General features: G+C 42.5%; 1 protein-coding gene across 4 annotated transcripts; it reads right to left on the bottom strand.

Annotated features, from left to right (window-relative positions):
* Nucleotides 1-22,969: 22,969 nt before the first annotated feature.
* insyn1 (inhibitory synaptic factor 1) lies at nt 22,970-98,154 on the bottom strand. 4 transcript variants are annotated; one of them, XM_086107545.1, is made up of 4 exons: nt 97,980-98,154; nt 97,621-97,903; nt 95,889-97,274; nt 22,970-30,506 (listed from the first exon to the last, which is right to left on the bottom strand). In XM_086107545.1, the coding sequence occupies exons 3-4, from the start codon at nt 96,030-96,032 to the stop codon at nt 29,700-29,702; spliced, it is 951 nt and encodes a 316-aa protein (XP_085963671.1). In that variant the 5' UTR covers nt 96,033-97,274; nt 97,621-97,903; nt 97,980-98,154; the 3' UTR covers nt 22,970-29,699. The 4 variants fall into 4 exon arrangements, with proteins under 4 accessions (XP_085963671.1, XP_085963670.1, XP_085963672.1 ...); XM_086107544.1 differs by having other exon boundaries at nt 97,621-98,154; XM_086107546.1 differs by lacking the exons at nt 97,621-97,903; nt 97,980-98,154 and adding an exon at nt 97,441-97,587.
* Nucleotides 98,155-144,179: the final 46,025 nt, after the last annotated feature.

The raw sequence follows: 144,179 nt of genomic DNA, 5'->3' as shown, positions 1-144,179 counted from the left end.
GCCCCCAAACACTGGCTGGTGTAACTAATTAAAGCAGCTCTTTTTTTAAGGCCAGAAATTGACAGAATATTTCATGAGAAGCCTTGAATATTTGATTTGAATGCACATCTTTGGATCTGTTTCTTCCTGCCTTTCACACGCAAGGAATCAGGCAATGCCACGATGAAATGCAGCTCATCAGCATATGAAGAGAATCCTGCTGAATATGAGCTCAGTCCCATTTTTATTATTATTATATGTATTAGGGTTTTTTTCCCTCATGAAGATTTTTGCAGATGAGACTGCATAAGTGACGTAAGCATGAATGCGCACAAACCTCGCCTCCCCCGTTTTTCTTTCTGATGTCCTGTGGCCTGCAGACTTTCTACTCGGTTCCCCGCACCCTTTCCGCCACTGCGTCACTATGGCAACCGTTCACTCTGCTCACAAAACTTCTTTCCTCCAAGACACTTTTTCCATCGCACCCCAACTTTATACACAGAGCTAAAATGATGAGTACCCCTAATGAAAGAAGAGCCCGCAGTGGTCACAGCAATAACCTGAATCTGACAAAAAGAATAATGAAAAAAATATGGATCGTGGCTCATAGAAGGCCACTTCAGAACAGTCCAATGTTTTGCTCTACGCCTCTTGGGTGGTTTTAGCTTTGTGTTTTGGTCATTATCCTGTCGCCGTACTCATGACCTGTGACTGAAGCTTTCTGATACTGGCCAGCAAGACACCCCGTGCCAAATATGTAGCAAAGCAGCCCAAGAACACAGGGCCGCCGCTCGCTTTATGCAGATAACGCACAGCTCACCATTGTCCATAGAAAGCCCCAATTTGCACGAAGAGGACATATTGCATCAGCGTGTGCGCACGTCATGCATGAACGCGCCGACAAAATCTCTTGTCAGCCCCACGTCGACAAATTATAATTATCGCAATTCTGTGCATATGTCCTTGAGACTTTTTCACGTGTTTTCTTGTGACTGGCATGCCATCTTTTTTTGTTTGCAGCTGTTGTTGGGGCACTTTTTTTTAGGGGGCACCACTGAATGAGGTTTTCGTTTTGGGGGGGATCGGATCGTGTTGGGACCATTTTAAAAACGGCAAGTTATGATTGTTGCAGTGATGATATTCCATTTTTATTAACCACCAAAATATGTATTTTTGACAGTACAATTTGTATTTTTGGTCCCTGTGGTAAATCATCAAATTTATAAAGATGATGATGATTAGTAGTGATAGTAGTTATAATAGTATTTGTATCAAATTATTGTATTAGTTTAAAAAAGTACAAAGAAATTATTTTTGACTCCCATGGAAAGAGAATCACGAATGTACATTGCCTACCGCACTGATAGAGATAATAACCACTACTAATGATGCTGTGTAAAATAATATTGTTATCGCCGACCACCATGTAATTATGAAGAAAAAATCTCGTAAAATTATAATTATTAACTGGATCTCAGTTGGACTTTCACACTTTTTTTTTTTTTCAAGAGCACCAAGATGGAGACACACCGTTCAGTAGGTTCACACAATCACTGTCAGTTTAATTGAAAATGTGTCTTCTCTCGCCACAAATGAAACAAGGAGCACCTCCAGCACTGTGGGGTCGTGACAGCAGTTTACAGCAGCGCTCTTTTTCGCTCCCTCTCCAGCTTTTGTGTCTGCACGCCTGAGCACATATTAGCATAAATGTTGCATGCTTCAAGATGTGTTCGATGGGACGACACGTGACAGCTGGCGTCGGTGGCCGAGGAGCGTTGCGTTATCACAGCGTTGCAATGGAGAGGCAACACAGGAAAAAAAGCCTTATCGTGCTGATGCGTGAAATATTTACCGGATTACCATCGTACAGTGAGAACCACGGCGTCCTATTAATGTTTAAAAATGTTCCCACATCGGAGGGGGGATCTATCAATTTGCTCCCTACTCCCCGCGACGACTGAACATAATGTTCCGACCGAGGGCACTGCCTTAAATGAATTCTTATTTAGGCGTCTAAAAATAGTGGCGGGGGTTTGAGGGTCCAAGCCGCCTCTAGAGTGACAATCACAGAGGGAGCATCACGACCAGCCAGCTGCTACTGAAGAAGCAGCCTGCTCATCATTACCGTGCTAAACGAAAACGAGCAAACAGATATGGGCTCCTGTTTTCACGCTGCTGCAGAAAACGTCAGGACAGCAAAGTTTGATGGGAAGCTGTGAGTCTAAGTCACCTGCACCCGCAAATTCTTATGTTGTTCTTTGCAACAACTGCAAATGAGTTAAAAAGGCAGCAGCGAAAAGGTCAGTGCCAGTCAAAAGTTTGGGGACACCTGCTAAATACATGTTATTCAATACAAGTGATCAGTCTAAAACCAACCTTAACCCTGATCTGAACTATAGACATTGGGCCTCAACAGCTGCGACGGTGGGACAACGACCAAGTACCTTGATGTGGTGTCCCGCAAGGGGCTCTTCTCCGGGGAAGCCTTGCGAAACTGACTCGACCCATTCTGACTCGCTCCGTGGGAGGCATCGCCCCTCCTGCGCCTCCAGTCTCTTCTTCTTAGGGCAGGCGATCACCCGTTCCACCTGCCAACGGGGGTTCCACAGGACCTGCTTCGGCCTGTCTCGATATTCAAAGGACGTTCAAGGCTTCGTCTGCAGATTCTGTTCGGGCTCTCCTCCGCTGACCCCAGTGACACGGGGTGGTCGCAGCGCCCCCTCTTCTTCCGTGTCATCCTTTGTTCTGCGGAGCCTCCCACACGCGAGTCTAGCGCTACTGAGCATCATCCTTCAGGCGCCTCGAGTGACTCAACAACCACCACAACAGCTGGACTTCATCCTCGGAAAATGTGCCCCAGGGAGAGGCCGACGGAAACCCCTCTGAGTGGAGTTCGTAAATTGGAATTTGGATCTCAGAAGGTGGAATCCAAATTCCAAGGCAGGATTTCAAAGGTCTTTCCCCGTATACTGTATGTGATGAGGAGTTGGAATTTGGAATAAAATAGAAATTTGGTGCTGTTCCATTCCTCATGCTTTCCCAACGACTGAACCCTGACAATGACAATAACGTAATTGAGTGAATTGTTGAGTGGAATTTTTAATTGTATTTCTATGCCAAGCCATCGAAACATGTCTTTTTGTGAAACTGCTTGATTGGGAAAAAAATGCTGTTGGACCACTGTAATGTGCTGGGAAAATATCAATGACTTCATTGATCAATTGACTTTGACTCGACTTTCATCATGTTAGCGTCAACTTGAAAATATCTCTTGAAATTTGACCATAGTACTTACAATAACAAACATTGTTAAATCAACAAAATTCATGTATTAACTTGTATTTATATTTTTTCATGCATATCTGAGGTAATGAGATCATGCAGGTGTACCTAATAAAGTGTCTGCAACATGGGCATTTATTTAACCTTGTTGAGTTGAAGTGGGCTGCGAATATTTAATTTGCTAACATTATCTGCCCACTTTAGTGTAACGAGTGTACAATATATATCCCTCACTGGTAATGATGACGTTTTTCGACAAACAAAGTGACCTTTTTATCCCCCCCGCCCCCCACCGTCACGCTGAACCAATATTGGAGCTATCTTTTGTATTCACGGTCCGTCCCCGAGAAAACGGTTGTCATGGAAATGATTTTCCAGAGTGGGACCCGCGCCAATTAACTATACGTCGACCTTGAATTCCAAAGTGAGATGACAATCGTATGAAAAAGGGAGGCGGAAAATAAAGGATGACAAAGCCGCCACAGAGAACAATTCCAGAGAGAAAACTACTTCATATGGTATGATAAATATAATGTACATCACTGAGGATTTACCTCGCACATTTTTCTTATAATATTCAATTCACGTTGACAGATCAATATGGAGGACTTGTGGTAAGATCTTTGATGGATGAAATCGTGAAGGCTCCTGGACCGACTTAAAAAAGTCAAGGCTATTAAAAATAGAGAACCAGAGAGAGAAGTTCCATTTGTTGACCCAAAGGAAGAGACAAGGATAGAATATACTATCTATATAAAAACAACCATGTATCTAGTAAGGCGTTTTTCGCCGAAAAACCCCCCAACCATGTGTAGTAATCCGTTTTTAGACAAAAAAACGACCATGGATAGTAAGGCGTTTTTAGCCGAAAAAAACGACCCTGTGTATATAGTAAGGCGTTTTTAGCCGAAAAAAAAACGACCATGTAGAGTAAGGTGTTTTTAGCCGAAAAAACGACCAGGTACATGTATAGTAAGGCGTTTTTAGACGAAAAAAACGACCGTGTATAGTAAGGTGTATTTCGACGAAAAAAACAACCATGTATAGAAAAGTGTTTTGAGACGAAAAAAATCCGACCATGTATAAGTAAAGCATTTTTAGCCCAAAAAAAACGACCACGTATATAGTAAGGTGTTTTTAGCCGAAAGAACCGACCATGTATAGTATACTAAGGCGTTTTTAGCCGGAAAAAACGGCCGTGTATAGTAAGGTGTTTTAACCCAAAAAAACGACCATGTATAGTAAGGCGTTTTTCGACGAAAATAACGACCATGTATAATAAGGCGTTTTTAGCCGAAAAAAAACAAACGTGTGCAGTAAGGCGTTTTTAGCCGAAAAAAGACGACCACGTATAGTAAGGTGTTTTTAACCGAAAAAAACGACCACCATGTCTCAAACTATCGGTTGGGTGTTCAATCCCTAGAGGTTGCAACCATATCCCTTCTTTCTTTGACCAACATGATAAAAAAGGCTTATCGAAGTCGTTTTTTGTATCGTAAGGCGTTTTTCGCCGAAAAAAACGACCATGTATAGTAAGGTGTTTTTAGCCGAAAAAAAATGACCATGAATAGTAAGGCGTTTTTAGCCGAAAAAAAGGACCATGTATAGTAAGGCGTTTTGAGATGAAAAAAACGACCATGTATAGTAAGGCGTTTTTAGCCGAAAAAAAAACTACCATGTATAGTAAGGCATTTTTAGCTGAAAAAAAACGACCATGTATAGTCAGTCACTTTAGCCGAAAGAAACGACCATGATGAATAAAAAAAACACAACCCCACTGCTCTATGTGGTGCTTTGGCTCAGTGTAGAGTGATGGAGTGCCACACCACAGGTTGAGTGTTCGATCCCTGGTTGTTACAACAATGTCTACTCTTTAACCACCATATACAACTTATTTGAGGGAAAACACAAAACAACCCAAAGGTTTGTTCTGGTGGGTTAGCTCAGTGGTAGAAAGCTGAAGTCCCAAATCCACCGGTTGGGTGTTCGATTCCCAGTGTTTGCAACAAGGTCACATCTTTCTTTAACCACCATTTGCAGCTTTATTGAAGACAACACAAAACAAAGAAGAAGTTATGTGGTGGTGTGGCTCTGGGGTAGAGAAACCATTCCCCAAACGAGCGTTTGGGTGTTCAATCCCCAGAGGTTGCAACCATATCCCTTCTTTCTTTGACCAACATGATAAGTAAGGCTTATTGAAGTAGTTTTTTGTATCGTAAGGCGTTTTTCGCCCAAAAAAAAGGCTATGTATAGTAAGGCCTTTTTGGACGAAAAAAACGACCATATATACTAAGGCATTTTTGGACAAAATTTTTAGCCGAAAAAAACGACCATGTATAGTAAGGCCTTTTTGGACAAAAAAAAACGACCATGTATAGTAAGGCGTTTCTAGCCGAAAAAAACGACCATGTATTGTAAGGCGTTTTTGGACGAAATCTTTAGCCGAAAAAAACGAACATGTATAGTAAGGCGTTTTTAGCCGAAAAAAAAACGACCATGTATAGTAAGGCATTTTCGGACGAAATTTTTAGCCGAAAAAAACGACCATGTATAGTAAGGCCATTTTGGACAAAAAAAACGACCATGTATAGTAAGGCGTTTTTAGCCGAAAAATAAATGACCATGTATATATAGTAAGGCGTTTTTGGACGAAAAAAACGACCATGTATAGTAAGGCGTTTTTGGACGAAATCTTTAGCCGGAAAAAAACGACCATGTATAGTAAGGCATTTTTGGACAAAACTTTTAACTGAAAAAAACGACCATGTAAAGTAAGGCGTTTTTAGCTGAAAAAAAAACGACCATGTATAGTAAGGCATTTTTAACCGAAAAAAACCGACCATGTATTGTAAGGCGTTTTTGGACGAAATCTTTAGCCGAAAAAAACGAACATGTATAGTAAGGCATTTTTGGACGAAAAAAACGACCACGGATAGTAAGGCGTTTTTAGCCGAAAAAAAATGACCATGAATAGTAAGGCGTTTTTAGCCGAAAAAAAGGACCATGTATAGTAAGGCGTTTTGGACGAAAAAAACGACCATGTATATATAAGGCCTTTTTGGACGAAACAAACAACCATGTATTTTAAGGCATTTTTGGACAACATTTTTAGCCGAAAAGAACGACCATGTATAGTAAGGCGTTTATAGCCGAAAAAACCCCGACCATGTATAGTAAGGCATTTTTGGACGAAATTTTTAGCCGAAAAAAACGACCATGTATAGTAAGGCGTTTTTGGACGAAAAAAAACGACCATGTATAGTAAGGCCTTTTTGGACGAAACAAACGACCATGTATTGTAAGGCATTTTTGGACAAAACTTTTAGCCGAAAAAAACGACCATGTATAGTAAGGCGTTTTTGGACGAAATTTCTAGCCGAAAAAAACGACCAGGTGTACGAAGGCGTTTTTAGCCGTAAAAAAACGACCATGTATAGTAAGGCATTTTTAACCGAAAAAAAACGACCATGTATAGTAAGGCCTTTTTGGACGAAAAAAACGACCATGTATAGTAAGACATTTTTGGACAAAATTTTTAGCCGAAAAAAACGACCATGTATAGTAAGGCGTTTTTAGCCGAAAAAACCCGACCATGTATAGTAAGGCGTTTTTCGCCGAAAAAAACGACCATGTATAGTAAGGTGTTTTTAGCCGAAAAAAAATGACCATGAATAGTAAGGCGTTTTTAGCCGAAAAAAGGACCATGTATAGTAAGGCGTTTTGAGATGAAAAAAACGACCATGTATAGTAAGGCGTTTTTAGCCGAAAAAAAACTACCATGTATAGTAAGGCATTTTTAGCTGAAAAAAAACGACCATGTATAGTCAGTCACTTTAGCCGAAAGAAACGACCATGATGAATAAAAAAAACACAACCCCACTGCTCTATGTGGTGCTTTGGCTCAGTGTAGAGTGATGGAGTGCCACACCACAGGTTGAGTGTTCGATCCCTGGTTGTTACAACAATGTCTACTCTTTAACCACCATATACAACTTATTTGAGGGAAAACACAAAACAACCCAAAGGTTTGTTCTGGTGGGTTAGCTCAGTGGTAGAAAGCTGAAGTCCCAAATCCACCGGTTGGGTGTTTGATTCCCAGTGTTTGCAACAAGGTCACATCTTTCTTTAACCACCATTTGCAGCTTTATTGAAGACAACACAAAACAAAGAAGAAGTTATGTGGTGGTGTGGCTCTGGGGTAGAGAAACCATTCCCCAAACGAGCGTTTGGGTGTTCAATCCCCAGAGGTTGCAACCATATCCCTTCTTTCTTTGACCAACATGATAAGTAAGGCTTATTGAAGTAGTTTTTTGTATCGTAAGGCGTTTTTCGCCCAAAAAAAAGGCTATGTATAGTAAGGCCTTTTTGGACGAAAAAAACGACCATATATACTAAGGCATTTTTGGACAAAATTTTTAGCCGAAAAAAACGACCATGTATAGTAAGGCCTTTTTGGACAAAAAAAAACGACCATGTATAGTAAGGCGTTTCTAGCCGAAAAAAACGACCATGTATTGTAAGGCGTTTTTGGACGAAATCTTTAGCCGAAAAAAACGAACATGTATAGTAAGGCGTTTTTAGCCGAAAAAAAAACGACCATGTATAGTAAGGCATTTTCGGACGAAATTTTTAGCCGAAAAAAACGACCATGTATAGTAAGGCCATTTTGGACAAAAAAAACGACCATGTATAGTAAGGCGTTTTTAGCCGAAAAATAAATGACCATGTATATATAGTAAGGCGTTTTTGGACGAAAAAAACGACCATGTATAGTAAGGCGTTTTTGGACGAAATCTTTAGCCGGAAAAAAACGACCATGTATAGTAAGGCATTTTTGGACAAAACTTTTAACTGAAAAAAACGACCATGTAAAGTAAGGCGTTTTTAGCTGAAAAAAAAACGACCATGTATAGTAAGGCATTTTTAACCGAAAAAAACCGACCATGTATTGTAAGGCGTTTTTGGACGAAATCTTTAGCCGAAAAAAACGAACATGTATAGTAAGGCATTTTTGGACGAAAAAAACGACCACGGATAGTAAGGCGTTTTTAGCCGAAAAAAAATGACCATGAATAGTAAGGCGTTTTTAGCCGAAAAAAAGGACCATGTATAGTAAGGCGTTTTGGACGAAAAAAACGACCATGTATAGTAAGGCCTTTTTGGACGAAACAAACAACCATGTATTTTAAGGCATTTTTGGACAACATTTTTAGCCGAAAAGAACGACCATGTATAGTAAGGCGTTTATAGCCGAAAAAACCCCGACCATGTATAGTAAGGCATTTTTGGACGAAATTTTTAGCCGAAAAAAACGACCATGTATAGTAAGGCGTTTTTGGACGAAAAAAAACGACCATGTATAGTAAGGCCTTTTTGGACGAAACAAACGACCATGTATTGTAAGGCATTTTTGGACAAAACTTTTAGCCGAAAAAAACGACCATGTATAGTAAGGCGTTTTTGGACGAAATTTCTAGCCGAAAAAAACGACCAGGTGTACGAAGGCGTTTTTAGCCGTAAAAAAACGACCATGTATAGTAAGGCATTTTTAACCGAAAAAAAACGACCATGTATAGTAAGGCCTTTTTGGACGAAAAAAACGACCATGTATAGTAAGACATTTTTGGACAAAATTTTTAGCCGAAAAAAACGACCATGTATAGTAAGGCGTTTTTAGCCGAAAAAACCCGACCATGTATAGTAAGGCGTTTTTGGACGAAAAAAACGACCATGTATTGTAAGGCGTTTTTAGCCGAAAAAACGACCATGTAAAGTAAGGCGTTTTTAGCAGAAAAAAACAACCATGTATAGTAAGACATTTTTGGACAAAATTTTTAGCTGAAAAAAACGACCATGTAAAGTAAGGCGTTTTTAGCCGAAAAAAAACGACCATGTAAAGTAAGGCGTTTTTAGCAGAAAAAAACAACCATGTATAGTAAGCCGTTTTTGGACGAAATCTTTAGCCGAAAAAAACGAACATGTATAGTATGGCATTTTTGGACGAAAAAAAACACCATGGATAGTAAGGCGTTTTTAGCCGCAAAAAACAACCCTGTGTAAATAGTAAGGCGTTTTTAGCCCAAAAAAAAAAAAACGACCATGTAGAGTAAGGTATTTTTAGCCGAAAAAACGACCATGTATAGTAAGGCATTTTTAACCGAAAAAAACGACCATGTATAGTAAGGCGTTTTTGGACGAAAAAAACGACCATGTATAGTTAGGCATTTTTGGACAAAATTTTTAGCCGAAAAAAACGACCATGTATAGTAAGGCGTTTTTGGACGAAAAAAACGACCATGTATGGTAAGGCCTTTTTGGACGAAACAAACGACCATGTATTTTAAGGCATTTTTGGACAAAATTTTTAGCCGAAAAAAACGACCATGTATAGTAAGGCGTTTTTAGCCGAAAAAAACCCCGACCATGTATAGTAAGGCGTTTTTGGATGAAATTTTTAGCCGAAAAAAACGACAATGTATAGTAAGGCATTTTTAACCGAAAAAAACGACCATGTATAGTAAGGCCTTTTTGGACGAAAAAAACGACCATGTATAGTAACACATTTTTGGACAAAATTTTTAGCCGAAAAAAACCGACCATGTATTGTAAGGCCTTTTTGGACGAAAAAAACGACCATGTATAGTAAGGCATTTTTTGACGAAATTTTTGGTCGTTTTTTACGGCTAAAAACGCCTTACTATACATGGTCGTTTTTTTCGGCTTAAAATTTCGTCCAAAAACGCTTTACAATACATGGTCGTTTTTTTCGGCTAAAAATTTCGTCCAAAAATGCCTTACTATACATGGTCGTTTTTTTCGTCCAAAAATACCTTACTTTACATGGTCGTTTTTTTCGTCCAAAAACGCCTTACTATACATGGTAGTTTTTTTCGGCTAAAAATTTCGTCCAAAAACGCCTTACTATACATGGTCGTCTTTTTTCTGCTAAAAACGCCTTACTATACATGGTCATTTTTTTCGGCTAAAAATTTCGTCCAAAAAGGCCTTACTATATATACATTGTCATTTTTTCCGTCCAAAAACGCCTTACTATACATGGTAGTTTTTATCGGCTAAAAATTTGGTCCAAAAATGCCTTACTATACATGGTCGTCTTTTTCGGCTAAAAATTTCGTCCAAAAATGCCTTTCTATACATGGTGGTTTTTTTCATCCAAAAACGCCTTACTATACATGGTTGTTTTTTTCGGCTAAAAATTTCATCCAAAAACGCCTTACTATACATGGTCGTTTTTTCGGCTAAAAATTTCGTCCAAAAACGCCTTACTATACATGGTCGTTTTTTTCCCGCTAAAAACGCCTTACTATACATGGTCGTTTTTTTCGGCTAAAAATTTCGTCCAAAAAGGCCTTACTATACATGGTCGTTTTTTTCGTCCAAAAACGCCTTACTATACATGGTAGTTTTTATCGGCTAAAAATTTGGTCCAAAAATGCCTAACTATACATGGTCGTTTTTTTCGTCCAAAAACGCCTTACTATACATAGTCGGGTTTTTTTGGTATGATAGCATTGTTTTATACATGTCCTCGGCTAGGCCTCAGCTTCAAAATCAGTCCTTGGTCATTGGCCTTGGAGGCAAGTCCTTGGTCCTTGGCCTTGGCCTCGGAGAATTTCTCAAGTCCTTGGCCTTGGCCTTGCCTCGGAAAATTTTCCAAGTCCTTGGCCTTGGCCTCGGAGTCAAGTCCTTGGCCTTGGCCTTGGCCTCGGGTTGCCGGTCCTTGGACACAACACTGATGGGCAGTGCCTCCAACTTGGAGCGTAAATAGTCTTAGTCGTAAATGTCTTCCAAGACAAACGGAGCTTTCCACTTCTGATCAATTCAATACCCTGGGTATCCATGGAGTGTGTTCATGTGCCTGTTACCAAAAGGTTGCTCTGATTTTATCTGCAGTCTGGAACAGATTAATGGAATTTCCATTCATGTCAATGGGGAAAGTTGATTTGAGTTACCAAACAAATAGAACAAGTAAGTCAAGGTAACACTGTATGCCGCACACCATTCCAGCTGGGCCATGGACCCCCCGCCCCACCCGAGAGCGCTTATCAGCGGTCAACTCAGGTTCAAGAAAATCCGTTGATGGCCTCACCATTGCCCTATTCACACGAACGACACCACCGTGTTTCTCTGGGCTCTCTGTGAATCTCTAAGACAACACAAGTAGGGCTATTTAATGCCCCATAAAATTCTGACATCACCTTTCTGCCGTAGAGAAGGACACAGTCAATTTGACGGGCTAATTGTGTGTGGCATAATTAATCAATGTCTCCTGAACGGCAAATTCCCCCCGCGCTCGCTCGGCAGTGTCGTGTGAACGCTGTTGAAAGAACGAGGGTAATTGAGGGCCAAGCAATGAGACTTGCATAGAACCCTCCCTCCGCAGACACTCGTCCCTTCCTTGTGTTACTACCTTTTATTATGGTTCCACCTCAATCATCCTTTTGTGGATGGGTGTCCAAGGCAACGGCAAGAAACGAAGGCACAGTGTTATATTAGGAAAACTGATTGGGGTCAGTTCCATTTCAATTTTGTGTGTCGGGTATCCAGCAATCGGGAGCCAACGTCGAGTCAAAAATCGATCCACCATTGGATTTGGTTTATTGATATCCCAGTTGGAATTTGATGGAAATGGCTTAAAAATTATCTGGTTTTACACAGATGACTGACATTGATTCATGAATGCAAATGGTCATCGTCTGTCAGAGAGTGATGTCCATCCATCCACTTATAACACCGCTTATCCTGAACAGGGTCGCAGGCGGGGTGCCGGAGCATATCACAGCTCACCTTGGACGAAAAGAGAGTCAAGTACTACAAAACTGTCACAAACATTTAAATGGGACAGATTATGGGAAATTGTTTTAATTTCTTCCATGTATTTGAGTCACTGTGGTGCCATCAAATCTGAAATCAAATTAAACTCAACACAACTTTGGTGCACGAACAAAATACTGTATATAATTTACTTTACTCTTGTAAAATAAAATAAAAAAGCGACTAATTTTATGATCGTAATTTGTTCTCATGAATTTAGACGAGACCGTATTTTGCCTTTTTTGTAATCACAACCTAATTTGGCAAATTTCATTCAGTAATTATTGTCACTCGATTTTTTAATTAATGTACTATTCTGATTTTTGCATCACTGTCCCCGCCATGAGGTAAGGACACTTGTTTTATTTGCTCTGGAAAACAAGACTGTTTTCATGAAATAAATATACAGCATGTTCTGAAAATATGTTTTTTCCTCTAAAAACAGTTTACATAATATGTTGACATTTTTCCTTTTATTCCTGTATGTCTTGAGTTTTTTCCCATATAAAGTACACCCTTTAAACCTCCAGTCCATCAGTTTATTTGTAATCACGTCTTTTTAAAAAAATTATCATAAATTGGTGTTTAGTGTATGTATACTTAATGGGAGATGCTCACGATCAACAAAAAGAGGGGAGAAAAGTATTTAAGAGTTGACGAAAATACAGACATTCTGAAATATTCCAGTTTAACCTCAAAGTATTTTAATTTTCACACATCAACTCGGTAAGTTTATAGTTTGACGGCATGAATACACAACATGCCCTGCGATTGGCTGGCAACTGATTGAGGGTGTCCCCCGCCTACTGCCCAAAGACGGCTGGGATAGGCTCCAGCACCCCCCGCGACCCTAGTGAGGATCAAGCGGTTCGGAAAATGGATGGGTGTATGGATGAATACACAACAGCCTTGGTTGAGTTTAACTTGAGTAAAAAACAAACAAACAAACAAACAAGCACCAATGGGAGCATTCAACGGCCATTAGACACACTTCTCGGCTGTTAACAGGATTAAAACACATGATAATGGTGATAAAAAATTAGACATTAATCATATTGTTATGTTAATTACATGTGAGAGGATTATCAGTAGCAGTAAACACAAACAGCAGACTGGGGGTGGGTGGGGGCTCTGACACGTTTCCAAAAAAGCATCCATGATTAATATATGCATTTGGGTGCTGGCTCAAAACAGATCCTGTTTTAAAAATTACCACAGGCACTTGCTGTTTCACATAATATTGTATATTGTAGAGGGGTTTTTTTTAAAATTCATTGAATTTCCAAAGGAATATTAGGATCACACTGAGAAGATGAAAATGTTAAATATGTTTGGAATATTGAGACTAGGCTCATGAAGACTTAAACAAAAGAGGGGAAAGATTGCTCTTTTTTTTGTAATACTGACTTTTTTGTCATCTGACAATATTGTAACAATTGCAATACCACAACTTCAGTGTCAACTTACTGAGCGCTAATATTGACTTTAAATAAATAAATAAATAAAACCTCTAATATTGTAAATGTGCTTTTCTTCGGTATATTTCAATAAAATTGAAGTAAGACTTTCCTCGCAAAACAAAATTGCTGTTTCTAATTTGTTGACATTTCTTTTGACTATTCTTGTCATTTTTCACCTTACGTATTGTTTTCTTGTTAAATTAATTGACAACATAGTACCGTACCTTCATTCTCATTCTTACGTTTTTCAATACTCTGTAACAAGACGGAAGGCAATCTGCTTTTCCCCACACGAATCACCCGTGTCTGTCACGGAAACAGCGTTCGCACCTGCTTCATTTCCTGATCCGAACCTTGAGCAAAAGGCCTCCGGGGTGTGTAAACATTAACGAGTCTGCCCTGCGCTTTGTGCGGTCGTGCCATCTGTGGCGATTCCGGCTTGACACAGTCGGTCACGCTTCCCCGGATTTGTCAGCCGATTCCACCGAGAGTCAAGAGACGAATTGGCATGCAGGACTAATGTCAGGATAACTGTCACAGTCGCTGGAAAGGCAAAGGAGAGAGGAGAGCGTGGCTTCGCCATGGTGGCCAACGTTGTGATGGGTTAATAGAGAAGGATCCGGGTCGGAGCTCGTTGCATGGTGATTGATTTGTTCAAATGAACACCTGGGCCATCTCCACTACTGTTTACATAGAGTAAACCGTCTACACTGTCATTATAGAGCAACTTAGAGAGCCAAGTATTGTTTTTCAGAATTTGGAATTTAGAAGTGTCATAATATTACATTTTTACCTGCAACATATTGACTCTATTCTTGCAATTACAACTTTATCATCATTTCACTTTTATTAAAACAATATTCTCGTAAATATGACTATGCTCAGAATATTTAATATTCATCTCTCTCCAACAATGGGATCGTTTTTCTTGTAAAATTCTGACAGTTGTTCGCATAATATTTTGACTTAATACTCATAAAACCTTTATTCATGCATAATTGTGATTTTATTCTCATGTTTAGACTTTGTAAAATTAAAATGATTTGCAATACTTTTCAAAACTCTTGAAATTATTCTTGTAATATTCTGACTTGCTTATTGTTAACACAACCCTTTTATCTAAATGTCTTACTTTGTTATAATTGCATCACTTTTCTTTTGGTTTATGTTCTCATAATAGTTTAACTGTGAACATTGAGTTTTCTTAGGAAGTTAACGCACAATATAAATAAAGCTGCCTTGCCATGCCTCGACCACAATTGCCTATAGATGCTGCAAGATGTCACACAATGGTCGCAAAGCAAACGCTCACAAACGGCGTCAACGTTTTGTGTCTGGAGGCCACATGTTGGAACAAAGGAAGTGTTTTGGTGCCATGTGTATTAAAAACAGGATGCAAGAGGGATCCCGGGATCACTCCATCATGGCACAATGCCTTTCAGCATTTGCCAGCGGTTTGGAGGCGGCCAATGTTGAAGCTGAAAGGCCTGTTAGTGACATTTAGTCAAATGCTAGCGCAATGGGAAATCATTAAAATGCTGAGAGCTACCATTGGCAAGGTGTAAATATGAATTCATTATTGCTTTGTGTTTTCTAAATAAGCGCAGCTGTTCCAAAGCACTGAATTGACTTTTTTAGCATTGGAAAATGACGTGTAACTCTGGAGTGGGGAGATTTGTTGAATAGAACGTGGTTTAAAATAGAGTCACATCAGAACTGATAGATTTTATCCCACGCTGTCAATGACTTGCAAAAACAGCAGCTGAGGTTTTAGATAAAACCAATTCATCTGAATGGCATATCCAGAGTTTTCATCAGTCCCACATCATCTTTGCCATTTACTCATTTTCACATTAAAACCCAAGACAGCAAACTTCCAAAAGCCTTCAGGTCGGTACACACAAAGGGTGTCAAAAAAGACCAGGCAAACCCTAACCCCAACCTTAACTCTGACCCTAACCCCTAACCCTTCTAACCCTAACCCCAAAGTCTATCCCCCCAACCTTAACCTCTAACCCTAACTCCCTAACCCGAACCCTTCTAATCCAAACTCTAACCCTAACTCTTCTAACCTTAACCCCTAACATGGAAGCCTAACCCCTAACCCTAACCTCGAAACCTAACCCTAATCCCCTAAACCAAATCCCAACCCTAACCGTAACCACTCTAAACTGAACCCTAAACCCTAACCCAAAACCCTAACACCCAAACCTAACCCTAACCCAAACTCCCCTAACCATAACCCCCTAACCCTAACCACAAACCCTAACCCCTAACCCTAACGCATAACCCTAAAACCTAACCCCTATCCATAAACTTAACCCCTAACACTAGCCCTAACACATAACCCTAACTCTAACCTTAACTCAAACCCCTAAACCCAAACCCGAAACCTAACCCTAACCCCCTAACCCCAAACCGAACCATAACGCCTAACCCCAACCCAAACCCCAAAGCCAAACCCTAACCCCAACCCTATCCCTGACCCTAACCCTTAACTGTGAACCCAAACACTAAACCTAACCACCTAACCCTAAACCCTTACCCTAACCCCGAAACGGAACCCTAACCCTAACCCCAACCTTAACTCTAACCCCTAACCCAAACCCTTCACCCTAACCCCTAACCACAAACCCTAACCCTAACTCAAACCCCTAAACCACAAACCCCAAACCCCTAACCCCCTAACCCTAACGCCCCAAAGCCAACCCCTGTTGTTTTGTCTTGTCTTAAATTGTTCACTGGAGGAAAAAAGAAAATTTAGTCATTGGAATGAATAAAAATGCATCCAAACCTCCTTTTCACACATTTCTTTTCCTTTTCTTTAACAATAGAAATAGAAGTCAAGAGGGAGAACTATATCACACATATTGTGGTGAAGGACAAGTTGTTTCTTCAAGCAATATGAAATTTGGTGTTTAAAATTCAATTAAGCTGCTTTTAATGGGTGTGGGGCGGGGTTAGTGAAAATGGGTCATTTTGACCCCGAGGACACAGGGTGTATACAGAAAATGAGGACAATAGGAGGTTTAGGGTAAAGGGTTAGGGTTAGGTGTTAGGGGCTAGAGTTAGGGTTGGAGGGTTAGGGGTTAGGGTTTGGGGGTAGAGGTAGGGGTTGGGGCCGCATTGACTTTTAAAATTTGACAGAAGGGCCTGGTCAGCACGAGCTATGGTACATTAAAAAAAAACTGCATTTGTTGACAGTTCATATCAAACATCAACAGAACAAAAGCATGAAAGTACTGTATTAATATACTTTTTTAAAATGACAACAGCGTTGTTGATGACCTATTTTAGCCTGTTCATTGCTGCAGATGGGTTGTGATCAGACCAGTAGAAGTAGAGCGATACAGAGGTCCTAGGTGGTCGAAAAGATCCCCCCCCACCTCCCCGTGTTCTGCAACTTTAAGTCAATACGCCACCTGGCGGTGAAATGCCTGTCATTACAAGTCCAATTGAAATGAATGCAATCATTCACATCGAACCTTAATTGTGGACCAACCTTCGGCGGGCCGGATTAAAAAGACCAACGGGCCGGATTCGGCCCGCGGGCTGTAGTTTGCCCACCTCTGGGTTAGGGGGTTAGGGTTAGGGATTTGGGGTTAGGGTTAGGGGTTACGGTTAGGAGGAAGGGCTAGGGTTATGGTTAGGGTTTAGGTTTAGGGTTAGGGTCGGGGGTTATATGAATGTCAACGATTCATGGGTTTTCATGATTCGCAATAGGGATTGTTCGCTATCCCCCATGAGTAGTGAGGCGCCACTGTCTTTACAAAGAGGATTCCAAAGGCTAATTCTGATCAAAACCCGTAAGGGCAGTAACTTGATGTCCATCACCAACTACTGGCTTGGCATGCATACTGTCACAACATCATTTTTATGGACATTTTTGAGGTTGCTGATGGCTTGGACAGCAATGGCACCTGGACGTGAACCTTTACATCTGTGGAGATAATAAGGCCAATAATGGCATGCTGAACCCCCCCCCCCCCCCCCCAAACCCTCCCCGTCTGATCATGCCCGTAAAAAGTATGAATGATTTTCTTGTGACTAATTACCCGATTTGTGTTGCTAAAAGTTGTTAAACCGACCGTTTGCTTTAAATACTGAAGCTAAAAGAAGGAGTGGGTTTAATTAAGCAGAAACATATTCTTCTAGTCTGCCTTGCTGTGTGTAAAAAGAGCGCGAGGCGATGGCGTCTGGGTACCTTTGGCAGGGAGACGCTAATGACCTGAGGAAAGGTTGCTCTCCTTCACTCAACTCACTACTTCTCGGCTGGATGATGATTGAGCGAGGGAGGAAATGGGGAGCTGCAGCAATAAAAAAAAAAAGGCCAGTCAAAGTATTTATGAGTGGATGGTGGAAAAGCATCACCTTCCCCTGTGGAACATGACACAGTGTCAATTCTGATTAGCTTGGAGGAAAAAGCACTAGAAAAACAGTAAACACCTGCCTATCCATTTGCAGTAAACAACTGCCCGTCCATTCGCATACACGTAATATAAACATCAGTGTCCATCTACGTACTGTTAATTCGTTTACATCATAGGAACATTGTTTATTCACATTCACCAGTAACCTACGTTTCTAGTCGTTCACATTCTATTCTGAGACATATCTACTTTACTACTGGTTTTTAACCTCACGGGTTGCATTTTGACCGTGTATGTCAAAGGAAGTACTGTATTTATTTAATTAAGAGTACTGTTATTGCAGGCAAGCAAGGAGGCAAGGCAGAATTACACTGACTTTAATCTCAAATGAACAAAAAGCAAAGGAAATAGGGCACAGGAAGCAGGGAACTGAATACAAATAAACTGGCGGGACAACAAGGGAAACCCGGTCAAGACACAAGTGGCTGAATGAGCTGATTGGGAGACACAAAGGACCGGTTTGACGAGCACAGACAGAAACAAAAGCCCTAACAAACAGGACAAGACATCAACCACAAGAAAACATGACATAACCAGCGGCGCAGCCAGAACCTTTTCGGTCGGGTGGCCAAGGTGACAACACCACAGTGAGGGGTGGCCGTACGTGCGTTCGCCATTCCTGATCAAATTATCCACAGTCATGATTTTGCAAACTAAAATTCACACGTACTGTATACAGAACAATGCCCATCACATTCATAAGCAAGTGGGAACACTGACCTTGACGAGACAATTTCTCAGCGTCTCCTTCAATTTCATGTTTGCAACCGGCATTGCAAACCGCACGGCCATGACAAACTAAATCGACAGAAAATAGGCTCTTATAATCTATGTCGCGAAGTTGCATGTTCCGTAAAAGTGGCGTGCGGCTCAATTACGAACGCGTGTGTACGAGACAATGCGTGAATCACCTCCATGATTGCTCTGCGACATGTGCCCGCAGCCACGGGCCTAATGGCATGCTAATTAAAAGCACTGCGCTGTGGGCGCTGACAGCCACACTGGCAGACAACAAGTGCGCTCGCTGCACAGGTTCCACAGGCTCTAATGAGGCCCACACACATACAGTGATAGTGATAGGTCTGGTCTGGTCAACCATTAAGACAGCAGGAAAGCATGAAAAACATGGACAATTGAATGTGAATGGTGAGGTACGTATTTACAGTGGCGGCTGAGAGCAGACAGACTAGCTTAATGTAAATGTCAGTCTGACCTTTCACATACCCACATAATGTCAATTTACATATGTAAATAAAGTAAATATATCTGCCCATTTACATCCATTCATCCTCCAGCCATCCATTTTCTGAACCGCTTTATCCTCACAAGGGACGCGGGGCATGTTGAAGCCCAGCTGTCCTCGGGCACTAGGCAGGGGACACCCTGAACCGGTTGCCAGCCAATCGCAGGGCACACAGAGACGAACAACCGTCCGCGCTCACACTCACACCTAGGGACAATTTGGAGTGTCCAATCAGCCTGCCATGCATGTTTTTGGAATGTGGGAGGAAACTGGAGTACCCGGAGAAAACCCACGCAGGCACGACATGAAAACTCCACACAGGAGCTGGAATCGAACCCGGTACCTCTGCATTGACCTCGAGGTCAATGCGCAAACAACTCGATCACCGGTCCATCGCATTTACATACACACTTATGCAAACATCTGAGTTCCCGTTCACACACCCCTACATGATATAAACATTTACTTTATACATCAATCTAGTCACATGCATGTTCTTTTTTACATCTCACAATCCAGTCACATCATGACAACAGTGTAGTACTTCAACATCAGTCTGTCCATTCCTAAACAGGCACATCATGGAAACTTCTGTCACCGATTCCTATAATGATTAGGAAGGTTCGATGCAGACTGTCGTGATATATATGAGTATAATGACATCTGTCTCACATATCCGCAGCGCTCAGAAACTGCTTTCCTGCAAGTCAATTCAACCCAAACCATGTTTTACCTACCTGCGCCAATACTTACAGGTGGTTCCAGCTGGTTTAAAGTTTAGTCCACTTTCAGACACCAAATTGTCAGGTTCAACAGTCACAGGTCAACGGAAATGCGCTCACCGGAATGCCCAGCATGGCAGAGGCCCGCCTGCCAAATTCCCAACATGCTAAACGAAGTTTGCACAGGCACCAAAATCAGGATGTGCTCGTTTTTACGCTCAAGCGCAGCTGCGCTGTCTCTGATTATCTTGCCTCAGGTGTGGTTGTGACATGTTGCGTAATGCTTGAATAGGAATGGAAGGACATATATTTTTGAATGTGAAAGCAAAGACAGATGTTTCCGTGATGTGTGTCTTCATTGGGGGGAGTGTATTTACGACATCATTCTCCTTTTACCTCCCACCTTGTAAATGGGCTGCTGATCAGCCCCTCCGCTCAGTGCACAGCGCCGTCACGACCAGAAGATTTACGCCCGACACGCTCCTCCGGTCCTGAGACAACACGGCGGCTGCCAGGAAGTCCGGATTGTCGGACAAGAGCGCACCTATTTAACAGCCTTGTGGACTTTACGGCCCACGCTGATGCACTGAGAACACAAGCAAAAAGGGAACATTGATTGACCGCTTGGACAAGGCCGAGGCGCCATAACTTCAAAGTGTGGCCTGATTGCCTTCTATCCCAACTATAGTATTGGGCCGTTGGCCGCGCAGCTACCCCGGTGAATGGGGAAGAGGAGGTGATGCTGCTTGCTGGCAATGTGACTTGGCTCGGCACCAACCGTAATACATCCCAATGCTAACCTCGCCTTAATGCCTCTGTTAGAGCAACTAAGCAGTCTGCGGAGTTTGGCACGATCGATGGCGAAAGTGGAAAACAACACCATCAAAGACAATTCATAAACCATACCGAGACATACAAAAAACAATTGATCTCTTTTCAACCCCCCCGCCCCCCCAAACCCGCCCCCCTACACAGGTAGTGCAGTGGTTCTTAACCTGGGTTCGATCGAACCCAGGGGTTCAGTGAATCAGTCTCATGGGTTCTACAGAGTCTCTGCCATGGAGGTTAAGACACACCCAACTCAACATGTCAATTAGTTACAATATGCCCACTTGGCCATCACTGGCTGGTTCATTTTGTGCACTATTGAAAAAAAAAATCATACTACCATTAATTGTGTTTACTTTGTTTCAGTTTTTAATAAATGCACTTTTTTTAATGTCTTGAATTTGTGAAAAAAAATCACCTCTTTATTTTTCATTAATGAAGGGTTCGGTGAATGTGCATATGAACTGTTCGGGTTCGGTACCTCTAACAATGTTAAGAACCAACAGGAAGGTTTCTATTTTAACCCTTTCATGCACTCTGTAACCTCGATTTTTGCTCCATCTAACGGGAAAAAGTGAAAGAACAGATTCTTTTTTTGATGTGTAACACAGAAAACATGGAATGAGAGCAATCGAAAGTTCAACATCAACAGGAAGGTTTCTATTTTAACCCTTTCCTGCACTCTGTAACCTCATAATATGATAAACTGTCCACTGTAGTAACCACTCTCCCTGAAAGGGTTAATGTAGGGCAACATTCAAAATCAGAACAAATCCGATGAATTTTGAACAGTGGCCAACATGGACTTCATGGTGCTTTGCACATCACTGGTTGTTATGGTTGAAAGTGGCACACCTCTCACCTGTCCTTGCACATTTCATTGTCAGATAGAGATCTGCAGTGGATTTGACTATCGTTTTGATTCCAGTGTGTTTATGTGTGTGTGTGTGTGTGTGTGTGTGTGTGTGTGTGTGTGAACAGCACAAAGAATGTGGTCATAAATATGAGTGATGGGGAAAGTCCTTTGTCAGGTGAAATAAGGGTCACTCGACTGTCTTATTATCATTCACTCGTCTGATGTGTAGCTCTTTCTTAAGTGTCAGCACTTCTGCTCTCTTCACAAGTAAAATGTTCAAAGTGCCGCCAAAGAACAACCACATATTAATTGAACAGCACTTTTCTTTTGAATCAACGCGTTTGCTTGCTCTATTTTTTTTAAATTTCCATCTCGCATGGATGTTTGGTGTATTTGTGCACTTTTGGGGAGGATTCAATTATTGTTGGGAGTTTTCCCCGCTTGGCTGAGCGTGTCATTGTTACACGCCAGCATTGGTGTGCACTTTACGGCGCCGCGCAACAAGGTTATGCCACTGCGGTAATTTCCTCTGGCAATGATGCTCGTCGTATGACATGTCTGTGCCTGCAAAGATGTGTTCTTCTACAAGAGTGCTGGAAAATACAAATCTTTCATAAACACAACTGGGGTGGCACTCGGTGGAGCATAGTGACCCCAAGAGAAGCATCAGTAAATTGAATCCGCCTACTGTAAATACGTACTTTCAGCCAGAAAATGTGTGCATTATTCAGAGGAGGGAAGCAACCCAATCGCACTCCAGAGAGAGATCTCCGTTAAGTCCAAGCTGTTACCACCACCATCAACAAACGGGCACTTCCTGTTTCATGAAGGACAACGTAAATATTTTGAGTGTTTACTGAGGAATACATTCGTTTATCCGGAACGGCCCCAAGGTCAAATGAATTTTTACACATTTGAAAAGAAAAAAATGAAGGGTGAACAGGAGCAAGAATGAACATTCTTCCATCCATCCATCCATTTTCGAATCCGCTTATCCTGACAAGTGTCGCAGGCGTGCTGGAGCCTATTCGAGCTATCTTTGGGCAGTAGGTGGTGGACACCCTGAACCAGCTGCCAGCCAATCACAGGGCACACAGAGACGAACAACCATCCGCGCTCACACTGACACCAAGGACCAATTTGGAGTGTTCAATCAGCCTGTCATGCATGTTTTTTGAATGTGGGAGGAAACCGGATCACCCGGAGAAAACCCACGCAGGACCGGGCATGCAAACTCCACACAGGGAGGCTGGAGCTGGAATTGAACCTCTACACTGTGAGGTCAATGCTCTAACCACTGGACCACCGGGCCGCCGAAGTTGGACAAGAACAGATTTTTTGTATTTCCATTATTTATTTATTGAAAAGGAAATAAAAACAATTCCAAGCTTGACCAGGAACAATTACAGATTGTTTTGATTGCCAGGAGGGGAAACTGGAAATTAGAACAGATTGAAGTTGAACAGGAACAGGATTGATGGGAAGCAGCCCTAGTTGAAAGAACAGGAACAGGATTTCAGAATTAGGAATTAAATTTGAAAAAAAAAAGCAAACTAATTGAGGGTTGGACAGAAACAGGAATGAGTTATTTCTATTAAAACAGGAACAGAAACACAGTTTTGTTTTTTTAAATTGGAAAATGTTTAAAATAGAACTAATCAATAAAAGGAACATGAATGTTTCTATCGCAATGAATTTCCAAAGAAATTCCAAAACTTATTTTTATTAGCATTATTTAAAAGTGAGTCAAGTGAGAAAAATCAAAATCAAAGTTTGAACAGAAACAGGATCATTTCTTTTCCAAAAGTTCTCATTGGGAAAATGTTGAAATGACAAGCACTTGCAAATGACAGTGGTCCTTATTAGGATTCATTCGAGACTGCCAAGTGCTGCCGAGTAGGTAGTGTTTTTGTTCCAGGAAGTAAAAAGCAACCCCCACAGTCACAGACACATGGCGCCCGTCCTTCATCATCCAGTGAAGGTCTCATCTTATCTGCGGCTGCTGTTTGCCTCTTCATTAATCACTCTCGGGTCCAATCCAATGGTGAGACTGATGGCTGACGCGGCCTTGTCCGAGCCATCCCTCAGCTATTGGGAACCACTCTGGGCTTGGGTAGGTGGGGGTATAAAGCAAAAAAAAGGGGGGGGGGGTATTCATTCGTGAAGGTGATGTGTGTGCCTTCCCCTGTAAAAACGAAGGTGTGCCATGTCATGATTTTTTATTTTATTTTTTTGGAGGCAGCAACACATTCTTGGCAATGAGAAGTTCCTTTCGGGCCTGCCGGAACGGAACAAGAGTGGAACCTCGCTCCATGAATTTAAATTGTTCCGGACAGAATAATCTGTGAACGGAAACAATTTTGCCAGTGAATGGAGAAACCCAGAACACAGTTATGTTTACCTTGTTTTGAATGGGTGTGCAGTAAAAAATAAATACAGTATTATGTAGACAGTGTTTGATCACTTGATCGGCATCTGTTTCTCTGCCATGCTGGAGGTCAAGAACGGGAATTCACTTTTTTTTATGTTAACTGAAAAAAATATCATGGTGTTGTCACTACAAAATCACATCTGAGCAATCAAAATAAAGAGGCTATATAGTTAACACTAGCAACTGTGCAGGCTTTTTTGATTAATTCACATCAATAATGATTTTTCGGCCTTTTCTGAGGTCTTTGTTTTTTCAGAACAGTTGTTCTTAACATTTTGATGACATAAAAGAGAGTCAACCATTGTGTTACGTTGCCTAGCCACAGTCGGACAATGAGCGTCAAGTGTTTCGTTGCTCCTCTGCGCGAAACTGGACTGTCATTGGATAAAAGCCGGGCATTAACCCGCCCATCGGATGCTCAGCTTCCCAGGGGATTTACTGGGCGGCGTGCTGGTGAGAATGCTCGGGTTCTGCATGATGATTGGATGATCTGTCTAAGGCGGAGATCAGCTTCCCCTCATTTGAATGACGAGCAGCCGCCACTGCTTCCTTCGAAGACTATTGCCTGATTCCGTTTCTTAGGAGGCATATTGAAGGCTAATTTAACCCTGGAGAACCCAAGTACCTTTTTCTTCTTTGGAAAATGATGAATTATACATTAAATGACTGCTATATGTTCACTAAACCCCAAAATATATGTTTTTTTTCACATATTCAATGCTTTAATCCTAATTTAGGATTAGCGCCAAATATGGCCCTTTGGGATTTAAGGGTAGCATTTTAGTAGCAGAATTTATAGGGGCCAAATTTGACCGCGTGGGGTTTCCAGGGTTTTTAAAGCAAAAAAAAAAAAAAAAAATGCCTGACAAGCAAATTATGTTTAGAAGGCACGAGAAAAAGCACAAGAGAACCTTCAGGGTACCGTTCATGAACTGAAGTTGTCCGTGAAGCAAGGCAATATTTCTGTCCGTGGTGTTCGTCAACAAAGGTTCCAATGTCAGATTGTTTTTTTCCCCTCACCCAATCCAAGAATTAAATAGTAAATGCAAATTGGTGGCAGCAGGAGGTGGCAAATGAAATGGTTTGCTCTTATAGAGGCAGGATATAAATGGTCCTCCAAAAAGATGAAACAAATCAAGCTGAGGGGAGCGATCCATAGTCATCAATGGGACTGCATTGAGCTCACTGCTTCACGAGCTTCAGCAATCAGCAGCGCAAACACACATTTGTTCTACGACTAATCCTACATGCACACGCATGCACGCGCACTTCCGCAAAGTACTGATGGAGCCACTAAGAGTGAAGTGCGGTAATTACCTATGAAGGGTGAGCAAGGGGCTGTTTTTGTGTCTCCGTCACCTTTTTCATGCCGCCCTTCCTCCTGCGTGATTGGTCCTCAACATTGCAATTATTTGACCAATCAAGCGGGTCAAACTCGTGCATGCATAATGCGTACACCTACACAAATGAGTCCTTAGGGTTTCATTGGTCACAAGATTTGAAATCACACTATTTATTCATTGCTCACGCGCTTTGGAGATCCACTATTCAACAAATACAACATCTTGGAGGGATGCGGTTGTCACTCAAACAATTTCAGAAATATTGTCAGTGGCTACAAAATGTCTACCACCACGTATCTAATTGTACAAACAGAAATTTGCACTGAACGTCTTTTGGTTGTGTTGTGCAAGTGTATCAAAAGAATCACCCAAAAAGTGTATGAAAGCTATCCAGTATAAAAAATACAAATAAATAAATAGTTTTAAAAGACAAACGTGGCATCTGCTTTACGCGCTGACGGCAGACCGTCGATGCAGATTCACCACACTGAAATGTGACATTCGGAAAGGGTTTCCTTTCCTAATGGAAATGAATAATGAGCCATTTGACAAAAGAGACAGCGCTTTGCCCAAACATTTCTAATCTGCCCGTTATATTGATGATTCATATCAGAGATGACTTTTAAAATCTTTACGAGGCAGAGGATAAAAAATAAAGGAAAAAAAAAAGACACACACACACACACAGGCCTCTGGCACGACGACTTCTGGAGGCTGTTTGGGCATCACAATGAGAGTTTAGTTTGTTTTTTCTGTAATTGATGCTTTGCCTGTGTGGTGGCCCGGCATTGTTTGTTTATGCTAATGACTGCGATGACCTCTTTGCTCTGCAATCTCGCTGTAAAATGGCAGCCGCTGCTGCGGGGAGGAAGCGGCCATTGCTTTCATTTCAATGTCTCCTGTCTCCTCACTTTCTTTCTTCACAGGTCAGGAGGCAAAAAGAATGAATGATGACCATCGTAATTGCAATATAGAAGGTTGAACGGAAACTGTTTAGTTCAATTTCCATGATTTCTTGTAAAGAAAATTGAAAATGAGAGCGCGGCAAATCAGGATTAGAATGGAATATTTTTTCTTCTGCAGCAAAAGTGACAGAATGTTGAATATGAACTACAACAAAGGCAGATGATTTCGACTGTATTTCTTGGATTTCTTACGGGCAAAAAATAAAGTAACAGCAGGAAAAATATGGATTCTTTTTACCTTGATGAAATACAATGAAGATGATTGGAATATTGAAGACAGAATATTTCTACTTCCAATGTTTCTTATGGGGAAAATTTGCATCGGAAATAAATGAAGGTTTGAACCTGAAGAGACGAATCCAATTTCCATCGTTGATTATTTTCAACATTTGACATTTCATTCACATTTGGACGAGACTGTTGGCACTTAAATGTGAGATGTGAGATGTGTAATGCAATTTTACAGCTAAAATGTCGAACTTCTCAAATTGGCCCATGGGGGGTTGCAAGCCTGAGCTTTGGGTTCCACAAAATAAAATCATTTGCAATTCATTAAGTTGTTTCATTAAAAAAAAAAATATATATATATCAATACATAAAAAATAAAATAAAGAGTGCATGCCTACGTAAATTCAATTTGATTTGATTCAATTCCTTTCTGTGAAATAGAATGAATACTTAGGTCAAAACATTCAAAAAAAAGAAACAATTCATGTGGCGTTTGGACGTTTGTCGTAATTACTTTTATTTGGAGTTGGGATTAGAACAGCAGGTTTTTGGAAAATGTCTTCCCTACAAGGAGTCAGGAATCCTTGCAGGGCAGTGCGAGGCATGAAAAAGGTCAACTTCACAGGTGCCAGCAAACTTTTCACTCCTAGTCTACAATATTTTTCACTGCTCTTCGCAAACTCAACAGGAAATTGGCTGGAAGCTAGCCTGTTGCCGGCATGGAAGCGGGCGAACAAAGCTGATCCACAGGGTGGATTACTGCCTGCGGACAGAAATAAAAAAAAATCTTTCAACAGTAACATTCACCCTTCAGTTCTCACTCTTGGATGCTTATTTTATGTCTAAATGTCACTTCTATAGGACCACAACGACTTTTAGTTTAAGTAAATGGGTCCGACTGTGACTTTTTTGTTCGCCGTTCAGTCTGGCAGCACCCTCCCTCGAACATATCGATCGGAAATGGCTATTGGCATTAGCTCTCTGAATAAAAACTCTCCTACCGACTGCTATTCTCCACTGAGTCGCTCAATGGAGGGACAAAATCCTTAGCGGCTTTTTAAAAAAAATCCATTTAGCTCTGAGCCGATGCCTTGAAGGACACCTCCGCTGGGCGTACAGGAGGGCGAAACTAGGAAATGTTAGGCATTGTATAAGGGATTTACATCTGCTTCTGTTCACATGAGATTGAAACGTATGATGTAATTTTCACTGACATTTGCGTCTGTAGTCTTGAGCAACTGCGGAAACCACCTTTTTTGTCTCCACCTGTTCTTGTCATCCGGGGCCCCTTGTGTTAACCAATCAGCTCCCTCAACCCTTTGTGCCTTGTCTCGGTGTTTGCTTGTATTTAGTTCCCTGGGTTCTGTCAGTCTTGTTGTTTTGTTTCTGTCATAAGTTTTGTTTGTTTATTACTTTGACTTCATGCGGTTCTCAGCACTTTGTTTGTGTATTTGAGTTTGTTTTTTTGTTAAAATATTTTGCTCAGTCCACCCTGCTCCTCCTTAGCCTCTCTGCTGTTTGGGTTTATGGCCATCACGCAAAACATGACAGTTACACAGCAAAAAAAAAAGTGGAAACAAATATGCAGCGCTCACTTGTGTGGTGTGCGGCGAAGTGTTGCCCATTCAAATTTTTTGACGATGGTTCACTTCACCCGCGTTCAACCGTGTCGCAATGTTCAGAGCTAAGGCATAGCAAAACAGGACAAGTGCAGAAATAGCTTCTACAAGACATACCAAAACAGTAAAAGCCCAGAAATAGCTTCTACAACACATTAACTGGTAATGCTTGGAATTTTCTACTAGTAGCTAATGTAAACAGCATCAGCAATCCGTCCGCAAACCGACCTGAAATGATGTGAAGATAATTGTGCCAGACAGTTACAGCTACTCAAGTGTGCAACCTAGCTGGCTAATGCTAACCGAGTATGAACACTAGCATAAACAACATGACTCACCTCAAACTCACTTTTCTCCAAATTCTTCTCCATAAATAACCCGACCAGTCGAGGCAGACTGCCGCCTTGCATTGAGTCTTGGTTCGGTGTACCTTGCAGTAGTGCTTGCTCACATGGGGGTTCAGGCGATTTTCTGCGAGAAGTACTTTTCTTGACCTTGAGTGCCTTGAGTTGGCTTCTATTGTGAATTAGGGCTATATAAATCAACCTGACTCGATACCACATTGGCAAGTGTGAAATTTTGTTCTCAACATTGCCATGACAACAACCTGAAATGGAAAAACAAAGACGCAATGATGCTGTTAGAATCAGGGGCTGGGATAAGAGTGATGCTTTAGGTTTGATTTTGCAGTTATCGTTAAAATTAGGGTGTGTGGTTAGAAAGCGTTTAGTTTTGGGGTTAGGTCATGGAATGGCGGTTTATTTTATAGTTTGCAGTTAGGGGATATAGGGTTGGAGTTTAGGTTAGATGTTCCAGGTAAGGTTAAAAACGGGAGTTATTGGTTAGTGTTACAGATTGGGGTTAGGTCCATGCATGAAGGCTCTAACCCCAGAGGTAGAGTAAACACAGGCAGTGATTTTTGTTAAAAAAAAAAAGACATCTCTTACATATATTGTTTTATATATTAAAATGTCTTCCCTCTGTCTAGAAAATATAGAAAGAGATCAGAAAAATGGGGGCAAAAAAACAACAACAACAACAACAAAAAAAAGGGTAAGTACATCGTTTCGTGTTCGAGATCAGGGGTAGAGTTAGTTTATAGTTTGGGTTTGGGGACAGGGTTCAGGTTTAGGGGAAAGGGCTAAGGTAGGGCCAAGGGGATGAGGGTTAAAATGAGGGGTTTCAAGTCATTTTAAAGTTAAGGGTTTGAATCACAGTTACAGTTGATAGTTTGGGTTAGGGGGAGGGTAAGGGTAAAGGTTTACAAATTCACTTTTGTTTCCAAGATTCAATGCATGTTCCTAACCTGAGTTTTGGAATGAATTTAGGGAGCCCAGTGATTTTTTTTCCCATATAGCATTTCTTTATTTAGTAATTCATTTATTTGTGTATTAATCTATTAGCTATGTATTTAATATTAAACAATGCACAGTTCTTGTGGTGAGCTGTATGATAAACAGAGGGAAATTCTGGCTGGCTCAGTGCTCCTTTGTTTTCTGTTTGTTTGGAATATAGGGCAGTACAGTTTGGGTGCTCTTATCCGACACAGTTTGCGTGCTGCTGTTTCGGAGCAGTTTTTTACGGCAGCTGGGGTTCAGGAGGCCTTTCCTGGGTAACGTGTGCGCTCCCGTCATGCTTCTTGCCGACGGGGGCATGTAAGAGGGGTCGAGGCAGTTGTGGAGGAGCGAGTGCTCGGAGGAAGAACGTTTGGGTGTGAGAGGTTCGGGGAGGAGGCTCTGCTCGCTGTCGCTGTCAGGCGTGGCGCGGCCGCTCTTGTCATCTGGTAGTTCCTCCTGCTCCTCTTCGTCATCGTCGTCGCAGCACAGTGCATGGTAGAGGATCTTGTCACTGAATCTGACCCGCTCCCTCGTCTTGTGGCTGTGTGTGGAGCTGCTGGCCTCCTCGCTGGATGAATCTGGAGTGATGATGCGTGGTCCGTTGGGGATGGGCAACCCGCCGTTCATTTGCGAGTAAACTGAAGCCATGGTGGCCGCGGGCAGGTTGGGCGTCTGCGTGGGTATGGTCCCGCGGCCCGTGGGCGCTCTGGGGTAACACCCCATCGGTAGCTCGCTGGGCGTTCGCACGCAAGCCCCACTGGCCGTCTCCAGGTAGCCGCAAAACTCCCAGCTGTCGGACAGCACGTCGGCGTTGAGGAAGTCGAGGCGGAAGGCTTCCCCGAGGCCGCGCTCGCTGCTGGACGTGCTGCTCGCCGTTGCCACCGTCCAGTCATCTGGATCCAGGTCAAAGTCAAAGTCTGACGTCAGTTTATCGATCTGGCCCACCACCTGGCAGGAAAAAGCAGAGCAGGCATTTAGCCAACAGAAAGTTTGAGTCTTTACCTTCAAGTCTTCAGTGACAAAAATGATTCAATTCAGGCGACTAAAGCACCTGCAAGTCGCGTCAAGTTAAGTCTTAAGACAAGTCATGCAAATGTATTATGCCATTAATGTTATTTCCATTGTACTGTATGTCCTGCTCTTTTTCTTGGTGTTTAACGGAGGTTCCCATGATACGTTAAGGTACATGTTGGTCAGTGATGTACTGGCAACATAATTTGCCCCATTGATAGTCGGTGATGGCGGCCGTCACAAAAAAAATTATCAAAAAGTCGACCACTACAGTCAGTAACTCAAATTGTTCATAATAATAATAAATTATTCTCTGTATTAGAAGACAAACCAAGGAATGCAAGATTAATGGAATTATTAATAGAGACTCTGGCATCAAATAAAGTGGCCCAGAGCTAAAGCATACCACAGGGTAAGTTTGGTAACAGGCTCTGAATGGAATTTTAGACAACTATAAAATCACGGAATTTATGAGAAGAAGGTCAGATGCCTTTTTTTAATCGTTGTCCGTGGTGATGTCGCAGCCGTTCGGGCCCCCACTGTGGTCAATCTGTGTTTTGCCCCACATAGCATCACAGCTTGTCCCACCAAAAAATCTGGTGTGCTAAAAGTGTGCTATGTACAGCTACAATGATTTATTCCTTCACTAATGTCCCAGCACATTTCCAACTGCCATGAACAGGAACGGGTTCCCACTCGTGATAAATAAATCATAATAGCAGGTGGAGCTGAATATTAGAGGGAAGCACTCTTGTAATGACGGACCGCGTGGAATCCATTTCTCGAATCACCACTCGTGCCGAGCAGAAGAAGCTCTCCGGAGACTTTTTACATTACTGACCGTTGCTGCGCGTCACGCCATCATGTCAGAGACGAGGCAGCTGCGAATGGCCTCTTTCATTCTGACCCTCAATTACACAGCCCAATCATCTCTGACAGGTGTCCAGGTACAGTAATAAACCTTCAGCTGACGCTTGCCCGCCCTGCCTCCCCATTAAAGCGACTCTCTAAAAGTGGCGGAGTGACCTGACTCTGAGTTGCAAGGTGCAGTGACCATAGTTGACTCTTGACAGTTGTCATTGGGGGGGGGGGGGGGGGGGCGGGGGGTGGAAAGAAAACAAGAGGGGGAATCAAAATGTTTCTCTTAACATCGGATGTGCTAGACGGCAAGACAACTTGATCTACCTTTCCATAATTGTAATGGTAATTCTCGCGCACAATCATGGATAATATCGCTCTCGCCGGCTTCCGCAAAGACACCATTTACAGCAAAAAGAGAAAGTCATAAAAGATTATTGACTACCATTCTTTTACTATTTTGCTTAACTGTGTTGCAAATGAAGTCACTTCAGTCACCAGGAAATGCTGTCAATGCTTCATAAACTTTATAGAGTAACGGCTTCATAAAGCCCGCGGGGGAATATACACTGAACTCCAGCCTCCAGCTGCATGTCACAGATGTAGCATTGGGAGCTAAACAAAATGAATGATGTCTCTACTTAGCAGTAGGAGACATTTTAACCCCTTGTCGACCTTTCGGACCCCTTTCGTTCCACTGGGGCGTGTCTGGTTGGTTTCACAAATCAAAGATCAAGTCAGGTCAGGAGCATGTGCAACACATTGCTATGGTGACCATGTGCCTGAATTCCAGGAGATATTTCATCCATCCATCCATTTTCCAAATCGCTTATCCTCACAAGGGTCGCGGGCATGCTGGAGCCTATCCAAACTGTCTTCGGACAGTAGGCAGGGTACCTCCTGAACTCGTTGCCAGGGCACACATAGACAAACTAACATTCGCGCTCACAATCACACCTAAGGATGCTGGAGCCGGAAACGAAGCGTGCACCTCAGTACTGTGAGGCAGACGTGCCAACCACTCAATCACCGCGCCGCCTAGGAGATACTCAATTACAAAAAAGAAAAAAGAAAAAGAAACACCATATCTACCTCTCTCCCGAGACAAACCGGCTAGCGCTCGTGATCATAAGGTAGACACTCGTTGATTTTATTTGTCACATTGCAATGAGTCAGTGTTTCTCATCCAAGTGTCAGGTAGTCCCCCCTCTGGGTTGGGGCCACCTATCATCCAAGTTGCACCGATGACTCAAATAATTCTAAGAATGAAAAAGAAAAAAAAAAAGGGGCACTCATTGATGATTTGAACTGTTTAGTTAGCTTACCATGCTTGTTAGTTAGCTGCTAACTAGCTATGTCACTTTGCTTTGCTTGCCACTTGAAATCGTAATAAAAAAGTAGACATTGATTGCTTCTTTTTTTCCCATCTTTTGACAGTTCACCATAAAAAAAGGAAATGCATGACATTTATTATCCATCAATCATTTGTCAGAAAACGTGTTTCTCCCCTAGTCTGATCCAATGTGAAAGGGAACCGGTTATGCACTTTTTTGGGGCACGGACCACTTTAAACACTTTAATTGCTGAACAGACATGCATAATTTACAACCATATGAAAGTTGAGTGTTTTCATTTGCCAATGGATTGTGACTGAGAGTTCAAGGCTTATTGTAGGTGCCAAAATGTCAAGTCCGTGTTGTGGCAAAGCGGTGTGATTCCAGCTGAAGTGCTCTATCGTCCTCAAACATCTAATAGCTGCTGATGACAAAGGCAGAGGTTAAGTCTTATTTGAAATGCTTTGACATCATACGCTTCCCTAGCAGCCCAACAAAGGAGCAGCAACGTCCAATACGACTTTTGCTAGGGGCTTCTTTTAAAAGAGCTTAAAAAAACAAACAAACATGAGGGATTCATGGATTTAGTGGTGTGATGGAAAAGCAAACGAAGATCTTTTAGCAGCTGCAAAAAAGCAAATCCTTGCTTTTGTTAAAGCCTGCCTGAGGTGTCAGAAGCATCTAGCAATGTGTGTTCCTGTATGTCTTTGACGACCATAATGGAAAAATGTTTATTGTTATACATTGTGAATGTGCAGCTTCAATGTTTTGGCGGTTTTTATGTCAGTCCATCAGTGCTTTTATTTGTTTTTGCATACCGGACTGGATTAAATGGCGGTACATCTCAAGAAAAAAAAAACGTCTGACTTAATTCAAACATGCACATCACTTGCAGAGCCAGATTCTACTGTTGGCTACAATGCAATGTGAGATTTGATTTAAGGTAAGACATTGTGTGTGAATTGCGATTTTGTGGGGGGACACTGTAATACAGTGTATTTCCACCTTTTTTGTCATCCCCAGTGTCACGATGCGCGGTGGTGGTGGACCCCAAAAAGCAGGCACAAGAGAGGAGCAGGTTGTACTTGATAAATTGTATTAAAACAGAGAAAACTAAATCCTAAACAAAGTCCTGAAGACAAAACGAATCCAAAGTATCAAACAAAACCATGACTGAAGCAAAAAACGACCAAATAACCGAAACAAACATGACAGCAGCGAACACACCAACAGCAACAATGACCCGACAATGAGTGCTCGGGCTGGGAGTCCTTTTAAAGCACTAATTACATTACATAATTACGACCAACAGGTGTGCAGCTGCAGGGAAAAGCCCCACAGTGCCACCTGTTGGTCACAAACTGAAACATGACACCCAGAAAGTGGTGTGGGACCCAGGCCTTGAGTTTGAGACCTTCACAACAGTAGGAAGAGCCCTGGAGTGAACAATCCAAGTTACAGCCTCTCGGCTACCCCCCAAGCAAAGCAAAGTTCCACTAAAAACAAGATATGTCTTGATTTCGGTTGCTTTTTACACAGGCACAGCTTGTTTGCCTGCATAGTTATGTGTTCATATTTGCCAGTTCAACATATGGCTGGTGTTACCCCCTTGACAGAACCCCCCCCCCCCCCCCCAAAAAAAACAATCATCAACATGCTGTAGATGATCCTTGTGAAGAGAACATTACACAATTACACAATACACAAGTGAGGGCTTAGTGTTGAATATTTGAGTATTTATCGGCAAATGAAATGGGCTCTGCCGGCAGCACAGTCAGTACAAGTGCAAATAAATCAGGTGTGAGTTGCCAGGGTAAATGAAATGTAATGCCTTCGTTGAATCCCCCCCCCCCCCCGCCTCCCACCGTCAAAAACAAAAAAAACCCACTGAACTTCATTACTGTGTTCGTGTGGCCCCGCGCCATCTGTTCGGGCGCCACGTGTCGTTTTCACAGATTCTGTCGCGCTCGCTTGTTAATTATAAAACATCCGGCGCCTAGTGCCTTCTTTGTTTGGTTCCTGTGGAAGAAAATATAGGAGGAAATGCATTTGCTGGGAGCCATTCGAACACATCGCCATCATTAATTCTCTCAGTGTGTCGAAGGGTGCAGCGATGCACCTGCGCTGGATGCAGCTTATCTCCACCATGATTGCCTACACTTGTAAAAATATTTGAGCAAACAGTGGTTTACCGTTGTATCGAAGCTATTTCTGAGGTGAAAACAAGAAAATGGAATGTAGTCCAATCATCCTGGACTGGAATAGTATGGAGCCAGACCACTGCCGTTCAATTTGGGCATACAATATTCAATTGGATGTGTTTTTTATGTTTGAAATTATACTCAGATTTCAGCTTCGTACCAGTGTTTCCCTTCCCTTGTTTTTGATCATCTTACTGGTTTTGAGGCAGCTTGGGCTTCGAATCTCGGCTCAGGCTCCGTTGAGTTTTCATGATCTCTCCAGTTTTCTTCAGGTACTCTGGCTCCCTCCCACTTTCCCAAAACATGCATTCTAAGTCAATCAAAAACACAACAATTCCCATAAATGTAAATCAGAGTATGAGTCTGGTTTGTTACCCGCAGATTGGGCGGCGATCAGTCCAGGGTGTACACATGCTTCTTGCCCAAACTTTAGGCTTGAGCTCACCCCTGATCCTGATATGAGGATAAGCGGTTTAGAAAATGGACGGATGAAAGGATGGATAAAGCTTTCCGACTTTAACGTTCCATTTTAAAGGGGAGGGGTCAGAAGGGTTTTGAGTACAGTAAATTTCCGAAACAAATGCTGACACTCCTATTTTTTGAATATTCCGAAAATGTACCAACTTAACTATTTTCTTTACCGCTTGTCACCTTTAGCACCCCAGGTAAGCTTCACCCAGCTGACTTTGGCTGACAGCTGGGGTACACCCCGAACTGGTCACCAGTCAATAGCCCAAGGTCATCTGCAATTTTGATAAACAGCAGTTCACATTCACACCTAAAGACAATTTAAAGTCTTTGGTGAACTTAATATGCATGTTCTGGAATTCAGGAGGACAATGTGCAGTGACGCTTTTTGAAAACACATCGCTGTATTCTCAACACAACCGTAAGGTCTTGCCGATCCTCATTCACATTCTTGACATGTGAATTGAGCGCTCACATGGTGCTGTTGTGATTTATTTCATTTCCCGGCATCTCATTCATCATCCTTGACTTGTTCGCCACACAAAAAGTCCACGTTTTTGAACAACTTTCTTTCCAATTGCATTTTGGGAGCGTTTTTGAGTGACAGATGACGTCACTGGATCTTATTGCATTCTCTTCTGTTGCGGGGACTGAAAGCAAAACGAAAGACACCGAAGAGAAAAAGACAAATTAGATTCAGTTTGTTCTTTTTTTTTTCTTTCTCAATTGCGAACCAAAACAACAGAACCTAAAGATCAACTCTATTGCTGCTCAATATAATACGGCTGCAATAGCAATAATAAAAAGAATAGGATGATGCACTGTTTGAACATTTTATTCAGTGATTCTTACATGTTCCACTACAGAGGGAGTCCATGCACAACACATTGAGAATCATTATCATAGTGCATTAAGACAACAGAAAGCGTTGAAAGGCATTTCACCAAGTGGGTGGGGGTTGGAGGGTGGGGGTGCTCCAGGAGTATGAAGGACCAAATCTCCTGAAACACGCTTTATGTCCCTGTACGACTGGAGTCAAAGTTTCAATTGTATGTCAGATTATTTTCAAGTGACGGTTTGATTTTGTCACTGATTCTGTTTAGAACCTTTATGGGCAGAATTTATTGGTGCGGCGGAGACATTGTTTGGTGGCTTGAGTATTGCATTTTCGCTTTCTGCAGGTGATGTGCTTTTGTTGGCTTTATCAAGCTGCGATCTTCAACTCTCTCTGGAGTGGTTAACTGCTGAGTGCGAAGAGGGTCGGGATGAAATCAGCACCTCTAAAACGGAAACCGCGGTCTTCGGGAAAAGGGTGAAGTGTCCTCGCCGGGTTGGGGGTGAGATCCTTACCCAAGGGGAGGCAATTTATCTTGGGGTCTTGTTCTCTACTGAGGGAAGAATTGATAAAGAGATCGACAGACTGATTGGTGCAGCATCTGCCTTGGTGACGGGGGGAGAGACAAAAAGCGACGCTCTGGAGTTACCGGTCGATCTATGGTCAAAAGTTGTGGCTCATGATTGAAAGAACAAGATTGTGGTTCCAAGCTGATGAAATGAGATTCCTCCGTGATTTGTTCGGATATGGTGTGATGCTTGCTCATCTGGGAAAGGCTCAGAGTAAAGTCATCAGGATGCCTCGTGAACGCCTGCATAGCAAGGTGTTCTGTGGACTCCTGCCGGGAAGAGGCCCCACGGAGGACCCAGGAAACGCTGGAGAGACTGTATCTTGGCTGGCATTGGGATCCCCCCTGGAAGAACCGGATGAAGTGGCTGGGAAGATGGAAGCAGTTGCCTCAGGGATGCAAACTCAGATGCATAAACATCACTATTTTCAAAATTATTTTACCAGCCGCCAAAACTGTGCCGCATTTGTTTAGGAGTAGAGCAATTTTCATGTTCCAGCCACACATCATGATGATGACTCAAAACTTTCGCCAATTAGCCAATTTGTCCAGTACACAAGTTCAAATTTGGTCTTATTGCCAACAATAACTAGACTTTTTATTTTTTATTAAAAAAATGGTAGAAGCCTGAAATCCAATGTTTTGTTGTCGCTGACATCCTTGAGTTTGAGCTAATAAGCCCGTGACGTGATTTAGGTCATCTTGATGCGTAAGATGCAGAAGAAGGGTTTGAGCACGCGGACGAGGTGTCCCTTTGAAGTGCTGACTACTGTAATGATCCTGTCATGAGCATCTTTTATAAGCCTTAAACTTCATTAGGACTTGCGCATGATGCCCTTTTCATCTCCCAAAAGCTTGTCTCAGACTCAAAGTTGTTTGCTGTTAAACTGCGATGTGATGCCCGCGAGGACAAGTCGCTGATCAAAAGCATCATTAGGGAATCTCGCTGCTTAATGGGCCTCGTTTATCCCTCTAGGGGCTATATAGGAAGGGAAGGTGGGATTCTGGAGTCATTAAAGTTGCAACTTTTTAATAGCATTTTTTGCCGAGATGTTGCCGCAATCGCAGAGGGAATGGAATTGGTCTTCTGGATGCGAGATGATCATTTATTGAGGTTCTTCTTCATTGCTTCTATCCAGGAATGACCAGAAATAAAAAAAAAAATGATGATAATGTCACGCTAGAGGGCCGCTTTCTCCACATATCTACGAGATTAACACCTGAGTCTTGTAAGGTCACATGCCGGAAGGAAAAAGACTGGTCTTAGTGGCCTTACAGAGGCTCCTTTAACGACAGGATGTTTTCTAATAAAGCCAGCTGAGTCTGAAACCACAGCAGAAAATGCTCAAGTGATTAATTGCGCTTGGTGAACAACGTGTAGCCGACCTGTACTGGGAATAATTTTTCAGGAAGTAGGGGAAAAATACTAAATCCATATACAGGTAGTTCTCAGTTTATGACACTGTTCTGTTTCTGAGGGCAAAGTGTCGGAATGAGCCAGCGAAAGCATTTTGTGTATCAGCGTGAGCTATTTATTCAGTTTGGGAAAGCCCACAGTAAGTGAAACATTAGTGCGGTTTGGCTAGCTGACTCGACACCAGATAACGTGTGTGTGCTTCCAGGTCGTCACTAAAGGTCGAGTGATTTAGTGGCGCAGTAAAGCTGCTTTCATTACATTCAGGTCTGCTGAGGGTGACTGATTGTTTGCCATACAACCAGAGAGACACCGATAACACCACCCACATTCATTCTGTCTTTTGTGTGTGTGTGTGTATACTGACCCATAATATGAACATTTGGTTTTTTTCATTTTTTTGTTGTTTTTTTTCAGGGGAGGCAGGGCTGCGGTTTAGTTCCCAATATTACACTTTAGAGAATGCTGGGCGCTCATGAATGTCGCAGCCGTGATGCACGGCTGTCGTTAAAGTAAGGAGTGAAACGAAGGACACCCTTGAGGGATTGTGCTAGTCCTTAACACTCACGAGCATATCAAAAAGAATGACGATGACGTTTTAACGCACTTAAATGTTCAGCATTCGTAGTGTTCAAATCACCCTTTTGAGCGCTTTCGCAGAGGTAAGCGTACAAAACTTCACAGGTATGTTCATCCCTGGTTAAAATATTTTTTCTCCTGTAGTTAAAAAAATAAAATGACACAAAATGACCCACAAAAAAGACTGGTGACAGACTCGCACACAAATTTTTTTTTTGTCATGAACGCTTGCTAAATTGCATATGTTTTTCGTCATTGTGTGTGGGCAGAGTATGAAATACAATATATTTGAGTGTCATCTTGGTTTTGCCTTAGTCCTATATATCCATGTGACAACATTTTGCTCATATAAAAAACAAGTGGGGGGGGGGGGGCATAGTCCCCAACGGGAGTTTCACTTAGCAACATGAAATTTCTTCATCACATGTGGCCAAAGCATGGCAGCAAAGTTTGATGATGCAATGACTCCTTCCCAGCTCTGTAAACTCGCATCGACTCCTCCGTCTGGGCTGTTCATCACTGCTCGCAGCTTTAATTTGAATTTCCTTTCTTCCAGAGGGAAGGATTATGTGCAGATAGCAAGAAGGAGGGGGACAGCCCGGGCAGACAGAGAGATTGGCCGCAACTTTTATGACTGAGGAAGGGAAGTGCAAAACTCAGCAAAACATTTCCATTAGCCCACCCCTCTCCAGCCAAAAGACACTTCTATTTATAGACATTATCCAAGGCTGGTGTTACCATAGAGAAGGTTCTTTTTTTTTTTTTTTTTAAGTCACTAATCCGGATTCAAGCTATGGCTTCTAATAGCGTCCATCCTGGTCTGTGAACATGATACGTCCGTGCGGCACGCTGTCATTCCAAGATAGTCATCTAGAGATGAATGACAGAATGAAGGATGAATGTGGCCATTTACCCTCATGGGACAGATGCCCCCGGAGCCAATGGGGTTATAACGAGAAAAGGAGGAGACATTGAGGACAGAGAAGATCAGATTCCAAATCGCTACTGATCCAATTTGCTAAATGAACCACGACTAAATGTTATGACAATGCAAGCAACCGGGGAAAACCACCTGTAAAGTCGCAGAAGCTTGGATTTGCAAGAAATGGGAAAAATCCAAAATATGGAAAGAAAATATTGAAAAAAATCCAGGGAAACACCGAATCTCTGGGTGCCGCACTGCGAATAAGCAGGGGTTGACTGTAGTTTTAAGTTGTAATATCACCAATCATCACTAGATGGCCTGTCTTAGTTGCGCTTCGACAAGCCTTATACGGCTCTAGACTAGAACGTGACTAGGCCTAATGTTTTTTTGTGAATTTGGAATGATATGCAGGACAGTCATACTACCTCATTATTGTAACATTTTTGAGTGAGTTGATTTTTGTGTAAATATGTATTCACAATATAAGTGCTTGCACTAATTGTTGTTTTCTTGTTTAGAGGTTTTGTGCTATTTTTTTATGGTAAATATTAAGCAAAAAAGCCATTTGCTCTGAACCCCCCCCCCCCAGAATGTGGTTATTGTGTTGTTGTTCAGTCCTTTTGTTGGTGGGTTAGGATAGTTGATCTTTTGTACATGCATTGAAAAATGTAAATGTAAATCAAAAATGAAACATATTCGGTGCAAATATGTTATTTTGTCCATATTTAAAAAAAAGCATTTTTGCAGACATTTGGTCAGTAAGTGTGTTTTCCTATGTTCCACCCCCTTCAAAATTTAAGTTGCCCATTGCTGCTTTAGTGTGTGTGCAAACACGATTTCTTTATTTTATTTTATTTATTTTTATACGGCGTTGCAGTATTACAGATTATCACCTATTGCGAGTGGGTCTGGAACATATCCAATCCGATTCAATGCTTCAACTCTTGGATTTGGTTTCAAATGCAAGTTGGCCAAAGTAGTTATCACTCCCTACCTTGCAGTAACTCATAGCTGATGATGGTAATTAACCACTATTGATGGCCCAGTGTGATGACTGAGCAGTAGTTAAAGTTAATAAATAATCACCGCACCTGCTCCAGTGCCGTTCTGATTGTGGGGGGTTCTTATGCGACCTGGCAACATTCACTTACAACTTCACGGCAATCCACAGAAAATAGACTCTCCCTTTCTTTTAATTTTTCTTTTCTTTTGGCTTAGTTTTCATTAGTATCGGTGCTGGGCCGTGACTTTGGGATAAGAGGTCCAGGCTGGGAGAGCAGCGGCTGGCCCCCTTCGATTAATACAGGCCACGCAATCAATATGCCACTGGCATTTCTGGGCTTCCTCTGGGCTGTGGCGCTTATCTTAATGGCAGTGTGCTCCAATTTTCTTTTCTTGTGTGGACCCATCTATCATTGCTTACAAAAATATATATAAAACCTGATTTTAAATGAATTGGAGATATTGCAACTGAGTAAAAGATAAATATTTTTACTTTTAACCCTGAGTAGGACAGTAAGTACTGCTGGATTATCTCAGGACCATCTTTCTCAGGGTATCTGCGCGTTTATAGTGGACTTTTCAATTGCTGGTGTACACATATTTTGGTTTCAGGAATGCCTGCCCTCCCATTAAGTGTCAAGTTACACAACCATTTTTTAACTAGCTGTCTATATCAGATAACACGAGGGAACAATTTGAAAAAAAAAATCTGTTGACTTAGATTTTTATATTGATTCAAACAAAAATTCCTCCTGATACTGTAGTAAGACTATAGTAAGAAGAGCTTAATACCATCAGTCTCATCTACAGCTGTGTAGCAAATTATTTATGCAGTCACAATTGAAGCAGTGCAGTGAGAGGTGTGTGCAGCTCCCAATACTAACAATATACAGTATATTACATTGATTTCCCCAGTGTAATGTCTTTGGCCCTGTCATGTGTGTGTGTGTGTGTGTTTATGTATATATATATACACACAGTATACTATACACACACACACACCTTTTCATCAACCGTTTATCCACATCCATGACTCGGGAGAGCTGTAATTTTCCTTTCACACAGAACCACTATAATGTTAAAGCCAGAAGCTAAGCAGAGCTGCAGTTTGATGCAGAGATTGGCATTATCAAAGTTCCTGCAATCTTGAGGACAGTACTGCAGCCAGAAAAAAAAAAACTTTAAATTTACATGTGTAAAAGAAAGAACTGCTACTTTTTCAAATGTCATTTTTATCATGCCACTGATTCACCAGCTCAGTTTGAACCTTTGCAACAAAAGACAATAGAGTCTGTACACACTGAAGGATGAGGCATGATACCCTTTTTGAAAATGGAGCTTTTTAATCTCATTTTGGAAAAGAGCTCTTTATATCAAGCACGCCCTGCTGGCAGAAAAATATGTGATTCCTCTAACAGTGACTTGGGTTTCTGCGTAAGACCCGTCTTCCTGTTGTTCGACTTTGGCATCTGGCCAGTTACTGCAGGTGCCTCATGGGACAAGGGACAACAGCCCGATTGATTTGAGTGTGTATGTATGACTCATTGCATGCGTTAACCAGTGTATGTAGCAGATAAAGCTTTGGAGGTACATTTTATTTTTTGTTAGATGATTTTGTAAGAATGTAATAATGTATGGAATACCTTAAAAAAATAAAGAGAATAAAACGTCAGACTTTTTGTGCTTCACGGACACTCTGCTTCTTCTCCTGTTTCCGATGACTGGTGGCTGTCACATATTGTTTTCAGCAGTGATAATCCTCATGAAGCGTAGCATAAGCAGGAGATGTGGGCAGAGACCGAGATTTATGTCGACAGATTTCTTGAAATGATATGCGGTGCGTCGGCGGGCACATAGACAAAAGCAATGGCGCATCCGCTCGGCAACGATGATTCCATGATGCGTTTTGGCATTTCAAATAAAAGTACGTCTGGCGCCGGGCTGCAGTGTCGGCCAAATATCAGCGCTCACTGTTGCTGCATTAGACACACTTGCACAATCTGTGGCGATCAAATATAAGGCAGAATTGGATTCTGACAAGTGTACCCGAAGCTAGTATGGTTTACTGCTGTTGTCAAGACTCACAAAGTTGCAGCACCCTGCACGTACTTGCGACTTTGGTCTCCTTCGACCTGTCACCAACACCTTTTAAGCCAAGGCAAGTGAAAGAGAAGAGCTGTTTACAACAATCTTTGGTCTGTGCTCTTTAGAGTGGAACTTAATTTATTTGGTCACCAGAATTTGGATAACAGATTGGGTTGCATTGATAAAGTTCCCATACCACTGGTAATGAATATAGTGTCCTTAAATGGGAATCATGCATAGAGCTGAACAGAAGTGGTGCAAGGATAGATTCTTGTGGGTTGCCTTAACCATTTGAGATGCACAAATTCATTATTGCCAATCCAAATGGAGGACTGAAACCAATTTACGATAGTTTCTGTAATGCCAATAACACATTAAGTTCTATCTGTAAGAAGAATTTAAAAAATCATGGGTCCGAGGACAGCACCCTGTGGGATACAGGGCCACACAGAAGGACTATATATATCAATCAAGCATTCCATTTACGGTAATTTACTGTAATGTAATGTGATGGTGGATGCACACTTTGGATTTGTGGTTGACATGTATGCCTTACAATTTCGAGGTGTTTGATGTGCATCGCCTCTATTAATGTTTGAGAGTGTCTTTAAAGGATTTACAAAATTTTAGCAAGGTAATGTTAAAGCTGTCAACTGTGATGTTAAAATGCAACCATTGTCTGTGTAGTTAATCAAGGTTTTATTTTGAATCCAGACAAATTTTGAGATCCACAGAGGATGAATAAGGAAACCGGACTCTTGTTGAAATTTCAAATTTAGTCAATAGGCTGTAACTCTTGGCCTGAGCTGAAGCAAAACTGCATTGCAATCCCTTACAAAAGTCTTTCCAAAACTTTTGGGGGCTGACCTTCTAACTGGGAACTACAATACTTCTCCCTCTGCAGACTGCAAAACAAGACCACGGAAATTGCCAAGACTCACTCTTCCCTCTTTTTCCTTCCCAAAACAATTTGTCACTGCTTCTGCTGTTTCTATCTGTGACAACCTGTAGGCCGCTTACCTCAGTGAGTGACAAAACATGTCACCCTGAGTCACTTTCACTCTCTTCCCGGCTGGCGTTTTGGACTTACCAGCGCCGTCTCAGCATCAGTCAAGGCTAAAATGGGCGAGTCTGATGGAGACATGCCGGGCTGCGTTTTTCTTAACGCAGAGACCTATTTGCAAACAAAATCATCAGGAGATATTCCCCCACAAGGCACCATCTGGCTGCCGCCTGCGCGTACCTGCCTCCATCACCAGTGCTTCTATTTATAGACGCTCTCGTGTCCACCACCCCCATGTTGCTTCCTGTAAAAAAAAAAATTGATAAATAAAACAACCAAAATCTACCTGAAGGCTCTGCTGACAGGTGATCCTTCAACGCATCTTCCGATAACAAATCATGAAATAGGTTGAAACCTCGTACAGTGGTACCATCACCATCACCAAAGATTGTATGTTGAACAAGTCAACAACGCTGACAACAAACCTCATCATTTTTGGCAACCTGATTCAGGTTTTTTTATTTCTGATTCTACAAAATAACTTCACACAAGGAGTCTGAGGAATATATCATGATACAAATTTCTTATTTTACAAAATATCTTCATACAACAGTGTTTGAGTGATACATCTTGCTACAAATGCCAAAGAATCACAGTCTATCGATCAATGCTTCTTTGGACAACCAGAACGGGCGTGCTCCTTTCCAGAGAAAGGCCGCCAATTATATTGTTTGTCATCATTTGATGACTATTTTTGAGCCTTGGTTATGAAACTCAACAACCTCCCGCCCCACGCCGCCCCCACCCCACTCCTCCCAACTTGTATTGGCACAGGGGGGCGGCAATATTTTCGCAGATTTCACGCCAACACCCGCAGAGTGTGAGCTGAACCGCGGCGGGCTATTGGGGTTATCAATAAAGTGATTAGAGTCTCATCTAAGAGAGGTGCTGACTGAATACTCATCACTCGTATTATGCTATTGAACAAGCACTCCCCAGCCGGGGGGAATGATATTAAAAGCCCTAATAGAGATGTGCACTTGCAAGCTTGTTAGGCATTTGCTGCATTTTGATAAGGTCCACAGCGGCTACATTTGCCTTGTTGGCGAAATCCAACTTGAATGACAATGCAATATGTTATAGAGCGCGGTACCTTGCCCCGACTTACACCTTTTTTTTTGCATCGCGAGCTGTCGCTTGGTTGCTTTTGTGATACGAGCCAGAATTTGACTTGGGAGCGGGCTTCAGACACATCGCTGCTCAAGTTGAAGTGAAACGCTCAATGTTGCACTTTCAGATTATTGAGCGGAAAAAGTAGCCGTACATACAAATATGAACTGACGTGTGTGTGCATGCGTGAGTGAGAGAGAGGGCGTGAGACTACTGAAAAGACGCTACAAAAATGCGGGGGGTTTTTTTCCAGACAAAAATGCCACATCATTAATTTGGATTATTTTGTCATTTTATGTTCACTGTTCTGTTGATGGCGGCACGGGCACCCGCAGCGGCTCCTCTCTCTCCTGTGGTTGAGAGGAAAGAAATTTCATCTGTGCTGTATGTTGCACATAGAGCACATTTGACAATAAAGTTGACTTGAACTTGAACTTGAATATCAACTGATTTGGAGAAAAGTGTAGCCTAGAGTGAAAACTATTGAATTGTTTTGTTCTATACTTAACAGATTTTTTGGAGTCTGGTCTGTCACTGGGAATAAGTGTTGCCAAAAAGCAAAAGAAAAAGCAAAATCACACGCAGAGCCTTGAATGGAGTGCAGTCTTACATGATATGCAGACTTCTCGCATCATGCCTAACTGCAGTTCAAATTTGGAAGTGAAAAAAAAAGGCATTCAGAGCGGATCCCCGCTTAACTGAGGTCTTCAAAGGATGATGTCATGCAAAAAAAAAAAATAATAATAAAAAATCACAAAATGTTCTCTTTGTTACCCATTACAGATACTGGCAGCGCTTAACACACATGTTAATCAGTAAAAATAATGAATACCTTATCAGTGAGCCCATCTGCTACGATTAAATATAAAGACTTATCATTAATATAATAGATTTTAACAATAAGTGTGTCGTTTAGCATTCCGATATGGTAATATCGTCTTTATTAGTCACACTATGACAACAAACTTGATATGAGAATGGTGCCCGCCTTTCGGAATAGCGTAAAAATGACAAAAAATGGACCTAAATGTTTGTCACAGGACAGCGACGATACTTTTTTTTTCCCCAAAGTGGGCGACTGGATAGTGCGCACACCGCACATCATCCCTTAAAATCTTTATTTCATTTATTTGAAACCCTTTCCATTGTAATTGAGATTGTCACGTGCAATGCCAATGCAGGTGTCCTATCTGAACACCACAGCACACTCACATCTCAATAAAGTACATCACCAACAGAACAAAAGCCATCGTCTTGAAGCCGGTCTACACTTTTCATACGCAAATCTTCACACATTGTAGCCATAGCTGATGGCTGATGATGTCACAAATTCCCAAAAGAATATTTGCAACAAATGAAAACTAAATACTCGGCTGCTTTTATAAACATGCCAAGGTTGCGTCCAATTTAAAAATACAGCTTTTGATGAACTGAAATCATCAGCAAGCAGATGTGCTCGGCACACTTCTCTATTTAGGTGCTGTAAAAGCCTCTCGCTCTCTTTTAGGATGGATTTCGCCAGTCATCCCGACGTGGGAACAATTAGTCAATGTGCATAGATCAGCACCTCAATAATTACAGATTGAGTTATTACTCAAAAGCTCATAAACATATTGATTGCTTGCATATTCCCTGAAATGTGCAGAAAACGCATGTTTCCCCTCTTTGGCTCAACTGTGCACAACGTTTTTCGCTCCTGACAAATCTCTTGATTTGTATTTGGTGTGTGTTTGTGTGGCGTGATTATGGAGTGTGCACAGTGTTGGCAGGGAAACACAACGATATGTGTGAAGAGGTGAGACCTCCCTCCTATGGGCAACAAAACAAACAAAAAAAAAACCTTGCAACAAAAATGAGCAAGCAAATAATCACTGTACCCAAGAGTAAATTTGTTCCTTGAAATGCTCCTCCAGAACCGAAGATAACCATTAGCATGCCAACGTGGTGGGCAGGTGTGTTATTATCGTGACGCATCTCCGCCTGGCTAACCGTTATATAGACGTGTATACTGTAGATACACACCGCCTACTCATCTGGGATTATTGTGTTAGTTGAGTAGTCTAAAAGGAGAAAAACATCTCATTTCATTCGTCACATTGTGCATCCTTTCTACAACTTCGAGGTACCCAAAGCACTTTAACATTCTCGACGCATTCACCTACTGACGGAGAAATCGGGAGCAACTGAGGGTTCAGAACCTTACAATTGGGCATGTGGACGTGGGCACAGGGGTTGAGGATCAAACCCACAACCTTCAGGTTGAGAGGCGACCACTCTGCCAACGGATTCATGCTGCCCCCTGACTGCTCAGTACAAAAGAAAAACAGAAGGTACATCTCATATAAAACCACTTTCTCCATAATTACAAAAACGGTCCCCCACCGTGTGTTCCCACAGTGAAGCAACACTGTACAAAGTCGGCTTGGTTTCTAAAGCGAATTGTTCCACTACTTTTCGTTCGGTAAAATCATCTCTGCTCAGTGCAATCTGACTAACCGCATGAAGGCAATCCATCCATCTGTGTTTTATGCTTATCCTGTCAGGGAGTGTGATAAACTCAGTCATAAAGGAGGGACTCGGAGTTGAGCTGCTGCTCCGCTGCATTGAGAGGAACCTGATGAAGTGGCTGGGGCATCTGGTTAGGAAACACCTTGAACGCTTCCCTGGTGAGGTGTTCTGCGCACGTTTCACCGGGGGGATATCTCAGGGGACGACTCAGCACATGCTGGAGATATTACGTCTCCCTGCTGGCTTGGGAATGCCTGCTGGAAGATCTGGACGAAGTGACTGGGGAGAGGGAAGTCTGGGCTTTCCTGCTAGAGCTACCACTCCTGTAACCAGACCTCGATTAAGAGAAACAAAATGGATGGATAGATGGAAGGATGGGTCCTATCAGCTTCGAGGGTGAGCTGGAGACTATCCCAGCTGACTTTAGACGAGAATGAGGACAAGTGCTCCGGAAAACGGATGCACGGATAGAAAAATGAACATGATTTGCGGTGAGGATTGTCCATTAAAAGTTCCAATATGAGCTGCTAAGAATCTTGGTTTGTCTATTATTCGAAATCCAAAGTGCATAATCAACCCTGAAAAATGGTAGCTGTTACAAAGGCAACCCATTATCGACACTCAGCTCGGCCGCCTTGTTACAAACCAAACCATGAGGTTCTCTACCAACATCCTCTATGGGAATTAAAGGTTTAATTACTGCAGACAAATGAGCACCGTATAGTGAACGCTGACAAGAACCCTTTTTTTTTTTTTAACCCCAGCCTTATCTACTCTTCCTCCATTTCCTTACTTTCTGGCCCCCTAAATCTTTGGCGGTTAAACAGGGGGCAAAATGAATGGTGTCGTTGATACAATAGAAGCGGCGGAACAATGAAGACGTATGGTTCTATGTAGAGCGTATTCATCTTTTAGATAAAATGTAACATTAGCAGGGGAAGAACCATGGGCACGGGTTTGAAAGCTTTCCACTATCAGGATTCTCTTTCAACCACCAACAGCAATGAGCTGCATTTGCTGCTGCAATATGCTAATGGGACTGCTGCGGGTTTGTGAACCATGTTGTTTCCTTGAAAAAAAAAATGGCTTTGTTAATTGACTGATTATTTGACTTTAAAAGTAACTTGTTTAAGATACCGATGACTTCATATTAAAAGTAACAAAGTCACATTAAACATTACTTTATTACAGTAATCCCTCGTTTATCACGGTTAATGGGGACCGAAACCACCCGCGATAGACAAAAATCCGCGAAGTAGTGCCCCCCAGGGGTATATGTACATGTGTATGAGTATAAATAATATTTATAAGGCCACATTTAATGGTGTACATGCATGTTTGTAGTAATTAACATTACGTGCTATATACTAATATATTTAAACATGTATAAGTTAGGTTAGGTTAGTGTATGAATAACGAAATACAGTGAACACATGTATGTAGTGCTGTATGTGTTGCTCTATGTGGCTTGCTGTTGTTTTGCTGACTTTCACTGCCTCTCGCGGCCTTTTTGCGGCATTTTCACATTAAAAAAATAATAATTATGAATATGTTTGAAAAAATCCGCGATGCACTGAGGCCGCGATAAACGAACCGCGAAATGGCGAGGGATCACTGTAGTTCCATTCAACAGATGCCAACAACCTCGCTTGACAGAAAATTGAGCCAGTTTTGCCAAACACTCTCTTCGGAAGTACCTGTAGGTCTTTAAGCGCGTGACGTCACAAAGACAACTCAACTCAACTCAATTGTATTTATAGAGCACTCTAAAACAGCCATCACTGTATAAAAAGTGCCGTACATGGAGCAAATATCATATACTGTATACAACAATAAAACAATAAATTAATAACAAAGAGAGTAGAAAGCACAAAACAGTAAAACTAAGATCAAGTCTGAGTCATGCTGATTCAAATGCCAAAGAATACAAATGAGTTTTGAGATGACTTTTAAAGATGGGAAGCGAGGGGGCTTGTTCGAATGTTCAGTGGGAGGTCATTCCAAAGAGAGGGACCAGCAACGGAAACGGCTCGATCCCCTCTGAGTCTCCGCTTAGTTCTCGGTACTTCTAATAATGTCTGGTCCGCAGACCTGAGGTGCCGTGCAGGTGTGTAGGGGCGGAGGAGCTCAGAGAGGTAAGGTGGAGTGAGGCCATTTAAAGATTTGAAAATAAATAATGGGATCTTAAAAGGCGTTAAAAGACAAAGGCGTTGATGCACTGCTGGCCCATTCGCATCTTTATTCGAGGCCCCGCCGATTCGTGCTCAGCCCCAGGCAGAACAATTAAACACTCTTCCGCTAGATAGAGGTCAATCTGCTGGATGATTATGTTGTGGGGGTCAATCTTTACGATTTCCACAGACTGTAGGTTCTCCAACCCGGCTCTAAAATGTTTAAAGTGCGTATCATACCAGGTTTCATTTCTTATTGGGTATTACTCTTCATATGCAGAGCCTGCCAACACATTACTTCCTCTGTCCAGATGATGCAATGTTTCCAGAGGCAGTCTCTGCACTTTTCCTGGAAACATTTGAACAGGCGCGGCATTAATAATCCATGCGATACGTGTCCACGCGTAAATGCGGCACAGCGCTGTAAGTGCATGTCCTCGGTCGGCCACTGCTTTTTTGTTCCCTGAGATCTTTTTTTTTTTTTTTGGAGGGCTGAGCTGTGATTGATGACACAAGGGCTGGATGGGGAGATAACGTGCCTGGGCCGGGAGAGTTCTGCTGTTCGCCCGCAGGAAGAGAGCGAGGGAGGACAGTGTTGGGTAATATAACAGTCAGTATATTTATATGGTGTGAGAGAGAATTGAATTACTGGGCTCATCCCACAGAAACGGGTCTGTTATGATACATGTCAATACGTCAGTGCAAGTAAAATTGTACCAGTGTTCATCATTGTTGTGGTGGGTGGCAAGGTTGATTCTTTTTGGACTTGCAGCTGGTTGCACACTTTTTTTTTTGTTTTTTTAGAGAAGCTGTTCGAATGTATAACTCAAAGAGTCCTCATCAGGCCCACCTGAAGCCGATTTATCTCTGCACGTTGAATACTGCCCCCCCCCCAGTACACATACCGTGCATATATCATATGCAATTCAAACATCTTGCATTTTCATTTCTGCTGCACCCACACCGCACAACTTTTGCGTCTTTGCACACATTTAAACTGCGAATAAGCACATAGAATGTGGAAATGTGCCGTGGTATGACAATAAAATCCATTTTCCCTCCCTTGTGATCAAAGTTGGCAAAGGCTCCATTGTCGGAAATCTCTGAAAGATAATCCTGAGTGATTTCAGAATCAGAATCAGAATCATCTTTATTGGCCAAGTATGTAGAACACACAAGGAATTTGTCTCCGGTATAAGACGCTGCATTAGTATCATCGTAAACAACAAATCATTGAACCATTTTAGAGTAACCAGTAGCAGTATTTGTAGTACAAGAAGAGTGACTACGTCAGTGACTGTTTAAGGAGTTAATGGCTAGAGGGAAGAAGCTGTTTAAGTGTCTACTGGATTTGGTGCGCATGGATCTGTAGCGTCTGCCTGAGGGGAGTAGCTGGAAAAGGTGGTGGGCAGGGTGCGGGGGATCCAGGAGGATTTTCCGTGCCCTTGTCTTGATTCTTGCAGTGTGCAAGTCCTCAAGAGTGGGTAGGGCGGTGCCGACGATTTTTTCCGCCGTCCTAACTGTCCGTTGAAGTCGGATTTTGTCCTTTTTTGTGGCGGCCCCAAACCAAACCGTGATGGAAGAACACAGGATTGATTTGATGACTGCCGTATAGAACTGTCGTTGCACCTCCTGTGGCAGGCCATGCTTCCTCAGCAGCCTCAGGAAGTACATCCTCTGCCGGGCCCTTTTCAGGATGGAGATGGTGTTGACTTCCCACTTCATGTCCTGGGAGACTGTGATTTCCAGGAACTTGAAGGTCTCGACGGTTGACACAGGGCAGTTGGATAGTGTGAGGGGCAACTGTGGAGAAGAATGTTTCCTGAAGTCCACGATCATCTCTACAGTCTTGAGCGTGTTCAGCCCGAGGTTGTGTCGGCTGCACCAGAGCTCCAGCTGCTCCACTTGTTGGCGGTACGCAGACTCGTCGCCGTCTTTGATGAGACCGATGACCGTGGTGTCGTCTGCCAACTTTATGAGTTTGACAGCTGGATCTGTTGAGGTGCAATCGTTTGTGTAGAGAGAGAAGAGCAGTGGAGAGAGGACACATCCCTGTGGGGCTCCAGTGCTGGTGGTGCGTATTGATGATGTTGTTGCTCCCAGTCTCACCTGTTGTGTCCGTCCCGTCAGGAAGCTGAGGATCCACTGGCAGATCGTAGGGGACACACCGAGGTGGAGAAGTTTGGGGGTGAGGAGTTCCGGGATGATGGTGTTGAACGCAGAGCTGAAATCCACAAACAGAATCCTTGCGTAGGTCCCTGTGCTGTTGAGGTGCTCGAGGATGTAGTGCAGACCTATGTTGACTGCGTCTTCCACAGACCTGTTTGCCCGGTAGGCAAACTGGAGAGGGTCCAGCAGGGGTCCGGTGACGTTCTTTAGGTGGTTCAGCACAAGGCGTTCAAAGGACTTCATGACCACAGACGTCAGGGCGACAGGCCTATCGTCGTTCAGTTCCGATGTTGCCGATTTCTTGGGAACTGGGATGATGGTAGACCGTTTGAAGGAGGATGGGACCTCACACAGCTCCAGAGATCTGTTGAAGATTTGTGTGAAGACCGGAGCCAGCTGGTCAGCGCAGACTTTCAGGCAGGAGGGGGACACTTTGTCGGGCCCCGCAGCTTTCTTGATCTTATTGTTCACTGTTTGGGGGGGGGTGGCATTCTATAGTTAGTGATTGCTTTCAGGCCATTCCATACAGATGCAGAGTCGTTAGCAGAGAACTGTTTTTTCAGCCTCTCTGCATAGCTTCTCTTAGCGATGTTAATTTCCTTTGTCAATTGGTTTCGGGCGTGTTTGTACAGTGCCCGATCTCCACTTCTAAATGCGGCCTCTTTCTCTTTCCTGAGTTGCCTGAGTTTGGGAGTAGACCATGGCTTGTTATTGTTGAAGGAGCGGAAGGACTTCGTTGGTACACACATGTCCTCACAGAAACTGATGTATGATGTTACAGTGTCTGTGTATTCATCCAGTGTGCCCGTTGAAGTTTCAAAGACGCCCCAATCAGTGCAGTCTAAGCATTCTTGTAGAGCTAGCTTTGCTTCATCTGTCCATTTTTTCACAGTCTTAACAACCGGTTTAGCACATTTGAGTTTCTGTCTGTATGTAGGTATTAATTGGATTAAATTGTGGTCAGAAAGACCCAATGCTGCACGGGCGACCGATCTGTATGAATTTTTGATTGTTGTATAGCAGTGGTCTAGAATGTTGCCTTCTTTGGTGAAACAGTCGATGTGCTGCTTATATCTGGGAAGTTCACGGTTAAGATGTGCTCTATTAAAATCGCCCAAAATTATCAGGGGTGACTCTGGGTATTTTAGTTCGAGTTTGTTTACTTGTTCGGCTAGCGTTTGTATCGCCGTGTTAGCGTTAGCTTGTGGCGCAATGTAAACACCAACTAGTAAAAAGGAGGTGAACTCACGTGGCGAGTAGAATGGCTTGCAGTTTAAAGACAGCGACTCCAGGTCCGGGCTGCAGTGTGCGTCGAGCTTCGTGACATCAGTGCACCATTCTTTGTTGATATAGAAGCAAATCCCGCCACCTTTCGATTTCCCTGATAGCTCCGTGTTGCGGTCGGCTCGGAGAAGGCGGAAGCCGGGTAGATGTAGCGCGGAATCCGGGTGGCGGTCACTGAGCCAGGTTTCAGTGAAGCAGAGCGCAGCAGAACGTGCAAAGGTTTTGTTGGTCTTTGTGAGGAGAAGAAGTTCATCCATCTTGTTTGGCAGAGATCGTAGATTAGCAAGATGGATCGATGGGAGCGGGGTTCGAAATCCGCGCTGCCGGAGCTTGACGAGCACGCCGGCTCTCTTCCCCCTCCTCCGGCGGCGTTTCCATGCTCCGTACAGCGCAGCCGCTCCGCTCGCGATTAGCTCCGAAAAACCTTGTGGGTTTTCGTGTGCTGGTGAAAAAAGACCGAGCGTAGACTCCCCAATGCGCAGCAACTTTTCCCTCGTGTAAGTAAGCCGCTCAGGGTCGCCAAAAACTAACGAAAATGACAAAAACAGGGATAATACTAGGGAGCGTGTGACCGAGGCTGCCATACCTGTCGGCGCCCGATGATGACTGTGGTGTGGGGTCGCTGAGCCGAAAAAAATACAACTTTGTCGTTTTTAAATTCCGACTTATTCTCGTAACATTTCAGATTTTTCTCTTGTACAGTCTCTGTTTTCTTTCTTTTTTTTTTTGCAAAGAATGTGTTCCTTACTGTTATACGTAATACAAATCCTTTTCTTCCATAATAAATGTAATTATGTGACACAACAAACAAGTTACAATTAGAAAATAAATTTGGAACATTGTTTTTCTTGGAAAAAAAACAATAAGTAAGAACTGCACTTTTTTTGTTATTCGTGACAGGTTTATAAAATTTGTAATTTCCTAGCGATGCCACAAGATGGTGGCAAAGCACTTTTTCCTATTGGACAAGGCTATGACCTGATTAAATGAAGCTCCTCCTGTCACTGATTCCCCACAAATTCCACAAATAGGCCAATTTGCAAATGCCAAACTGCAAATATGCTGTGGTTTACTCTATATTCCAATATATATGTGTTTTTTTTTCAGGAGCTTGCTTGAACTCCTTGATAGAAAACCCCTTACATTAAGTGCGCATGCAACGGTGGGAGGTCTTGTTATGCCGGGGAGGCAAATAGGAACACGCTAATGTAATTTCATTTTATACGCATGGCACAGCCGACAGGCAAGAGCAATGTGAACGAAAACCTGCACAGGGCCTCGCCGCCGGCGCTCCATCAAATCAATGCGACGTGGGAGGCGTGCGCAAACAAAATGCGCGCTCGGGCAAGAGCGCACGCACCCACAGTAATCACCCACAGACGCACGGAGACACTCAAACACACTGTGTCTTCAATCTCATATCATCTGGCTCGGTCTCACTTAGCCTGTGCATGCATCAATCTCTTGCTCTTTTTTTTCCCTCCTGACTCAAATATAAACAAAGTGTGGTACACACAACACACACATTTCCTCAAAATAGTAGCGTCCAAACCTTTCTTCAGACAAAACACCTCAATTAGTCTCCAGTCAGCCACATTAGACCATGAGACACCTTCCTCATACCATAAAGACACCATTTATTGTGACTCACTCTTATATACAGCGTAGCTAATTTACAGAATATCCACCCGCATATCTAGTTTGCCCACCGATGACACAACCATCTTGGCATGGTAAGAATCCAGAGGCCCTTTCAACAGATGGCCAGAGTCTGGCCCCTGCATCACATTGTTTGAAACAATATTAAGGGTACAGGACTATCATGCAGCAAAAACAAAAACAAAACAAACAAAAAACATCAACAGGGTTTGCTTTCGAAGCTTGGTCATGGAATTGATTAAATTCGTAAGTCAGGATAACACCTTTCTGATCAGGGTTACAATAGTTTTGGATTTTTCAGTATAGTTATTTTGTATTTCATTTTGATAAAAAAAATATTAGTTTTATTATTTTTTTTGAGTTTTTAAAAATAATTATATTTTTAAAATGCTTGGCTTGAAACTGAGTTATTATCATTAGTTTTAGTATTAGTTTAACTTTTTTTTACTATACAAAGTGTGTGTGAATTGCAAGATTAAAAAAAGGTCACTAAGCATTGTGTAATAAAGTGTAGTAAACAGACCTTCCTTATTCTGTATGCCCATATACAGTACTGTAGTAATATAAAAATAACTACATTTAAATTGAACACTGAAATCCCATGTATGATATCAATTGACAAAGATGAAAATGCAGAGTATTATAGCTAGTTTTAGTTAGTTTTATAAGCATAAAATCGGGTTGCACTTAGTTTTTTTTAAAGCATATTCACTTTTATTTTATTACATTCTTTTTGTTTTTGTTATTTTGTTCGGTTTTGTGAACTATAACAACCTCAAATCTTGACGCATTAAAATCAACTATAAAAGAGCAGTTATCACTGGCTATTGAAAACTTCCCTCCCACGGGAACCTCATCATAATGTCAAAACTGTATGCATCTGTATTGGATAATGACATCGGGGTCGGGTGTTTAGCTCATTCTCTCCATCTCATCTGCAGACAACAGTTCTGACAGATACGACCTGGCTTGCTCCTACCGCTAGGTGACACATTCTTTATTTATTTCTGCTCTCCTCCTCTTTGCTATTTACTCCGTAGTGCTCTGAACCCTCCAGCTATTGTCAGTTCAGCTCGCCTCCCATGTCCGGAAAAAAAAAGTAAAATACTAAAATGGATTTACACAAGGTTTACCATCAACCCGCTCCTCGTTTTTCATTCCGACGCGAGCCATTCGTCAATGCTGACCTGGTCACTGTTCTCCAATGGCTGTTCTCTGTCAAGCCCTTTGCAGAGGAGCTTCAAGCGCATCTTGACCCGCGTTCGATATTATTCCGCTGGAGCCGTACAACATCCTATATCATCAGCCTTCAGCTCAGAAAATAGCTAAAGGAGAACTTCCAAAACTTGTAGCGCATGCATCCCTTGAGAGTGTGCAGGTATGAAAATGATACCTTTGCATTGTTAACTTCATTGCATATCACAGTTAAGAATGCCACTTTCAAACGTTAATTGTACAGTCAATAAAGGTTGATGATGCGAACAGTTGGAACAAATTAAAAGACTTGACAATGATTTCCTATGGGAAATATTGCTTTGAAATGAGAACAATTTGCCGGAACAGATAGTGTTCCATTTTGGAGATTCTCAAGCAAAACAGTTCTATTGGGCCGAATAGGAAGCAAGTAAGTGATTACATGCACTTATAACCAAATCTCGTAAGGCGGTGGTGGTCCCGCACGTGGGCTTGAATATAAACTCTGTGTTCTTTGACAAGCTCGGAAATGAGCTACTATGTAACGCCGCTCAACATCGACATGCTCTATTCAGAATTCAGCAGACTTTGTGCAACTACGCGATTGACATGACGGCATCCATTCCGATGAGATACCCTCGCGCTCTGTGCACAATTAATTTGATACAAGTGCTCCATCTCCCCCCCAACATAAATCCTGGATGATTATGCCGTGTTCAGGACAAAAAGGCTTGTGTGACTATTTCCATCTTCCCCGGGCTAGAGGGGGAAAAAAAATAGACGAAGGGAAATTAGTTTTGTTGTATTATGTAGATGTGACGCATTCTGCCGCATAGACAGCATTCAGCAGTCAGCCTTTGAATGGGTCAAGGTTATGAAAGTAAAAAAACATCCTCCATTTGATTGACTTTGAAATATATATATATATATATATAGGGCGGCCCGGTAGTCCAGTGGTTAGCACGTCGGCTTCACAGTGCAGAGGTACCGGGTTCGATTCCAGCTCCGGCCTCCCTGTGTGGAGTTTGCATGTTCTCCCCGGGCCTGCGTGGGTTTTCTCCGGGTGCTCCAGGTTTCCTCCCACATTCCAAAAACATGCATGTCAGGCTGATTGGATGCTCTAAATTGTCCCTAGGTGTGAGTGTGGGCGTGGATGGTTGTTCGTCTCTGTGTGCCCTGCGATTGGCTGGCAACTGATTCAGGGTGTCCCCCGCCTACTGCCCGGAGATGGCTGGGATAGGCTCCAGCACCCCCCGCGACCCTAGTGAGGATCAAGCGGTTCGGAAAATGGATGGATGGATATATATATATATATATATATATATCTTTTTAAATCAGTTTTATTTGGAATAATCCATTTCATCCAAAGTGTCAACATCATAAAAGCTGACCTTAATTGTAGACAAGGTTTTAAATGACATTTTAACATTCTTAATACTCTTAAATTTACATTCTTAAATGCTGCTTCACTTTGTTTGTTCCTGGTTCTGGGAACACACAAGCGATTTGTCCCAGACGACCTGAGGGGTTTCTTTATATTTCATTTGATTAAGAATTTTTGGTGACACTCACATGCATTTTTGTAGCAGCAGGCCAGTCGCCAGCTCGTGTCAGAAACAAACAGATGTACTTATATTCAGGACACCAGTTATAGAAGATCGAAGTCTTTGTTTACAAAAAGTTGTTCAATACCGGCTCTGAAAAACCTCTTGTGAAGCCCAAATTGGGAAGTCGAAACCTATCATAATCAGAAGGGGAAAAGAAAATACTTTTAAAGTGCTAAAAACAGCGGTAACCGTTTCCAACTAACCTGACAGTGAAATGCTCGCAAAAGCTGGACACACAAAAGGGTCTTGGACACCACTGGAGTCGCCACTCTTTTAAATGAGTCCGGTAATTTCTGGAGAATGGTTAACATACAGAGGTAAGGTGATGTCCAATGAGGTGCTGATGACACAACAATTAAGGCACATTTTAAAAGGTGGCTAGGCTTCCGCAATGTGACCATCTTAATGACTTCGAGTTGTCAACCTGCGGTCTCATGAAGAATGATCCCATGCGCTAATAAACACGTTGTAAAAGTAATTGTGAAAAATCCCTTTTTCCTGTTGCCCCCCCCGTAAGAAGAACGCAATTAAGAATCTGGCGGATGGGTCTGGAAATCAGCCAGCTGCTGCGGGTTAATAGATAGGGTTTGGCCAAACGTCTGCGAGGTGACCGCTAGGCTGTCAACCGGCTGGGATAAGGTTACCCATCGTAAGCGTACATGCACTTCTCTTTCGTGGGCTGTGTAGTTGTCACCGGAGATGATAAAACACCTTGACTCTCTCCTCCCTCCTCCTTTATCCTAACCTTCCTCGCCGTCGACCAAGGCCAAAACAAGTACAGTGCTGACACGTGGTGGCGGCAGTGGTGGTGTTGGGGGGTGGGGGGGGGGTGGACTTGGCAGACTCTCGAGCCTCCGAGTGAAGCGTCTCTATTGACTCAGGGGGGCTCCAGCGATCTAAGACAGAAACACAATCTCTGGGGAAAAACAAAACAAAAAACAAGAGGCTGCCTGTACCGTGATGCCTGACTTCAATTTGAATCACTGCACAGGCACAGATATGATTCTGACCTGGAATGACTGAGCACACTAAAACATACGCAGCACATTGCCCATTGCCCTAAATATACGCAGTGTCCCGGTTAGAGCTTCTTCTTATTTTAGATTTGGCTTTCAATCGTTTCAGTCCTGCTTTTTAGACAAGACATTGACCCTCAGTCATCCGAAGGAAAAAAAAAAGAAGGAATACTGGGCATCCTCAGTTTACGATGAAGTGCCGTTCCTCTACAGTGACCTCACCGGAATTTGTAAGTAGTTTATCACTCACAGAAGCTAATGGAGTAACAAAGTCATATTCAGCTATTTGTATGAGAAATATGTCTGGGTCACTAATATAAATCAATCAAATGAACTTTACATTGACTACACTTACAACCAAAACATTTTTGCTCAGGATGAATCACTGACAATAACTACATCCAGTCTGTGACCTGTTGAAATCGCTAAACTTTTGCGCCCACGTCATTCTGCAGACTTAAACCTTATAACGCATTCACTCAAAAGGAGACCACCTAAACAAAAAACTGAGCATCATTAAAGAATTGTAATTTTGATGTATTTATTTATTTTTAAATACTTCTCTTTGAACAGAAAAAAACATTCTCAAGGGGTTCTTGGAGAAATGCAAGTCACTTTGAGTCACCGTATAGCATGGTTTTTACCAACATATTTTATCAATATTTGATTGTCACACAGTGTCCTTAGGTCGACGTAACCCCAATGTCTACAACAAACGAACTAAAAAAGTCAGTTCAAAAGAAATGTAATACAATTCGGAGTCAGTAGTACTGTAAAATGATGACAACAGATCATCAGTTTAAGACATTCCCATGGAAGTTGGAAGATGTCCGATTCTATCATTAACTGAAGCTAATACGGTAGTAAAATCATAATTACAGGAAATATTTGAGATTAAAAATAATGTTCGTAGTCCACAGATATAAAACAATCAAACCAAAAAGTAAATCAGTCCGAATCAATTCGATGCTAGCTTACAGAGGCAGATGCTGAAAACGTTGCTTCTGCTACTCTGGACTAGCGCAACAGCCCTGCTGACCTTTTGGTTATGATAGTGTTTCTGTATTGTTCTTTGAAATCGAACCACAGCCTACTTGCCATGTCACGGTCAGCTAAACGCGGTGAAATGGCTGTTTTTCAATTTGTACAGTAAATGAGCCTCACTGTTGTGTCACAATCAGACGAAATTCCAAACATTGCACCCACACATATTGGGGAAGAGAGCCGGCGTGCTCGTCAAGCTCCGGCAGCGCGGATTTCGAACCCCGCTCCCATCGATCCATCTTGCTAATCTACGATCTCTGCCAAACAAGATGGATGAACTTCTTCTCATCACAAAGACCAACAAAACCTTTGCACGTTCTGCTGCGCTCTGCTTCACTGAAACCTGGCTCAGTGACCGCCACCCGGATTCTGCGCTACATCTACCCGGCTTCCGCCTTCTCCGAGCCGACCGCAACACGGAGCTATCAGGGAAATCGAAAGGTGGCGGGATTTGCTTCTATATCAACAAAGAATGGTGCACTGATGTCACGAAGCTCGACGCACACTGCAGCCCGGACCTGGAGTCGCTGTCTTTAAACTGCAAGCCATTCTACTCGCCACGTGAGTTCACCTCCTTTTTACTAGTTGGTGTTTACATTGCGCCACAAGCTAACGCTAACACGGCGATACAAACGCTAGCCGAACAAGTAAACAAACTCGAACTAAAATACCCAGAGTCACCCCTGATAATTTTGGGCGATTTTAATAGAGCACATCTTAACCGTGAACTTCCCAGATATAAGCAGCACATCGACTGTTTCACCAGAGAAGGCAACATTCTAGACCACTGCTATACAACAATCAAAAATTCATACCGATCGGTCGCCCGTGCAGCATTGGGTCTTTCTGACCACAATTTAATCCACTTAATACCTACATACAGACAGAAACTCAAATGTGCTAAACCGGTTGTTAAGACTGTGAAAAAATGGACAGATGAAGCAAGGCTAGCTCTACAAGAATGCTTAGACTGCACTGATTGGGGCGTCTTTGAAACTTCAACGGGCACATTGGATGAATACACAGACACTGTAACATCATACATCAGTTTCTGTGAGGACATGTGTGTACCAACGAAGTCCTTCCGCTCCTTCAACAATAACAAGCCATGGTCTACTCCCAAACTCAGGCAACTCAGGAAAGAGAAAGAGGCCGCATTTAGAAGTGGAGATCGGGCACTGTACAAACACGCCCGAAACCAATTGACAAAGGAAATTAACATCGCTAAGAGAAGCTATGCAGAGAGGCTGAAAAAACAGTTCTCTGCTAACGACTCTGCATCTGTATGGAATGGCCTGAAAGCAATCACTAACTATAGAATGCCACCCCCCCAAACAGTGAACAATAAGGGTCTTGCTAATGAACTAAACATGTTTTTCTGCCGATTTGAAAAGGTCACCCCCATTTCCCCCACACGCCCACCTCTACCAGAAACCACTCTACCTACCCCCCCACCCTCTTTTTCTCCACTACAGATCCACGAACAGGATGTGAGACGGCTCTTCAAGCAGCAGAAGATCAAGAAAGCTGCGGGGCCCGACAAAGTGTCCCCCTCCTGCCTGAAAGTCTGCGCTGACCAGCTGGCTCCGGTCTTCACACAAATCTTCAACAGATCTCTGGAGCTGTGTGAGGTCCCATCCTCCTTCAAACAGTCTACCATCATCCCAGTTCCCAAGAAATCGGCAACATCGGAACTGAACGACTATAGGCCTGTCGCCCTGACGTCTGTGGTCATGAAGTCCTTTGAACGCCTTGTGCTGAACCACCTAAATAACGTCACCGGACCCCTGCTGGACCCTCTCCAGTTTGCCTACCGGGCAAACAGGTCTGTGGAAGACGCAGTCAACATAGGTCTGCACTACATCCTCGAGCACCTCGACAGCACAGGGACCTACGCAAGGATTCTGTTTGTGGATTTCAGCTCTGCGTTCAACACCATCATCCCGGAACTCCTCACCCCCAAACTTCTCCACCTCGGTGTGTCCCCTACGATCTGCCAGTGGATCCTCAGCTTCCTGACGGGATGGACACAACACGTGAGACTGGGAGCAACAACATCATCAATACGCACCACCAGCACTGGAGCCCCACAGGGATGTGTCCTCTCTCCACTGCTCTTCTCTCTCTACACAAACGATTGCACCTCAACAGATCCAGCTGTCAAACTCATAAAGTTCGCAGACGACACCACGGTCATCGGTCTCATCAAAGACGGCGACGAGTCTGCGTACCGCCAACAAGTGGAGCAGCTGGAGCTCTGGTGCAGCCGACACAACCTCGGGCTGAACACGCTCAAGACTGTAGAGATGATCGTGGACTTCAGGAAACATTCTTCTCCACAGTTGCCCCTCACACTATCCAACTGCCCCGTGTCAACCGTCGAGACCTTCAAGTTCCTGGGAATCACAGTCTCCCAGGACATGAAGTGGGAAGTCAACACCATCTCCATCCTGAAAAGGGCCCGGCAGAGGATGTACTTCCTGAGGTTGCTGAGGAAGCATGGCCTGCCACAGGAGGTGCTACGACAGTTCTATACGGCAGTCATCGAATCAATCCTGTGTTCTTCCATCACGGTTTGGTTTGGGGCCGCCACAAAAAAGGACAAAATCCGACTTCAACGGACAGTTAGGACGGCGGAAAAAATCGTTGGCACCGCCCTACCCACTCTTGAGGACTTGCACACTGCAAGAATCAAGACAAGGGCACGGAAACTCCTCCTGGATCCCCCGCACCCTGCCCACCACCTTTTCCAGCTACTCCCCTCAGGCAGACGCTACAGATCCATGCGGACCAAATCCAGTAGACACTTAAACAGCTTCTTCCCTCTAGCCATTAACTCCTTAAACAGTCACTGACGTAGTCACTCTTCTTGTACTACAAATACTGCTACTGGTTACTCTAAAATTGTCACGTTTCGGTTTTGCGGTCTGGCCAGCAGGTGGCATGAGCGGACTTTCTGCACACCTGCTGCCAATCTGTAATCATTAGACTCAGCATTTAAGGACTCCTCCGCCATTCACCTGTTGTGGGAGTATTGTTCTATGGCATTGCTGACTTCGCTGTTCTTTGACTTATTGGCTTTTGACCTCGTCGTGATTTCGCGTTATAGTTCTCGGTACCCATTTTTGAGTAAGTACTGTTTTTGTTTTGATGATCTGGCTTTTTGGCGTGTACTGGTGTTACATTGTTTTTCGTTCGTATTTTGCGATCTTTATTTTTCGTCCTTGCTTTTTTGTGCAAGCGTTTTTTGTTACTCGTTTGGATTTGCCTCCTGGTCCTTATTGGGGACCAGCGCTTTATGTTCTCGCCTTATTTTCGGTGCGATTGAGACATTAAATTGTCTTTGTTCTTACGGAGACCTTGTCTTTGTCTACACTTTTTGGATCCTCCCAAACTCGGTTTATCCGAGACGTAACAAAAATGGTTCAATGATTTGTTGTTTACGATGATACTAATGCAGCGTGTTATACCGGAGACAAATTCCTTGTGTGTGCTACATACTTGGCAAATAAAGATGATTCTGATTCTGATTCAGAAAAAGGGAGGTAACAATTGATTTACTTGGTTGTGTAATTGCAGTTGATGGTTGGGCAGGCACTCCAAAGACCGAACTTTTACACAAGCAATTAAAAAGTCAATTTCCATAATATGACCCCTTTATGGCTACAGAGTTCTCTATTTGAGTGATGGCCATTTTATTTGAGGAAATATGGTATTTTGTCATAGAAACAAGGAAAAAGACTCTGGTAACAACTCCACTCTAATACTCCACTGCAATATTTATTAATATGCTGTTTACTCATTCCGTAAGGTTCTTCTACATGAGCAATCTTTATAAATAATGACTCAAAATGTTCCCGAATGTGATTGATTGAGAGACACAAAATGCTGATTTTCCATCTGAAAGGCAAAAAGTCCTTAATTATGTATGTGAACAGTGCCTTTGCTCAATAATTTATTATATGTAGCCAAACAAATGATGGATTGGGCCCTAAATGTATTCCCCAGCTCCAATGTAGAACGGAGGGGAATGCGAGAAGGTAAGCAGGGCAATGAATTCTAAGTAATACTTGCAGAGCCTAAAGTTAAAAGGCATGTTGTATTCATTTACTGGTCACGCTTGGTGAAAACCTGCATGGCATTAACGGACTTCAATCTGCCACAAAATGCCTTGGGTGCGTAAAACACAACTTAGAATGGCAGGAGAAGTTCCGGACGCTGTAATGCGGTAGAAGAGGGACGGGGGAGCGGGTGCGTGTCTGGCCTGATTAATATTCTATTTACAGCACAGAGGACGCAGTTTTAAATTTATCCAGCGGAAGGGGGGTTGGGGGGGGGGGGGGGGTAAAAAGAAAAAAAAAAGGGTTGCCCTTCCAACTTGGAAACAGCGGAGGAGACCCAGAGTGCTTCTTATAGAGAGATGGAAATATGTGGCTTTTCATTTTGGTCTTGGGCCGTGATTCTGGCACTTGAGTCAAAGTCCTGTCCTGGCTTCTAATGACGTGCCATGGAGAGGCTGGCAAAGATGCGCTTCTTGGATGCCACATGAGTGATACTTTCAATGCGGTGTGTGTCGTGGTAGGGGCACTTTCATCAGGCACTTGAAGATACATGGAAACAAGCGCAAATCTCAAGAGCCCTCGTGTGAAAAGTTTAAAATATCTCTGTCGTTACTTGTGTCATTAGTTGCCCACTTATGTCGGGATGGATGGATCAGTGGTCAATCGGTGTCGTAAGAAGCGTTTTGCTTTTTTTTTTAATGACCGTATTTTCCGCGATATAAGGCGCTTCGGCGTATAAGGCGCACCTTCAATGAATGGCCTGTTTTCAAACTGTTTTCATATATAGGGTGCACTACGTAAGGCGCATAGATTTGAAGATACAGTAATGGCTGCGGTTGTGTAATGCATCCACTAGATGGAGCTCCATTAAAGGGAATACAATACAATACAGCTTTAGCGCTTTCACAACCGCTGCAGCTGTAACAAAGTGTTTTACAGAACATTAAAAAAAAATACATCCAAGAAATACACCCACATATTCATTAATGGGCATTTTCAAATTTCATATTTTTGGGGGATTTATCATTTGCTATTTGCTGAAAAACTCATTTGCTGCTTTTGTGGTCAGGCCAAACAAATATAAGTATTATTTTGCACCATCTTGTGGCATCTTGATGCCAAGGTTCTATGCTAAAGTTCCCTGAAGTTTTATTTCGACAAAAATAATGCTTTGCCACCATGTTGTGCCACAATTCTTATCGACAATTCAAAAACTTTTTTTTGAAGGTTACGGGCAATAGTGACGATGAATAGTGAAGGGACACTGTATCCCATATAGCTGTGTTTACACTGATCCAATACATAAAACAGCCCTGCTGCCCAAATTGCATGTAAATAACTCCTTAAGCTTCAACATTTGGCAGAAAAAAAACATAGAAGTAAACATTAGTACATGCATTTAAAAATATACTGTATTGTACTGTACTGTAAAAAATAGCATTTAGTTACTAATTAATATAATTTAAATAAACGATCTATTAACACATTTTTAAGTCAAAAAGGATTTCCACTTTATGATTACAATTACAACTACAATAATAATAATGATATTAATAATCTGCATCAATTGATCCTTCAGATTTTTTGATGAAAGCATATCCCAAACAATATTAAGACCGGGAAAATAAATTCTCGACTCTCAAACTACATAGGCACTGTTGCATCTTTATTTTGATCCTGTTTGGATATTGCCTCCAAAGCAGGAACATGGCGAAAGTTGACGTTGTGCTCCATTTCGGTGTCTGCGTTTACTCAGAACAGTGTCACTGCTTTTACAGGCAGTGATAAAGGGGCTGCGGAGAAACGATCACTCAATAGTCGGGAGAAAAATGAGTGTTCTCGCCAACGATGACAAATAATCTTGGAAAGTTTGGCAGAAACATTGCGATGAGATGTGACACCATGATCTACCGTCATACAAATGTATCCAGTGCTGTATTGTCGTATGAATCGATATCCATCCATGCTTGACTGGAAACCGAAAAAATCTCTGTACATGTGAAAATTGTGCACAAAAGGAACATCTTTCTGGCAATATGTCACAGTGACCTTGGCTAACTCAACCATCAGCAGCCAAGATTATTGTCCTGTTATCAAACATTCATCCCGGAAATTCCGGGGAATATTGGTTGAAAATTGTGACCGGGGGAAGGGTTGACGCAAGAGCACTCCGCTGATGTGACCCTTCGCCTCAGCTTTGCCACAGGTACCTCAAAAAAGTACCTTAGCACGTTATGGTATAACTACCAGCAGCACACCTGATGATCTTTCACTACACTAGTTCACCGTGCTGCCCAAATTAACCCAATCATCTCCAATCCTTACGAGTGATCTCAAATGATCCACATATATCTTTCTGACAACACTGACAGTGTGTGCAGCCATTTAAAAGAATCCGACAGCCTATTTCTCGTCTCTTGCTGCAAATCATCGCTAAATATGGCAATGGTAGATGAAAGAAAGAAAAATCCAATAATGTCTAAAATGGATTAAAAAAAAAATACTGCCAGTGGCTGTCACCAAAAGTTCACAGTGAGTTTATCATGCAAACATTTCTCCTATCAAGGGCTGCGGAGGCCTGCTGTGTGGCGGTGCACTCGGCGGGCAGCTCGCCGAAGTGCTTCTGCGTCAAATAAATGAGATTTCTAAATTAAACGGCTTTGCCAAATTGTGTCTTTCTGTAGTTTCCTAAGACTGTGAGCGCGCAACACCTCCCACAAAGTCCGACAATTATTCAGGCGATTTCTGAGGCATGTAGTAACGAGCCACTTATTTTGAAAATGCAGCGTGAAAGGCAAGACTGGAGAATATGAAGACGAAGGGTAGGGGTGAGCTGAGTCACAAATGTTGTGACCTCGGTTTCGCATCGTTAGAAGCGCTTTTCACAGTCCAACATGAAGGACGTCAATGCTCAAAGACTGCGTCGATGTCGTTCAATTTCCCACAGCTGATGTTTTGTGCAGCTCTTTGGACAACACACTGGCCACGAGTGACTCAACAAACAGGTAATTTGAATTCTGAGGAGGTCCTTGTCTGTCTATCTATCTTTCTAAGCCCTACCTTCATTATAGCATAGACGAAAAATACATAAAACACAAAATGCACCGCTACTAAGGGACATGCAGTCGCTGTAACCTGTCCCCCAGTCGAACAACCCCCTTGAGGGCAACAGACTGTGCTACCAAGCCAATAAACTTGAGTACTAATGAGGGCAATTAATACAGTATGTCACATGTTAGTTTAAGGGCACATTAGCCGGCAAATGATGTAAAATGGCCGTGCATTGTAATTCATTACAATGACCCAAATAGAAAAATGGCTTCTGTAGGCTTTGGGCTGTTTGTGCTTCAGCAGCCCTAAACAGCATGACGCTGTGTTTGTATTGCGTATGACGCTGGACCACCAGCAGCCTCATTGAAGTCAGATTTGGACTTGAAAAAAAAAAGAATTAAAATGGTTAAAAAACAAAAACAACTTCTATTCCAATTTGTGTGCAATAATCTTTCTGGCAGGAGTGACGTTTTACTGAATTTTTGTGTACAGTGTCGCCAATTAATTATCTGACGACCGGTACTTATGCTTGCCTGTCATTTTGTTTCAACGTAACTGGAGTTTGACATTTTTAGTAGTTCTTTGACCAGGGGAATGGCAGTTGCGAGATGATAATTTGCTCATACAAAGTTGGTTTATTCCTATAATGTGTCCTCCTCATTTCTGCAATCATGGCAATGACCCTGGAGGAAGGCCAGAGTCAACATTAACATCGGGGCAACCTAAGGCAAGGCTTGCAGGTCGTTCAGGTATTGTGTGTAGGTAAAGCATGCAACTTCGGAAATTTTCATCATGTCAAACAAAATTCTTGAGTTTTCAATATACGGTACCAACATAACTCAGCTTCTCAATCTTCTACTTGATAATCAAATACCGATGAAATCTGCAAAAAACACGTTGCATCGAATGCATCAGTTGGAAAAATGATTTGCCAATTTGCCAAACTGCTGTCGGATAGCAGAGTACTTAATCTGTGTCAGATTTGTTGTTTTGTCTTGAACCCTGTATCGGCCCGTTATTGATACCTGCTATCTGTACTCAGCCATCCCTTGTTGAAATTAAAATAAACTCTATTGCGTGTCTTCCATTTGAGGACAGTTTTTTTTTTTAGAGTCGGTCAGTGTAGTCTTTAATCCGTGGATGTAAAAACGGAGTCGAAGTGAAACCTCTAAATTGGAATGACCCTGAGCTAAAACACAAAAGCCGCACTATGTTAAACACTTGAGTAACAGACAACAGTCAAGGAAAACAAGGTCTTCCTTTATGTACTTCTCTAAGGAGATGAATTTAATTCGACGGGAAAATGAGGGCAGCATGGAAATGGATCAGTGCAGAAAAGTGGAGGCCGTGGAGTCAAATACTGCAGTGTGCAGCGCAAAGGCTAACACCTAAATTCTAGACCCCAATGGACTTCGTCTTAAGAAACTGGCCTTAAATTGGTGTGTTTTCACCGGTTTTAAATCATCAGAACTTTCATCATATTCTTTCACAGGAAAATGCTACTCATATCAACAAAATCACATTCAGCGCTAAGATACTGGCTGCTTTTAATCATCTCTAATAGTACATCCTCAAGTGGTACAAAAATGCTGCAATGGCGTCCTCAATATGACATCTGAAAATGCAGTCTGTAGCAAAGTAGAAACGGTTGGGTACAAAACAGCATTTATTGTTCAAACGTGAAACGGGTTCAACTATCTGCTGCTTATGTCAAAGTCTAAGACCCAAAACTGAGTTTCGTAGCCGAGAGGCAGTAAATGACATGTCGCGGTGTTTTGATGAATGACACATCCCCTAATGAACACACCAATTTAGCGGACCTCTGGAAAAGAGTCGCCAACACAAAGAGTTGATCCGTGGTATTAAACTCCCAGTCACCACAGCTCACAAGGAAATGAAGCGCCGCTCGGTTTAAACTCGCCAACTTTTTTTTTTTTGTTGAGGAATCAAAGTGGACCAGCATAATGGAAACTTCACTGTGCATACAAAGCACTGTGGGACATGACAGAGAAAGAGAGGGAGAGCGGCCTGATCCGAGAAAAGGCTTTTTAATAGGAGGATTTCATTTATGTAACACATGTCCAGAAATATATTCACAGGCTCTGGGATGTTTCCGCGTAGCAACATTTGAATAATGGGCATAAGAAGCGTAAATGTCACCCTCCATAGACATCTATTCTTTTTTACAGGAAAAGTACCTCAATAACTAGGCATTGGTATGTTGAGGAAATCAGAAAATATGGACTTCATAATGTAAAAATATGAATGAATGAATATATTAGTATGAAAGATATCAATGCATCGTGGAAGATTCTGCCTGTGACTGACAGCCTACGTCAATATACAGTATCTCAAAACATATCCGGTGCCCGTGAGCACCACGTCGGTGACCATTGACATAGTCTACATTACTATAAGATACCATATCGTCGCTGTCCCGTGAAAATCGCGGATGTCCATTATTGTCATTTTCCTATTTTTATGTTGATAGCATGTCCGAAACGCCCGATTAATATAATAATTTTTAAAATGGCAAAAAAATGGTGCAGCACGGTAGTCGACTGGATAGCACATCCACCTCACAGTGCAGGGTGCATAGTTCGATTCTGGCTCCGGCCTTCCTGTGTGGAGTTTGCATATTCATTCCAAAAACATGCACGTCAGGTTAATGGAACGCTCTAAATTGTCCGTAGATGTGAAAATGTTTGTTCGTCCAAGTGTGCCCTACGATTGGCTAGAAACCAGTTCAGGGTCTACCTCGCCTATTGCTCGAAGACAGCTGGGAAATGCTCCAGCATACCTGTGACCCTCGTGGGGATTAACAGATTAGAAAATGGATGGATGGATGGATGGATGGATGGATGGACAAAAAAATGGACATACCAGTGTGTGCTTTTTACAGGATGACGACGTAATAGATAATCTACACATATGTTCTTCTTCTTCTTATTATTAATTATGTCATTATTATACTAAAACAAAAACTTCTAAATTATATTCATGATTTTGGAATACTATAAAAACTAAATGTGAAATATGTAATATAATACACAGTAAATGATGAAATACAATGTAAAATTAAACCTTTTTAAAAAATCAGAATCTGTTCAATTTTTTTTCATCGCCATTAATAATACAAAGGGTGCAAAATTAAGCATCGAATTGTATCACATCAGTGAAATTAGTGACATCAACAGTATGATGAATGTATTTGTATTATTTTGTATAGTAAATGGAATAAGTATAGTACGTGTTTTCGCATTTTTATGACTGTAGACCTCCTCAACTCCACCAACACGCCTTCCTTGGAGGAAGCAGAGCCTGGGGACTCTGAGGTGGGCTCTCCTATCTCTGTGGTTGAAGTCACCGATGTGGTTAAAAAGCTCCTCGGTGGCAAGGCCCCGGGGGTGGATGAGATCCGCCCGGAGTTCCTCAAGGCTCTGGATGTTGTGGGGCTGTCCTGGTTGACACGCCTCTGCAACATCGCGTGGTCAACAGGGAGAGTGCCTCTGGATTGGCAGACCGGGGTGGTAGTCCCTCTTTTTAAAAAGGGGGACCGGAGGGTGTGTTCCAACTACAGAGGGATCACACTCCTCAGCCTCCCTGGTAAGGTCTATTCAGGGGTGCTGGAGAGGAGGGTCCGTCAGGAAGTCGAGCCTCAGATTGAGGAGGAGCAGTGTGGTTTTCGTCCCGGCCGTGGAACAGTGGACCAGCTCTACACCCTTAGCAGGGTCCTCGAGGGTATGTGGGAATTCGCCCAACCAGTCTACATGTGTTTTGTGGACTTGGAGAAGGCGTTTGACCGTGCCCCTCGGGGAGTTCTGTGGGGGGTGCTTCGTGGGTATGGGGTACCGAACCCCCTGATACGGGCTGTTCGGTCACTATACCACCGATGTCAGAGTTTGGTTCGCATTGCCGGCAGTAAGTCGGAATCATTTCCAGTGGGGGTAGGACTCCGCCAAGGCTGCCCTTTGTCGCCGATTCTGTTCATAACCTTTATGGACAGAATTTCTAGGCGCAGCCGAAGCGTTGAGGGGATCCGTTTTGGGGGCCTCAGTATTGCATCCCTGCTTTTTGCAGATGATGTGGTGCTGTTGGCTCCTCCAAACAGGGCTCTCCAACTCTCACTGGAGCGTTTCGCAGCCGAGTGTGAAGCGGTTGGGATGAAGATCAGCACCTCCAAATCTGAAACCATGGTCCTCAGTCGGAAAAGGGTGGAGTGTCCCCTCCGGGTCGGGGAGGAGATCTTGCCCCAAGTGGAGGAGTTCAAGTATCTTGGGGTCTTGTTCACGAGTGGGGGCAGGAGGGAGCGGGAGATTGACAGGCGGATCGGTGCAGCGTCTGCTGTGATGCGGACGTTGTATCGGTCTCTCGTGGTGAAGAAGGAGCTGAGCCAAAGGGCGAAGCTCTCAATTTACCGGTCGATCTACGTTCCAACCCTCATCTATGGTCACGAGCTATGGGTCGTGACCGAAAGAACGAGATCCCGGTTACAAGCGGCCGAAATGAGTTTTCTCCGCAGGGTGTCCGGGCTCTCCCTTAGAGATAAGGTGAGAAGCTCGGTCATCCGGGAGGGGCTCAGAGTCGAGCCGCTTCTCTTCCACATCGAGAGGAGCCAGATGAGGTGGCTTGGGCATCTGATTCGGTTGCCCCCTGAGCGCCTCCCTGGTGAGGTGTTCCGGGCATGTCCCACCGGGAGGAGACCCCGAGGAAGACCCAGGACACGCTGGAGAGACTATGTCACCCAGCTGGCCTGGGAACGTCTCGGGATCCCCCGGGGAGAGCTGGAAGAAGTAGCTAGGGAGAGGGAAGTCTGGGCTTCCCTGCTAAAGCTGTTGCCCCCGCGACCCGGCCCCGGATAAGCGGTAGATGATGGATGGATGGATGACTGTAGACCGACTTTTGCATCCAAACTACTTGCTCAATATCTAATATACAAAATAAGACATACTACAAATAATAATAACCAATTACACATGACCTCTTTCTTTTCGGGGTAGCATTACATTTTGTTTTCATTTTGGGATATTTGTAATGTTTTTGAGGTTTTTTTCCGGGTCTTGTTTTATGACAGCATATTCAAAATTTTAAACAAAATCAAATAATAGAATACTAGATTATCAAGGTCTTCAACTGCAATCTTGTCACAGTATGAGGTGTTGCCATTGAGGAAACCTGTTGCATTACTACAGTTGACAGCTCATTTAATGATGCCTCCGTTTCGGCCATCGTGGTCATCGACTCCAACCTGGGAAAAGCTGTTTCTTTTGTATTTATTTATTTATTTTTTTAACCGATACAAATGACTCTACAAAGTAATATTGACACGAGACAGATGAAAGTGGCCTTTTGTCGGGGGCAAAGAGCACATATTGTCGTGAATGACTGCATGCAGATAGACGGACGTGGCTATGACGTGACCCCGTTGCGTATCTACGCTCTGGCGAGCGGGACGGCTCTCATCAGTCCCCCCTACATGAACACCAAAGTGACAGGTGGTAAATAGCCAAACGCGCTTCTGGATCGTCGTGCATCTGCGATCGGCTCACAGCTATAAAGAATGTCAAGGATGAACTGTTGACCCCCGTGACTCGCTCACCCCATAGAGAAGTGCGCTTCCCTCGGGCACTCTGCACTCAGGAAGCCCCGGCCCCTGAAAAACAACGCTCATCTGCTAGCCTGCAGGTAAGTCCTCTCTTTCCTTCTGTTGCTTACATTTTGTTCCCAAGCCCCCACTGAGGAACACGTCGTCCAGTCCAAATGAGCGGAAAAGTCGTCCGTTCCGACCCTCTGGGACGATATTAAGCACTGCCGTTATGAATCAGCGTTGCAAAAATAATTTGATTATACAGCTACATTGGGGTTAATGTAGGGTTTGCTTTCAACACCAAAACACAAAAATGTTGCATTTTAAAACATGCTCACAATGAGGATGGGGCTGTGCTTGGTTTACGAGGTCCCGACAGAGAATTTTGAGGATGCGAAAGGTGCGTAACACAAGAATACGTTGTCACAAGACGAAGAGGACTGCCATGCTTAAACAACTTGGCTTCGTTTGCCTTTCATGGAGCTCCTCGGCTGACTTCGACCTAGTTTCTTGGCACCAAAATGCCAAAAGGTGCCCAAACAATGCCAATAAATCATACAGAATTTTGGGCTGAGCACGAAAACAGTGAATATATATATATTTAATTTTATCTATATATTTTTGTAGGGATGAACAGAAGAAACAATTCTGCAGAAGAACACTAGGGCCTTGACGTGGTTTTCATTAAAAAAAATAAAGGACTAATCATTTTTTGAGTTTATGAATGCCGTGCAATGACACTGGCTCAAAAGCAAAACAATTTAAGCTTTGATTCTACTAAAATTGTATCCTAGAATGCTTTCTTTACATCATGGAATTACATCTACTCATATTTCGAAAATGGCTGGATTCTCCCATTCTCGAGGATATTCCTCTAAATAGAACCAGTCAAGTCCATTCACCAGATCGCGGGAGAACGTTCTTACAAACTTGACAGATGGCAAATAGAGTTCCTGATACAGTAATTCGGTGGTGTTGCGAGGCTTGCCTGCGCCCGCTAACCGGAGGACCTGCAGTCTTTTTCCACCAGTCCTGTATTTACACTTTTTGACCCTTGAAGGCCACGCTATTTCTTGCTCCTGTTCGGAAGTGAGTAAAAAACAGTCCACATCCATGTGGTTAAAAAGCAACAGCATGTTTACTTGTGGCTTTGTGCATCAGTCCAATTACATTCACACAAAATGCAAATGTTTAGCAAGGGTGGAAAATTAATGTGCGATGAGCCAATTATTAGCCGATCATTATCTCATGTTTGGTTGTTTGTTGGCTTCACGCACCACATAATGCGATCGTTAGTCTGGGAAGGACAAAAATGACCAAAGAGACCGTGACAATCACCGACTCTAAAATGAAGAACGATAAGGGTTCTTGTACCTCTGAAATGACAACAACAAAAAAAAGACTATTAACATTATCAAACTTTTACCTTTCTTTTTATCAATGTAAATACGTTTCATAGAACAGCATCACAGTGGACTTGTGAGTACTCCGGCTTCTTCCCAAATTTCCCCCAAAATGCGCTTGAGGTTCAGCGTACACTAAATTGTCCATAAATGGCTCCGCGGTTGACTGCTACCAGGCCAGAGTGGACCTGGCCTCTCGCACAAAGTCAGCTGGGATAGGCTCCAGTTCAGTGCGAGTCGAATGAGGATAAAGTGTTATATTGTACAAAATGGTTAGACGGATGTTCAGATGTGTATTAGTGGCTTCACTCAATTTTGAATACCGTCGTCGTACTGAGTCAGTACCCCCCCCCCCCCCCCCCTATATCCTATTTGCTTTGATGCTTACTAAAGTAGGCGCCCCTCTAAAACCTGACAGTGAATGACCGGGGGAAGCTTCACCCTCGCCTGCCTCACAAAGTCATGACAGTGTATAGAGCATTCCATCACGCTGGCCTCTTTGCCAATGCCAAGAAGAAGAGCTGATTCAAGGACTCGTGATCGTGGCGACTTTGATAAGCAATCGGCAGGTCAACAGCTCGGCGACAAACAGCTCGGTTTCCTCCCTTTTTCTAATCTCTGTCACCGGCAACAAAACCAAACAAGGACACGGCAGATAATTTGTCTCGTCATGTAGTTCGACTCATGGCAAACCACAGATGTACTCAGAATTGGTAATCAAGCCAAACTGCAATCTGGCACGCTATCATTTCCTCTTCCAGGCCACACTGCAAAATACAGCTCGGTCCGGGTCATTGTAGTCACGATAAACTTGTGAATGTCGGGTCGACACACACTGTAGCACTGATCTCCTTTCATCAGGCCACCCTTTTTTAATACTGATCAGCACATTACTCACTGACCCCCGGAACTTAAACTTTCTCTGGCTCGTATAATGGTTTTGTTTGAGAATTTGAATTAGTTCATGACCTTCCGTTTCTACTTTGAAACCACAACTTGACTCACTGTGACAATACGGTTTGGGTGAAACGCACGATCGTAGATGGCCACATAGATGTATCGCGCTTCAAATGTTTATGATATTTATACTGCGTATGTACCATAAGAACCATTAATAGGGTTGGCCATTGATGTTCTATAACGCTTGTCCTCATTAGGGCCACAAGTGAGCTAGTGCCTCTCCCAGATGACTTTAAGTGAGATGTAAGGGTACAATGTGGTTTGGTCAATTACACGGGTATACACGGTACACATGAGCATTGGCACTCACATTTGCACTTATGGACAATTTAGAGACACTAAGGAACTTAACCCTTTCATGCACAAATAATGATAACCTGTAACCTGGTAACCCGATAAGCTGTCGACTTTAGTAACCGCTGTCTCTGAAAAGGTTAACATGCATGATTGTGAAATATGAGAGGAAGTCGGAGTACCCACGTAAGGAAACTCCAAACAGCAAGAACAGAGCTGAGATTCGAACCCCAATTTTCAGAAGGCGTCAGGCAGACATGCTAACCACATGTATACCGGGCTGCCATAATCCACTGTTAAGACATTAAAAACAACAACAACAACAATATATCAAGTCTTAAAGGGTTAGTCACCCACATTTTAAGTGTCTCTGTGGGAAACTGCTACAATTCTTTCGGGAACCTAAGATCCATTGTTCAACAAATCCATATGATTACTTAATTGATGGAATAGTTGCTAGGATAATCAAATTTATAAGTCTACTCAATAAGAAAGGAATTGCGCAATGTAAAGTGAAGTTAGACTGCACCCATGGACTTGAACAGGAACTCATCTAATCCAGAATTTTTGACTATGAAATTGTGGACTGTACAGTATTCAAATAGAGCAGGAGTGTCAAACTCATTTTTGGCGTGGGCCACATTTTAGTGACCGTTTCACTTGGAGGGCTGTTATGACTGAAACCATATAAAGAAGTCAGGAATAACTGTTGATTTAAGTTACTATCATGAGGGGTTTGGTCACAATAAAATGCTTATAATTATATCTCTTTCCGGTATTTATTATATATGAGAATTTACAATTTTGGTAGACATTTTAGAAAGGATCATGAAAGTTGACATGTTGGAGTTGCTTTGGCGGGCCACATAAAATGATGTGGCGGGCCAGATCTGGCCCTCCGGCCTTGAGTTTGACACCATGAAATAGAAAGTCATGATCAATCACAGACATTATATCTCTAACTATATACAATTTAGTCAACCCTTTCGAGGGCAGCGGTTACTACAGTGGACAGGTTATCCTGTTATCAGTTTACAGGGTGCATGAAAGGATTAATCCTCATTTTTTTCCCCTCTAGTTTCTAGTTCATGCCTCCCCTAGCCGCATATCTCTGTTACGGTTTCCTTCACCTCAAATGAGTACAAACAGTATCGAAAATGGATAGCCGGGTGGGTGGAGACCAAGGGAATAAAAACATGTTCATCGTCAACCCCATTAACTTCATTCCATGCTCAATGCATGAATATGCGCTCCGATTACAAAACTGCACAGATTGAGATGCGTCTGCATCTTCCCCTGACTGCCTGTGATTCCCCTGGCTTTTAATATAGTGCACTTCTCACAGTTATTGTCTGCACCTTAATGTTGCATGCACAATGGTTGAAATAGAGGCACATAAAACAAGCAGCTAAGAGGCCGGCGGTTATTCGTCAGCTGCGAGCAATTTTCGGCCCTCCATCAAATCCTTTTTTTTTTTTTTTTTTTTTTAATGCCCGTACATTCATCTGACGGGGAACAACTTGACGCGGACCTCCCACATGCATTCGCTTAGGTCCGTGTTCAACCCTAAACTAGAGGCCATTAATCGTGGACATGATTTGCCCGCAGACACTATTATATATCAGACACAATATTTATGCGTCGAGTGGCCCGGGATGTTTAGAGACGTCTTTTAAAAGGGAGGCCTTTATGTGTAACACATTGCAATGGATGGGAACAATATTCAACCATGTCGCAATTTATGTCAGGAGAAAGCTAAGTTAAAACAATATAAATCCCAATTGACTATTATGGAGAAATGCAGCAAAAAAGTAAAAGACAGGGAAGAACAAACTTTGCCCGTAAGAGGCTATTTTGGTGTTGCCGCTTTGTTTAGAAAGCAACAGTTCACTTTGTAATAGCCATGTGTGAAAAGTAGCATTTTTTTGCAGGTGTTTAATTCAGGGAGGTGTTTAATTTGTCAACCCTTGTCAAAAAAAATTAAATAAATAATAATAATAACAATATAAAAGACTAAAAGGCAATCCGTCAAAGTCATTTGGGATAAAATACACAAAATAATTGGAGCAATGTTGGTGATGATAGTCCAGTGCAGTTACTAACTTTGCAAATGTGTGCTTCATAATAAAATATTATTTTCAAACCTGGTCCTTGTATAATTATATTTTGGATTGATTTTTCTCCACACCAGTCAGAAACTGCAGAACATACTGTAGACTGCCGCAACCCACATCAACCTTGAGTGCCATCCTGGGTTAATATCCTTGGGAAAGACTAGAAAAAAATAAAAAAGTGTAATTACATTTTTCACTACTGCGGCCCTTGCTGTATAATCTATTTTGCAGAGTTGTCGTGAGTCTCATTTTTTATGACCATGAAGTGCGCACAGGTGATAGGGGGGAAAATATTAACCACCAAACATTTTGTTGACACCGACTGTCCTCGTCTGCTCTTTGTTGCAAGTCATAATAATAATTATCCTGCCTTTCATCCTTTCCCCGCCAACAGCCTTTCATTAGATGCTGTATTTTCCAATGACTGATGCTAAGTGCACATGCCGGGCCGTGGCCAAAGAACTAAAAAAGAGGAAACAAATGAGGCAGAGGAAGCTTTCCTCAAAAGTTTTTTTTACTGCAAATGCTCAAAATGGATGCTTTAACAACGGAATAAACCAGTGGTTCGCATTTTTTTTTTTACAGCAAGGGTCACCTAAAAAAACAAAACACTGAGCTCTCCAAAAACCACCATCATGGGCAACATTAAAACGCAGTTGTAGGCCAAATCAAAAATGAGCGACAGGTTTTATTCCTACAATGTTGAATATTGTTTCAAAGCACTGTGACATTGTGCAAATGTGTTGTTGTATTTAAATACAAGAAGAGAATTGTGATTCTTTTGTGTCCTACCGGAGGGGGGCTTACTGGTTGTACCCATAACACACTAGGCGAAGTTTTCTCCACTGTATAGAAGATCATAAATGTCTCTCTTTTCATCTCCCCTCTTTCACGATGTCTCCCATGTGCCACAAACTGCCACCAGAAGTGAGATGGCATTTGTGTGGCTGACCCTCTGGCGAAGAAACTTACATTCGGCTGTGTATTTTTTGTTCCATGCAACATGGAGAACCAGATCACACACATGCAAGCACGTGCAGAGTCATTCAAAGTAAAAGTAAATGAGGTGTGCAAACTACCCCACTTGAGTTGTTGGGGCCAGGGGTCAGTGCCTTGCTCAAGGGTACCTTGACAGGAGCCAGCAAACAGACAAGCATCTCTCCAACAAATAGTTGCCATTTTGACTTTTTTTTTTTTCCATGCCCACAGCGGGACTCTAATCCGTGACTTTCTGGCTTCAAAGCCCAAGTCCAAGTCTCAGTGATGTGTGTAATTAATTTAGATTTAAAAAAAAAAAGGGAATAAACTACTTGTGGAAATGAGGTAATGTGACTGTAACCTTGCGATGCCCCAGTATGTCATCTCAAAAAATAGTTTCAAATGTATACACATCGACAAGAGTCTTCTGAGTACATCCAGGCGGCATCCCTGGATGGAAGCGTCAGCTCCGATGCACTGATGACAGCTGCACTGCTATTGCCACACTTTTATTGCATTACGGCGATATTTGCTTATTAAAAGACAAATAAAGAATGACAGTTTACGCTTTCACTTTTGACTCCTGACTGGCTTCAAAAAGAGACGTTTGTCAAACTACCGCTGTGAGGCTGACTCGTTGATCTGATTGGCTACGAATGCAGGCGACGTTCGGAGCCTTCCCACAGTTGCGCAGCATCTTTTTTGGGGGGGGGGGGGGGTTCCTTTATGGATTTGCAAAATAATCCATGCAGTGCATCAAATGTATGGCCCCATAAACTGAACTGAGCAATCACAAGCACTACTGAATAAAGTTATTCCACCATCTTGACAATAATAGTTGTTTTGGGATCATACTTTAAACTGAATGGAAATATGTAGTATTTTTGTGTTTGAAAACCAGTTATGAAAAAAAAAACCCACACACACCTAGGGAATGCAGTTTCTGTAGAAACTGAGTGTGAATGCTGAAGAGCTGATGCTGAACTGAAGTGCCATAGAAATAAGTGAAATGTAGGAAATGAAGAATGTGACAAAAAAATTTGGAATGAATATAAATCATTGAATTATAATCATAATATGATGAGGACTGCTAATATCAGAGCGACCAATGAAAATTTTACATCTCGCCCTATAAGTAGTATTTTAATTTGAGAATTCGTGGAAAATGTAGAATTGTGGGGTGGGGGGGGGGCGTAAAACAAAAATTCCGAATGGTCTGATTCTTTTGACATTGGAGTGGTTTGAATGAGTTCCAACATTTGGAAGCTTTAGAAGCACAAAAAAGTGGCATCATGATGATAAGATGACACAAATGTATTTCTTGCAGATCAACATTCCCCTCAGCATGTACAAACTAAAGTGTCAATAATGCATGGGAAACTGTTTGTGATTTCATTGCGTCTGCAGCTGGGGAGGAGATGATACTCTTCCCTCCACAGCCTCCTGTGAGTCAAAAGCGGAAATTGCCACTCCGTGACAACGCACTTCTGGCCACGTGAGGCCCGTTAGCGCCTACTTTGTGAACATTGTGAGTGACGCTGAGGAAATGTATCAATATTAATGGGAGCTAAGCAAAACGGTCATTTGAACTGCCACGTTTGAATCAACATTTGCTCCGTAAAACATGAAGTAAGGTAGAAATAACAACCAACCATGTAGACAACATTCGCACCAAAGTGAACCTGCAAAAAAGATGCTGTAATTTGCACTTTGCATTACCTTGCAAAAGCAAACTTGGCATGCAAACCATTTTTCAATGCCCTTTGTCGAGGTGTGAAAGACTTTCGTAAACAAGTTTACAAGTGTTAAAAGCACAAAAAAAAAGATAACATATTTATTCAAGTGAACCACACGTATATTTTAATCTCAAGTGGAACGAGGAGGGATCAATTTGAGGTACAGTATTTATTTATTCAAGTGAACTGCACTTTTTTTTCTGAGGGGATGGAAACGAGACTTCACTTTAGGTTAGAGTATTATTCAAGTGAATGACACGCGTTATTTTCACGAAGGAAAAAAGGTATACATTCTATGTGAGACTTTTCTGTATTCAATTGATCACACATGTTGATTTTATTTTTTACTTTTATTTATTCAACTAGCAGACACTGCTTTGTTCTTCTGATGATATAAATGGAAGTTGTCTTTTCAATGTTTTATTTATTGAAGTTACTGTAAAGACACACACTTAAAACATTCATTCCAATTATTTTTGGAGGCGTCTATTTGAGGTGAGGCATTTATTTGTTGAAGTTATTGTAAACACACTCACTTTTAAAACAAAGGGCTGACATTTATTTTTGGAGGTGTCTATTTGAGGGGAGGCATTGATTTATTCAAGTGGGAAAAGTCAGGCTATCCATCCATTTTCCGTTCCACTTTATCCTCACAAGGGTCGCAGGAGGTGCCCGAGCCCATCCCAGCTGTCTTTGGGCAGTAGGCGGGGGTCACCCTGAACCGGTTGCCAGCCAATCGTAGGGCACACAGAGATGAACAACCATCCGCGCTCACACACACACCTAGGGACAGTTTGGTTCTAGGAACGTGGGAGGAAACCGGAGTACCCGGAGAAAACCCACGCAGGCCCGGGAGAACATGCAAACTCCACCGCCGGAGCCGGGATCGAACCCACGACCTCTGCACCGTGAGGTCGATGTGCTAACCACTCGACCACCGGGTCGCCGGGTATTAAATATTCAGATGGAAATTTACTATTGTTGATACCAGATGTTTTAAAATCAATTAAAGCCATGGCGGGAGCGGGAAGGGTGTTCACAAATCATTGTTAATAAGCATTTGTGTTCCTATTTTACTCGTAAGAGCTCATGGATAAACATACCCAAAGCCAAAGTTTTGGTTTATTCCGACTACTGGCATCCTCTTCGCTGGCATCGAAAACAACAGGTGGAGGAAAAACTCAAATAGGAATTCAATAATACAGGAGCATGATGATTAGCCTTGAACTATCGCAGACACCCCACTCAGATATTCAGCCTTAAAGGCTCCTAACGGAGGCAAGTAATGAATGACATTTAAATGTTAAATACATCTCTGTCTTATTGGCATTAATTAGGCGGATTAGAGGCAAATATCAGGAGGAGAATCCAATGTTTTTGGCATTTCTAGAGGTCTCGCAAATCAGACTGAGGTGCATTAGTCCTGCATTAGCCCATTACTCTTGACACACCAGCGTAATCTCTTCAGTCACAATAATGGGATAATTGCAAATTTGACACCCCGAATAACTGTCCCCGTGTTTGCCAGGGCGCTTAAAGGCTACGGCTTGCGCTATTTGATGCATTTCACGAGGCGCCGCCATAATGCTGGTCTATATGTCTTTTAAAAAAAAAAATCTATTGGTCTATTTCAGGTCAGTTTATTCAGTCATTCACAAAAGCTCAACCCATTCAAAGTATAACAAGCGCTCTTCACGTTGGTGCATTGTAAACATATGGGGGTGGCCTATTCAAATCAATTGCCTGTATATTGGAGGGGAGGCTTTGATTTCTGGAATCATAATCAAGAATGTGACAAGTGTTTTTGCACATCTTGCTGCTGTTTTGGTCAGTAATAAGTTCAAACGGGCTCAAACGTTCACAGAGGGAAGCCGCTTCGGCGATGACTTAAATCGGCTTAAAACTCTCCCGCAGTGGAACAGCCGCCCACCTGCAGATCCGCAGGGCTGCGCTTGTCCGCGAAATTACCAACAGCGGTTTTACCCACATCTGTTGCAAAGCCAGATTTAAGCCAGTCACACAAATAGGCCCTCTGTGTGAATGATAGCATTTATGAGATAATTACAGATTCCAAACATTAATTTATTTTTTTTGTGAAAGGAAGGCCTTAACGTGTCTTTAGTGGGTGACAGAGACTGATTGCAGGCCCAGAATTATTTGACGGATGGCCACAAGTCGAGGGAATATGGCGTGGAACTATCACGATTTGAGTTGACCGGCATGTCTTCTAGAAACTTTTCTCAATACTCGGAGACGGAAAAAGAGACTCGTTTATGCCGACAGTTGAATGCATGGATGTTGTGCACAAGCACATTTGATGAGCCGATTCACTCGCGTTGTTTGAATTAAGAAGTGAATTCTTTTGGAGAGAGCATCTGTCGCAAATTGATACTTTACAGCGGCCTCAATAACACCGCAGCTGCTCTGATATCTGCTTGCAAAATACATCGTTTAGAAGCTTTGAAACATGGTTTGCCTCGGCCTCTTACTCCCACCCTGTTATTCAAAATAAAACAAAGTCCTGATAGCCATTCAAAAGGTTCATACAGCAGCCCTCGCATCACTCAAAGTTGAATAAATGCTCAGTTTTAATTGCCACTTTTTTTTAACCATATGGATCCCCGACACAATCAATAAGCTGAGACTTAATGAAGATAGCCCAACCTGAGCAGTTGTGCCGAAATTGATTGTGCGTTAGAAAGAGAAAAAAAAAAGACCTTTCCATTCCATTGCAATTCATCTTTTTTTTGTGTGTGTGTTGATATACAACAAAAGTATACTTGAGACGGTCGAGGGGTTTTCGGAGGGAGGTGGGGACAGAGTGAAGGCTAATCAATACTCCTGACAACTTTTTTAAAGAATCATTGCGCATTTACCTTTGCTGGGATAAGATCAGCGTTAATCATCCAACATAAAGCGAGAGTCATTCTTTATTATGAAACTGGCACAATGTTCAGCGACTTGAAAAACACAATTACCGCCATTTTGGTTGTTTATCTCCTTTCCCCACCGACACTCTTAAACATTAGTATGCTCCACAGCGCACACTCCAAAGTAAGCCTTCATCCTTGTTATTTTTTTATTTTTATTTTTAGTACAACTTCATGAAAAAAAAATTAATAGCCAGCATCAGTCACTGAAAGCATCACATTTCTATGAAAAGCGCATTTTGCAGATGCCACGTCTGCTCTGTGGACAATCTGTCTTGCGGTAGAGATATCTACTGCGACATGGTGCTGTCAGTCAAAGTTCCGATAATTACAGCACCCTTGGTGGCACCACTTGTGTTTGAGGTCTGGTTTTTAATTTCTCAGGTTGATGACTGTTGTTGGGGGGAAAAGGTGAGGTGGATTATAGAATGTTATTTTTTTCATGGTAAGGAATCATTTGAGGTGAAGCATTTTTTCAATTGAATGACTGGCGATCTGTGTGCCCAGACTGTGTGTGTGTGTGTGTGGGGGGGGGGGGGGGCTTTGATTTGAAGTGCGGCATTTATTTCTCAACGTGGCTAACACAAATACTTTAGCCTTGTGGGAAAAACAGGAGGCATCTGTCGAGGCATTACATACTGTACACTTCTTCAGGTCGATGGCATACAAGCTGATTACGGTAATTGAAGTGTGGCGGTTACCAGCGGAGGCCACTTTACACTCGAAAGACAGCCAGATGGAATGTAATGCTGATTGCTTAGTGTTACATTTAAAGGCTGGATTTGCAATGCATGAAATTTTTGAATTGGCTTGTTTTAGGACTTTGTACTCATCTGGATTCTGTAATTCTCCTCGTTAAATGTCTCCAAACTTTTTTCCAATACGGGGTTGATTTATGACGCATCGCAGAATGGAGCTAAAAATAAACGAAAAGACAAAAATAATTCTCAAGATGATCCCTCAGAAAGAGGCAGATGAGGATCGTAGCAAGACTGAGCTTCTCCACGAAAGAGTCGCCCGGGGGCCCCACGTTGCCCTGAGCACTGCTCTGTACATGGGAAACATCGCAAATCAGCTCACATTTGCATTTGTATTTGCGCAGGCAACTATCCCGCACCTGTTTAAAGTGTCTTACAGCACTAAATGGAGAGTGGAGTATTTATGAGCTATAGAGACCATGATACCATGTGCCACTGAGCTGTATTCTTACTGCAATGGGTTTGGGAAATGGTGAAATTGCCACTGGTAACTGTGCACAAGATAAGCAGAGCTGCATTCACTTTTCAAATAGAAGCCACTTGCTTACCATACATACACTTGCACGCGACTGGTCCACCCCCTGAAAATTGACACATTTCAGCAAGACAAAAAAGTGTGTGCAATGTGCTGATTCTACATCCTTGGGATATTTTGAGGAAACTATGCCACAGCCTTATTAAGATACCTGGAATGTGTTTTAAATCACAAATGCTTATTTTCTTTTTTGCTTTATAAAGACATCTTATATTGCTATAAGTGCTGACAAACCTAATAGTGAGTCAAAACCGAATGCTGAAAATCAAAGTATGATGTCAATAGCTGGTTAGTGAGCATCTACGTGTTTATAGCACCATTAATGAACATACAGTAATCCCTCGTTTATCGCGGCTAATGGGGACCAAAACCACCCGCGATAAATGAAAATCCGTGAAGTAGCGTCCAATTAACATAAACAGGTAAAATATATATATATATATATATATATACTGTATATATATATTTTTTTTTTTAAAGTCCGCAAACGGTCCGCGAGAAGCTGCAAAACAACAGCGAGTCACATAGAGCAACATATACAGTACTGTATTCCATGTATATGTTAAAAAAAATGTTTTTTTTTAATATGTTTGAAAAAATCCGCGATGCACTGAACCCGCTATAAACGAACCGCGAAGTAGCGAGGGATCACTGTATATGGACTGTAAGCAACCTTATTGTAAAGCCAATAAGCACTGTTTTTAATTATAGGGTGGGGGGGTGAGTGTTGATCTCAGCAGAGGTCAAAAACAGAGACCTGATTACAGTCTATGCTGAGTGCAGAGTTCCTGGAGGGAGGCCCAGTGGGTCTTCCGAGCATGATGGGCTGGTCAATATGTTGGAGCCACATCCCAAAAGAAGCTCGGCGGCAAGAGCGAGAGTCTCACGGGAAAGCATCACACTTTTACTTTCTGCACAGCTCAACATTCCCCAGCCATATAGAGTGCTTTCTGCTCGTCTTGTTTCAAAACACTACATGAGTGATGATACTGCACGCAGACACGCAGGCACACGAGGTGTTTTTATATCTGCTTATCTACTAGTCGATCGCATCACTGTGATGGATTTGCACGAGAAAACATAAGCTGTGTCCATCCCTGAATCAATTTGCGACAGCAAGTCCCACGCTGAGCATGGGCATTGGTGTTCACGCTATTGTTAGCTTAAAGTGATCTGCCCTGAAATTGCAACAAGCATTGTTCAAGTGCAAAACACCCGCACGTTTAGGTTTCAGAGAAAAAGAGCGTCATCTTTTTGAGGTTTGATGTTTATTAAAGTGAATGACACACATTATTTTTCCGGCGATGAAAGGGGTACATTTTGTATTTGCGGTGCGGTGTTAATTCAAGGTGATTTTTCCCGGAATGGAGTAAATGGAGGCAACTATTTGAGGTGTGGCATCTATTCAATTGGATTACTTAATATATATACAGTATATATATTTTTTTATTCAAGTGGATGAGGATTCAAGTGAGTAGAGCCAATGGGCAAAGGTCTCAATTTACCAGTCGATTTTCGTTCCGACCCTCATCTATGGTCATGAGCTATGCGTCGTGACCGAAAGAACGAGATCCCGGATACAAGCGGCCGAAATGAGTTTTCTCCGCAGGGTGTCCGGGCTCTCCCTTAGAGATAAGGTGAGAAGCTCGGTCATCCGGGAGGGGCTCAGAGTCGAGCCGCTTCTCCTCCACATCGAGAGGAGACAGATGAGGTGGCTTGGGCATTTGATTCTGATGCCTCCTGAACGCCTCCCTGGTGAGGTGTTCCGGGCATGTCCCACCGGGAGGAGACCCCGAGGACGACCCAGGACACGCTGGAGAGACTATGTCACCTAGCTGGCCTGGGAACGCCTCGGGATCCCCCGGGGAGAGCTGGAAGAAGTAGCTAGGGAGAGGGAAGTCTGGGCTTCCCTGCTAAAGCTGCTGCCCCCGCGACCCGGCCCCGAATAAGCGGTAGAAGATGGATGGATGGATGGATGAGGATTTCTTGAAAAAAAATTTAAATGAAGGAAAAAAATCTGAAGAACATCGAAAAGCAAAAGAATGAACGTTTGATACTTAGTGAGGTCTTGCGCAATCTGCTGATAGCGTGAACAATAACAAGTGAAACGTGGATGGATTCTGCAACTTTAATGTTTGTCTTTACGAAATTTTGGTGGATTTACAAATCCTACGATGTTGGGCACATTCAACCTTGGTTATTTCTGTACTTCTGTTGACACAAACAGACAAAAGCACAGCAAAAATAACTTGTCTGAAGTCATGACTTCAACCACTAGTCTGAATTAAATCCCTTACAGAACGTATGATTCGAGGCTGACGAGATGGCAGGCTTGTTTTGTATTCAGCTCGGAAAACATTTAAGGCTTAAGGTGCCTTGTTCTTGTTGTCTTCTTTTCTCTGCGTCGAAAAGAGCACTGCGCTGGAGGCGCGACACCAAGCTTTAATTTAGGAATTTAATTTCCATATACAAAATGGGGTCAGGCGATGAAAAGCGAATTGACAAGACACAGCAGGCAGGTAATTGTCATTTTTTTCCCTCAAATGACTTTTAATGAGAAACAGCCCTTTGGCCCAGTTTTTTTGCGTTTTGGCTGAAAAAGCACTTTGATCGGTGCGTTGCTGCCGTTTGTGCGGCGAACGCCTTGCCGACCACCTTGTGCTTGCAGGCCTTTGAGATCTTAACACCAAATGACAAAACCAAAGAGCAATTCTCTGTAGACGTTAGCAAATTAGAATGCAGGAAGAAAAAAAAACACAGCCATGGGAAGCATGAATGTTTCTCATCAAATGGGTGAGGAAAATGGTTTACTTGGAGCAAGATAACAAGCGGTCCTTAAGATACTGAGTCATTGTAACAAAAAGTGCAAAATCAGCGGATCCTTCTTAATGTCCTGGAGATCTTAAAGTGTGAAGCTTCAACAAAATAACATGCCTTCAGTCAGCTAGGATAGGCTCTAGTTCACCCGTGACCTTAATGAGAACAAGCACAATTTAAAAAAAAAATGGGTGCACATATTTTGCACATCTGTTAGAATATGAGCCATCACCACATACTCGTCGACCTCATTTCAGCCAGTATCAAAGTTTGAACCTTGTCTTTTTGGAGAACTTTTTCTTGAAGGACGGTGGTAACATGAGCGTGTGAAAAACCTTCTCCAAAGGTTTCCCTGGAGCAACAGGGTGGATTAGTGGTTGACGTGGATGTGGATAGCATTTGACTTGAGCACACGGGGAGAATGTGTGACTCAATGTACAAATTTGGACATCCGTCATATTGCGAACCATCATTACACCTTGGTAGCCCCTCATTTCAGCCAGTGTGTCAGTTTCTGGTGCAAGTATCCGTCTCACATGGCACAAGAAGACGCCACTCAATTACCACAGTACTGACTGTGTTTGACTGTTTTCATTGCTGCATATTTGTGGTTTGGAAGTGTTTTTATATTGAAATGAATTATGACTTTACCACTGCAGTAGAATAGGTTCGTGATAGACAACAGCACATTCAGACATTCAGAAATTCAGGTGATGTTGCTACCATAGGAACGGAACTCTCATGTAAACTGACGACCATTTGTATTGTTCTTAGATGGAGTACGATCATCCATGCTCAAGTATACTGCTCCAAATGGCTAGCTGCCTTCAACAAGCTTGCAAGGCAATGTTTGACCGGGAGTGCATATGGCATCTAGGCATTTACAGTATATGCATGCAGTTAATGATCTCTGACCTATATGCTGTTGAGTTTTAACGGGGGACGGGGGAGATGGAACAGTACTCAAGTCGTAAGTTCCATACTCGCGAGGCAATGAAGTTCCGAGCCACGCTGAGGCGGAAAAAAAACAAAACAATTTCAGCTGTGTAAGTCCCATTCTCCCAATTGTTTGTTGTGAGTGCAGAATGTAAACAGACTGAATTGATTTGGGTTTAGCCCGGGACGTAATTGGCTGTTGGGTGAAGTTTTTTGAGCTGATGGGGCTGAGGAGTGTTCTTTTGTTTGGCTATGTGTCCTCTGCATACACCACATACACTGATCTGCAACCCACCGGCTTGGCGATGAAGTGCTATTTCTGCAAGTGAAAATGCAATTGATGCTTTTATTGTCATTATGATAACTCATATTCTTATGGTCTTCACAATTTGCACAAGATTTTTTTTGAGCTGTTGGGATAAACATGTCGAAATACCCGAACTCCCCATTCATGTCGTCATGATAATGAAAGACGTCTTTGCATTGACACACCCTGCAGGAGTGGGGATAGTATGAACAGAGACTGTTGACAATTGTCCTCTAATTCTTGATGTCTGCGGTATTTTAACGAATGCGGGTGACAGCCATGTTATAAAGACAACTGAAAATGTAGATAAAATACTAAACTTAATATATATATATATATATTTATGGAATAAACTAATCAATCTTGTTAGCATTAGCCAACCACACTCACAACTGCATACCCATTCAAACTGAGACAACGGCATTTCAATACAGTAGGTTCTATTACTTTGCAAAATCAGGACTTTTTTTTCGCAAAATAGGTTTCGATCAAAAAAATCTGTCTCAACACGAACTTTGGAACAAAGTAAGCGCATGCGTCACTGGGTAAGCACACCCAGAAATCTTCCAACTACATAGCGGGGTGCTTTTGCATTGTCCTTATTAATAATGTTGAATATAGCCACGAGAATGTCTCTCACAGTGAGTCAGTGTTCAGCTCTGCCCTGCATATTGGGTGAGGGTGGATTGTGGAGTGCGGGTGCGGGGGGGGGGGGGGGGGGGGGCTCATCGTGAGGGTGGTGAGAGTTGGAGAAGGAGAAGAAGAGGTCCCTGAAGATTGAAAGTGGCTCTTTGATTTTGGTCTCCCCGGGGCTATTTCTGGGTTCGGAACAAATTTGGTTTAGGGCCGAGCGTGTTCGTTTCAGCAGGGAGCTGCTAAACGTGGAAACATGTGGTAACTGGTGTCAGTCTCAAACGGGAGGTGTTAGCTAGCGAGCTTGCTGGCTGGCGTTTTGGCAAACAGGACGACTGATCCTGGACCAGCTGTTTTCAAAAGCGTCAACGCTGGGCCTTCAAACAATGCCGGCATTTAGCGTAGTGAGAAGATCATTCGCAGATCAAGTCATTTGATTAGCTACCGTTTTTTTTTTTGTGTAAGTCTCTTGATTTCTGGTAACAGCTGCCAGTAAGATGATATGCTATTCAACTGTGATTAATAAGAACTATAACAGGATGCTCGATTTGGGTTAATGGAAATACTTTTTTTTTTTTTGTCAGACTGCCCAAAACAAAAACAAAAAAAGATCGGCTGCTTCCAATATGTAATATATTACATACTATTCGTTACCTGCATTTGAAAGTGATACGTTTTTATCGTCCGTATATAGTGATTAATTTCATGTTTTCTTTAGCTGACACAAACTCAAAATCCTGACTGGATTTCCAACTTGAAAACAGAAATCTCTCTGCTTCCTCCATTGTTATCTTTGATGCCGTCGAAAGGTGACATCGCTCATAACGTGATATCACTTCCCGACACGGAAAGCTGATGAAACTGGATTATTTCCCTGAGATAAATAAATGTTAGATTCGATGTGACTGTTAATTATTCATTCTTAGAGTAACCCATCATCACTGGTGACAGCTGGGATGGGAACACGTTCCCAGACTAACTGTAATAACATTAGAGAAATGCATCGCACTATATTACTCTGCTACGTTGAAATGTAAAAATAAAAGTAACGCGTTATGCCCAACACTGCTGGCGACGAGTCCAGGGTTTTTACCCTAAGCGTCAGGTCAGCTGAGATAGGCTCCAGTTCAGTCGCGACTCAAATGAAGACAAGCCCCATAGAAAATGGATAGATTATAAAAATAAAAAAAGCTTTGAAATGCGGCCAAATCAGACGTGGACTAGAGTCTTGAGATCAATAGTGTTTGTACTTTTCAGTTCCTTTGTACTGTTAAAAAAAAGGTTATACACGGTCGATCTACGGAACACGGAGGGTGGGTAAAATGGCCGCAAATGCTGCCACTCGCAAATGAATAACTATGGATAGTTTTTGATTCACGACAGACTTCCGATGAATAATTAAATAATCCCCGCCCTGCGCGGTGGCCATTCTCATTAATAAAGCAGCAGGGTCGAGCGTAATGACAACTATTGAGAAAGCTAGCCTCAATCTATCCTGAGGCTTCCTGTCAGGGGGCAATGTCCTCCAATGCGCTGCATTCAGCCAGTGATAATTGCTCTTTCTTTATCGTCTTTTGACCTCATCTCATTTGGAGCTTTATTGTATTTGAGGAGTCCTGATTGCCTGCCCCGTGTTCATTTGTCTTGCGCCGAATACAGATGTGCTCCATCGAATGCGTCCGCATAATGGCCGTCATAACAGTCCATCATCCCTGCCCCCCACCCCTCCCTTTACATTCTTTTTTTCTTTTTAAATGCTTTGTCTTGCGTATCTTGACTTGGGGTTTATGACATTATTTCAATTTGCCAGCCTGGAAGGGTCCGATAAAGAGTAGTGTCTTCCATCGGATGTTTTCCATCTATTCTGCTGAAGTTAGTTGAAGCGAATATCTGAATGTCACACAATGTTCATATGTTTGTTGTTTATCATCCAGCCAAGGTTGATGCTGCAACTCAATGAGTGTTTTCTCCAGCGAAGTCGCCTCTCCTGCCAGCATGATTATTACAAATGGATCGCTTTATCGTGGGGTATTACCGTCCAATGTCCTTCCTTTATGTCCTTCTTATTGGACTCGTCACAAAGACTGTCATGCGATTCACGAGTGCGAGGGTACCGTATGTCACTCGAATTGACTTTCAACGACAGCCACGGCGGAAAAATTTGCACAAGGCGTGAGATTTACTCGCGCAGCAGCGGGGATAGGACAACACATGATAGTGAATATTAATGTCGTGCAGAAAGTGCAAAAGTAAGCGTTAGAGCAGTCACGTGCGGTGACGTTCATGTCTGATGAGGCACTACTGCTTTGGAGCCGGTTGTAAAAATAGGAACCCAAACTAAAAGATTAGCCTATATTGTACTAATTGGATGGTGGAAACTTTGACGATTCAACTGTGATTTATACATACCACTGTTTGATAGCATTGATGGGAATCAGTTATAACAGATACAGCAATGACAATTTTTTTTAAATAAAATAAAACAATAATGGTTGTCATATAGTGGCGGTGGAGGACGCCAAAAAGCAGGCAGGACGGAGGATGAGCTTGACAAAATGTATTAATCAAACACTGAGAAAACCAAATCCAAAACAAGCAAAGTCCAACAAACAACAAGAATTCAAAGTAACAACAAAAACCATGGCATAAGCAAAAAATATGACATGATAAACACAAACCAACAGAAGCAGCGAAAGCAACAAAACAGCAACAATGACCCGACAGCGAGTGATCGGGCCGGGAGTCCTTTTAAGAGAAAACCTACTAATGACATGATGACCAACAGGTGTGCTGATGTAGGAGGAGCCCTACAGAGCCACCTGTTGGTCCCAAACAAATCAACCGTGACAATGGTTATCAGAAAATATTCATAGTGATCAAACATTGGCACAAAAATAGAATTATCCACCATTCCTGCTATCTTGAAAACTGTAACCAGCAAAGTGGTGGCAAATCTACCTTACGGATCATTAATCCGATATTGTTTCTTTATGTGTGAATATTGACAACTCCTGTTGCTAGTGTCGTAGAGAGATCAAAGAAAATGCTGCCCAAATGAGTTTTGCCACTGCGTGAATAAGCTGTGGTTTAACTTCCCAACGCTAACGTCACTTTTCCTTCTTTAGACAAGAAACTTGTACTCTGCACTCTATTTTGGACCCAATTAAATCAGAATGTGACTAATCAACAAGCAATTCAACACAATCGACCGCATTCCTAATGGAACATCATCTACAATTCCACACTAACTTTTGTACAGTCGGCTTCTTTATTTTCCATTTAACTTGAGAAATCTTTGGAGTCCATGCTGATTGCCAAGAGGCAGATTTTAGTTTTCAACAGCCATCTAATTCAATAGGAAGGATGGAATTATAGTTGATATTCTCCTGCCAATCACTGATTTTTGGTCTTTGTCCGGGCTGCGTCCTTTTGTGTTCTGTTCAGCAAGAGGCTATTATGTTATTGGCTTGTGGATTGTGCCTTTATGCAGGATGGATTCAACAGTCAAAGCCCAGTCAGGCATTGCGCGGTTGTGCCAGCACATTCGAATGAATGTTTGTGTCACAATCGAGGAAATTAAATGCATGACAGTTTTTATGGGTGGCTTTTATGGGTGAAAACTGTGATTGCAGGAGTGGAAATCCAACGAAAGGAAGTGAGCCAAGAATGTTGCGGATACGTGCTACACTTCCCATCGACGGGCTACTGGGGGCGCACCAATGATTAATGTTTCATAGCAGATCATTCCGTAGGTTCGGCACGGAAGAGAATTAAACTTTGTGCTTTGAATTTTGGAAGAATTTAGGAGCTGCACATTTGGCACGGGTTGCTTATTAATGAGGCTGATGGATTCTGGCAAACAAGAAAGCAAGACCCTGTGCATGACCTCCTTTCAGACTATGAGGACAGCAAGGCCCTAAAGGGAAAATAATGGGTGAGGTCAAGGTCTGGCGAAAAAGGAAAATGATGGAATTAAAACCGCATCATGCTTGAATGTTAACCACAGCCAGGAGAAATTATTTGTTGAGCAACGCTCTTTTTATGCGTGTATATACTGCATGTATGTTAAAATGTTATTTAAACATTCCCAATTCAGTTATGAATTTTTTTTATGACTCTGGTTATTAAAATTGCTTGCATTGTTACGATAACATTTTCGTTAGGAACTTGACGAGAAAGGTGAGGATAGTTTCACTTTTGACAGCTTTTTAAAATATCACAATGGATTATGAGCCTTCACCCCTACCCAAAAGTTGGTACAGTCCCCTATAGAGCAAAGAGGTACGTTCCTGGTATTTTCTGACTGTGATACATTATCCATGTTTTTGCTTTGAATCATGTTTGATGAATTCATAACCCCCCCCCCCCCCCCTCCACCCGAGACTTGGCATATGATTTTTCCAAATGAATACACATTTCTACCGTTAATAACATCAATTAAATGATTTGTTTGCTGCCAGAAAGTCCTTGAGCTCATAAGTAGACCACAATATTTTCCACCTTGGCAGACTGAACCAAACTGTTTTCTCTGAGCTCTTATTCAACGTGATGAAAAGATTTACCCTGGACCATGTCATGTTAAAAGTGAAATAAAAAAATGACCTGGACTTTGCTAAAGCTTGAAATGCAATAAAAGTAGAGCGTACATTTGGAATTGGCTTCTTAAATGGCTACTGAACATTATGATTTCTCAGAGTCGATATGCAAGGCTATTACAGCTACAAGTTATTAAAAAAATAAAATAAAATTGAAACCTCATATTTTTATTCGAGTTGAGGCTTCAACTAAATGGTTTGATTGAAGGCTGGAAAAAGAAATGAGTGCACGTTGATAAAACTTGAAACAAGCAAAGTAAGTTTCACAGGCAGAATAATTCGCTGAATTGAATATTGATGTTAGAATGAAGATTTATTTTTTATTTTTTTTGCTTTGCTCTACGTATTATATTGAGCTTCTAAAACTGCCACAGTCAGGAAGGAATAATAGGTAACTGGAAAGGCCACATTTCTACAGTGTCATCTTTTGACTTCCCGAGAACATGGCAGTCCCACACCAGCTCCCTGAAGACCTTGTGGGTGATAATCAGTCATTACTGCTCCCTCGCCGAATTATTTATTTCGCTGCATTCGCGCGATTCATCATTTATTTATGTGACAGTTGTTATCTATTATGTTGTTCCCTTCACATGACCAAGAATGGGCGATTTTACGCAACATTAGCCATCCGGCATCTGACTGTGACTGTGTTTCCTCCGCCAATCTGCAATTGCACGGGCGGTTAATTGGAAGATATTGATACTGATAACACGGTGGCTAATGGCTGGCATCGTAAACATAAAATATTATCCAACATGAAACTGTATACAAAACTATTTCGGCCGGCAATATAAATCTAGTCTGTCATCGGCAATCTTTCAGGGGCAAGCTCAGTGTTTAAAACACACACCACAAATGCTGGTTATAATATCAGAAATGATGAAGTCATCATTTGATCTTCTCAAATGTTTACAGACTAACAGAGGTGGGCATCGTCAGTCCGTCAGTGAGCTTCTGTGGATCCAGTCCAGAAACAACCAACTGCGCATACATTCACATTCACATCTCTGACACCTGCATCTCGATACTCGACTGAAAGTCAAAGCGATCCTCCCGATATGTACAAACATGGATGCGTAGGCCGCTTTGAATCACAATGTTCCCCGAACATGAAAAAAAACAGCAAAGCAGAAAATACGGCGATGGTGGAGGAGGTGGCAATAATGTTGTTATTGAGAAGGCAAAATTGGAAGGAGCGTAACAAGCGGCAGTTGTGTGCGTACCACTTTTCACAGTTGGTACTGCTCCACTTTGCCCGTAAGCTTCCAGGGGAGGGTACACAAGTAGAGCATAAATGCGGTTTCAGAGAAAAGGATACCATAATTTATAATATTTTTCCCCACTATCGTGGTTCATATGAAGCCCTGCTGTCTAAGCGTGATTGAGACATTCCAGCAAAGTTAGGTTAGCGTCATCGTACTCCCTTAATGGGCGTTGAGACGAGAATGGTAATAGGCGTCAGGGGCTGGCAGTAGCACAAGGCGCGTGTTTGTTCATAAATATCTCCGGCCGGCATTACTCTGCTTGCTGTAGCACCATTATCATCAATCACGGCCTCTCCGTCCCACTTTAGAGCAGGCTCGCTGTGCGCCGTGCCCTTGCGCCTCCTACTACATAAGAGGTGGGAGTCTGAAAGAATGTGTGCAAAGGGATTGTGACGCGATGGCCTGGCAGCTTGGAAACATCTCTTTCAAAACCTCCCCAGCTTTTCTTTTGCACATTGCCTGCACCGACGTGGAGCTTTAGAGCATGTTTAAAGCATGTTTCCCTTCCTTCTTCTTCCTTGGAGACAGGTGAGAGGTTAATAACTGGAAGGACACGGAATGGGTTTAGAGGAGCTTCCATTCGTCTCTGTCTGCCCCGGCTGCTGTTATCGCTCTCTTTTGGAGGAGCCGAACAAGACGAGTTCCTAGCTGGGGGAAGATCCCGAAGAGATGACGAACGAGGGCCATTGTGTACTCTCTCACTTAGATTATCAGACACAAGACATTTTTTTTCTTCCACCTCGCGCCATTATTTCAAGTGACAGAACCTGATAAATGCCACACAATCTCTCTTTTGCCGCCTCCCTTTCAAACATCCTTGACACGCTGCATTTGCAAAACTACATGAATCTCGTTGATCCTGAACAAAATGCTTACATAACCATTGCGGTGCTAAGTGTTGGATCTTATCTAAGACCTTTTTTTTTTTCCTCACAGCCAGGCTTTAGTGCATCTCGTCGAGTTTTCGCACCAAGTTTACCCACCCTCTGTTAACTTGAACACACGAACAGTGTTTTGTAATTGCCTCATCGTTGATGAGGAGAAAAGGCACCCTCACGGTGGTACTAATCAACAATATCCTCCTGCTGCACAACAAAAAAGTCAGCTCCCGCATTCAAATCTTAATCACAATCTTCACACGGTGAGGAGCATGTTACGCTTAATTAAATGAACTCTTCCTCGGTAGCACACCCACTTAGAACCCACTTTCTCCCACAAGCTCTCAAAGCCCTAAAGCCGGATGTGTGTGTAATTATCAAGCTCACCTCCCGAAGTTCCTTGGCCACATCTTTCAGCTCTCTGAGAATTCCTTCCAGCTGGTCAATCACCATCTTCATGTGGCTGCGGATGCGTTCTCTCGAGCTGGGGGTCTCAGAGGTGTCCCGGGTCGGAGCTGTGCTGAGGGACATCCTTCACAAGGTGACGTGGGGCCAGTGGCCAACAGGCTGAGGGCGTGGGGGAGCCGAGTCGGGGTCCATGTCTTTGGCTACGAGGAGCCTCAGTGCTACTGATCCGAACAGGGGGCCCGGCCACGCAGGGAGACCTCAACATCTTAAAAGCACCTGGACGACCAAAACACCTTTCCTCGCTCCGCACACCAGGCACAGGGTCACTCTCTGGCAGCGATGGCGTCCGTCCAAAACCGGGGAGAAAGTGAGTGCAGGAGAAGTCAAACACGATAAATCCATGGAAAATAGAAGAGGCAAAAAAAAAAACATGTGCCGAAGCTGTAATAAAAAAAAATCTTACATAATCACACTGAGCCAACTCATCTCATGTGTCAGTGTGTACAACTCAAATGGTTCTGGAGGAGATGCTATTTAAAACACAGTTCTATACTTGGGAAAGAACTTTTCCCTTTTGCACTTGAAAAACATAGCAACATTGTACCATGCTGTAACAGTCCACACACACACTTTCCTAGAGAAAGATGAATGCAATTTTTTTGGATTAAATATGTTGACTTGCCGATGATTATGGGAAAAACGTGGATATTCCGTTTGACGTCAGAAGTCGTGTCAAAATAAACTTCAGATCCCCTTTTCTTTGCAGATGACAACTTAATCATGACATCTTTCAGTTGTTGTCAGGGAGAGGACAGATGGACCGATGCGGGTCTTTTCCTGGAGAATCCAATCCCCCTTCCCAATAGAAGGATTTATTCCAGGTGGCGTAGGATCTGGATGAATTAAATCCTAAACCTACGAAATTGCTCGTTGATTGAACAAGTTAAAAAAATATCACGGCGGATGAGAGACAGTTACAGGGGACTCTGAGTCAAATGAGCAACTGCTCCCAGAATCTGGGTGTCACTCGATGCCCACAACAGTCCAGAGGGGTGTGACCCCCCCCCCCTCTCTCTCTACACACACACAAAAGAGAAAGTGACTCTCCTCTATCTCCCTCAGTTGTTGCTAAGGGAACCAGGTCTGCCTCTCCTTGCCATGATTGGATAATTATTTTACTTCTTATCCGTGCTGTATGTGGTTTCCTATGCGGACTCTTCTTTCAGAGAGCCATCCAACAGGATGAGATAAATCCAAGCAAAGATTCCCGGTGGAGCCCCAGAGAATGAGAGATGTGATGCATTTCCCTCCAGATCCGGGGCAACGCCGCTGCCACGGGGCGCACCGGACAACCGCACATGGCACCTGGACAGACAGGGAAGGAGGGTGGAAAGGAAAGCAATCACTTATTCTCCCACTCTCTCTCTCGGCACCTTCAACATGCGACGGAGTGAACGGCGACGGATTGCGGAAGGGATTAACTCGGAGCTGGTGTCAGAAAGCATCACCACACACACACACACTGATTTACCTTTTCCGGGGATCACGTTACTGTTGCTGTGCCCCGAGTAAATTGTCTCTGCACATCCTTGGCATTCGGAGCCAGCCACAGACAGCATCTTGTCTTTTACACTTTCTCTACCACTCTCTCTCACTGGCACACACACACACACACGCGCACACACACAGTTTCCTCCCTTCCCCTACTTACTGTCTTGACAGAGAGAAGCCTCTATCTGCAGGGGTCTTTCACTCGCAGGCTCATCAGGAAGAGGAAGATGAAGCTATGGGGAGGACGGGCAGGAGGAGGCGAGAAAGAGCAAGCGGCAGTCTGTCGGATGAGCCCGAAGTGGCTGGAGAAGACGCCGCCGCCTCCGATCCTGTCAGCGCCGCCGCGAGCGTCACTCCAATAACCGCGCCGCTGAAAACGAGCCACCAGTCATCCCCCGCTGGCGTTCGCCTGCCGTCGCGAGGCAGCCGACAGACGGGCAAACCTGCGAAAAAAGGGAAGCTGGGCTCAGATGACAGCTTCTCCTCACTCGTCTATTCGCTTCGTCTCATCGCACTGACCACTGAGCCTCCCCGAACCACCTCCTCTCTCTCTCTCTCTCTCACTCTCTCTCTCTCTACCTCTCTCTTTCACTCACTCTCTCCCCCGCCTTCTGACACGCTTGCTCTTTCTCCCGTCTCTCTGCACCCTCGCCGTGTCCCCCCTGACTGCCGGATGGAGGCAAGCTGATGCCAGAGTTTATCGTGTGGCTCAGACTCCTGCCAGCACCACTCGGCTCTTCGCTTCCACTCGGCAGAGGAGGAGTCTGGCGCTTTTAAAGGCGCAGCTTCTCCGCCATCGCTCCTCTTCAGCCGGCATCGGACGCTCTCTCGCTTGCAACTCGTGAAGTTTTATCAAGTGTGTTGTGTCCTCAATAAATCGGGAGGAAGTCACGCCGCCAGGCACGCGGTCGCAAGATGTAGGGTGCGCACAATCTCCCCGTATGAAGGTTCAAGTACTTCGGACCTGGGAGCAGTGGGAGACAGGAAATGGCCCCTTGATTCTGAGGTTTAACTATCCTCCTCCTAGCCGTTTTGGAAGTTCAAAAGCAGGGGTTGGGAACTCTGGTTCCTCAAACGATCAGATCAACAGCAAGCTCTGTAGCAGACTCAAACGGTCATGATCAATTGAATCAGGTGTGGTGGAGTAGGGAGAGATCCAAAATAGGCAGGATATGGCTCTTGAGGAACCGGAGTTTCCTACCCCTGTTCCAAAGAGTGGCTTCTTGCTTACCTGGATTTTCTTTACTGCCAGGCTAGAGAGTCTCGAGGAGAAGGATTTCTAAAATGTATTGCTATACAAAACAGGTTGTTGTTTCTATTACTGGTGGATAGCAACTGCCACATTCCCAAAACATGCACGCTTTGCTAATTGAAGACGTTCCTTCTTCCATTCAACACGTTCTCGTTCGCTGTCTGTCGTGGAAGTTTGAGCGGGTTATCTCTCATCAGCCAGTAAAGTGGTTTCGAGGTGCAGAGTGCACAGAATTATTGCTGTGCATGACAGGTTGGTGTTTGATTACACCATTCGGGAGGTAGAAAACATCCTCTGGATTAGGACGTTTCACTCTGGCCAACACTCATGGCTGGACCTGTCATCGATGAAAACTTTTAGTACCTTTGAGAAAATATTTGTGGCCTTGGAAATGACCCACCGCAAAATCTGATTTAAAAATTACGATGCCCATGACCAGATATACTGTAGGGGGGTGGGGGGGGGGCATTAAAAGAAACATACAAGTAGGCAACCAATTTGGCTTGAAGGTGCCATTTGAAGAGATTTGGGCCAATTGTGGCCCATTCCTAAAAGAACTCATCCGAAGAAATGGACCCAGTTGGCACTAAATCTGAACTAGGTAAACTGCTATTCGGTCTATTAATTATTTTCCAACATCAACTCTGAAAGAAGTGGCACTGTAGAGCATGTAAGCACATCTTGTATGCCTGCCTCATTGTCAAAGTTGGTTCTGGGTTTAAATCTCAGGTGTGCAAGTTCTCCCCATGCTTACGTTTTTCTTATCTTTTATGTCACGTAGCAAGGTGGTGGTGGACCCCAAAAAGCAGGCAGGAGGGAGGAGCAGAGTGTATTTGAAGAATTGTATTTAAAACAAAGAAAACTAAATCCAAAACAAACAAAGTCCAAAGTATCAAACAAAAACTATGACTAAAGCTAAAACATAACAATGAACTAAACATGACAGAAACTAAGAGCAAACAGCAACACACATGACAGTAGCAATAAGCAAACACACATGACAGTAGCAAGAGCAAGAATGACCGGACACTGAGTGTTCGGGCTGGGAGTCCTTTTAAAGCCTTAATTAGTTATGACCAACAGGTGTGCAGCTGCCGAGGGAGCCCTACAGTGCCACCTGTTGGTCCCTAAACCAAATCATGACAGTACCCCTCAAGGGTCCCAGACGTCCCAAAGTTGTCCAAAAGGGTTGCCTCGCCGGGGAACAGGAACTAAAAGCGACGGCAACCCTTGCCTCGCCGCAGAACAAGAACACACGCGACGGCGACCTTCGCCTCGCCGAAATACAAGAACGATAAGCGACGGTGACCTTCACCTCGCCAGGGAACAGGAACAAAAGCGACGGCAATCCTTTTGGCTGGGCGTGGCCTGACGTGGACGGAGCTCGACGTAACGGGGGACATGGAACAGCCGGACGTGAACAGGGGCTCGGCCTGACGTGGGCGTGGACGTGGCACGGCTCGTCGTCGACGTGAATGCGACTCTGCTCCAACAGACACGTGACGAGCCTCGGCTCAACGTAGACGCGGACGGGGCTCGGCCCACCGTAGACGCGGCTTGACGAGACGAAACAGGACAGCCGCATCACCAGCGCTGCCTGAAAGGGGAAAGGGTGTCGGCTGCAGACGCGCTCCGCCAGGCACATGGTGGAATAGGGAACAGTCCTTAGTACCTGCGGGGTCCAGGTGGTCGGGTCATTCTGTCACGTAGCAAGGTGGTGGTGGACCCCAAAAAGCAGGCAGGAAGGAGGAGCAGAGTGTATTTGAAGAATTGTATTTAAAACAAAGAAAACTAAATCCAAAACAAACAAAGTCCAAAGTATCAAACAAAAACTATGACTAAAGCTAAAACATAACAATGAACTAAACATGACAGAAACTAAGAGCAAACAGCAACACACATGACAGTAGCAATAAGCAAACACACATGACAGTAGCAAGAGCAAGAATGACCCGACACTGAGTGTTCGGGCCGGGAGTCCTTTTAAAGCCTTAATTAGTTATGACCAACAGGTGTGCAGCTGCCGAGGGAGCCCTACAGTGCCACCTGTTGGTCCCTAAACCGAATCATGACATTTTACCCTCCAAGCATTCACTGAAGCCTGGAAATTGTCCAAAGGGGTGAGTATAAATGTCTGTCTGTCTATGTACACCGGTGACCAGTCCAAGGGTGCGCCCCACTTCTCACCCAAAATCAGCAAGGATTGAATTCAAGAACATGTGTGAACTCGGAAGGGTTAACAGTTTGAAAACGGATAGCTGGGACACCCAATAATAAATTCTAGAGCAATACACGCTACTTTCCAGCAGTCTTTGGGTTTGTTTGTTAGATAACCGAGCAGAACAGCCAGAGGCTCTGTGCATTGCTTAGCATAATTGCAAAGTGGGATTCAGGTTATGTGGGTTTTCCATGCAGATTAGTTTGGTCTGGTGTCCTAGAATCGCAGATGTGATGCCGATGCTGTCAGGCTAATTGGAGGGGGATTTCATATTTTGCACTCAATCAAATCGCTACCTAGGTTTTCTTTGATGAATAAATAATCAAGGCATCCTCACCCAAACAAAACTCAGATTCAAGGTTATGTTTGTCAAATGCATACAGCGTGTGATCGATCGAATTCTATTGGTTGTCGACAAAATGTCCTCTGTTTTTTCCCCACTCTACACGAGAGCAGCGTAACATTGCAGACAGGCTGCTCGTGTGACTCTCTGAGAGAAACAGGTGTCCTTGAGCATTTTTTCCTCCGCACCTTCACGGCACCCACAGAGGAGGCTGCGTTCTTTGCCGCTTTTATGACCTTTTTCTTTTTTGCTCCACATTGCAAAACCTTTTTTTTTTTTTTTTTGCTTTTCTTGCAATGTGTGTTGAGTGGAGCAACCCCTATTAGAGGGCGTTTATGACGAAAGACATCCCCGTGGAAAAGACCCAGGTGCACAGCACAGATAGCTTCACGCCAGTGACGGCTTCATGGGGGAAGGGAAATTGATTATTTCCCCCACGTAAAATCTTTTTATGTTAAGGTCATACAGTCTGGTGGGTTGTTTTTTTTTGTTTGTTTGTTTTTGCAAGGAATCTGGAGTGGGTCCAGAATAATATGGCTTCCACTTAATATTTCCTTGGAATATTTGTGCCGTGCCATTTTTTAATGGAATGTAATTTTTTTTTGTTGTTGTTGAATACGAGGCTCATAAATAGGCATAAAAGTGTCAAAAAAGACATTAGTGCACAAACACTGGGAACTGCTTTATTGGGAACCCATATAAAGCGGGTTTAGCCACATATAATTTTTAACATCCGAGCCGATTTTTCAAACGTGACACCCTGCACATGACAGGGAATAACACAGCATGTGAGCTCTCGCAGTTCTTTTAAGTGTCTTCTCCGCATCGCTAATTATGGTTGTCTTTTGAAACTTTTTGGATTTCTCAAGTCAAGAATAAGATATTTTAGTTCTTCACTTGATTTCAACCACTGCTGATTTTTAGCCATATAAAAAAAGGTATCAACTTAGTATACCTTTATTAAGATTTTTTTGTTTTTAAACGAAGATAATTGAAACAATTTGGATGAAGTCTCATTTTACAATACTTTACTGTCATCATTGCATTGCAGGGGGACTCTGGAATCAGCAGATATTCAAAGTAAAGTTACTCGGACTCGGAGTGCAAAAAAAAATGTGATCGGGCATCCCTATCAATAAACATAACTATAATGTTAATTGCAATGTCATTAAATCGAAAAAGTAATACACACACTCGCATGCACACAAATGCCAAGCAGTCAAAGATTTTTTTTTCCCCCTCAACATCTTGGTCCATTGCTTGTGGATCCACATATCGGTATATTTTCTGTCAATATCTCACGCTCCGCTGGTATCTCACTCGAACGATCATTATCTGTTTCTCTTTCCTGCTCTGCGACTCTCCCTGAAAAGCAGTCTACCAAGTCACCTGACTCTATATGGCGCCATTGACTCGCCTCTCCTCAGCTCTCTCAACACCATCATCTGGCTCGGTCTCAACGTCTGCCTCATTGTTATTCGTCTTGATGATACAGAAATAGGATGAAATGTCCCCCTCTCTCTTCATTGTGAATGATAGACAAGACACAATGGAGAGCAATGGACCACATTTCAGCAACCCAGTCGGTGGATAACATTGATTTTAACAGGCTATTGATGCTTGAGTGAGCCCCCTGTCTCCTTAAGTCAACAGTCTCAAACCGGACAGTGATTTTAAACTTGACCGGTAAATTGGTGCCATTGTTAAATCCAGCTTCTTTCGTCTTAGACAGCTGGCCAAAGTAAAACCTCTCCTCTCTCAAGAACACTTTGAGACAGTAACTCATGCCTTCGTCACATCCCGGCCCGATGACTGCAATGTACTTTGGAGTCAGCCAATCCTCCATTAAGCGCCTCCAGCTGGTACAGAATGCCGCTGTTCGCCTCTTGACTGGTACTCGTAAGAGGGAGCACATAACTCCTACTCTGGCATCCCTTCACTGGCTCCCTATACATTTCAGAGTTATTTTCAAGATCCTATTATTTGTTTTCAAATCTCTAAATGACCTCGCGCCACCTTACCTCTCTAAGCTCATCCGCCCCTACACACCTGCCCGGTGCCTCAGGTCTGCGGAACAGACATTATTAGAAGTACCAAGAACTAAACTGAGGCTCAGAGGGGATCGAGCCTTTTCCGTTGCTGGTCCCTCTCTCTGGAATGCCCTCCCACTGAAACCCGCCTCAAAACTCACTTGTATTTTCGTTTGGATGCAGTTTTTCTTGTAAACATTTTCTATTTTTCCTTATGACCACCGCAGGTTCACTTTCAAAGAACATTGACAACATTTAAACGTATTTACAACCAAAAGATTTAAAGGCATTCATAATCAAAGTAAAGAAATTAAAAGTAGCTTTCTAAAATTACTGACAGTGAAATGGAATGTAATTGCTTAAAGGTATAGGGGGGTAAAAACAAAACAAAACTACAATTAAAAGCACTGACACTCCAAGCTGACCACTTGTGTGCAGCATAACACCTAAATCCCACTTCACCATGTTTACTTTGAACTCTGGACTTCACTAATAGACCCGAGTCCACAGACATTTGAGCCCTGTTGGGCTTTATTTGATATTCAATTAGCATTTCTTTAATGCATTCGGGCTTGCAGTGGATACCTTCAAATAGCACAAACCTCCACTTTTTAAATCAATAATTGGATAAATAATGAACCGAGGATCTATATTCACATGATTGTTCTTTCACTTCACTAAAGTCACTGAGTTGGCAGTCACTGTTACAAAATGTGCAGAGGATTTATTTTGTATTATAATGGGGACAGAGAGAGAGAGTGCCAACAATCAATATTGATGTTCTTCATCCAAGATGCAGCCTTTGATTACATGGGCAGACAGACTTTACGTCTCCAGTTTCTATCAAGAATGAAAAATAATTTGATGTATTCTTATTTTGTTGTTGTTTTTCTAAGTAGAACTGCATTACAGCGGAAGCTCCAGAGTCGACCATAATCTGCTCCAGATCTTGTTTCAGTGATGTCAAAACAAAGGCTATCGTGGAAATAGAAAATTTTCCTGCATGTGTCAAACAATCCCCATCAGGAAAACAATATTGAAAAGTACCAGCATAGCGACTGTGCCTTTTTCCTATTATTTGCATAAAATGGCTTCACTGTACATGTAGTTTTTGGACAATTTAAACATGAACGGCTATCCAAGTGTCAAAATAAGTTAATCACTGTTCAGTATCTTAGTCTATGAGAATGTGATTGAGGATCAGATTGTGGTTGCTTTCAGAGCCACAAACCAAAATGGTGGAAATCAGTACTGGTTTCTGTCGATGTGCCCAAAGGAAAAAAACATTTCAATTCCAAAAGCTCAGGATGTGCCTTTTGTGTGCAACCCCCTCGCGATGCCATATCTCCCTTGTTTTTTGTTGTTGTTGTGTTGTGTGGTCACACGTTCGATATCGCAGCGTGTACGGTTTCATGCACAAATGAATTGGTTTACTGCTATGGTTCAGTGGCAAGTGCCAGTTTGCATTCATTCTGTTCAAGTCGAACAGTTGATCGGTGATAGCAAAAACGATGTTTACAGAATAATTTCGAAGGCAGCACTGTGGATGAGTGGTTAGTTCGTTTGCCTCTGAGTTTTAAGGTTTGAATTTCGGTTCAGGTCATCCTTGTGGAGTTCAATGTATTTTAAATTACGGATTTATTTCAGATGATGTAGCAACAATTTATTTCCTTGTCTTCTTCTCTTGCAAATTAAGTGTGGTTACCGTCGACTGAAGAGGCTGGAGCAGAATGCCAGGAGGCATTTACGTGTCAGAGTTTAGAGTTTCGTTTCCGAATGAAGAGTTGCCAGACTATTCCTGACGAGGCTAATTCAATATGAAATTTTGATTTCCATCCAAGTTCATCTTTAGTATATCCATAAAACTTTATTGGATGTACCCCTCACCTCTGCACTGTGAGGCTGACGTGTCGCCACACTAGAATCCTTCATTTAAAAAAAAAAAAAAAAAAAAAAAAGTCCGTTTAACAGCTGATTTTCCAGCGTCCACCTGACAGACCATCATCCGTGTTTTCTTGTCTATCCTGTGTGTGGCCACACGTCATTTTAACATGCGTCATCACTGTCCACAGCTCCAAACCGTAATCGTAACGCACCTCTCGGTCCAGTGACTTCAACAACAGCGGTGAAACAGAAGAAGGAACGGGATGTCGTATTGCCGGGTTAAAATCGATGGAAATTTTAGTTCAGTTGTTTAGATGTTAGATGATTTGTTAGCGTACATTACCGCTCTCTCGACCAAGTTCTTGTGCGTACACTAGTTCCAATGAATCATTTCAATCCCATAATCATATCAGATTTTTGCCTTGTCATGCTAGTCCTCTATGGCACACATAAAAAATAGATATAAATGTAAGTGTGAACGGAAGTTACGTTATTAGCGTAGTGACCTGGGACCGGCTAACGACCAGGCCCGGGTGCACCCTGCTCTCGTTTAAGAGCAAACGAAAATGGATGAATGGATGTTCCTTAGTATTCAAGCATGGTTCCGAAATGTTTATTGTGACAAGATTACTGTTTGAGGAACCCCCAAGATAACATGATGAATGATCAAAGAAGGATTCATTTCCATTTTGAATGCATATGCAGTTCATGACTAAATGTGTCTAATTTCCACTGAGAGCATGCTCACAATGACAGTTTTTATTCTCATTGTCATGGTAATCCATTTATTTTTTTATTTTTTTTTTTACAAATTTTGGCTCACTGAGAGTCGTGATTTACGAGGCTAAGGCGCAGCTGGCATCACCATGTTGCACGGGCAGATGTAGCTGCCAATGTTTCATGTGGTCAAACAGGAAGGAAGGGATGGGCAGATCGTGAGCGCCTTTCTGCTGACCTTTGAACACTTGAATCCCGCATGTTTGCCTTTTATGAGTGGCGCTTGAGCCGCGGACTGCCTCCGACCGTAACACCCCCTGTGATGGATCAGCTCTCTTGCACAATGAAATGCGGTTGAAGTGTTTGATTGATTTCTCATTTACTTTTCCTCCACGACGAGGGCGAATGATGGTCCCGGAGAACATCCGTGTCACGGCTTGGCGGCTTCATCATGACGAGTGGGGGTTTGTGTCATATTTTTCCATCTGAGATCACTTCACAGTCTCCTTGTCTGATTGTGGATCAATATCGGCCTCTGCAATTTATTTCGGCTTTCCAATGCCATGTATGTAAAGTTTCAACCATAGTGATTGGTCTTAAATGGAGTACACACATACCGGCTTTTAACATCTTAACTGATTTGTTGCTTTGAGACAAAATTGTGGTGATGAGTAAACTTCAGATCGGCTGCCAGTCGAGTGAAGTGGAAAACAAAGAGAGATAGTCACAGCAATCACTTTTCAGCCATTTATACAAAAGATACACAGAGCCAGACTTCACAAATACAAAATGAGAACACTCATTTTGTAACGACAGTGGGGTGGAACTCACTTCCTGACACTCACATGAAGTCTAATCAGCCAGGTTCCTGTCGTCACAAAGCCACGCCCCTTAAAGGCACACATCCAACACTAAAGTTGTTGTTATGACTCAGCTTGTCACCAACTAGATATGGATGAAACCAGTTTATTTATTTATATCGTCTTTTATTTCTGTATGTTTTATGATGTTTACACCAATACATTGCTTTTTTGTACTGATTAAAAACTTGACAACATATGCTCGTGTATTTTGGGGAGCTGGAACTGATGAATGGCATTTCAATTTATTTTTTTTCAATGGGGAAGATTGAGTGTCTACGATTGGAGATTGACTTCCAAGCTTGGTCACACAAACAAATCAAACTTGTAGCTGTACGACAATGAATCGAATTTTTGGCCTTTGCTTCCATTTCATCAGCTGCATTCTTCAATGTGAACTGCATGATATGGCTTGCAAGCCATTGGATGGGCCTTGGGTTGGGTTTAAAGAGTGATACGAAACGTAAGAATTACTATTAAAAAAAGTCAAGAGGGTGAGGCCCAAATGACACTGTCTCCACTGGAAAAATGTCACCGTGTCTAACGGAAGGGTATTAATGGGGTTTCTTCCTCAATTGTAATTGCAGTGACAGGTCATTGAGAGTCTTCATGAGGCCATTTTGTATTGACCCGCTGAGATAACTTGGAAGCATGGACAACACAATGTATTTTTGATGAGCTGAGCACAAAACGGCCATTAGGCACAATGATTGCTTATTGGCAGGGACGGAAAAAAAAAAAAGAAGTAATGACTACATTGACATTTCACCCGAGCTCCTTCAAGCACCTTGGGTCACCTTTAATAAGACCGAGACTGCAGGAAGAACAAACGCTAAAGGTCTGAAGAGGTTGAAGTGATAACGGTGAGGATATTTTTTGGTTTTGCCGTTGAGATCTTGTGTTGGATATCATTCAAAATAAAGATGATTTTTGGTTTCATAATGTACAGTCGAACATCAATTTTCTATAATATTCAACTGAAAATTCAACTGATAAATACACTCATGAATGATTTATTGGGACGGGGGAAATCTTTGTCTGAATTTTGTGAACTCCTATTTTCGTTCTGACCTGGAGGAATTGTATCCGCCAAGTAGCGTAGGACATTCACTTCGACAATTCCATGTAATTGAGAGAATTCTGAATCCGTTCATGGATTGCTATGCGCAGATCTTGAGTGACATGAAACAACCGACAGAAGTTTGAATTTTTATCTGACTTGAGAGTATTTTATTCTTATTATTATTTATGTTTTGCTATATTTGTTCAGAGTCAAGGGTTTCCAACTTTCCAGATTCGGTCGTACTTGTGACTGCAGACACAACAGATGGGAAATCAGATACAATGAAGCTACAATTCCACGCGATTGTGGTGAGTCTCAATGATGAATTAACAGAAATGTTGTGCTAGCGCTTCATGTCAAGGTCCCCTTTGACGTCCAGTATGACGTTAGTTCATCCTCAAAATGTTTGTATTGGTCAATCTCCGGGTTGTTTGAACTCAGGGTGTTTCATTTGGCCAATTCAGCTGCAATTATGACGAGTAAAGCGTTTCCTAGAAGCAACAGATAAGAAATTGGGTGTCTAAGAATTTTGAACATGACTACATACTGAATATAGACCACTCTTCTAGTCACTGAGCAATTGTATATTTGTATGAGCACATGGTGCAATGGTTGGTAGCCCATGTATTCTGGCATAAATATCGAGCGACGACGCCATTTTACATTAAAACGGGTCGGAAATGTAGGGTAATGAAATGGCCACGGGGCCTCAATGACAAACACCCTGTTCAATACTAAAGGCTGGAGGCTGCCGGTCTTATACGCTCGTGTGATATATCGCCGCAACCAATCCCCCGCTGAATTGCTCCATTTGTACTTTTTCATTTGGAAGTCGTGGCGGTGGCTCATTAAAAACATCCAATGTGGGAAACACTTAGGGCGCACTTGGGCAACCATGAAGCTGCCGCGCATCCGTCTTGACGGATAAGTGTCATGTTGCGTGACGGGGCTTCTAATGTGGGCTATTTCACTGGATCTCAACAAAGTGCAAGTGAAGGGTCATCCATTGGGTAGCAAATGAATACAATGGCCTCTCCAAAGTCAAAGAGGCTTGTTGACAGTTTTTGAGAAAAATAAGCCTTCATTGTCATATTATATGGCGTGGCGGGTTACATTTCGACAGCGGGCATTGATTTTGACAAGGACTGTTCCAAATTTGGAAGCTGCGCTGTAAAAACAGAGCGAGTAGGAATTGCGGCTGCATCAACATATTACCATTAATTCATTGGCTGGTGCTGTTCATTCATTTATTTTATTTCTCAAAGCACTGAAAATCCATGTTTGTGTTCTGTTCAATTCAAACCCTCCGCGGCAGATTTATGTTGTTGAATTTATTGAGTCATTAGCCTTAATTATACTTCCGCAATGAGCCGCGGAGGAAATGTGGAAAGCAGGCGATGGCGTCATGTTGAAGTATAGGCCGTGATCATGTACAGTGCGTGATGTCAAAGCTTTAATCTGAAACATAAAGAATGGAGGGAATCACTGAGAAATTCAAAGATGTAGGAGATAGGGAATTCAAAGGTCATTCATGTATATCAATTATTCAGCGGTTGGCTATAACATTAAAATTGGGCAAGCTTTGTTTTTGTCCTGCAGTAAACACAATTTTCTCTCTGTGATGAAGTTATCGGTCGCTTCAGTGTTCGGTTTGTACAGGTTAGAGATGTTATAGCGATAAACACCCGCGTATACAGCATACCATTTGGCATCTTTGGTGAATCCCGCAACAGAAAGGTTGAGGTAAACTAAAAACATCCAAAGCAATTACATTTAAACGGAACACCCGCGCACACTGAGATTTACAAGCGCAGCCATCTTCTCCACTTAGCTGAACAAAACACATCGGAACTCGTAACCAGCTCAGAATGTACATTAGCAGCGACACGTTGCATATCCCTCAAAGTGGAACCACTTCTGAAGCCAATAATGACCGTATTTTCCGCAAAGGGGGCATGCCTTTATTCGTACAACTAGATGCACTTTCACACAGCAACGCGACATCCCCAAAATCTGTTGAGATGCGTGTCAGACAGCAACAGCAGGTTGCGGCACTGATACGACCACTGGAGGTGGAAAATTGCCTTGTCAACTTTGGCCCCCCTTCAGATTTTTGTCGAGGCATTGAGGAATTGCCCATCAACACGAATGTTGTCCCACCTCTGTTAGGTTACTGATAAGGCAGTATGTGTGAAAGCGGAAAATTGTTTGGTGACTTGCCCACCGTTCCCAGATGTGACTGTCTCATGTTCAACTTCAAACCTCTGCGCAAGCGTCTCATTGACCTTTGTCAAAAGACAGGTCAACTCCGTGCGAGTTACTTTTACAGCAAGTGTAAAACACTCTGTGAAATTGTGTGAGGGTTAAAATTCCGACAGATTATAAAACAATCCATCACAACATTTAATCCCATGGTGTTTTCATACTGTTCACATGCACTTGTATCTTGACACGCATGTGGGTTTAATCTCCATCTTCCAATCTCTTTTCACTTCCCCTTCCCCTTCACTTGCTCAGGATGTCCTCTAAATCCCCCCCCCTTGCCCTACACCCACTTCAAGCTCTCTAAGAAGCTAGAGTACCTTTAAGCGTGCCCTTTGCCAAGCCCTATAAACAAGCCTAATAGAATTGCAGAGGGGTTGAGCTGCGACAGCTCGCTGCATCCCCCAGCGCCCCCCCCCCCCCCCCCCCCAGCCGAGCACTAACAAGCGCAGCAGTGTCTTTGTGAATCCATAACGAGTCGCACCGATATGGGTCATCTCTGCTGTGTCTCAACACACCTCCTTTCCAATTCTTTTCTTTCTTTACAAAATTAATATTTTGGACAGGCCACGTGTGTTACCGAGCCACTGTGGAGACTTCAGGACGTGGGGAAAAAAGGTTACAGTTGATTTGAGGAGAGAATGAGATTCTCCGTCCAAGTGCTCTGACAGTATCACGCTCTCATCTATTTTAATGGGGAGTTCAATTTCGCAATCGTTTGTGGTTTCTCTGGTCATGTATAAACAAGGTCATGGAACTTGGTTGTAACCCAAACTAACACCAGGACAGCTAAATTAAAAGGAAACTTGCCACAGTTCAGTTATGGTGAGGAAGCAATCCGGGTTCGACACCAAAATGGAACTACAGGCACTTCACAGATGAAAGCAATGATTTAGCTCACTGTTCTTAGCATACATGCCGTTAGCGACTTCCACCATAAAAGTGTGCTTCGGAGGGCTATTATGACTGTGAAATCAAATAAAATGTAGGATCGCCTCATGTTACAAACACACAAGAAAAGTGGCGAATAACTATTTTGGAATTTAGGCGTCAGTAAAAACTGTTCAAATGTTAGATTGGGAGTGAAGAAAATTTGCAATTTGGGGTATTTTAGCAAAGAAATATAAAGTCCATGCACATCATTTGCTTTCGTTGGCCACATAAAATGCCAGAAAGGACCCCTGGGCCTTGAGTTTGACGCCTGTGCTTTCAAAGCAATGTGAATTGGAAAAAAATAATTGGTATGGGCAGACATTCTTTTGAAGCAGAACCTGGAAAAACCCTTTAGAGAAATAGTCGGAATCTTCCATTTTTAGAAAGATCGAGAGGAGTGGATGAAGAGACACATAGAAACAAAGAAAAAATACATTTCCGCAAAGAAAAAAGACATTTCCGCGGCGCCGGCATTGGAACCTTTGCGAGAAATGTTGTGTTCACGCTTTCTCCTGCATAAGAATCCCAGAATTTCATCATCACAACTGAATGACTCACAACTTAATTCGTAAGTGTCCAGAGAAATCGTTCACGGTGGCTTTTTCCAACAGATTCCTGTCCAGCAAAGAGGCCTGATATTGGCATTAAAGACCACGCGGCAGACTGCATCTTCATGCCCATTATGCAAATAGCACATGAGGCCAATTAATTAAAAAACATGACAGGGGGATCTTTCAGTGCATTTGCGTGTCATTGAATCGTAATGACTTTAACATCTATTGAGAGTGAATGATGGTACATTGGTTTTATTTCTTATACAGACGATAGACGTTAAGAAAGGAAACTGTTCACATTTAACGGTATCGCAAAGAATTGGTGACACACTGATGCATTCTCAACACCACGAACAGAGAGAAGAGTCCGTCTGAGGATGTGTTTTTGGTCAAATTCCTCAAGAGAAGTCATTAGTGGCTTCAGATATTTATGGAGGACTGGAGACGGAAGGGTGAATTTCGGGCAAAGGCGAAAGATGGAAGATTGCTTGGATAAAAAGTGCCAGTGCAAGTTTGAAAATGTCCTCTGATCTGAGGCTGAATTATTCAACTTGACCCCGATGCCTAGTTGCCACTCGTTTCGTTGCTTTGGGCAATAGCTATTGGCTCTATTACCCAGATTGGAGATATGTGGGTGTCTTGATGCTCTCGACTAAACTTTCCTTGCTTGAAAATTGGGAGGATTAATGATCATTAATGAGGATGTATTTTTAGTTAAAGGCTACTGGTTGGAAGCATTTACTGCCAAACTTCCCATGTCAGCGTCCTACTAGGCGGAATAATGATGCAAGAAGGAGTTATACCATAATTTGGATGAACGATTGTAGATTCAAGATGGTTGTCATTTGCAGAGGAAAAACATAAAGCACTGGAATTTCTGACTCACTCCACTTATACAAAGAAAATAAAAGATTACTAGAAAAAAAAAAGCCTTCCTGTGTGGAGTTTGCATGTTCTCCCCGTGCTTGCGTGGGTTTTCTCTGGGCCCTCCGGTTTCCTCGCACATTCCGAAAACATGCATGGCAGGCTGATAGAACACTCAAAATTGTCCCTAGGTGTGAGTGTGAGCGCGAATGGTTGTTCGTTTCTGTGTGCCCTGCGATTGGCTGGCAACTGGGTTCAGGGTGTCCTTGCCTACTGCCCGAAAACAGCTGGGACAGGCTCCAGCAACCCCCGTGATCCTTGTGAGGATAAAGCAATTTGGAAAATGAATGACTGAATGAATGAATAGAAAAAGAGCAATTTGGAAGGATTGAAGGTGAATGCTGAAGAGAAAAAGGGGCATCGTGCATAAGAATAATTTAAAAACAATGGTGAAAAAAAGAAAGAAAAAAACACTTCAACAACATCGATGTGGAGTACGTCTCGCACCATTGGCATCACACTTTCATTGTGCTTCTGAAGCTAATGACAGTATAGCATTATTTACAGTTCATATCAACACATTGTTTATCAAGGAACAGACAAGTGCCTGTCGACTTCTGGGGGAAATTGAAACGACTTTAATGGGAGCATGGATTCATTAAAGGTAGTTCTGAATTTTGGAAATGGAACAAGCATAAATAAACAAATAAATCCCTTTAACTTCTTTGACTTTGTGGCGTAAGCCTTGTGCTCGTAGCATAACAGTGTTCTGATTAACGAGCTAACAAAAACATTGCATTATTTATTGGATAAAACAATTGCCTTGCTTACTTTGGAGGAGACAAACATTTTCCTGTTGATTTTTCGCCGAGAGCGCTTTGGGCAATTACATTATTTCCGCCCATTGCTTGTCATTGACTCATTATGGTCTTTTACCGTGTCGAGGTAGTTAGTAGCCTGCTTCTTTTTCTTTTTTTTGGCCCCACCAGAGCCAGTCAAACCCTGTCCAGCGGGGGGATGAAATCATTCTCGGGACGAAGTACGTTATGACATGTGGCCTCTCCAGCTGCAAATGAGGACTTTATTTGGGGAATGGGAGTCATCTAAATTCCCGGGAAATATGACCATGGAGTACATAGCTGTGTGGGTGAAGACCTTGTTAGGTTTCTGCTCCGCGTTGGCCTTGTTAATCAAGTATAATTAAAAAAAAAAGAACACCCCAAGCACACAGTTGTGTTTGCATGCTTTATGTGCATATAAATATCACACATGTAGGCGCAATAAGCACATTAGCATGAATAAATTACGTTTTCCATGTATAGCAAGGAATCTAAATACGCCTCAAGACAATACATACAATGATTACGCTGCAGAGAAAATGCATGATGTAACACGAGACTTGTTTTCCATGTTCCTTCTACAAAAGGATATCTGACATGGCGGACAACGTAAATGTTTTTCAACCACGAAACTGAAAATGGAGCTTATTGCATCAGAGCAGTGGAGTCGTAACAGAATTGTGCATCTGTCCTGGCTGCTAAGTACAAAAACTAATATTGAAAAAGGAAAAATGGAGTGGAGCACCCTTTTTTTGGGGTGCAATAGGATCTCTTGTATTATCCCCCCGCCCCCATTTGATGACTACACAATCAGCCTGGTCTGATATGACTACATCGCTATGTAAAATTGAGTTACAGTATGTATATTATTGAGGATCCCCCCCCCACACACACACACATTTCCCCACAACAATGTAAGCCCTTACCTGGTCTCTTATGCAAATAAGATTCATTGTCCACACTGTCTCCAATCTATTTTGAGAGCTACTGCTTGTAGCAATTATATGATTGTTTAAAAAAAATCTAATCTGTTCACGTCTATTGGAGAAATCAGCGCAGAGGAATCGAGAAAAATGGGTAAAATGTTGCATGTTGTATTTTGAACCATTCATCCTGTGTGTCATGTTCGTAAAAAAAAATAATAATTATTAAAAAAAAGAATAGATCAATGCATCTCTGTATTGCCGTCGAGTGTCTGTTTTGCACTGCCAGCTTTGGTGACAGTATGGAGGACAAGCTTTTGTGATTGTTGGAGCTTGATGCAGCGGCGGCGGTGACGAAGTGTCCGCGTTGGCAGGCATAACAAAACAGAGCGCACATTTACAGTGTGTCGCTCAAACGACGGCATCAGAGACTACGGATGAGAAGTCAGCAAGGGAATTGGCAAAATGGGGACGGGGAGGTGGGGGGGGGGGGGGGGGTAGTCAAACATTAGTTCATTTACATAGCCCCAAAGTTACAGAAAGGTTGTTGGAGATGCCTTTAACGCACTTTGACGAACTGCATGGCAGGCATTTTTTTTTTAAATGAAACAGAGCTTTCATGCCATTCTTTGCAGGCAGCGTAACATCCACTACGTCTCGCTTGCTCTTCGTCACATGTCGACTAAGCTAACAAGCTCGGCGGGTTGCCAAGAGTGCCTCACGGTGTGTTGTCGTTTCAGATGAGGTGTGTACACTACCTGAACGCACGGGGTAGACATGAGGGTCTCCCTGCGTGGTGCTAATGACAGTGTAAATAATGCAAAGAATGAAAAAAGTGCAAAGGAGTATGTCAGGGGAAAACTGCTGACTGGCTCGCAATGGCCGAAATGCATTCCTTTGGAAGCTTATATGGTGGTCTATTGCGAGAAGAATTTCACGGGGGGCTTTTATTTGAACAAATGTAATTTCTTGTGCTAACAGTGTATCATAAAGTACATACCATGACCACTCTCCACAATAAATAACTGTCTATCTATCTATCCATCTCCAAAAGAAATGTACTTTCAGAAGTTGAACGATTTTTTCTAATTATTTGCATTTTTTGTCTTTTTGTCTGCTTCTAAAAAAAAACATTCACAACATGTTTTTTATTGGACAATGAATTCAGGAATTGGATTGTAATTATGATCACCTGGCTTTATTTATTTAAGGTCATGCATAGATGGTCTTGAAACACTGATTGATCAAGTATGACTTTCCTACTGTGTTAGAATAGCAATGGAGCTGTCATTAACCGAAGACCTCTCTGTAGTCATCTTTTGATGACAGACTCATATGCTTTCAATTTACAACAAAAATGAAAAAAAAAATTGAACTCATTGGTCGAGTACTTTCGGCGGGCAGTATTTAAAAAGAAATTTTAAAAAAAATCAGTCACATCCAGATGGATTGCTTAATTGAATACTCAGACGTAACTTCCTTTGTGGGACTGAACTTTGTATTTTTAAATGTGCAACCCAAACATTAAGAAAGACTCATCTTCTTTTCTGTGGGGGATGAAGAAGCGGAGGAAGGAAGAAAGAGTGAGGACAGAAGTGGTACAGAGTTCCATTATGCATGGTTGCTGCAGGCAGCCCATGATGACTTGGAAGTGCATGAAGGCCACAGCTGCGAGGAATATCAATAGGGAGACAACAGGGTGATTGTTCGACAGTCTGAGCCGTTTTTTACGTGGGTGGATGCGTTGTGGAGAAGTTGATTTCCGACGCCTATCGCACATGGGTACACTCCAACACACCTACGTCCGTGATACCATATAATCCCTCGCCCTTTATTAACCCTCTTGTGGACACCCCTCCACCCCCCGCCTCCCTCCCCTTCCGTAAAATCTCCAGCCTAACACTAATATTCGCCATCATCCGTCAATCAGTCCAGGCCTGTTGCATTGCAAAAACACTGCTCCCACCCCGATCCCCTGGAACGGCTCCCTACCACCCACACCTCCTGCCCAGCTGTCTCACTGAACGGCCAATGATGAGATGTGACAGCCAAGGACGGCCCAGTGCTCTAACAGCCTTGGAATTCAGTCACCATGCAAAGTAGCTGCAAAGCCACAAGGAAAAAGGACAACTCCATCAGCGTCTATCTGCTCACACCCAGGCACGTGGCAATAAATGCATTTCGGGCTAAATCAGTTTCTGTATTATGGGAACACAAACCTCACTGTGATGGTTAGATTTAATGAGGGAGTCAGGCTAAAAATCATGAAGAGGAAATGTGACTGGTTCAGTTACGGTCAACTTTTCAGATGTTACATGGAAAGCAGCAGACTAAGTCAAGAATTTTCACAATTTAAAACAGCTCCCATGTCTCTTCAAGGCGACATATGGGAAATTAATTTTTCAGACAAATAGTTGAACTTCAAGAGTGCCTGCTGACCCATCCAGTGTGAAATTAAACAACCAAGTAGTCAAAATCTGCCGATTAATAAACATGCCGAAGAACAAGCTGCTTCTCGCAGAGGCACCGTCATGTAAAAATGCCCACATACCCAACAGGTGCGACAACCCTGCTAGCATGTCAAAGTTAAATGGTAAGCAGAGCTGTACTTGGTCAAGAACAGATTAGCATCAACATGTCAATGTTCAGCAATTTTCTTTTTTTAATAAGAGACACAAACATTTGTTCCATGTTTTTTTTTTGCTCCAACACATCAAGTTTATAATAATGATAATAATAATAATAATAACAATTTGTATATACATAGAGTATATTTAGTCATACTTCTGAATTGGTTACATACAGCAAAAGGTGAATTTTTTGGGGGAACACCATGGCGATTAGTGACGTATGGTAAAATCTGTATTGCGCAAGCTTTTATAGGTCAAACTTAAAAAAAAATGAACAAACAAAAAAATATCTTTAAAAAAATAATGTGCTAGTTGAAAGTTAAGAAATTAAAAAAATATATGTGTCAAAAATACCTTTAGGGACACATAAAGCAATCTCTGATTAAAATCTCCTGTTGACCAGTGTAATAAGCACATATTTGATTGCTGAGGCAAGTTTACGACGTTTTAGCGGTCGGGGTCTAGTTGTGTGTGGGGACGTATACAGGTGGCACATACACACTGTGTAGCGTACTGCTCCTAGTTGTCATGGTAACAAAAGCTGGCCTCACCGGAAAATTAGGCCTTGCACTTTTCCTCGTGGAGGCAGCACTTTATTATCAAGCTGCCGAATTAAACTTGTTAATTTCTGTGCAGATCTCTGCATGTGGTGAATGAAGCGGATGCATCGATCCACGCAAACACCTCAAGGAATGGCAACACGGTGGCAACCCACCGCACCCATTTGCATTGTTTGCTGTAAACTGACATCCGAAGTCAATAAACACTTCTAAACAAGTGAAAGGCTGGAGCCCTTGGACTGAGTTTGCCGCTGTTAAATGTGCACGTGCATTCCAGTGACACTCATTCAATTTAGAACCCCGCCGATGCAGAAGCATGATGGATTGGTGAAAAGATTAAACTTGCACTTGGATTTAAAAATGAAAAACAACAGGTAACAAATGTAATCAAGGGGGAGAATCAGACCTCAAACGGAGACAATTTAATGCGGATGCCCAATAGGAGGTGACATAACAGACAATCTGAGAGTGAGAACGCAATAAATTACACGGATAAGGACACAGACGTTTGTTTGTTTCCCTGTGCCCTAATGGGATTTGGCGTTGAATTTGCACTTGCTGAATAGAGTGAGATTGTTACTTTTAAGCCGGCACTCACTGGGATGCAGGAGAATTGATGATGCAGAGTTAAATGGCTCAATCCGCAAACATTTGCATTTGCTTTCAGGACAATTTAAGCGGACGTTTTATGCGACACTTAATTGTAGCCATGCAGAATTTAAAGCGAGAAGGATAGAACTGCGCAGCGATAGAATAGTTGGAATGGAGTACAGTGGGGGGGCCGTAGTAAATGTGACGCATCCTCAGGCGACCCTCCACAGTTGCCCCAATTTTGAGATATCTCAGAGGCTGGGATACTTCCAGACAACGTTGCATGTTTGGGAGGACTTCATAAACTTTGGTGAGCACCCGGCAGTTGCTAGCCCCCTGAGGCACAAAAAAAGAAAAAAAAACAAAAACAAAAGCATGAGGGCTAGGAATGCTTGGCCTTGGTTGAGGCGCTGAGACCTTCAGGGCTAAAACACCAAGCAGCAGACAATGATGTCCTTTAACCATCGCTATTCTCAAAGCCGATTAGAGTACGCAGGTAGGCCTAGGAGGACTAACTATATCATCCCTGTCCATGTGGAGACAGATTTTCTCAGCCAGGCCTCCAAACACAAAGTGACAGAGCTCCGAGCGATGCTGCTAAAATTACACCAGGCGCACATCGGGCAACTTTGCTGCCGTATAGAGCGGTTAACCTTCGAGGGGCCGGCGACGGGGGGTGTGGTGGGGGTTGCTTTATTGCCTCGATCAATCAGTTCATATATTGACATGTAAAAATGGTTGCCAACAAAAAGCACAAGCGGTGTCATTTTTGGGTCAAATTGTCAGCAGGAAGCGGAAAGTTATTCAAGTCCTTGTCAGACAAAATGACAAATGTGCACAATCAAGAGAATCGCAACTGAGGTAATAGCCAAGTTTTATATTTGAGTAGGATGGAGTCATTTTTCACTGACACCTCAAGTCGACTGTCACTCACGGATGCCTCAAACAAAAGCGGATGTGGAAATAGCCACAAATGCTCTCCGCCTGTTCATTTTGCCCGCCAAGCTGTAGCTTCCGCTGAGCGAATCTGTCGAACTGATTGTCTCACTGTCTGTTTGTTTATCTCATTTGTCTGCTCAATGTACAGTAGCCATCTGAAAATACCAAGTGAAATTTGAAAAGGTGAGGGACGTGAGATCCTTGTATTTTGTCTTCTTGTGGCTCAGTTACGCTCCACTATTCGAAACGAAAATAGCTGAAGTCCTTGCGCATCGACTTCCATTGCATGGGAGTGAGCACTTGGCGCTTAATCAGCAAGAAGGCAAAGCGTATATTTGTTGAGAATAAAAATGACAATGGCAAAAGTGATACCCATAACATTCTTTTTGAAAAGAAGGCAAAAATAGAAGCAATTTGGTCTCCGTTTGTGGTGATTTTTTTTTCTTTTCTTCAGATGATGACAAATGCCTCTTACAATACTTTCACTAATGTCTACGACTTGCCCTGTGACTTTCATTGGCACTGTAATATTTGGACAAAAAAACAAAAACAAAATGCAGTGGGCAGACAAAAGGCTTGGTGCGTATGTGCATCCAACATAGAATATAGAAAAAAAAACTTTTTGGAGATCCAAAAAGGCATGAGTGTCCCAATTTGCGGTTGATTATCTTCTTATGTTAAAAAGAGGTAAAAGGATTGGTTGTATAGCTGCATGTTTTCAAAGGATGCTTCTAAAAAGGCAAAAACAATCATGGAGTCGGTTGTCTCCATATTGCAGTGAAATACACGTCAATTAAATTCTCCCGTGTGAAAGCCATTCAATAGCCGTGCTTTCCTCCAAGAAATGTTGGCTTGTTCTTGACATAATGCCCTCCAGCCATGTTGCCCATCCAGTTACTTGAAGCACAGGCTGTGATGAGATGCTGTCTATAAGTTCTCAGCGCGGCCACTATAGAACCAATTGTGACAGTAAATGACGAGTGGCTGAGGTAAGGGTCAACGCTAATATGGACTCAAAAATGACATTGCTCGCCTGACAGAGTTGTAGCCACTTTTGAGTAAAACTCATTTCGATATATATTTGATCCCTTGCAGAGGCCCTAAATTGTCCTAAACAATTCCAACAAACTAGCGTCCTCTACATGCCATTTAATTCCACCTGCAATATTCCTTGTACTGTTTTATAGTTTGTGGCATAGAGAACACAGGTGTGTTCATTTCCTGTGAGAAATATTGCCGTAATGTTTGGCATTTCATTTGGGATTTCCATCCATCAATCAGCCGCTGTATAATTAATGATGTGTGTATTTTTTCGCTGCACTGCAGGTCATGTTTCTATTTGCATTGATGCACTGTCACTGGCAGTCTTTTTTTTTTTTTTAAGCCACTGCGTATTGCATTCATTGGGCGACCGCTACGTGAATCGTTATAAGCCCCCAGTTATTAGTTTTGATGTCATACAGTGTTTACATGCCAATCTCTCCAAACAGCATCAGGGATTGGTCCTACTGAATCGGCACATGAGCTGCAGCCAATCATAAGGCAGCATGTGCGTGATTCGCAACAAGGGATGGATGGCGTGTTGTTGTTTTTTTGTTTGTTTGTTGTTTTTAGGCCGAACTGAATTAAAATAAATCTTATTTGAGCAGTCGTCACCTTCTACTAGTTTGTTAATCTGCGGCTATTAACTCATTGAATCCCAGCCATTTTCACTGGAGCAACCCCCTCAATCCCAGCGTTTTACTGGATTTTGACTGATCTTGCAAGGCCAACAGAAACATGGAGCCTACCAAAATAAAGTTTGGACTCTCTTCTTTTAGCAGAAAAAGAAAATTTGGTTTCTATCTTTTTCCATTCTTCAGCAATCGGCATTACAAAATGGCTAAGTTTCATGAAAATGGCGATTCCTGGGCAAAAAATGGAGAAAAAGAGCTTTCTGTAAAAGCATACATTTCAAGCACATGAGGCACCACTGCCACCTACTGGTCGCTTTTTTACATGATTTACAATGCAAACGGCTTATTCTCATTCACAAATTGGATCAGACCCTTCTCCTCTCTATGATGCAAAAAAAAGACAGACATACAAGTACGCCCTTGGTAGGCGGGGCCTAATTTTAAAAAGACGTACAAGTACGTCTTGTGGAATGAAAGAGTTAAAAAGTAGGCCTATTAAGATTATGTATCTGTTTTGGGGTTTTTTATTTTGTTTTGGCAAGATGATTGATTAGATGATTGAATTTGGATAGCGAATCATGTATGATAGATTCTCGTACAGTGTAGCGCCTGCTTGTTGAGGATTCAGGCACGTAGGATACCTTTAAGGTGATGTAGCTGTCAACAGCAAATGTTGTCTTTTTGTGAGAGTAATAGTGTTTTGTTGCGGTGCCACCAATTGCCCATTCAGTGGCGCATTATGCCCATCATCTTATTACGGTTGGAGTTTTAAAGCCCTGGGAAATAATACACATAATGAGTGGAGTGCACGGTCAACAAAAAGAAAAGGGGCACAACTCAAGTGAGCTGTTTAAAACACATTGCTGAAGTTCCTCTGGAGCTTGGAACAGCGCATTGTCTTTGACACAAGAATCCATCTGGCAGAATCTTATAGAAAGAACAAACACTCCTACGCACCGAGGCCACTGAGATTGAATGTCTTGCCGGTCAGTCAAGCCAGGTTGAGCAACGTACGTCAGGCAATTTCTCTTCTTACTAAAAAAAAAAAAGTGCTTTCCTCAGGAGATTTCCATTGCCAGCTGAAGAGGAACGCGGCCATCGCCGCATTCCGCGGCCCCAGAGGAAGACATTTAAATGAGGCGGACACATCTGTGTTTGCTCGGACACGGGGAGTTGATCTCGCTACGAGCCATGGAGCCCAAGGCCGGGATGATGAGCTTGTGAGGTCTGCTTTCAGCTCGGCCGCCTCCTCGCCGACTTCAATCAGATTCTCGGTGGGAGGAAAACAATTTGCATGTCACGCCCCACCGGTCAAGTCTCCTATTTTGTTAAAGCTTTTTTAGGGGTGTTCCCATTGCGGGGGGTTACCTCGGCGTTCAACATTTTACATATGGAATCCATCTTCAACTTGTTAAAATGATACAAAATGGGCGGATTTTCAATATTTAGTTAGATTCTCAGGATGCGTTTTCATTTGTGGATGACCGATTTATAGATGAGTCACTTTCAGAAGATTGGATTTGGCTTTTTGGAAAAACGTCCTTCAAGTATCAAGTACATCTTTATTGTCAAATGTGCACATACAGCACAGATGAAATTTCCTCCCTCTTAAACAGACAACAGACAACAAGAGGAGCCGCCACGGGTGCCTGCGCCGCCATCAAAAGAACACTTAACATAGAATAGGCTTCACAATAGCCCTTTTGCCTCTAAATGGAAAAATGTATATTTTTTGTCCCCTCAATAAACACAATTGTTTTTATTTTTTTGGGGGGGAGGGGGGTTCCCTAAAAATGAAACCTGTGCTATATCGCGGAAATCTGTGGTTTACAGCTATTATTTATTTTTCAATTATACTTTTTGTAATGCCTTGTATGTGGGAAGGGAGAGATACAGTCACAGATGCACTTTGCAGAGGTTTATTCAACAGTAGAATACAAATGAGTACAGTCAGGTTCTTGACGGAACTGAACAGTGACACTTGTGGTCGCGGCCAAGTGGTGCACCGGGAGTAAATAATGTGCAGCAGCATATCTGCCTGCAAATGCCGGAGGTTTTAACCCTGAGCTTTCAGCAGTATCAACTAACCTAATTGAACAGCTAACGTAAATGAAATGGCTTTTGAATAGATATTGAAAAGGTAAATGCGGATTACCAGCTTGATGCCAAATCCTTCCCGCTTATGCAAACGGGTCTGTGCACCACTCGGTTTATGAGCAAGCTTTATACCAAAGTCGCTACTCTCGCCTCTCTTGACATCATCCCCCCCCCCCCCCCCGAGTCTCCTTCATGCCTTCATGAAGCGCTCATCAAGTGATGTACCAAGAGGCAAGTGCTGGGTGATAGGCTAATTTCTTCTGCGTCCATTAGTTTGGAATAACTGCTGCTGATAGTTGAAGGCTAACGTCCAGTCAGCTGGAGAAAACGGAACATAACGCAGCTGTCTCACGGGCTGACCGGCTGCATTAAATCGTTGGCGCGAGACTGCTCAAAGAAGATTCTTGACGCCTTGATGTTGAAAAGTCACATTTTTCTGTAGGTCTTGCCGGCTTTGAATCATTCCATTTGTGCTGAGATGTTTTATAATGCTGCACTTTTAGTGGTAAATTCAGAGGTCGTATGGTGAGAGTTGAAGTTGTTTCTTAAATGACTCACTCTTTGATGTTTTGAACTCCTTTTTAACACGCGTCTAATATGAAGCAGAATTAAGATCAGAAAGGTTGCGCCGTAGTAGAGGTATGCATAGATAGTCAGTAGTCCAAACTTCTTTTTTAGACAGTAAGCTGGTTGTGACTCGTGTCGTAACAGTACGCCAAGAATGGTTTTCATTTCAGGGCACATTGTGACGTGTTGCCACAGACCCTCTTCCTTGAAATGAACAGGAATTCCTGACAATAAAATGGCATTATTTAATTTGAGTAATATTCATGTGAATGTGGTGCTGTTTAAAACGTTTGATGAAATAAGTTTGACGTACTGCCAAAAGCATGCCGCTAGCCAGTTTGCCTCAAAGGCTCAAAGAGTCAACAATCAATAACACATGACCAAATTCGGTACGTTCCATTAACTGATTAATCCTCTTTTACACATTTAAGATCATTAAAATGATCAATACATGGGCCGTTCATCATCAGAGTTGTCATTTATGTTATAGATCATCAATCAGGTTTAAGTTTTTGTCAATGGGGTTTTTGATTCAGATAGTTTCATGTAAATTCACATCCCCAGTTATTTTCCTTCCCATTCTTTTATGATCTGTATGGGGTATGGTCATATGATATTTTAGTGTGGTTTTAGTAGACCAACATTTTCAAGTTGGCGCTCCAGGTGAAAAAGTGGATTCATCGAGTGCCCCTCTCTACTTTCTTTATTCACTCATTGAACAAATAAAAATGATCTAGTCCACAATTTTATCCCACAGATAGGATGTTAAATGGGCCTATTTTTCTATAAGGTCTACTAGATTTGATTCAAGGCATTTATATTCTTTACGACCAGTGCTGCATTATTCTTGTTGTCGAAACTTTATTCATAGTAAAAACACGACAACAAAAAAACCTGCAAAAAAAAAAAACAGCTTGGTGGCATGCAGCACAGTTTTTTTTTTTTTTTCATATTTCAACTCTCTGGGGTTTGGACTCATGCGCGCGCACACACACACACACGCACACACACACACACACACACACACAGGGAAGACAGAGCCTGTTCATTGAGAGCTGTGAACTAAATAAACGCAGCAGGCGGTCCGACGAGAATAATGGCAATATTTTCTGCTCCGAGCTTGTTATTGCAGAAACATTACAAAATCATTAGCCTCAGATACAATTTCACCCCAAAAAGGCAACAAAAATACAGCATTGGCCTTGACACTTCATTTTGCGTGGCAAGGCTCATTAAAATGACAAAAGACGCTCAGGGCTGAAATGAGATCAGTGTCTGTTAATTATTTAAAACTACAAAAAATAAAAATAAAAAAGAAGAAGACGAAAAACAAAGAAGAGCCTTTTACAAAACATTATAGAAAACAACAAATCACTTGGCTGTGCGGTATATCACAAGGAGACTCAGCCAGAAATGTTGCGACCACAGTACCGGATTATTATGGTCCATCTCGACAAAGAAAATTTGTGTTCCAAGTGTAGACGACAAAAGAGCACAAATGACTTTATGGCATTTCAAACGGTTAAAATAACCGCTGCAACAAACATGGGCTAATCTACAGTCACCAATGCTAAATACCCAGCAGTAAGTGCCTGACTAGAATGACGCAGTGTACCTTTATGCTCCGTCCCTCATTATGAAAATATTGATCGTTTGTCTTTAAAATGCGTCATTCATTGAACACAATGGCAGAACAGCCAGCATTTAACAATGCCATGAAATGGAAAGGAAAATACATGACTAGACAATATCATTGAATTCCATGAAGGAAGCCATTATGCAACTGGCTCAATTTGTACTCCTCTCATCAATATATTGACCAATGAATCAGACTCACTTCTAACTTAAAATTGCTCAAAATTCTTCTGACCTATTGTGTTATTTTAAGTTCAATTCCACATCATGCGTACGCATCAGACTTGGTTATGAGAAAACATACAGAATTGTACAAGGTTGCCAGTTGTTGAATGAAAAACAAAAGTAACACAGTGACAGGATTCGACTCTTTTGTGGCGTGACCAACTTATCAGTCTTTCCTTGTTTCCCCAGTGGACCAACTCGCTAAATACATGACGCGAGAAAACCAACCTTTTTCTGTGCATACTTTTATCACTTTCAGATCTCTTGGTCATGACTCAAACATGCAACGTTATCATCGGGCAGCAACAAGATACCAGTCTTAAGACGTACCTTGTGTTTATAATTTGTAACATCTGAAAACTAGCAAAAGTTATCGGAGATCCCTAGCACGGATAATCGACAAAGCAATTATAATCAGGCAAAGGACACGTTTACAGCGAGCTTCTTCAAGCACGGAGTAATGCAAAGTAGAATCGGTAGATGTCTGAGGCAATCCCGCATCAAATTTTGTGTTGAAAACGTTTTATAAATAGCGGAGACTGATGCTGTTTGTGGATTTGTGGTTGTGGTTGCACGGCTTCTCCAGTCATCTTTTTGAAATTTGATTAACCATCCATCCATTTTCTGAACCGCTTTATCCTCACAAGGGTCGCGGGGCGTGCTGGAGCCTATCCCAGCCATCTTCAAGCATTAGGCGGGGGACACCCTGAACCGATTGCCAGCCAATCGCAGGGCACACAGCGATCACACTCACACCTAGGGACAATCTATATTCAATCAGCCTGCCATGCATGTTTTTGGAATGTGGGAGGAAACCGGAGTACCCGGAGAAAACACACACGGTACCTCTGCACTGTGAATTTCAAGATCATGCTGATGACTGTTTTACCTGCACTTTCAATATGTAAGGATGTTCCATTCATGGGGTTGACACTACCATGTATATCCTAACTGGGAGAACATCCATTCGTCCATTTTCCCGAATCGCTTTATCCTCACCAGGGTCATGGGGGGTGCTGAAGCCTATACCAGCTGTCTTCGGGCAGTAGGCGGGGGACACCCTCAATCGGTTGCCAGCCAATCGCAGGGCACACAGAGACGAACAACCATCAACGCCCACATTCACCCCTAGGGACAATTTCGATTGTTCAATCAGCCTGCCATGCATGTTTTTGGAATGTGGGAGGAAACCGGAGTACCCGGAGAAAACCCACGCAGGCCCGGGGAGAACATGCAAACTCCACACAGGGAGCCGGAGCTGCAATTGAACCCGGTACCTCTGCACTGTGAAGTCGACCTGCTAACCACTGGACTACCGGGCCGCCTACTGGGAGAACAAATCAGAGGAATAAATAATCATACGTATTGTACGTTGCCTAAATTATATCCAGTCATAAAATTCATGGGAGCAATAATGCACAATCGTAATTTTTAGTGATGTATTCTAATTTCATATCCACACACCGTCTCATTGAGCGTCACTCTCAAATCTGATTGACAGTCATCATAATCCCTTGATGGATCAAACGCTTCTGGGTTACTATGCCGTGTGTGTGTGCGTGTGAGAGAGAGAGAGCGAGAGAGAGACAGAATGACTGCATGCTTGTGTGTCAGTGTCTATGTGTCTGAGTACTCCATGTGGACATGAGAGAGTGATGAGCCATAGAACGTATTAGACATGTAATCAGTGATGCTGTTCATATCTCCATTTGAGTGAGTGAAGTCCCCTGGGGCAAGTGTGGGCTGCGGATGACCCCCCGAGGGTCCAGAGTACCAAAGCCTCTCATGCCAGCTTGTGCAGAGTCGAATAACGCTTGTGCCAGAAAAAGAAAGAGCGTCTGATGAAATAAGGACGTCCCCCCACAGAGGAGAGTCTCTGTCAAATGTCTCCTCACCGCATGCGCTCCGGACTGCAATCTTTCGCAGTCTCTTCCACTTTGCTCCAGTGCTCTCTTCACTTAACGGCTGCTTTTGCACAAGCACTTTTTACCCTGTTTTGATTGAACTCTTTTCAGTTTCCTGGTTCCTTTTAGTCAGGTGCGAACACGGTTGTTCAACTTGTCTGTGGACCAAATCAATAAAAAAAAAGAAAAGTGATCTGACCTCGAGCTGATCCCATTAGAAAACAAACAAATCAGGTAGTACACTCATTTTCTCAACAATGATTTGGTGCATGATGGATGATTTTCCACATCATCACTTTCAGATGGAAATTCCATGTTTTATGATGGTTTCCTGTTCTGAAACGGGATATACGATGGAAAACAGCGTTTTAAATTCTGTGTATTAAAATACATTGAACTGCTGCCCCTTTGACATTTGCTTGTCACAAATTCACCTCTTTGCCTTTTTTAATTTTTTTTTTGCATGTCTGGAATCAGCAACTACTGCCCTGTGAGTCTCACCATTTGTATTGTATTTGGTTAAATGTTTTCACTATCCTGATATTATAATGTTTTCTTGATCGCTGGTGCCTTTTCGAGGCTGGTCCTTGTAGGGCAACGTGTTATGTCGTGGGTCGATCGATGCGTGAGCCATGGCTAACAGCAGCTCCTGCATGTGTGTGCTCATTGTCTTTATGCTTTGCTCTTCTCCTGGTGTTACAAAAGCCGCTTAAAAGTGCATCTGTGACTATTGCTTTCCGTTTGCACATTACAGTAAATGCGCTGTAAACACCTCAAAACTACGATCACTGTAAACCAGGGATGTGTGCAATATGGTGGGTATTTCATTCACATACGCAGATACAGGATGTTGGCAAAAAACGCAATTGATGAACCGCTGTCTCGAGACTCTCTATCACGGAGTCAAGGATGACCTCAGCACCACCTCTGCTGGATACAGCCAGGTGGTGCCGTGAATTGTTTCAACATACAATTAACCAACAATTGACTCCCCATAATCATCAGATTTAAAAATGCTCGAATAATCAGGTATTATGCCTGTCATTCGCTGATACCAAACCGCAAGACAGTAATTGCACGTTGAAACTGAAGCAGCAAGGAAACAAAGTAGAAACCCAGAAGGTTACTTAAAGTATGAAAGTACGCTTGGAGATCCTTACCATGTCTTCCCTTATGGTCATTTCATTGATCTCTTGTTAAATGTACTGCAATCATTTGTGGTTAAGCAGTTGCTTTGCCATAATATGAAAATCTGACCTCATCTAGCAGAGATCACATGCAATAAACACCTGACAAGAGGCCCGGCTTCAATATCGAATCTTCTCCCTTGCTTCGGTGTTGGCAAGGTCACCGCCATCCTCCCTCCCGGTGGTCACTTCCCGCCGTTTTTATTTCCACCCCTTTGCCTCGCTCCCCTAAGCGAGCCATCGGATTTATATTGATACTGACCTTTCGCCGAAATTAAGCATGCTGATCCCCGAGCGATGAGAGCAAAGATTAAACCAATTAACGAGCACTTCACCAATCAGCGGGGCGATGCTCACGTCAAAATAAAAATATATATATATTTGCACTGCATCAAAAGCCGCTCACGGGGCAAAGAGTGTCAAAGTAATCTCATTAGGTGAGCTATATAAAAAGAGCAAAGAAGCTCCTCGGGGTTCTAAATAATACAAGAGCAAAGACAATAAAGGTATAAACGATCCCTTTCGCTGACCTATACAAATACAAAACAGTGATGCTGCAAATGACAAATAATCGTGACAATAACGGCATGCGTTATTAGTTTGCTGTTGTTTAATCACAGCGAGGACTCACTGACATTTAAATTGTGTGACAAGACACCAAAACAAAGTGATAAAACAGCGATGAAATGTCCCGGTGTCCCAAGAAATAATAACTAGTGTAGTCATAGCTGACCCAGCAGAGTGGATGACATTATATTTGCTGACATCCAAGTCGGAGGAGTTAATGACCAGAAGGATTCTTCCACTTCATCCCCGACAAAGTCGCAGCTTTGACACGGAAAGGAGATGCAACTTTGGGCAACGGGGCCGCCTGAATGTGATTATGTGCTCATCTCCGTCACTGCCGCCGTCTTATTGGTGGCGTGAGAGGTCCGGAGACTGCCACATGCCATTTGTAAGAGAGGCCATCACTCTATCTCCGGGAAAATGAGCCTCCGGATGAGTTTGCGTTTGTCTCAGCTCTCCGTTTGTACTTCAAACTCTGAAGAATATTACTAAGGATTCAGACTTTGGATTAGTGTTGTCACCAGATCCAAATATTGATTTCGATACGATGCCTGTAAAATGTATTTCAGTACGGATTGTGAACCAATCTCATGACAAAACATCTAATGCCATACAAGTACTTGTTCCACGTCAAGATACTGTGACATAAAATTACCACCCCATGACGCTATTATTTAGTCCTATTTACGAAGAGTATTTTTTGTTCATAATTCATTCATTCATTATCCGAACCACTTAATTCTCACAAGGGTCGCGGGGGGTGCTGCAGCCTATCCCAGCCGTCTTCGGGCAGCAGGCGTGGGACATCCTGAACCGGTTGCCAGGCAATCGCATGGCTTGATTATAATTGCCCCTGCGAATAGTTCCAACCACAAACATAACACCATTTCTGGTCCCATAACAGTCGAGTATCATTTCAAATTCATCTTATATTATTAGTCCGAAAACAGTAAGCCTACAGATGATTTTATTTTGCAAAATGCACCGAAAGTGCGCACGTAAATCCTCATGTGGCGCAAACTCGCCTAACTTCCTCTATCAACCAAGGCTAAATTTAACACCTGCCCCATATTCAAGGATGTCACTATTACTACCACAAGCAAAAATTACTACTTTTTCCAGTTTACTCGTACCAACACCAGACAGTAAGTCGGAACGGTTCTCTTACCCCAAAGCTTTCATAATTTCTCCACATATACAACTTCCACCCAAGGCAATAATCCCACCAACACAAACAATTTGCATATCCTTGTTGATCTTGCCCCTCCCAACATCCAACGAGAAGTTGCGAGCCAAGCTGAGAAGACAAAGGCCTCAGCAATCTCCAAGGATGTCAAACGCCGACACAACAATTGAAATCAGGAAGGAACTCTCTCAGGCCTGTCCGACCTTTAACCACATCTCAGGAGGAAACCAGACTCCAGCTCTGATTGGGAAAAACTCCAAAAAGAACACCCCCCCCCCCCCCCCCCGAGTTGGCATGCAGATACCAAACCTGAACCACCTGATGTCGATCCAGGGTTGTTCTCAAGAAATGGTGCTGAAGACATTCTCAGATGTCTCTAACCAAAATAAAGAGGCTGTAAAGTGTACTTGAATATTCTAGATAATGTGGCTAAAGGCTATCTTGAGCGCGCCCTCTTTTCAGCCTCGCTGATCTCAGTTGTGTTCATGTGGCAACCCCATCTCATGCATTTAAACCACTTTTGAAAGTGACAGGTTTCCTCTTTTCCAGTTTGCCTCGATTGCGGGGCAACACCAAGTTACCTTACGTCTCAATGGTTTTATTCACATCTTAATCAAGAAATTCATATTGCCTTCCACGTTACCAAAACAAATTCAGCACAAAGCCAGAATTTGTCTATTCTCCAAACAGACGCAGGGTATTTTACGAGAATTGCGACCTCATAGAACTTGTCGAACTTTCATTCTGCTCGACACAACAGGATGCATTTGATGTCAGGTAAAAGGAAGCAGATGAAGAATAAGAAAAAGTGATGGAAAGTGAAGCAACATATTCCTTCTGTAGTGCACATCAAATAAGGCAGATCAAAGTTAAACACTAAGAACAGAAATTCATCTCTTGAAGTTTTTCCCTTTCTGTCGGCAGGCGGGTGTGTACCACCAGTCTGTGTCCTGATGTGTGTTTCTTTGTCACATTTCCTTGTCAGAGGCAGAACTGAAGTTATTTCTAGAAGATATTCCTGTCACATGAAAGCGTTAACCTCTTTTCTGGTCAGGATAACATTTGGGTGATTTCCAAAACAACAGTTCTGATTCGAGATCAATTACATTTGGGGGGGAATGTGCGATTGACTGGCAACTAGTCCAGGAGTGACAATTCATGGAAGGGCTCAGTCACTAAATATTATACTGTAGCAAACTATCTGTTTTGGCACGGTGGCGGGGAAACGCTGAATGTTTGAAAACATATTTTCAGACAGGAAACAAAAGATTTACAGAGGTACATTGTCTTCGGAATACCCCAGTGGATGAATTTGTCAAGTTACAAGCAATCGATCGGTCAATGTTTGCATGCAGAGTCAGTCTTTTACGTGGACCAAACAACAAAAATATTTAAAAAAAGCACTTGTCAGGAGCATTAACAAGACACTAAAATTTCTTAGGTAAAGGTACAACTAGTTTGTTGTTAAAATTAACATTTGACTTGCCCACTGCAAGGTTATTATAGTCAACAACAACTAATATCTGCAACTTCAATTGAAAAAAACTATTTCCTTAACGAAATAAAATCAAAACAAAATTGCTTTTAAAAAAACAAAAACCAAGTGAAAATCCATCTTATGTTAAAAAAAACAAATAGCATTTACTATAGCGAAGGTCCTTTGTTTTCTTTTTTTGTACATTAATATCATGAGTTTTATTTTAAATGCATTTCTACTTTACTATCTTGAGTCTGAGAAGGGCAGTTAACCTGACTTTATTACACATTACTTTGTGACCTTTTTTGTTGTTTTTTTAAGTCCTGCACGAGACAATTATCCAATATATTTCAAAAGCTAAAACTAATAATAAAACTAACAAAAACTGAGCATTTTGGGAAAAAAACAAAAATGAAAAAAAACCTCTTCTACAAATTAAAACTAACTGAATTAAAAAAAAAATTACACACAAGATATCGCATTAGGGCTTTCAACGTACCGCTGTCTTTTTTTCCCAAACAGTCAACAAACAACTCGTGCTTTGTGGGTGTTGTTTTTGAGAAATGGGAAAACAGTGAACCCTTGTGAGGATGAAGCGGATCGGAAAATGGACGGATGGATGGGAAAGCAGCGACGTGGGCAGGGGAGGGGGTTCATCCCAATGTTGACAACCTTCTCATATGAGATTGATCGACGTAGCATGGGGATACTGGAGCCTGAGCGTACACTCTGTATGCTTGCAGGTGGAAAGAGCCTGACCTTCTATTGACAGTCCTTACACTGGGTGGATCAATTCCCTCTCGGCCATGAAAAAACTGAGCGAGACTCCTACTCTAGGGAGCCGGTGCATAAGGCACAAGTCAGAATTCCAAGTGGATGATGAGGTGGGGGTGGAGATGAATTGAATAAATCTGCCTGCAAAGCATTCTTCCAATCAGAAACATAATCTCCTAAATGTTTGTATTCATCAAGCCTGTCACCTCTGCTAATCCATGCCTTTTTGTTTACTTCCTATTGGACCTAGATGCCGTTCTCCCCGTGCCAAAAAAAAAAAAAAATCATGAATATTTAACACTTGCACTGACTCAAAGGAGTGCAACACTGGCGCCAAAACCCAACAAAAGATTTCCATTTTTTTCCATGTAAATATTGCTGAGACAATTACAAAAGCAACAACAGGATTTTTTTTTTAATCCAGATGTGACTCACAAGCCTAATCCAACCTCTCAGGCGATTTGTCCTCCCACTAGAGGAGATTGAAAATTTGACGTGCCTCTGGTCGCCATACGCTATTCAAATGGTGTCATTTATTATTCCTTGCCCCATAGCAAATCGGGTTTAATATGATATGACTAACGTGCACCAGTCTAATGTGTATTTCCTTCAGAATATGCAAAACTTTGCCTGTATGTCTGTTCTTGTGGTGCATTTAGATCAAGGGTAGATACAGTGGAATGCGCCACAAGTCATACATTTATGAATCAGAAATATCTGGAAAATTATGCCTCTAAAGCTAAACAACATGAAAAAAAAGCAAGAGACAACACTTATAAGTCTCAGAGATTGTTCTTGATTGTTTGCATCGGAAAATGAAACTCTCGTAGCTGTTCAGTAGATTATCCATTCATTCATTTTCATCAATTTTCAGATTTGCACCACACCTGAGGACAAAACAACCACTCACAGAAAAATTTTAAGACGATGATTGGAACATAATATTTCAATTTCCATTATTTTCAACGGCAAAACGTGTTCCTGAATACCGGGTAATCGAAATGCATATGATTCATTTTACATGTACCACTGCACTGCTAGTGCTAATTTTTACGTGCACTCGCTCACTCTTTCACCCAGCTACACCCCCCATCCCCCATCCCATCCTCCTGTCCACGTGCTCATTTTGGCAAAAGGGCAAAAGTTTTAAAGGCACAACCAGCAGAGCGCTGCGGTGCCCACGGGAAGTGACTTTTGCAGTTTAAGGGGAAAGGTGACGGAGTGAAGCCAGGCTGAACCATCAAGCTGTGGCCTCTGTTCATTATCGAGAAGTGAAGCTCACTCCAATCCCTTTGCGGGAAAGTCCCTGGAGGATGGTCAGATGATCGATCACCACGGGCACTTTCAGAACATAGCATGTATGGCGAGTGAGATACAGTCATAAAGGACCCACATTATGGAAGTGACTTGACTGTGCCAATGACATATTCGGATCATCCAAACAGCTCAACGCTTAAAGCAATGTTTCCACATAAAGGTGATGGCTCTTACATGGACATCAGTGTTACAACGCAATGCAGGCCAGACCCTGAACATGATATCATTCACACAGCATTTATGGTCCGTATGGAAAATCCTGAGTATTGGCACATCACTTTTTTGATCTTATCCATCCATTCTGATTGTCCAAATTAAGGGCACGGGTCAACTGGAGCTTATCCCAGTTGAGTTTGGGGAAGATGTGTTTTTTGCTGTTGTTTTTTAAATTTTATTTCTAATATTCAAAAAAACACACACACACAAGCATGGAAAGAATATGTAAATTCCACACGGCAGTGTCTGAGCCAAGAAATCTCAACTGTGTAGCAGATGCACTAATCACGATCCCACATTGTTGCCACAGGAAGTTTCAATGTTACACAAACAAACGTGCAAACATACCCTTGAGTGCATTGGAATTGGTGTGTTCTGAATGTTCTCTTTCTATGCCAGTGACATATTGTGGAGATCTGCGTGGATGTAGCACAGCTTTTGATTTGTCTCTGAAGTTGTTTAGTCCCACCTTAGCCATTTTCAAACAGTGCTGAATGTTGACAAATTCAAGTCTGTGATTTTCTCTAATGGGCAAAGACTTCCAGCACATCTTCCCAAATTACTAACTGCAGAAGGGATGGAAATTAAAAGGGGACTCTTCTGACAAGTATTTGGACGTCACAGTCGATGAGCTAATGTGCAAGAGTCAAATTGACAAAATTGTTTTGAAACTGAAGCTTGTTTTTTAATGTTTTAAAGAAACAGGTCCTGCTTTTTTTTTTACACCCGATCTACAAAAAAAGTCCTCCCCTGGCTGGATATTGATTTTTTTTTAATTATTTGATTATTTAAATGATAGATAATCATGGTAGAATAATTCTGCCTGTTACCATTGTTCATCTCTTCCCATAACGCAGATTCCCACTCTCTCGCACAAAGCTCTGATTGGGCTGCTCCGATTCAATTGAAGCATAGTTTTGTGCATGAACCGCAACCATCATGCCCTTCGATCCCAAGACACCCTTCAGCTGATTGTCCCCAGATTGTGAATTAGAGAAAAAGGGTATTTAGCTATGCTGGTTCTTTGGCCTGAAATGAGCTCCCAAAAGCACCTCAAATTGCCAGGACTGGGTAACACACCAGGAGAATTTAAAACTACCGGTACTTTAAAAAGACGCCGAAGACAGTCTACGAATCTTATGTAAATGCTGTAACATCACCAATAGTCATGTTATTTTAAAGCTGCTTTGCAAATGTTAATGGCAACACAATGTTTCATCACCAGGCAACACAATGTTTCATCACCAAAAGGAGCATGATTAACTGAAGCGAACACCCTTTTTCGTCCTAGTGTACGTTATTCATTATTTCCATCACTTTTCTTGGATCTGGACCAAGGCACACAGGCCCCTGACAATGAAACGCAGGGACAAACATTCCCTCTCCATCTTCTACTTACACTCGTCTCACTTTCGTGCAACCAGACAAATGCCAAGTGCGGTTCACACGCTCGTCCTCTAAATTGGGACACCGGGTCGTTCAATAAAACGCAGAGATTGAGTTTTGCTCCGACTAACTTTGATTGGCAGAGCAGCTCATTCTCTCTTGCCCCTCCCTCTTTTCTCTTTCACCTGTCACGGCTCTGTTCATCCCCCCTGACATCCCATCAACTCTCCTTCCCCGGATCAAAGGGATTAAGTCTGAAAGGACAGCAATTGCTCTGCTCTACCTGGGCTCTAATACAGCAAATAACACACATGTACGCCAGACACTGTACTGAATGCTGATGATGGCAACAGACAGAGTGACTTAAAGCTAAATACATTGTATTGATGAATCGTTGTGCTTTTTAGCTATGCTACTGTATGTCATATTCAAAAGATCAGATGCAGGAATGTTACAATAGCAACGCAAACCACAAATGCTTTCAAGAAAACAGCTCCAGGGGATGTATTATGGAAAGTTGACTTTTTAATTGTTTGTTTAGAAATAGATGGGTCTCTGTAATGCCTGCCAGCTAATCAAGTGTGAAAATAAACCATCAAATACCGTATTTTCCGCACTATAAACCGCACCCAAAAGCATTTAATTTTCTCAAAAGCAGACAGTGCGCCTTATACTCCAATGCCCCTTCTATATGGATCAATATTCAGATTTCTTGGACGTAGTATTTTAAATGTTCTGGAAAGTGGTTTGGCACAGCTGCAGCAGTGGTGGAAGCGCTATATAAATCAAGCTGAATTGTATTGTATTCCTTTAGCGTAGCTCCATCTGGTGGACGCATAATGCAACCGCAGCCATTAATGTAGCTTCTATTCGATGCGCCCTACAAATAAAAACTGTTTTAAAGTGGGCCATTCATTGAAGGTGCACCTTATATTCCGAAGGGCCTTATAGTGCAGAAAATACGGTACAAAATATAACTTATACCTTTCCCTTGGCAATGTTGCTGCTCGTTTACAGTCTTCAAAGTTACGACAACGAGAACGAGTATGCTCGAAAAATTAGTGACCAGCAATCATTCACAGTATCGATTCAGCATTCTTGGACCCACAGCTGACCATGTACTAGAAAGTAGCAATGAATACGAGACTGTCCAAAGTTGAGCCATGCCACGTCTGTTGAATAGGGGAGAAATGTTACAAAACAATGGCGAAGCCAGAATCCAATTGACCATTTGTTGATTGTTTTGTTGCAAGTTGGTAACTTTGGAACTGTGCTCGTTGTATTACAAATGATACCTTGTCACTTTCCTTGGCGCAATGATCAATGACCTATTTTACATATGGGTTCATTTTTCATTTTAATGAAGCTACATCGAATAATCTGCATTCTGCTCTATCCTCCATTGTTGAAGTCAATACAAAGTAAAAATATGGTGCTATGGCATACACTGAACGCCACCTGATTAGTATGTAACGTACAAATGCAGGTTTAAAAAACAATAATAATTCATGGCAAGGTACAATCTCAGCTGGGATGGAAATGTTCTAGGGAGGATACCATTAATCATGTTTTCCACAGTCATTGAACCATGCATACATTTCACCAAGCACAGGAAATGATATTTACATATTCCTGAGCGGTGCCATCAAGGCTTGTAAATCGGAACTGCTTCATCTGTGCCATCTTTGGTGGTCAACATTTATTTAGTATTGGAGGGTCAGACTTCAAATAAATAAATAAATGAAACATAAGATAGCAGCTATATACGGTAAATGAAAGAAATCTAGATGTACTGTATATGCAACAGTCAACTCTTTTGTGTTTCAGAAAGAAATCCAATAGTTTCCCTTCTTGTTTTAGTTTGCGATCACTCAAATATCATCGATGTCCTGTGAAAACCACATATGTCCATTTTTCTTTTAACATTAATACAATGTCCGCATTTCAGACATCCCATGAACATTAAACATTTTTTTAAAAATGACAAGAATGGACAGACCTGTTTTTCACAGGACAGAGACGATATTTAAAAAAAAATCATTGCAGCCTCTAATCTCAAAATAGAATACAGGTTTATTCTTTGTAAGGTTTTACACCTGGGTTTAAAAGCTTTTTTTCACTCGGGGCTGGCCTCACTTCTGTTGGCAGCTTATTTCATTTTTGTGCTGCATAACAACTAAATGGAGCTTCACCATTTTTGGTTTCAACTCTGAGCTCCACCAACTGACGCAAGTCACCAGCCCTGTTGTGTTTATATTCAATCAACATTTCTTTCATGTATTCAGGACCCAAACAATTCAGTGATTTATCGACCAATAACAGAATTTTAAAATCCATTCTACAGCTAATTGGGAGCCAGCATAAAGCCTTTAAGACTAGTAATATGTTCTGATCTCTTTTTTTTCTTTCTTTGTGTGTGTGTGTGTGTTCAGAACACGAGCTGCGGCTTTCTGAATGAGCTGCAGCTGTTTGAGGCCCTTTACTAATATACCCGAACCTTACTTGAGGAGCATAATGGTGGTGATCATTCATGCTGTCAGTCTGCGGTTTAGCAGCTAACATCTCTTCGCACCCTGAACATTGTTCATATGGCATTTTCATATTGCTGACATTATGGCTCAGTAGTGTATGCTTTACCATATGTATGCTTATTTCTCATTTGTGTATGTGCCTGTATGTCTTATTGCTCGTCTTTTATTGCAAGGTGAAATTCTATTTATATATTTATTGATTTATTTTATGTAATTAAAAAGTCAAGCTTTTTTATATTTCCAGTCAGAAGAACCTCTCAGGGGGAGATGCATTTGTGGGCGCTGATGAGATTCCTTCCGTGAATGGCAAATGCTCAGCAAAAAGGTCAGCATTGACATGGAAAAGGGGAATTTCTGGTGACAAGTAAGTTAGACGACTTATTAAATCAGTGAAGTCTGAAAAGAAGGGTTGGTGAGTTGAGGGGGGGGGGACGCATTTAAATACTGGTCTGATGTTTAAAATGGGCTCATTTCCCAATGCAAGAACGTGAGTGGCTCTTTTGTGAAAATGCAGAAACAGCACAATCCACTGGTGCAAAATGAAGAAATTCATTAACTATTGTTGTATAAATACACAGTAAAAGTGCTTCATATACAGTGCAGCATTTCATGTTTGATTTGCAAAAAAAAGAAAAATCCATAAAGGCCACTAAAATAAAATTTGATGACATTGGAATTTGCTAAAATGCACATTCACAAGTTTCTGTATATTCTCACCCAACCAAGTCTACATTGACAGTTGCACAAGCCTCATTTCAATCATCGTTGAAAAGAGCCACCAACAATTTTGTCCATGAGCCTGGCAAACACTGGCATCCATCCATTTTCAACACTGCTTATCCTGAAGAGGGTCGCGGGAATTGCTGGAGCCTGATCTAGCTGACTTTTGGGTGAAACAACCCCTGAACTGGTCACCAATCAGCCACAGGGCACATATAGAGACGAACAACCACACACACCCACATTCATACCATCACAAGTCAGGCGAGTGTAACACTACACCAGCACAACACTTATACGATCAAATCTTTTTTTGAAAATGAATAGTTTTAACCCTTCCAGGGACAGTGGTTACTACAGTGGACAGCTCCTCAGGTTATCAGGTTACGAGTTATCATTATTTGTGCATGAAACGGTTAAAAGGACTCTATATATATTGTACCTACCGATAATCCATACGAGCTATCACGTTTTTCATTCAAATGTTTTTCATTTGTGATGGAAAGCTAACGCTGTGTCAACAGCAAAGCGACAAACACTATTGTCGCCATGCTGTGTTGTGTATTATAGTATTTGGATCATCGTATATTTCCACTGCTGCAATCATATACAAGGGCGCTAGAACCGTTCTGCTTTGTTGAAACAGGCTTTGTCACCATAGATGCAGAAGCATGCTGGTGCGTTTGCGTTCCCCGAGTATCCGCCTTCGAATGACTATGCGTGGCTCTTTGAAATAAGGAAAAGGTGTGTTTGAGTAATCAGAATGGGGTTAAAAGCCTGTACTAACATTGTGTGCTAGGCTTAATAACAGTAATAAGAATCTCGCTGTAAGATGAATAGAGATTGAATATATATATATATATATATATATATATTGCTCCGTGTATGTCTAGATTGATTTGCTACGCTGTGATCGGTTGGGAAGTTTCAGGCAATTTTAAGGGATGCTGACTCAGTGCGCCGAGTTTGCAGCTCTGATGCGTGACCTAGTTATGTGTGAAATTCATCTGGATTTACAGTCACGAGCAGGGCTGCGCAGGATTTACAATTTGACACTCCACAACTACATTTTGCTGGCTTTTTCAGCTCATGAGATCTGGATTTTTCAGAAAGACCGTCCGTCTCTCCTCTAAGAGCTTCTTTAACTCATCTTAATGTGAGGACCTGAAACACACGAGACAAGAGCGCTGCTCATCGTTGAAGAACACAAAAGGTCTTTGTCGTATCACTATTTGCCAATATAAGAAACAAAGAAATGAATATGCTCTGATATTGATATTGTTTAACTATGAACGAAACTAAAGCTGAAGATCCACAGACGTTTCTATAAAAATGACAAGCATATTACTAATTCATAGTTCTTAAACAAAAGCGGCAAAGTGGGAAATTTTACTCAGCCTAACACAATGATCGGAGCGAGCAACTCAACTGGAGCCAATAAAAGACCTACAGTAGGAAAGTGGGCAAGGGCATAAATACTCATACATGCCTGCTGAAAGTTTTCACAGAAGCAGAAAAGCTCACAACGTCATCAAACAATTGCTTATTGCAGGGGTCCTCAAACTGTTTTTCGTCCAGGGACCCCTTGCAGCAGGGATGCCCAAGACCGGTCCTCAAAGGCCTTATCTAGCCAGTTTTCGATGTCTCTAAAACCCAACCCACCTGATCAAATCGTCAACATCACTATCAAGCTTGATCAGCTCATCAGCAAGCTTTGCAGAAGCTCGAGAGTGAGTTGATCATTGAAATCAGATGTGTTGGGTTCGGGAGATATCTAAAACATGCTGGAGAGGGGCTCCCGACGACCGGACGAAGGTACCACTGCCTTACAGGGTCGAAAGGACCACCACATAATACAATCGCCAATCAAACGCAACTACTTCACTACCACACTTCAAGCAACAAAAAGTTGTCATGTTGCGATTAAAAACTCTTCTTGTAATGTTGCTGTGTTTATTCGAGAAAAGATGCCTTTATTCTCAATAATAATACTTAATTAGTATTATTATTATTGTAAAGGTCCGTAACATTGTTGATTTAAATAAAGGGTTTAAGAAATGGCAAGTCAGTATACTTTCATCCCAGTGTTGAACAGAGAGTGCCATCTACAGGATTAAAAATAAATAAAAATACGACTGGTTCATAAAGCAGATTTGAAGCTTCATTTTCACCTCAATATTTGCATGTTTTTAAATGATAGGACATGCTCATTTATTTTCAACAAACTTAGAGCAAACTCGAGGAGTGAGTTGTGGACCCTCGAAGGTTTGGGGACCCCAGTTTCAGAACGACTGATTGATATTGGATTTATAGTTCACATCAAAATCAGTAACTTCAATTGCTCTTGTCTTTAACATCTTTGGTCTCTTCTTGACTTCAGTGCAAATTGATCGTAGAGGTAGTTTGAGACACGGATACCGGAAATTGTTTTAGGTTTTAATGTTTCCTCTGACAATACTTTGATTTGTCAAGGTTTGCACTTTACTTATTAGCACAACGTGAGAATTGTCTCAATAATAAGTCCAGATACGGGACAGTACTTCATTTCAGCAAGCAGAAGGAAAATCGACTATCGATATTGCAATTAAGGCTGAAAATAATCGTTATTTCAATGTTATCTACAGAAAAAAGGCGAGTCATAAACTTCAGCTCCATTGACGACTCGGCACATTTCCATAATGCTGCGTTTTAATGGGCATTTCTGCAAAGCCACTTTTGTTCCGTTTCAGTATGATGAGTTTGCACATTCCCCTTGAAAACACGTATGAATTGATTTTATGGTTTATACGCATCACAGAATCCATAATTGCTATCGTTTCAAACATTCTGTTGGGGCGCGGGGGTTGGATTTAAAAAGGAGTCATTTAGCCCAGAGACCTCATCTACTAGCCAATTATCTCATCAATTGAGTTTCTGAAAGCAAGGCAGGACTAAATTAAACGAGTGTCTATAATGGTAAGATGCTCTAGTCCAAAGCTGTCACGGCTACAAGTGATGATGCTGTCCAATGTGCTCTTCAACCCCATCCTAGAGGTCTGCATCACCATATTGCCCTAATGAAATCCTACTTCAAAACCACTGCTGTCCACCCCGCTGCACAACCAAAGCCGCTCTATCAATGCTGATGATGCTCTGGAAATCTTTTCACAATTTTTCAACCGGACTTTTGCTGATAGCTTAGAGGGAGTGTCCAGGCTCACTGCAGGGCTCAGAGAAATCCAAACTAGTTAGCGAATGGATGGAATACAGGATCACTTCAGAAGCACCCATGTGTCACAGCAAGCATGGATATTTGGGCAAGATATTGATCAAAATATGTGATATAACCCCTAAAAAGTTGTGAAAGATTGTTAAGCACAATCGTTGTGGTCTGAAAACTTTCTGAGGCCACTTTCTTGTGTACTGATAAAAGAGTGTGGTAAGGGAAAGCCTGTTGCATGTGCAGCACCATTCATACACATGGTGAATGCTTTACAGAGATGAAACATAATGATGAAAAACAACATTTGGGATAAAATCCCGACATAAAAGCTGATAAATGAAACAATAAAAATATGCAGTGCCGTGACAAAGCATTGACCAGTATGAAAAGCTTTTACATGATTTTTCTGGATAAAACCAAGCCTGAAAACACCCCCCGCCCTCCACACACACACACACACACACAATTTTCTTTCTTTTGTATGAATTCCTTATAGAGAATGCGAAAATGACTTGAAAGAAATGTCCCCTTTGTCAAAACATGAATGTAAACACGATCCTTTATCGTTTAAAGTGTCGTATGTAACACAGCATATAAATTATTGTGCTCATGTCATCTGTTCCTGAGCAGGAATTAAAGTCACAAGTCGCTACTTTGATAAATAATCGCTACACAGATCGGAAAAGACTCGAATCAGGGAAAGCTGCAGTGCTCAACAAATCAGACGTGATTATTCAACCTGAGGGGTATGCAAAGTACGAGGAGATGAGAAAGGAAGGGGTCACCAATCTTGTTCACGTTCTGAAGAACCATTAATGTTCCCAAGTGTTATTAATTAAGATTCAGGAGATTGGATTTGATGTACTTTTTTTTGAATCCCCAAAAGCCCAGACACACCCAGACTCTCAAGCGGCTGCCACATACCTGTAAGTTGAGTTTAGAACCACTGCCCAGCTCCAGCTGGAGTGAAGGGCGTTTCCCTGCAGCAGGTGCACCTGTGCCTCGTCTCCCCATCAAGCCTCGCCTTGTATTTAAGGACTCCGACTTCGGCTTGTTGACTTTGCTTGTCGGTGTGCCACAAGTCTATACCTCTCGATACCATTCATAGTTGCTCTTGTTTTGTTCGTTGATTCTTGTGTTTTTGTTATTCTAGTTTTGCTCTTTGTTTTTATGTTATTGGACTTTGGGATATTTTGTTTGAGTATTCTCAGTGTTTTATTGAACTTTCCCTTTTACAAGCACTTTAGGTTTCATGCATTGTTTTTTTCCTGGCTCCTTGTGACCAGTGATTTCAGTTCAAAATTTGCTGGTGAAATTTTCTTGAATAAAAATTGTTGTCGTCGCACTTTGTCTGAGCCTGCATTTTTGGAAACCGAAAACATTATTCGGTTTGGTCAGAACCTAACGCCAATTTGGCAACACAAACTGTGCTTTTGTAAACTCCTCTATGTTCGCAGCCATGTTGTTGTGACAAGCAGTGCACATCAGTGGTCACATGTTTTGAACTACAGAAGCAGCAAAACAAGTCTAATAATAAATAAAAAATAAAAATGTGCTGAGAAATTAACTGTAATGTAATGTAAGTGTAAGAGAATGGCTGGATAATCAATAAAATTGATATATCGTCCATACCTACGCGTGACTCTTATTAGCCCAAAGTATTGAGAAAAATGCAAGCACCCATGAAGGCAAATAAGACATCAGTTGTATATATATATAATCGATAAACATTTTCACAGGGGCGTGCGTAGGGTGGGGCCCAAAGGGGCAGGTGCCATCAGAGGGGAGGGTGTTAAAGTGATACACCTGGACTATTCTCACATCTTTCTATGACTGGGAAGATGTAAATTTAGTCTGAATTGTTAGCAGAAGCAAAATAGCCTTGTGTGTGTGTGTGTGTGTGTGTGTGTGTGTATATATATATCCTTTTTTTTAAGCCGGTGAATAGCCAAATGAGACCTTTAATATTGTTTGGCATTTTTACACAGTAGGAGGGTCGTCCGAGTAACATGTAATTTCAAGGTGGAAACTCATCACGATGGTCCTCCCCTGTCTGCCCACTGCCTTTTACCCTGCAAAGTTGCTCCTGAGAATTGTACTCATTGATGCGCATAGAGGTGAGTCCAGTTCAATCACGCTGCTGCCGTTCCATCTTTCCACACTTCCTGTTGCCAACAACAAGGTGGGGTTCCACATCCTGACAACCAATTTGCCATCTCAGGGCTCAGCAGTCCAAAGTCACCCGCCACCGCCTCGCCTTGTGACGATGCACCCAACCCAAATAACCGACCTCACAGGAGGTGCGGAAACTCGATGGACCGTGTTGCCTTTTTTTTTTTTTTTGGTTTTGTTTTGTTTTTGGGAGTGGGGTTGTGCTTGACGGGGCCTCATGAGTTCCATCAAAGCGCTACACGTTTCTTTTTGTTTTTTAAATAGACACAGTATCAAAGCATATGTCCTTCAAACTCAAAACCGGTTGCACAATGTCTTCTGCCACCCCCACTTCGCTAAATTTCTGCCTTTCATCACTTCCTCTTGGAAAGGGGACAGGAGATTCGCTTTCTCCCACTGCTCGGCCTCTCTGTTTGAT

Source organism: Hippocampus guttulatus, chromosome 3 (assembly GCF_054856545.1).
Source record: "Hippocampus guttulatus isolate MCC_2025c chromosome 3, RoL_Hgut_1.0, whole genome shotgun sequence".
NCBI lineage: Eukaryota > Metazoa > Chordata > Actinopteri > Syngnathiformes > Syngnathidae > Hippocampus > Hippocampus guttulatus.
The sequence above is the reverse complement of the archived record's forward strand: the minus strand, read 5'-3'. Positions and strand labels throughout refer to the sequence as shown.

Bases quoted from the DNA above. Each gene is read 5' to 3' on its own strand.
- insyn1 (XM_086107544.1), bottom strand. From the start codon at position 96,032: ATGTCCCTCAGCACAGCTCCGACCCGGGACACCTCTGAGACCCCCAGC. The intron at 30,507-95,888 runs GTGAGCTTGATA...TTTTCCTGCCAG, and splicing joins TGGCCAAGGAACTTCGGGAG to GTGGTGGGCCAGATCGATAA.